Source organism: Cornus florida, unplaced genomic scaffold, assembly GCF_030987335.1.
Source record: "Cornus florida cultivar Cherokee Brave unplaced genomic scaffold, ASM3098733v1 CherokeeBrave_3.0.0_Hap2_Chr11, whole genome shotgun sequence".
Taxonomy (NCBI): Eukaryota; Viridiplantae; Streptophyta; class Magnoliopsida; order Cornales; family Cornaceae; genus Cornus; species Cornus florida.
The window spans coordinates 47,395,146-47,517,041 of record NW_026775581.1 but is presented as its reverse complement, the minus strand read 5'-3'; the positions used below and the strand labels follow the sequence as shown (position 1 = coordinate 47,517,041).

General features: G+C 35.0%; 2 protein-coding genes across 7 annotated transcripts; both read right to left on the bottom strand.

Annotated features, from left to right (window-relative positions):
• Positions 1-15,903: 15,903 nt before the first annotated feature.
• Positions 15,904-19,465, bottom strand: LOC132284773 (uncharacterized). Its single transcript, XM_059786902.1, has 3 exons — positions 19,118-19,465; positions 16,346-17,115; positions 15,904-16,261 (listed from the first exon to the last, which is right to left on the bottom strand). Exons 1-2 carry the CDS (start codon positions 19,250-19,252, stop codon positions 16,684-16,686), a joined length of 567 nt encoding a protein of 188 aa, XP_059642885.1. The 5' UTR covers positions 19,253-19,465; the 3' UTR covers positions 15,904-16,261; positions 16,346-16,683.
• Positions 19,466-27,580: 8,115 nt separating this feature from the next.
• On the bottom strand, positions 27,581-61,447 carry LOC132287204 (uncharacterized). 6 transcript variants are annotated; one of them, XR_009472945.1, is made up of 7 exons: positions 61,261-61,442; positions 59,711-60,015; positions 55,776-55,847; positions 54,848-54,915; positions 40,389-40,455; positions 28,430-28,504; positions 27,581-28,184 (listed from the first exon to the last, which is right to left on the bottom strand). XR_009472945.1 is itself a non-coding variant. In XM_059789738.1 (6 exons), exons 2-5 carry the CDS (start codon positions 59,984-59,986, stop codon positions 40,431-40,433), a joined length of 441 nt encoding a protein of 146 aa, XP_059645721.1. In that variant the 5' UTR covers positions 59,987-60,015; positions 61,261-61,442; the 3' UTR covers positions 27,584-28,184; positions 40,389-40,430. The 6 variants fall into 6 exon arrangements, 5 of the variants coding, with proteins under 5 accessions (XP_059645721.1, XP_059645722.1, XP_059645720.1 ...); XM_059789738.1 differs by lacking the exon at positions 28,430-28,504 and having other exon boundaries at positions 27,584-28,184; XM_059789739.1 differs by lacking the exon at positions 27,581-28,184 and having other exon boundaries at positions 28,211-28,504.
• Positions 61,448-121,896: the final 60,449 nt, after the last annotated feature.

The following is a 121,896-nucleotide window of genomic DNA, read 5'->3' as shown; positions in this document are numbered from 1 at the left end:
GCTTTATGTGTTTCTTTTTCGTCAAGTATCAGTTAATTACCGTTTTGGAGGAATAGCGTTAATTACGCTAGGATTGTAGGCATGTGATCATAGGATTTGGTTAGTATATCTAACTTTAGTCAATCAAATGAACCTAGACATGCGTGGTTGTAGTATGTGTTCAGGATGGGATAAGAAAAACCAGCAGTTTTGAGTTAAATGATATAGATTCATTGGATAAGCTGTAACGTCATGCTGGTTTATTGAAGGAACTGGCTTGGCTGAATTTCTTCTAGGAAAATTTTAAACAGGTGTTCCTAAGTCAGTAAGAGGATTTTGGTACTGGTTTAAGTACTTGTTGGAATGACACCGACTGAGGATAGTAGACAAATTTACTAGTCATCAGTCAATTCTTAATCAAGAATTTTATTCTCATCAGGGGGTGTCATTAGGAGGAGGTGCTGGCGATGCATATCAAGGAGGAGGCAGAGTCACTCATTTGCACAAATAATATGGAAATTTTTTAGGTTACCGTTCGCAACAAGTAGTTGTTGCACGAAATTTTTTTGACTATTTGGAGGATGAAAAGATTTCCATATGCGGTTGCAGTTAAACGGGATGTCTAATAGACACTTACTTATGTTAGAAAAGTAAGATGTCAAAGACTTGAAGATGAGACCGAACATCTAATATCCGTCTCAAAGTCTGATATTTGGTAAATACTCTAGATGGACCGTCAGAGATCATTAGATCCTTGCGGCCACTTCTCATGCTAGAGCGGGACTGACAGAGTAATTTCCACGGATTTAGATGAGAGATTACTGATTCTACGCAAGGGTCAGGATTCTAGTTGGGAGATCGTTGACTGATAAAATTAAATCAGTTTCATTTTGTCTATTTTGGGAACTAGTAAGATATCAGTTCCTACGAATAGCGCGGATCACGAGACGGCTTAGATGGATAGATGTGGTGATTCACACTTTGCGTTAAGCTTCATCTGGTGGAAGTAATAGGGAAGAGGATGATCTTATCAACCGGTATGGTAATTGAACCTTCGGTGGTTATTGCACAATCCGTTGTGGTTTAACATATGGAAATTATAACACCTGCTGTTACTAGGGAAATGGAAGCGGTTAACTTAGAATATTTGAGCTGACCCCACAGGAGGTAGTACCTTACTCAGATGAGTTTAAGGAACTGAAGGAAGATTAGTAGTTATCTTTCTGCTTCTAGGAAGGTCGGAGTGACTGAGCTGTAAAATTCATAAATTTTACGGTGCAGTCAACTGGTTATGGTTTGCATCCCGACATACAATGTTAGTTTTGGTGCGGTACGGATAGGGACATGTACATAACTGTCTCCAAGAGTATCATCTGTTAGTAAGGTGGAATATTGATACTTGGATATCACTGGAGGTTTTAGTCCTTTCTATATCAACAGGGAAGAAGGACTAATCAGGAGGTAGATGGTTGGTAGAAAGTACTGACATTGTTTGGAATTTTAATTCCATATGGATTAAGAGTTGTGGATAAGCAAGTTCGATGGTGGACATCATTGTGAGTGGTGTTGTTTTGGCGTGTTATGTCAGTTCTACATTGCGCTGATAATGGAGTTATAGCATGTGGTTATTCAATATGGAAGATAACCGGTGCTATGTCAAAGGAGCTTCCTGAAGGTGTTGGAGCAACAACTATGCTTCGCATCTCTAGACGGGAAATGGGATCGTGACATTCTATTTAATCATGGCATATATGCTTAGGATACATATCCTAGGTTAGCATGGGTAATTGAAAGTGTTACTTACCGTTTCAGATATTATCTGTGATATTGTCGGCACAAGAAGGTTAGTGCGACAATGTTTGGAATTTTAGATAGTATGTTGTACAGATCTCGCCCGGGTTGGTCTGGCATGGAAGCAAGGTTATATAATAATACCTTGTTTTTAGTAAGGGTACATTGGAGATAAATACTCTCTTTTGGTAATGATTGCGCACGGTTTGGAGGCGGCAGTCGGATTTTGTAGATAGTTGAACTCGTACATGAGCTTTTTCTATCAGGAAATGGTTGTTGGGAGGACTTTCGTATTGGAAACAATGTTTTTAGAGGAAGGTCAGTTTTATGTATTACACTGACTTTTCCAGGATGTTGTCACTCGAGTTAGGCTGTAGCCTATTGTTTAGCTTTACTAAATAACTAGCGCTGGATGCATGGGAATTTTATGCGTCTGTTCTATGGAACTTGGAGGAACAGGGATGGTTACCCTTCGTAAACTATTGGGTAAGATTGGATCGTTGATCGATACAACATAAGAGTTGTACATTTATGCTATTGCTTATACATAAACACTTAGTACATGGTTAGACATGTTGGAATTTGGTGGGGCTCATCTCAAGAGGCTGTGCCACATGAAAACGGGAATGAATTTTGCAAGAGCATTAGTTCAGAGTTTCGTGAATTCCGAGGACGGAATTCCTTTTGTTAGGGGGGAAGAATGTAATACCCCTAGTTTTTAAAAGGATACAATGGGAATTTAAATTTGATTTTATTGCATTTTTATTTCATTGTGTGATTTATGTGCTTATTTGCGTAATTGTTTAATTGTTTCTTTATTTTAAATTAATTGTGTATTTGTTCTTGATTCTAAATTACTTGTTTAATTGTTTTATTTTAAAGTAATTGTTTAATTTTAATAGTGTATTTGTTTTAAAGTAATTGTTTAATTTTAATTATTTAGTTGTTTAAATTAATTGTTTTATTTGGTCTTGTATATAATATAGGACTAGGGTTTTATTTTTTTATATAGTATGGACGCAGACTTATATTAAGTTTTAAATTAAACCCGGTAAATATAGAGTTACGTAGATTAGGGTTTAGGACGTCTATATATATTTTTCTTTTAAGTCTACTAGGGTTGGGAACAATCCTACTCACATAATATTTATGAGAAGGAAAACAGAGGCTCTAGACTGGTCTTGAGAGAAACATAGAGAGTCTCGGGTGATTTTCTGTGAGGCTAAAGGAGGAAGACTGGAGGAAGAACAGAGGGGTTGCTTCTGGATTGAACCAAGAAGCAATAGAGGAAGGGAACTGTGAGCAGAGCAGATGGGAAACAGACTTAGAGAATTTTGACACTTAGAGACGACGCTTAAGGTTTCAAACTAGAATCGTGAGGCAAGTTTCATTCTATCTTTCCTGTAAACTTGTGTTCTGTGCATTCTTTTTAGTCTCCAGGGACTAATTCAACTTTTAAAATTAATGGTTGACGCATAACGTATCAGAATCTGTTTATGGTTTAAAACACTGAAATTGGTTCTTGCATAAAACTATGTTGATTAGGGTTTTAAACTTCTATAAATTAATTCGTAAGGAATCCAAGGAGTTTCTAGGATGGTTTGGACTATAATTGAACACTGGAAACTTAAATGGAAGTTTGATACCAGATTATCAGACTGTAAATTTTGTTGTGTCTAAAAAAAACTGAAACCTGTTTCTTGCATAAACTATGTTGTGTTTGGTTTCGTTTTTTGTCAATTGGTTTACACTTGAATATAAGGGGTTCCTAGGGCTGTTTAGACTTTGATTGAACCATGAAACTTTAAAAAAATTCAGAACTACAGGTTAGAGTTCACCGGTAGCAGAGAGGAAGATCAGAGGAGGAGGGAGGAGGGAGGAGGCTCTCAGGGAGAGAGCCGGCTCCTTAATGAAGGGAGCCGGCTCCCATGGAGAGAGAGCCGGCTCTCCATGTAAGGGAGCCAGCTCTAGGTGCTTTAGAGACGGCTCCCATGATGGGGGAGCCGCCTCTCTTGAAGGAAAACACCTACGGGTGTTTTCGAGTGACTTTCTGACTTAAGGGGGCCAAAGGAAATTTTTGGAAAATGAAGGGGAGTTCTTAATAATTAGAATTAACCTATAAGCCTCTAAAAATAATTAATATATAATAGTGTAATAATCCTTGGAGGAGTCATGAAACATAAACTTTGTATTGGCATGCTGTGGAAGAGAGTTTAATTTACTAGTTTATGTTAGCGAACTTAAACGGACTGCTAAGGAATTATGTGTGGAATGGTGTATCAATTATACATATAACTTAATGAAGGTTGGAAAGGTTGGTCTAGGATCTGGTTATAGATAGCTTGAGCTTTAAATCCTAAGTCACATGCTGTTAGAAGATGAGGAGGTATTACGTGCCGGTTGTGCTTTACCATTTAAATTTGAGTAATATGAAACACCATTAGGGTTTTATTTACGGTGCGGATTGGACTTCTGCGTGTCATAAGATCATGCACAGGTTTAAAAATGGAGGATTAAATAGACGTCATATGATGTAGTTACTAATTTACACGCCGTCAAGGATTAAGGAGAAGTTAGTTACTAACCTTTGTTATAGTAATGAACTAGTGTGGAAAAGGATGGTTTGGGAATGCTAGCATAATGTGCTCAGGTTTTACTTCTGACAATCATTATACCGTGCTATGGATGTTAATTGATGAACTATTTCAATTGCTGTTTATCAACTGTATGGATGTGAATAATATAAATTGTTTATCAGTACTTTAACAGTTTATTTGGAGGATTTATGATTCTAATCATCTATTGGATGCATGATAAGATCGTAAAAAAATATCTGATTTCTATTATGCTGGTTTCTGGATATATTTGATGTTCTAATGAATGTGTATCGTTTGTGGATCATTTGCATTATATGTACCGGTATGGGACGGTGACATATCGGGGATGGATTTGATCAAAAAGCTAAGTCCTACCCCTTCATACATACGGAATGGATTAACTAAAATAGTTAAATCCTACATGGATGCATGTCCTGTCAACTAAAACAGTTGAACGACATAACGGATGTTTGTTTTATTTTTCTGCATTAGGAAAGAATTTATATATATATTTATGATACCGTGATACGAGCTTGAGTCTCCTGATCACGGTTAGGGTGCGTATATTGCAAAGGTTGAGTAGCTAGATATAGCTAATGTTCCCTGGTAGGTCTAGGTACTTGACCGCTGAAAAGCGTGTTTTATATGTCACCTTCTACCCAGGCTGAACTATGTTATAGGCTAGTGAGCATCCTATAGTGTGCGTATATATATATGGACTATGGTAGATATTACCGAGCTATCAAGGATGTATCTGCATATCGGGTTTATGTACGGATTGTAGTAGATTGGAACTTGCATGTGGGCCTGACCCACTTCTATTTTTCAAGTATTCGCCAGTACCAGACTTAGAGTTTGATCGTGTTGATGCAGATACAGACACTCACTCTTCCGGTTACATAAGATTTCCTTTCTATTTTGGTTTTGGATTTTAATTCTGTAAATTTATTTAAAGTTTTGGAATTAGGGGTCCACTAGGTGAATTCCCGAGTTGTACGGATTTGGAGGATTTAAATAATATTAATTTATTATTCAAAGTTTGGGCATTTTTATTTTAGTTTCTTTCAGTGCATTATTCTTTATTAGTAATTCAGTTTTTTTTTCTATTTTATTCCTGCTTGTTTACATATTAATTATCTGATATCCCTCGGATCTGTGCTCGGACTTGATCACCCGTGGCTCTAGAATCGAGGGGTATCACAACCCACATCATATTGGCTCTAGTTGAACACACATCACCCACTCATATTGGCTCTACACAAGCGTCTTGGTCACCCCATCCTCGTATTCTCCACCACCATATCAAGTTTCATAGTTTACCTGTTTCTAGTTTCTCTAATTTCGATCCTTATGTGCGTCATGTCAATGCAATAAAAGTCATAAAATACCTTTTGGTATTTCTTCTCTTAAGAGTCATGGACCTCTTGATTTAATATACACTGATGTTTGGGCTCCAACTCCTTGTCAATCCACTGATGGATTTAAAATTTATTTAATTTTGTTGACCATTTCACTTAATATATTTGGTTTTATCCCATGCATCATGGATCAGACGTGTTTACCTCATTCCTAAATTTAAATCTCTTGTTGAGAATTACTTCAAAACAAATATTGTCTCCATATATTCTAATGGTAGGGATGAATTTTCTAAATTATGGAATATCTTTGCCTCTTATGGGATCAACTACCTTACTACACCACCTCACACTCCTCAACAAAATGGTTCTGCTGAGCATTGTCATCACCATATGGTTGAGATCGTCTTCACCCTTCTTCATCACGCCTCTATACCTCTCACCTATGGGATTCATGCTTTCCAAACCACTGTTTACCTCATCAATCGTCTACATAGTCCTCTTTTTTACCACGTGTCACCCTATGAAGCTCTTATTAGTACCTTTCCCAACTATCTTAAACTTCGTACGTTTGCTTGTCTTTGTTACCCTTGGCTTCGCCTTTACAACAAACATAAACTTAAGCCTCGTTCTAAACCATATGTGTCTATCGGATACTCTCTCACTCAAAGTTCTTACAATTGCCTCGACCTTACATCACACGAGGGATTTCAATTGAAGTTAACCTTCAATACTGCGTGGGAACAATCCCACTGAGCTTTGCTTCAACATAATCAGGCTCTCACAAAAGCCAGAAACTCTAGTAAAGGTGGATGAAATCATCAATGAAATATAATATAAAATAGTTCATCAGTTACCGTCATAGACAATATTAAAAAGAAAACACATACACTTAACATTTCAACTAGCTCAAGGGTTTTAAGCAACAAATATAATTGAGTGTTCATCCACACTAAAGCACAAAAAGAACACGGTAGAAAGTAAATCCAATGTATTTAAACATTCACTACATAATGTATGTAAGTGAGAGGGAATAAAGATGCTTGGAATGGAAATGGACACTAAGAAATGTTGAAGAACCTTTTTTTTTTTTTTTTTTTTTTTTTTTTTTTCAGGGGGATAGTTAAAACACATACTAACTTGAATTACTTTGTTTATTTAGGCACACACTTATACCTTGGCACAATAGCAGTCAGTTGAACAATTTAGCTTTGCATGGCAACAATAAGAATTCTTCCATGACTCAAAGCACACTGTCGATGGAGCAAAGCATGACCAGACAAATCACCTGTGGCAAATAGGAAAAAAAAAAAAATGGAACATGTAGCCAATATCAACAAGATGGAAACTCATATGGCAAAAATAAATATAGTAATTCATCTATTTAGTTTCTTATCAAAATGACTTCTTAGAAGTAACAATATTAATGATCTATTTTGGGAGGAGGGGGGGGGGGGGGGGGGATTCGGATATGGCAAGGACATGACATTATACACATTATATTGATATAGATATGTATAGAAAAATGTATGCATCTAAGTGATAAATTTAAATCATTATTTTTTTTTATGTTATACATGATATTAATATATTCTTTTTAATTTTTTTATGACAAATAGAATAGTTAAATAACTCAGTATATACTTTTATGAAGAATCTAAATTTTTCTTAACAATTATACTAAAATATTATACTTGAAAAAGTTACATTTTACTGTTCAACACTTATTAAATGTGTCTTAAAATATCTAAGAAGTATCAAACATATGAATAAAGCATTTGAGGCATATCATGTACGTGCTAGAAATAAATAAATAAATAATATTTATTTTAAAATTATAAACAAGTTTATGAAGTAGTAGACTCACATCTATTAGTATTCGAGGAATGTTGCATCCAACATAGACACGATATACAAATGCATATGATCTATAAGTGTACCAGTTCTTCAAAGATTTTCAAAATGAATAGTATACCAATGCTTATTGTTAAATGCATTCTAGTAATTAACTGATAAACAGGTATACTTATGTTTGCAATTTAACTTGTAGTAAGGAAATAGATGTAGGCTCCATGCGAAAAAAAAAAAAAAAAGCCATCTTACAAATATTTAATTTATTTGGTGTTATATGTTGAATTTAATTTTGCAAATGTTTAGTATTCATAAATTCTCTAGAAATGTCTTTAGTAAAATTTAGAAGTAGATTGATGCATGTCTAGACTTCGTTTCCTTGAATTAATTTGGAGACAAATAATAGTTGTACTAGCAAAAAAAATAGTGTTTTTGTCTGCACCCAAATTGAATATTTGGACCACCTAGACGTGACTTTATGAAGAATGGGGTTCAGGATTGTTGAAAGGTGGAAAAAAAAAAAAAAAACAGGGTTAGATCTTACTCTAAGTCACATCAATAGCCTACACGAGCAATTAACAATTCTTACGAGCTTGGCTATCTTGGTCGGGCATACAATACACCAAATAGGAGAGTAAGGCAACTATTACTGTTCAATCAATATATTTAGTCTGGAGTGACAAGTCCAAAAAAGGGCTCTCGAGTACCTAACAGCTGGGTAAATGTCTTTTGTCTTTCACATCAAGCTTGGGTGAAGCCAACATGTCACATTCATGTCAGATAGAGGATGACACATCACGTGTAACGATAGTTTCTTCACATCAACTTCATCACGACCATACATGTGATGCCAATCCAATAGTGGACCTCATTTCTCCAACACTATAAATAAAATTCATTTATGATGAAGAGGAGGTCCTGCACCACCACAACATTTTTTCATACATCGTATCTTCGGCCCTAGGCCTACTATCGTTAGCTTTTATAGTTTTCATTTACATCAACTCCCTTCAGGTTTAACACAGTCCTTTCGTTAAGATTGAAGTGATACAAACCACTAAGAATTCATTCGTCAGTCATATGCACATACACTCACGACCACTTATGTCTGTCAAACGATGAATATTTGCTTGTTTCTCATTTTGATCTAACACACCCACGCATTGAGAAATTACAACCACACTCCTGAGGGCACACCAAAAGCCAAAACAGTTTCCCTCTCACGTGTGAGCAACCAAATTCCAAAAATGAAAAGCAAAAGCCTTAATAATGTACTACCTTTCCCCTTTATAACAATTCTACTTTATCTCAGTAAACCGGGTATCAAAGCAACACCATCAAAGTGGTAGCTGAGAAGAAAAAATGTTTACAACACATTAAAAGTTCATGATAAAATGCAACTTTATCCAGAAAGTGATACCCCATTTATCTCGGTCACATACACTCTCTCTCTTTATATATATATATATATATATATGAAAGTTTCACATAATCGATCTCTTTCATGTTCTTCACTTAAACTAACATTTCATCTCCAACACATCCATCAAGAGCATCACTACATTTGCATAACGATAAATGCCACAGTCAAATCAGAACTCGCTAAACTGAACTAGTATGTGAATTAAACCAACCATACACGGTTGATTAACATGTTGGCATGGAAGTGAACTAACTACACAATGATGTCCGAAGAATAAACAAAAATATATATGTGGTTCATTAAAAACGTAGGGTTATGTTCACAAAATGCAACAAACAAATTCCATTGTAAAAGTATGAAGGATTACAATGAAGATCTTCCTCTCAAACTCTCAACTTAATCTCCTTGTCTTGTGTAGACACAAAATCTCTCAACAATTAAGGCACTTACAATTCTTACACAATTGTCCCTTAATTGTCTCTCACAAATGTTTCACTCGCTTTTGCACACAAATCACTTTATGTCTCACCCCCTAAAGTCTAATTAAGGTTGGTATAAATAGTCCCATACAGAGGAGCACCAAACATGTTGGACCAGTCTATCTTAATGAAATTGCCATTTTGGACCGATCCATTTTGTCTATAAGCCAAAATTCTCCGCAACAAACTAATTTGGACCCGTCTATTTTGGTCAGTAACCAAAATCATCTAGAGCAGCAGCTGGACCCTGTCCGTAAATCATGAACTAGTCCAAGTCACCTAACTTATAATCCTTCCAAGTGAAAGTCTTCATAACCTCAACACTACATACTGCATTAGTCCTGACGAAATAAATTTATTGCATTATCCTACTCTAATATCAAACTAGATTTCTAATACTTTATATTTCTATCTGCATGTTTATTTATTGTTGGCTTGACCACTAAGCACATTAACGGAACCTACAAGAACATACAACTGCATGTTAATTTTTTTTTTTTTTTTTTCTCGTTTTTTCCCCTCGAATAACTACAAGTCCAGTTAGATATATTTGTAGGAAATCTAATTGTATGTAGTCAAAATTTGTGTATTGAATTGTAAATTTTTATTTTTTTTAAGGTCTCGATTTTAAAAGTTGATAATGGCTTGATCATCACAAATTTTAGGCTTTACAAACTTAGTTGAACAACACTTGCGTCAAGTAAATGAGTTTTGTGAGTACACCTTACACATTATTATAGTTGAAGTGATTTGTGAAAATTCTAATACTGTATTTTGGGCCATGGAATTGGAGGCTTAGATTCTGAATTAGTGAAAATTTAGTCTAAAAGATTTGGGATTGAAAGAAATTTAATTCAAAATCTCAAATTCAAAGCACCGCTCCCAAACACAACGAAAGTGTTTTAAAAATAGAATAGGATTCAACCAATTCTAATAATTTTTGTACCGATCAAACAAGCCACTTGGATTTATTGGTTTTAAAACAGAATGTTATTCTACCGGATGTAGAATAGGCAGAACCGGTAGAACTTGATTCAATTGTAGAATTGAGCAAAATGAACTTCAACTAGTTCAAGCTTCTCAACTCCTACTAGGAAACTGACTTTCAACTCTCTACTCCATTTTTTGAAAGGTTAAGCAAATCTTAACGTACCCATGTCTTCATAGACACTTGATGAGCACTGAAAAGTGCGTATTTAAACCCCTTAAGCTTAGGCATTCTAGTACCTTTATCTATCTTACTTTACCGTTTTAGATTGATTTCGTATTATTTCCATTTTCAGGCACTTATCCCGAAAATAAGCTAACTCAGCCAAATAAGAGCTTAATCGAAGCAATTCTGGGATTGAACAAAGAAAGGAGCAAAGTGGAGGAAGAAAGAAGCAAAATGAAGCAAAACAGCAAGTTCGATCGATCCAAGTCCAAGGTTCGATCGATCGAACATTGATCGATCTCAGCACTTCAAGATAGATCCAAGCCTTGACCCAAAGCACTTAAGTCCAAAAGTTCGATCGATCCAACATCATTCTTCGATCGATCGAACACCTTTGTCCTTATCCAAATGATTGATCCTATCCACGGCTGTACCACCCACCAACCACTTTTGTCCTTTTCCCATAAATATCTCTGATTTGTCTTTTTCTAAAAAGCTCAACCAGTTAGATCGATCCAGCCTAAGTTCGATCGATCTCACTTTCGATCGATCGAATTTCCTCTAGTGCGAAAAAGTTAAAATTCCATCCCATTGAAAGTTGTCCTTTATCCAACCATTGGAGAATATTGTGTGCACGACCCTAGCTCATTTTGGGTGTCATTTTGACCTACCTATATAAGGATAAGGATTGCTTTTTCAAAGGGATCCAACATTATTTTTGATATCATCTCTTGGAGAGGAAGTTTAGAGAAAGAGGAGGCTAGAGACACCATTGGAGATCTTCATCAACAAGGAGCAAACCTCTTCATGGAGTTAGCCCTTGAGGGTTGGAACATCCTCACCATGAGTGGCTAGACATCTTCTTGGGGCTAGAGTTAGCCCCAAGCATGCTTTCTATATCTTAATCTTGTGTATTATTAAGGGATTAGTGTTGTAATTAATGTTTTGACACTTTGATATTTATAGATCTTGTTTAATCAATGATTTGTGTGGTTTAATGCTTCCAATTGATCATTTCATTCTATGTAGATGTCTATGTATGCTAGAATTGATGTTCATGTTCTTGTCTCTAGATTTTGTGTTGTTGATGCATGTCTATGTGTATTGATGCCACGGATTTAGGGATTGTTAAAATATAGTGCTTAAATGAATGCTTTTGTGATTCTTTTGATGGTTCATGCTTATCTCTTAATGGATTGTACCTCTTCCCTAGTTTATTTTCATGCTAATAGCTTAGATGTAGTGTAGTATTAAATGGGAGGACAATCTATGCTTGTTGTTTGATGATCCAAGCTTTTGAATGCAATTAGCATATGTCTCTAATCTTGTGTTGTATTTGGATTGTGAGCCTAATGAAAGGATTAATGACTTGTTTTGATTCTTGTGCCTTTCACATGTTGTTTAGACAATATATGCTTCATTGCTTAGATATATTGTGCCTTTCACATGATGTTTAGACAATACATGCTTAACTAGTCATCCTTACTTGTTGAATCAACCAAATACACACACATACCAATATTGCAACACCCTAATTGCCTTCATTAATCACTTGTCAAATAATATAGAAATGCATTGCTTGGTGATGATCTCTAAACCCCAAGACTCTTCTCTCTCTTACTTACTCTTAATTACACTCTTTTCCTATTACTTAGTTTAATTTAGTTGCTCTTTAATCAACCAACCAACCAATTGTTTGATCACTCGACCTACTAGCCCTAATAGCGATTCCATAATCAACTCCGACATTGCTCAATCCCTATAATCCCTTGGGACGATCCCTACTCGCCCTTGTTATATTTATAGTGAAAGGTAGTAGTGGCTTCTATAAATGTAAAACTCTTAGCCCTCGCCTTAATGCACACTCTTAAGCCTATGGTAGGACGACGACCAACACTCGAACAACCGACCTCTCATTTGGGGAGGAGGACCTATACTGTGCTATTGCCCATTTGTTTTCTCTACTCTATTTTCACTTTACTTATTTTTTGTGTTGGTTCATTGTTTGTGTGCTGAATTCTCTAAAATACAAAAAGAATTTTAAAATCAATCAAAGGAGCAAAGTAGACCTCTTCATCCCCTTTAAATCTTCCTAATTAATTTTGACTTATGCACGTACTTCTGCATCAGTCAACTCACAAAATTAATAGTAATTAAAACATGATTGAAAAGAATGAAATACGTAGGACATAATTTAAATAAATTAATTTATAAGTTAAAGGGCAATAAGGTATTTTTCACTTTGATTTGGAGTGTCATTGTTCAATTTACCGAATTTGAGGGCATCAGCGTCCAAAAAGTACCTAAATTGTAACTATTTGTCTTTAAGCAAAACTTGAGGTGTGTGAGTGCAATTTACCCTACCTTAATATATAATATTAAAAATGTATATATTGAATTCAATAGAAGGAAAGCTAATTAGGGAAGAATATATATAATATTAAAAATTTATTTAATTCAATAAAAGGAAATATAATTAGAGAAGAAACAAATTAATATATGATAGATATAAAAAAGTTTATTTATTTAATTCAATTAAAGTAAATATAATTAAAGAAAAAAAAATATTTAAAAAATTATTCATTTAGTTAATAATAATAATATAGGTAGTAGGAAGTACTGAAATTCAATAAAAAAAGAAATCTAATTACAAAAGGAAATATATAATATTTAAAAATCTAATTAGAGGAGTAAACACATTATTGAATTTCAGTATTTTGGTACATTAATATATAATATTTAAAACTTATTTAATTCAATAAAAGGAAGTCTAATTAGATAAGGAAATATATAATATTAAAAAATTATATCATTCTCACACTAAGTATTAGAACTATTTTATACATTTAGTTGGAGTAATTTTTAAAAAATAGGAATTTTAACATTTATCTAAAATTATATCATAGCTAAGAATTATTTAAATGAGAAATTGTAACACCTTAAACTTTAATATTTACTCTTAAAATCTTATTTGTTACTAATGAATGTGCAAAAGACAAAATATTTGCCTTTAATATTTAAAATTTCAATCCGTCCAAAGAAGTTGCTAAATAATTACTGTATTTGTAAAAGGGAATTTATTTTGATATTTCAGTATAATTTTTTTAATTAAAATTAAAAAATAACTTTTAACCACATGCATCCCAGGTGTATTATATTACATCCTTTGTCCAGTGTCCATGTTCATGCTTTATGGCAAAAGGTACATAAACTTCATGTTTCTCTAAAATATTGTAACAAAGTTTATAGGGAAGTACAACATTTGTTTCTTTTGTGCCAATTATTAATTAAATAATAGAACATATTATATTTCTTTTGTGCCAATTAACTAAGTTCAACACATTCAATCAAATCAATCAGGTAAAGATTCACTAATAATTGAAATAAATTTTTAGACACAGACATGGGCGGTGTTGTGCTATTGCTATTTTTCAATTATGATTTTGTTTTTGTTTTAATTTTTTTATTTATTAAAAAGTCTATGCTAACTTTAGGATTTGTATAAACATAAAGCTTAATATATATTAGTAAAATAGAAACAAAATTAAATTTAAAATAAAATTATAAATTAACCGTTCAAAGGCTCAAAGCTAAACTGAACTAAAAATTCAAATAATAATAATAACATGATGAAAATGAAAATACAATAAGTACATAAGTGAATTTATTTTACCAAATTTTATTAATAATAATATTGATCCCTAATCATTCAGGCAATTTTAAAAAGTTAAACCAATATTGTTTCTACTTTTAAACAAAAATTGTCTCCAACTACATATAAAAATAAAAATGATTAGAACAAAATAGAAAAGGTAAAAAATACAAATGTAAAATCAAAAAGGGAAAAAATAGTGTCACGGACTAAATATAAAAAACAAAATTTATTAGAATAGAATAGAAAAGGTAAAAAATAAAAGGTAAATTACTAAAACTGGGCAAAAAAAAAAAAAAAAAAACTGTGTCTCAGACTACTCATAAAAATAGAAATTGTTAGAACAGAATAGAAAAGGTCAAAAATAAAAAGATAAAATGAAAAGGAAAAAAAAAAAGTGTCTTGGGCTACATATAAAAAGAGAAATTATTAGAATAAAATAGAAAAGGTAAAAAATAAAAAGATAAAATCAAAAAGAAAAAAGAAATAGTGTCTTAGACTACATTTCCAATAGAAAATATTAGAATAAAATAGAATGGTAAATTTATGTTAAAACATATAAATAAAAATTAATGTTTTGAAACACAATTATATGATGAAAGTCTTTGTATTTTAAATAATAATATAGTTATATATAAATAGTTGATCGCAATTGGACAAAACGGTCATTTTACATGACCTGCATTTTTACCTATTAATTTATTCTACTGACATGAGGGCATTAACGTAATTTTATTTTATTTTTCCTTGTTGAGGTTTTTCACGTAAAAAAATGTTGGTGTCAATCTCTTATTCTCTACTCTATTTTCACTTTACTTAATTCTATACTATAATTTATTTCTAATTTTTTCAATATTTTAGCCCCTCCAAATCAAAATATCTAACTGTTACAGATTATATGGTAAGTACTTTTTTCGGCAAGGAAACTTTGTATTAGAAAGGATTTAACAATTATGGAATATGTAGATCTATATTGGAAGCATCATACACAGATTTGAAATATAAATATTAAAAATTTGCATGTGTTTATAAAGTATTTGCAAGTATCTAATGCATATTGACATTTGATTTGTGTGGCAGTACACTTTTATATAAGTATCTGTCCATCATAGCTCTTTTTATTTGATCATCATGACAAAATGTTTCAGAAATTAAATTAGAAAAGAAATGTTATATTATATAATGTAAGTCTTTTAAAAAGGCGCCGGCGTAGTTATTTTAAAAAATATAGTTTATTTAAATAATAATTTTTAGAAGTTATATCTTATAATAGAATGCTAGTAATAATAAATTTATATATATATATATATATATATACCAGGCAACAAAAATTACTATTTTAAACTTATAAATGGAGGCAATTATATGTTTTGAATTTTATACATATCTGTATATATATATATATATATATTATCATATTTTTTTTTTTCAAGTTTTCATCGCCTGTATGTCTGTATTATTGTATCCGGGTGCAGTGTCATGGTTAGCAAAAGGGTGCATCAACTTCATGTTTCTGTAAAGTATTGTACAACATTTGTTTCTTTTGTTCCACTTACTAATTTCAAAGGTCAGGTTTAGTCAACTATATATGTTCAACAAAACATGTTTAATCATTCAATCCAAGACACAAACATGGGTGGTGTTTTTTCATTATGTTAATCTGCGACACATTTTGGGCTTGCATAGGTTCCACAATATTGTAAAACAGTTTTTATTTGAGGTATTCAGAGATTGACTTGAATTTTCTTTTTGTTTTCTTTCTCTATTTTTTCAAAATTATATGGATGTGTACTATAGGTATATTATACAATGTTTTACTAACTACAAATCCTATACTAGAGCCAAAGAATAAAAATTGGTGTAAGTTTAAAAAAAAAAAAAATTAGAGCCAAGTATCCCATGGTCTCCTCTTCTACTTCATCCTCATTAGTTTACTCATCTGAGATCTCTCCTTCAACTTCATCCTCATTTGTTTCGTCATCTAGCAATTCATATCAAAAATGGAAAGCATTAGAAATTGAAGGACAAATTTTTCTTATTATAATTTTATCAACTCCATATTTACCTCTAGGCCGTCGCCATTCCATTTTATCATTGTGCAAATAGTGATTAATTTGTTGATCTAAAAATGGAAGATGATGACCAAATAAACTTGTCGCTGGCTTTCTTGTGCCTCCAGATGTGGTCCAAATTTGGTCACACCTCCGAACACTGATGTGATTTAAGGATGGCAATTGAAAAGCAATATTATTTGGCCCACAAAAGCTTCTGAGGTTTGGTAGACGGTAGAGATTCAGATGCTCTAACCGAGGAAACACAACTAGTATTTTATCTCTACCATCATCTGGGCCTTCTTCTTCTTCTTCTTCATTTCTCACTATTTCTTCCATCAAAGGACAGTCCCTAATAAATAGCATCCCAAGTTGTTGCTATTGAGAGTGAGAATAAATATCTCAGGCTTTCGCAACAATAAATATCCAAAGTTGTTAGGTTGTTGAAAACCATAAATTCCTGTCTCACTATAGCATTAAGTTCTTCACGGTTGAAGCCTACTACAGCTTCTAATGACAAACAATATGACAGAGTGAGTTGTTCAACAGCCTCAAACCTCTGTAGCAGGTTAGGAGGAAAATTTACTAATTTGCTGCTCCGAGTTACCTCCAAGACTCTTTGTGTGCTGGAGAAGCTCCATGGAAAATCATATTCAGAGTCGTTTCCAGTTACCGTCAAGACTCTTAGTTTGCTAGAGGAGCTCGCTGGAATCTCGGCATTCCAAATATGTTCAAAGAGGTTTCCTTCATAGAGTGTCAGTTCCTCCAACATTGGAATTGCAACCTGCAAAAAAAATCAGTCAGTTCCGGTTTGGTTTGGGACTAATTGCTTGACTCTTCATTATTTTAAATAATTCCGATTTGGTTTAGGAGTAATTGCTTATCCCATGTAGCAATAATGCTATTTAATTTTCCAATGGACAATTCGTCCGAGGCAAGAAGAGTAACACGTGGTTTATTACATTAAATTTTGTTCATTACATATGCATATATTGTTTCCCTTCTAGGTCTTTTGAACCCACTTCACCATAATATTTTTGAACACATGATCAATTCCGAACATTCTCTAAGAACCGTTTTTTTTTTTTTTTTTTTACCAAAAAACAATAGGAATTGAGCCCTACATTTAAGGATATTATATACTTAAATGCATATATTTTGATTCTCAGTTCTGATAAGAGATGTCTAATTCACACACTACACAAAATATAAATAAATAAATCAATTACAACAATAGTTTTATTAAATATTTTTCTACTGTACTTCGTCTACCATAAAAACTAGGGAAAATTACATATAAATGGAGTCAAAGTTCCATATTTACTTAGAGGCTGAGTCAAAGTTCTATATTTCTCTAAAATGGATTGCTGAGGTGGCACATGGTTTTTTACTGTTTAGAAATTGTGGTGCCTAAAATACCCTTCCGCGAAGGTACTACTTTTTCTTCGAAGGTACTACTTTTTTGAACTGAAGGTACTACTTTTTGGCGTCCAGGTACCATGTTTTTTAAACACCCGTGAAGGTACTACTTTTTCTCCGAAGGTACTACTTTTTTGAACTGAAGGTACTACTTTTTTGTTAGGGAAGGGCATTTTAGACACCACAATTTTTAAAACAGTAAAAAACCATGTGCCACCTCAGCAATTCATTTTAGAGAAATATGGAACTTTGACTCAGTCTCTAAGTAAATATGGAACTTTGACTCCATTTATATGTAATTTTCCCTAAAAACTAATATTTTACAAAGCATGGGTTTCACAACATTTTGTCTGGATGGTTAATGGGCCTGTAATTCCAATAAACACATTTTATTTTGTTTTTGGGCTGCCTTTATTAGCTTGGGTGGATGGACTCTTTTTGCAAAGCCTGCTTCTTTGGCCAATACACACACACACACACACACACACACTAGTAAAAGACGTCAAAATTTACATTACAATCTTAATTAAAAAAATTATGCAAAATTAATTCTCTTTTATAAATAATTAATTAGCAACTTCTTTGAGTAAATGAAATTTGAAATATTTATGAACCCAAATATTTTTTCATATTATATATTTCCCTCACTAATTAGATTTCTTATTTTTTATTATTGAATTTCAATATTTCCTACTACCTATATATTATTATGAACTAAATAAATATTAATGTATTTTCCTCTCTAATTATATTTTTTAATATTATATATTTTATTCTCTAATTAGATTTTTCTTTATTTTTTTTGTTGAATTTCAGTATTTTCTACTACCTATATTATTATTGTTATTAACTAATTATATTTTTTAATATTATACATTTCCATCTATAATTAATTTTTTTTATTGAATTTCATTATTTCCACTACCTATATTATTATTATTAACTAAATATTATATAAGTTTGGTGGATGGAATTGCAGAGGACAAGGAAGATTTTTAAGTTTTTGCTTGTGTTTGGTGGCAACATCAAGGCCATTGATCATTGGTGAAATCAACTTGGGCTTGGTGGGGGAGTGGTAAGGACAAGCCTTGGGTTAGGCTTGCTCAAAATAGATCATGTCCGTTGGATTATCTATACATGACCAATCTCCACAGTCCACATTAAAACATCATTGGCTTTGTCGACTGATTCCAATTGTATTTCATTTGGCAGTAACACAATATTTTCTCATTTAGAAATTCAGAAGAAAAAAAAAAATTACATTTGATGATGATTATATTATTTTTTATTTATTTTTAATATATATGAAATCTCAAACATGAAATCTGGATACAAGTTAGTTTTTTTTTCATGAAATATATACGTACCTTGCGATTGAAGAGAGCTTGTATTTTGGGAATGCCTTTCTCCGATGTTTCTTCTTTTTCAGAACAATGACTTTTGCAAAAACTTTTCAAGCTTAGCAACTCTACAAGACTCAAAATCTTCAACTTGGTGAACATGACAATCTCAAGACTTGCGTCTGCTTCTCCTCCTTGTCCTATTCCGAATGCGACTATCTTTTCTATCTTCTCACATTCGAATACATGTAATTGTTGAAGATGCTTAAAGGAATTTTTTGCTTCTTGAATTGGGAGTAATTGTTTGTCCCATATAGCTGTAATGCTATTTAATTTTTCAATATACAATACCTCCAAGACAGGAAAAGTAACCTGTGGTTCATTAATTATATTAAATTTTGAAAACTAATAAACATGTATAAAATTTTAACTACCAAAAAACTAAAATGTATACACATTATATATTCTCCACTATGTATCATCAACAACCATAGCACAACTTGGAAATTGAGGATACAACAACTCCATATTTGTCTCTCTTAGTTACCATCTATGCTATATATATATATATTGGTTCTATGTTCACACAAAATATAAATAAATAATTCAATTACTTTCATTAAATATCTTCCAATCTACTTCGTCTGCCATCCAAACCCCAGTTAGATTCAGGCAGCAAGGGCTTTTATTTAACGAGAAAAAAATGAAAATTATAATAAATAAATAAAGCATTTCCCAAAACATTTAAATAGCAAAGCAAAATTTCATCTGGGCTTTTGATTATCTGATGGGCCTGTTACTGGGCTTTCTTACTTTTTGGTCTTAAGGCTCTCCCTTTTGTGTTTTGGGCTGTGTGTAAGGCCTCTTTTTGCAAAGCCTCCTCTTTTTGCCAGCATGTATTCTTGCTGTTCATATATTATATAGATATATATACATTTGGTTAACCTCTCAAAAAGAAAAAAAAAAAAAAAATGCAAATAGGGTTTTATGCCTGTATGACTCGGTATGACTACTATCTTGTCTAAAATCAAATTATTATAGCTATATTTATATTTTGTTGTTCATATTTATACATTTGTTAACCGTTTTAAAAATATAAATAAAATAACCAAATAAGGTTTTAAGTGAAAAATCAAATTGCTACAGGTAGTAAAAAAAATTGTTGGGGAAAGTAAGGTCCTAACCCATGTTAAATATTTTTCCACTATACTTCGTCTACCATAAAAACTAACGTTTTACAAAGCATGGGTTTCACAACATTTTATCTGATGGTTAATGGGCCTGTTATTGGGTTCTTCCAATAAACACATTTTATTGTGTTTTTGGGCTGCCTTTATTAGCTTGGGTGGATGGACTCTTTTTGCAAAGCCTGGTTCTTCGGCCATCCTATATTCCTGCTGTTCTTACACACACACACACACACACACTAGTAAAAGACGTCAAAATTTACTTTATAATCTTAATTAAAAAAATTATGCAAAATTAATTCTCTTTTATAAATAATTAATTAGCAACTTCTTTGAGTAAATGAAATTTGAAATATTTATGAACCCAAATATTTTTTCATATTATATATTTCCCTCACTAATTAGATTTCTTTTTTTTTATTATTGAATTTCAATATTTCCTACTACCTATATATTATTATGAACTAAATAAATATTAATGTATTTTCTCTCTAATTATATTTTTTAATATTATATATTTTATTCTCTAATTAGAATTTTTTTTTTGTCGAATTTCAGTATTTTCTACTACCTATATGATTATTATTATTATTATTATCATTAACTAATTATATTTTTTAATATTATATATTTCCATCTATAATTAATTTTTTTATTGAATTTCATTATTTTCTACTACCTATATTATTATTATTAACTAAATATATAAATATTATATAAGTTTGGTGGATGGAATTGCAGAGGACAAGGAAGATCTGTAAGTTTTTGTTTGTGTTTGGTGGCAACATCAAGGCCATTGATCATTGGTGAAATCAACTTGGGCTTGGTGGGAACATGAGTGGTAAGGACAAGCCTTGGGTTAGGCTTGATCAAAATAAATCATGTCCGTTGGATTATCTATACATGACCAATCTCCACAGTCCACATTAAAACATCATTGGCTTTGTCGACTGATTCCAATTGTATTTCATTTGGCAGTAACACAATATTCTCTCATTTATAAATTCAGAAAAAAATAAAAAAATAAAAATAAAAAAAATAAATAAATAAAAATTACATTTGATGATGATTATATTATTTTTATTTATTTATTTTTAATATATATGAAATCTCAAACATGAAATCTATATAGAAGTTAATTTTTTTTTTTTTTCATGAAATACATACATACCTTGTAATTGAAGAGAGCTTGTATTTCGGGAATACCTTCCCCAATGTTTCTTTTTTTTCAGAACCATGACTTTTGCAAAAACTTTTCAAGCTTGGCAACTCTTTAAGACTCAAAATCTTCAACTTAGTGAACATGGCAATCTCATGATTTCCGTCTGCTTCTTCTCCTTGTCTTATTCCGAATGCGACTATCTTTTCTATCTTCTCACATTTTATTACATGTAATTGTTGGAGATGCTTAAAGGAATTTTCTGCTTCTTGGATTGGGAGTAATTGTTTGTCCCATATAGCTGTAATGCTATGTAATTTTTCAATATACAATTTCTCCAGGACAGGAAAAGTAACATGTGGTTTATTAATTATATTAAATTCTAACTACCAAAAAACCAAAATGTATACACATTATATATACTCCACTATGTATCATCAACAACCATAGCACAACTTGGAAATTGAGGATTCAACGACTCCATATTTGTCTCTCTTAGTTACCGTGTATGCTATTAATACACACACACACACAACTCCATATTTGTCTCTCTTAGTTACCGTCTATGCTACTAATACACACACACACACACACATATATATATATATTTTGGTTCTATGTTCACACAAAATATAAATAAATAATTCAATTACTTTCATTAAATATCTTCCAATCGACTTCGTCTACCATCCAAACCCCAGTTAGATTCAGGCAGCGAGGGCTTTTTTTTAACGAGAAAAAAATGAAAAAAAATAATAAATAAATAAAGCATTTCCCAAAACATTTAAATAGCAAAGCAAAATTTCATCTGGGCTTTTGATTATCTGATGGGCCTGTTACTGGGCTTTCCTACTTTTTGGTCTTAAGGCTGTTTTGGGCTGTGTGTATGGCCTCTTTTTGCAAAGCCTCCTGTTTGCAAAGCCTCCTCTTTTTGCCAGCATGTAGTCTTGCTGTTCATATATTATATAGATATATATACATTTGCTTAACCTCTCAAAAAGAAAAAGAAAAAAAATGCAAATAAGGTTTTATGCCGGTATGACTCGCGGTATGACTACTATCTTGTCTAAAATCAAATTATTATAGCTATATTTATATTTTGTTGTTCGTATTTATACATTTGTTAAACGTTTTAAAAATATAAATAAATAAATAAAATAACCAAATAAGGTTTCAAGTGAAAAATCAAATTGCTACAGCTAGTAAAAAAAATTGTTGGGGAAAGTAAGGTCCTAACCCAAGTTTGGTAAATGGAATCGCAGAGGACAAGGAATATCTGTGAGTTGGGCTCTTTGCCTCAGTTTTTGCTTGTGTTTGGTGGCAACATGGAGGCCATTGATCATAGGTGAGATCAACATGGGCTTGGTGGGGACATGGAGTGGTAAGGGCAAGCCTTGGGTTAGGTTTGATCAAAATAGATCATGTCCGTTGGATTATCTAAACATGACCAATCTCCACAGTCCACATTAAAGCATCATCAGCTTTGTCCACTGATTCCAATTATTCCAATCTATTTGGTCTACCATCCAAACCCCAGTTAGATTTAGGCAGGGGCAGAGCCAGGATTTGAAAGTAAAGGGAGCTAAAGAAAAATTTCAAATAGAAAATTTACTGGGGAAAAAAAAAAAAAATTCAAGCAAAGAACGGTTTGGATTAGAAACATACAGAGCTACTTTTTCACTTTAAAATTGTGTTCAAAAGAGTAAAGTTTAAGTATCTATATTACTTGATACCAAGTTGAGCTTTGCCGTATAATTTGAGAAAACTTTAATTGTTTATAAGTTTGAAAATTCAAATTGTTCACGGAGTTTTGCAGATTGAGAAAAAAGAGAGTTCAACGTAACAATGTGTTTGGATTGGGCTGGGCTGAATGTGCTATTATGGATGGGCTGAATGACTGATAGGAAAAATGAAGAGATAGTAGTACTAAAATGTGTTTGGGTTTGCAACAATGTGTTTGGATTGGGCTGGACTGGATGTTTTATTATGGATGGGCTGAAGAGTAGTACATGGGTTTAGTAGTACCATTTTTTTTTTTTTTAATTGGACCTGAGCTATAGCTCAGGTTAGCCCATTCATAGCTCCGCCCCTGGATTCAGGTAGGGGTGTGCACGGTCCTGTTTGGACCGGATTAATAATAGGCTGAGCTCAAACGCTACTATGAGCGCGTCCACACCAAATTATATCACTGAGCTCACACAAATGCACCCACACCAGATTAGCTCACTTGAGCTCACATGTATGCACCCATACCAAATTATTTCATTTGAACTCACATGTATACACCCACATCAGATCAATCTTCTATTGACCAAGCCTAATCCGTGGTCCAGGTTCACATGCGCACCATACTTCAATGCGTCACGATGCATCGGATCAATCCACTTATATCAAACTTTTTCAATAGCCTAGATCAACGTGCGCACCATTATTCCATGGGCCATCCCACACTAGATTACAACCCAATTGTTTCGCAGACGCCTCTAGTGTGTATATATGTATAAATTATATATATATATATATATATATATATATATATAGTCCTGATCTCTTACTCCCCATAGAGTAAGAAAACTAATCCACACTTTTATATAAATCGTTAGAATAAATCTAACGGTCATTTTTCAAACCCACCTATGACCTTTTCTTTTAACACAAAACCACTGTCACCATATTTTTAGTTTCCTTATTTAATTTTACCGTTACCATCAACGGTAACAATAAAAGATAATTATCAAAATAAAAATAGAAACCTTTGAGTGTGAGGTTTATATCCAGTGGTCGGGATAAATTGATGGCTCGATTCAACTCTCTTTCCATTTCTTCATGCGTGGCTAAATTTGAATCCATGGACAAAAGTGTGGAGAGCTTCACCCATTTTTTAAGGTTACCTTGTTGTTTCTGAGGTGGATTCTATAGTCCCACCATAGTCAGTACATCATCATTATCCAATAATCAAACTCACAAATTCACAAATTCAATAATAAAGTTCACTAAATGCCCAACTTCAAATTGAAATAGAAAGAACTTTTGTTCAAACTTTAAATGAAATTTTCTTCAATTTCAATTCCAATAAATCAATTCGATATTCCAAAATGCAACAATACAGTATATTTGTTGGTAAATTTACTTATACTAGAGAAGTATATTAATTTACTTATACGGAGTACAACAAGATGTTTATTAGAAAAATGTTATAATATCATACTGTTGTTGCAAAATTGAAAAACACGAGTATTGTTTTTCTTTCAAAGAAACATCTAAATAAAAACAAATTTATTAGTAAAATATATAGGTATTATATTTTTTCAAAGGTTTCTATTTTTATTTTGATAATTACCTTTTATTGTTATATTAGGTGGTAATGGTAAAATTAAATATAGAAACTAAAAATAGGGTAAGAGTGGTTTTGTGTTTAAAAGAAAGGCTATAGGTGAGTTTGAAAAATGACCGTTAGATTTAATCTAACGGTCTATATAGAAAGTGTTGATTAATTTTCTTGCTCCATGGGGAGCAAGAGATCAGGACTATATATATATATTTCCAATAAATATATAAAAATAAATTCTAATAAATTTCCAAAAATATCAGAAAATTCCAGAAAATTTAAGAAAAATTCCAGAAATTCCGGAAACCAAAAATAACCGTCTTGAGTCATTAATCAACCTATAAATTGATTTAAAATATACACAAAACTTATATATTACAATTAAACCTTAAAACTCTAAAAATATTAAATAATAATAATTCATGCTATTAACTATTCCGATTAAATCCTGATTTAATCAAATAAAATTAACTTAATGTATTTAATTAATCCGTTCTAACTATGATTTAAATTAATAAATTTAATCTAAAGCATTGATACTCAAGGTGAAATACGTATGAAATCTAAGAAGAAAAATAGAGAAAACTTGCTTGAAGGTTTCGAAACGAAATCGATGCTTCAAACATTGATCGTCTCTTCCAAATCCGACGTCCTCTTTTTCAGATTCGACCCCCTCCTTGTCAGCCTTCTCTTCTTCTTCTCTCTTTACCTTTCTTATTTTTTAACGTGAAAAATTTTCAATAATAAAATCTTATGTGTATATTTATACACATTAATTACCCTAAACATATTCTTACTAGGATTACCCAATAAAAATAATAATTATTATTTTTAAATAATATATATATATATATATATATATATATATATATATAAACAATCATTTAAATAATCACATAACCATGAGCCTTTATTAATTAACCCAATAAGGCTTTATCCAAGCCCAAGACCATATCATTTGGTCTAACTTTTCCTAAGCCCAATCCAATTAATTTAAATAAATAAAATAATTAAATAAACACTTAAATTAAAATAACTAATTACATAAAGCACATATACAAACAAGAATTTACAACTAAGTCATACCATACTAATAAAATCAACATGCCAACAATTGAATCAATAATTAAACACGCACACAACAATCATCATATCAGTAATTCATGAAATATAAATTAAATAAAATAATTAATTTAAACACCCAATAAAACAAATCAATTAAAACTTAAAATAATCGTAATTAATTCAAATTAAATCAAATAAATCATTTAAAATAAAATAAAAATAATTAATCCCAATTTAATAAATCATTTAAAATATCAAGGTATTACATTCTTCCCTTCAAAGAAAAGAAATTTTGTCCTCGGTATTCACGAATCCATTAAATGAAAAACTTTAAGTATTTAATTTCAAATTTCCAAATTCCCTTTATCCGTGTCAAAATTAACCTATCCACACATACTCATAATTAGTAGGCACATCTCGTAATTTATTAAGAATATATTGAGCTAATCTACGCTTGTTGTATTTATTTACAACCTAACCTCGCCAACTTATATGCATCGGGAAAATATTCCATTGCTGTAATTTCTTGTAGTAAAACACATAAAAAACTCCTTTACACACATGGTGGAAAAAAAAACATATTTATATCCTTGCCAACAATAGGCTATTGCTTAATAAATAAAACATAAATCATGACATAGTGATGTGATAACTTCCTTTCTTTTCTAATCAACATTACTTCCCCTATGGGAGACAATTTGAGTAAAAAACCAATTGTCCATATTATTTAAGACTCATTTTTACTGCATATACTTGCTATAACGAATAAACCACCTTGTCATCTAACTAGTGATGACCCCAATGGAAATAAACTTCCCTCACAACATGGGTATTCCCATAATATTATTCGCAAAAATATCTCCCCTTAGCCATTTTAATATGGGAAGTGACTATACAATACTAATGATCTCTATTGATCACACCTAATAACGAACATACCAGATATTTTGCAAGTAATGATGGCTATTGTCACTATCATTCCTGTCTTCCATCTTAACATTTTATATTCTGATACGCCTTACCTTGTAGTCTACATACCTCAATATTTGTATATCTCTAATTAGCTAATTCTATATTTATATAATTGATAAATATAAGTACACACTAGAGATCTCACTGGACTAAGACAGTCTCAACCGGATAGTGGGTATCTCATGTAAAACGCACACAAAGGTGGTCACGAGTCCTCTTTCTACCAAGGCCCACACATCATTAAATCCAACTACTCATCTCAATCAATCGGCAATATACGTCTTCATCCTAACCATTGATTTTGAGACTCAAGCTCATATCGTGGCACATATCTATACATATTATAAAATCCATTCTATCCAAATATAAAAGTAAACTATCCAACCATATTATTTTAATGGCATGCCATCCAACTATTCCGTTGACTTGACACGAATAAGTATGACTTAACTCTATGGTTAATCCGTTCCCTTCTAAATATAAATAGGTAGGACTTAACTATTCCGTTAATCCGTCCCTAAAATACACAAATAGGTAGGACTTAACTTTTCCTTTAATCCGTCCCTAAAATACCCCCATATTATTTTAATGGTGCATAAATCTATAAAATCCATAATTGATGCAACATATATAATTATACATCAAATAATTTAGAAGTAAGCATAATAAAAATTCGATAAATATATGATTATATTATATGCTAATACATGATTGAAATCATATAAATATGCATTGAAATTGCTAGAATAATATTAAGCAACTAAATCATTCATTCACAACATGTAAGTTAATTAAAATTCCATATTGTTCAAGTCTTTACATATTAATGTATATTATGCATTTTGAGATGTTAACCAGTCTATTTCAACCATTTAAATCACCAAATATGATTTAAATAACCTTGGAACACCTCAATCCTCAAAACAGAACTTAAAAACAACTACATTCATCCTCCCTAAACAATACTGAGTGTAGAGGTAATAACTTTCCCCAATTCAGTTATCTATTCTATCTCACATCTATGCTTACTGTGTGAACGTAAACTATCGACCTTCGTAGTTTATGTCATTCAATCAGTTTTCACAATAAATATTATCTCCCTACGTACTAATTTAGCATACGATTCCAGCACCTATGCTCCTTCTTTCTCAAATACCTTCCAAATCAATGTCTTACCATTTTCTGATAAAACTCAACAATTTGTCATTATAATGCACTAACAGACCGAATATAAAATACAGTGAATCCTAAACTTAAGCTCTAAGTAAAAGAGTACACAATGCGAAAGTCACACAACGAAAGATACCCTAGGGACACTTGAATCTGGAGTGCTTTGATACCAACTGTGACACCCTTTAATTTCGAAACACGAGTCGATCAAGTCTGTGCACAAAATTAGAGGATATCAAAACAATTAAAATATTTCAAACAAGTACAGATTACAAAAAGAAATAAAAAGAATAAATACTCACTGAAAGAAATCTATTAAATAAAAAAAATTCCATTAACAATTCTCTAAAATTTACAACTCGGAAATCCTGTAACTCAAGAACTCGATAACCAAAATCCACTATCCAGAAATTCATTATTAAATACTAACATCAAATGGAATAATAATAATATCCTACTTTTAAATAAACCGAAAGAATGGATAAATCCTCCAGCTGCGGATCCTCAACCTTGAGACTTGAATTTCTAATAACCTAAAAAAACAAATCGCGGGTTAAACCCTACGAGCAAACTTTCTCTACCAAGCCTCTAAAAATCAATAAGCAGATTATCTCTGATCAAAACTAAATCTAATAAAGTTTTAAGTTTAATAAAAATATGCATATGTATAAATAATTATATACAATATAACATTCACATCCAATAAGAAGTTCATTAATTTTCAAAGCATTAAACCATAATTAAAACATAATCCTACCTAAACCAATCCACAATTTCCTTCTCTTTTAAAGAAAAACATTTTAACCTTAATTCCATTTTAAATAATTATTTAATCATTTAAATAATAAACCATAATCTAAGGAATAATTCATTTAATCCAAAACCCTATAATCACTAATGCATGATTTTATTTATTTAAATCAAAAAGTAAAGATTTATGCTTTGGCAATTTCTCCATGCCTTCTCCAATATTACTTTATTAATATATATAAAATAATATACTAACTTGTAAATACTCGACTATTCTAATTTAAGAATAATAAATCATAATCCAATCTATATATATAATAACCATAGATGAAATTTAATCATCTAACACATAACAATTTAATTACGCTGTGGCAAATCAACCATGCCATTATAAATATATTTATTTATATATTAACAACTCAACCGTGCCTCCTTAAGTATTTTTATTTATACATTGGCAATTTAATCATACTTCCACAAGTATATTTATTTATACATTGGCAAATCAATCATGCCTTCACAAGTATATTTATTTATACATTTAAATTAATCATTCATCCATATTTTCTATGTCTATATTTTATTCATACAAATAAGGCAATATTTTTTTAAGCCTTTGGCAACTCACCTATGCTTACAATTCATCCATGTATCAATTTTAAACTAAACGATAACTAATTCATACATAGACATCTCATGCAGATCATAAGTATATCATTAATTTAATAACCAGTTCATCCAGATATATCAAGTAAGAATAATAACACTAACAATCTTAATTAACATACATATATATATATACACATAAATTATATAATATATATGTGTATAATCCTTCCTTAATAATCCTTAATTATTTAAAATCACATATACATATATATCTACAATTATATATATATATATATATATACAAACACACATTTATCCATACAACTCATAAATTAAATAAACCATAATATATATACATATATATATATATCATCCTTCCATAATCATTTATTAATTTATTATCTTAGTAGCAAATTAAATACTATTAAATATGTCAGAAAGTTCATAAATACTCTATCTCGGTTTAAATAATTTTACGATACCGTCTTACTAAAACGTAAATATCTCCTACTATGATGGGAATCTGAGAATAAAATTGGTGCCATTAGAAAGAGGACGAAAAATCCTTAAATTTGAGCTCAAAAACGACCCAATTTCAATTTAAAATGATTGAGTTATGACCGTTTCAATTTTATGTCACAAACAGGCAAAATAATAGGCTGAGCTCAAAAGCTGCTGTGAGCGCGCCCACACCGAATTATATCATTGAGTTCACACAAATGCACCCATACCAGATTAGCTCACTTGAGCTCATATATATGCACCAACACTAAATTATTTCACCTGAGCTCACATGTATACACCCACACAAGATCAATCTTCTATTGACCAAGCCTAATCCATGGTCCAGATTCACATGCGCACCATACTTCAATACGCCGCGATGCACCAGATCAATCCACTTATATCAAACTTTTTCAATAGCCTAGATTAGCATGTGCACCATCATTTCATGCGCCATGCCACACTAGATTACAACCAATTGTTGCGCCCCTCCTACAGATGCCTCCAGTGTGTATATATGTATAAATAATATATATATATATATATATATTCCAAGAAATATATAAAAATAAATTCTAATAAATTCCCAAAAATACCAGAAAAATATCAAAAAATTCCAGAAAATTTAAGAAAAATTCCAGAAATTCCGGAAACCAAAAATATCCGTCTTGGGTCATAAATCAACCTATAAATTGATTTAAAATATACACAACACCTATATATTACAATCAAACCTTAAAACCACAAAAATATTTAATAATAATAATTCATGCTATTAACTATTCTGATTAAATTCTGATTTAATCAAATAAAATTAACTTAATGTATTTGATTAATCCATTCTAACTATGATTCAAATTAATAAATTTAATCTAAAGCCTTGATATTCAAGGTGAAATACTTATGAGTTTTAAGAGGAAAAATAGAGAAAACTCGCCTGAAGGTTTCGAATCAAAACCGACGCTTCAAGCATTGATCGTCTCTTCCAAATCCGATGTCCTCTTTTTCAGATTCGACCTCCTCCTTGTCAACCCTCTATTCTTTTTCTCTCTCTACCTTTCTTATTTTCTAACGTGAAAAATTTTCAATAATAAAACCTTATGTGTATATTTATACACATTAATTACCCTAATCCTATTCTTAATAAGATTAGCCAATAAAAATAATAATTATTATCTTTAAATAATATATATATATATATATATATATATATATATATATATAAACATATATTATATTATATATAAATATATACCTTCCATAATTAATCATTAGTTAGTTAAATCGTATATATATATATATATTTATAATTATCTAAAAACGATCATTTAAATAATCACACAATCATGAGCCTTTGTTAATTAACCCAACAAAACTTTATCTAAGCCCAAGACCATATCCTTTAGTCCAACTTTCCCTAAGCCCAATGCAATTAATTTAAATAAATAAAATAATTAAATAAACACTTAAATTAAAATAACTAATTACATAAAACACATATACAAATAAGAATTTACAACTAAGTCATACCATATCAATAAAATCAACATGCCAACAATTGAATCAATAATTAAGCACACACACACAACAATCATCATATCAATAATTCACGAAATATAAATAAAATAAAACAATTAATCTAAGCACCCAATAAAACAAATCAATTAAAACTTAAAATAAACGCAATTAATTCAAATTAAATCAAATAAATCATTTAAAAATAAAATAAAAGTAATTAATCCCAATTTAATAAATCATTTAAAATATCGGGATATTACAAAGCCTATGGTGGAATGTCATCCGCCACTTCCTTCCTGTGACTTGAAAATGATAACATAAGGGATGAGCACAACCGCTCAGTAGGAGGTGCCTAAGACACACCTCTTAATGACCCCGTGAATCTAAACAAAGTATAGAGTAAAGAAATACAGGATCATGCAATTTTAGAAGACAACATAACAATGACACAGGCCATCCGACCATATACACACAAAGTTATGGCAATGGAATGCAATGATATGCCAATGTCGCTCTCCATTTTCTAAAACTTCTCCCTTTTTTTTATTCCAAACCGTTAATGCAACCCGACCTATAGCAACTCTATAGCGCCACGAGAGAAGGATTAGCTAACATTCCTGACCATAAGGCAGCTCCAGGGTATCATTTAGGGCATAGTTAACTCAACCATGCTAGGTCCCTCTCTAGTTCCCTCTAAGTCACATTAACGCCACTAGGCAGCTTCTAGGCACTCGAGTTTTTGTAAACCATTTTCAAATCTCTTCTCCCAAAACAATTTTCATTTTTCTTTTTAAAACAATTTTTCCTATTTCTTTCCCAATGCTCATGCATGAATGATTCATGCTTTTCAATGCCATGCCAAACATAAAATTCTACACAATTTCACTATATCATGATTGCATGCTTTTAGGAAATTAAATCAATAAGTTCTCAAACAACAAATTCCTCAATAATAGCATTTGGTATACAAGCATTTATGTGCATATCTTCACAATAAATCATTTAAGCATGTCATTTAGCACATTCAACACGTAGGGCACCTCATCATGCTTATTATACATATAATTTCAAATAACCATAAACAAAACTTACAAATTAAACATGTTTTTGACAAAATTTAAAAGAAAATAATTCACCAAAATCAAAGAAATAGTGTATTAGAAACCCCAACCTTTTTTGAGTAATTAAAACCAAGAAAAACCCCCAATTTTTGAAATCACCAAAGTGCTCCAAATCAAGCTTTGCTCCAATCAAATCCAAGCTTTCGTCTTACTCGTTAACTTTGCTTTCAGTGGCAAAGTCAAAATCTCAAAGATGGAGCGCAGATCTAAGCTTAAATGGTGAAAGAAAAAGAAAAATACAGAAGGAAAGAAAGAAATGGCATGGAAGAAAGGAAGAAATGAAATGGTCAAATGACCATTTGGTCATTATAATGACCAAAATAATGGCGGGCCCCACTGAAATAAAACATCACTTTTATCTCTCTATCTCTGTCTGTGTGTGTGTGCGCGCGCACGCCACAACCACATGCCCAAACACATATTCACATAAACGTGTATCAAATAATAATGTACGAAATGCAACGGCCACGAAAAATAATCCCTGTGCATAACAAACCTGGTTGCGGGTCCCACCCTCAACTTCCCGGTTTGAAAAAATGAAAAATGACGAAATGGCCAACAATGCATTCCTAAGAGTCTTGGACTCTAAGAAATGCGCCAACCAACTCTCAGGACTCATCTGGCACACCCTACGGTATCCAGCACATAAAACGAGGCAAAAAAGAAATAATCCTGAAAAAAATTAAAAAATCCCCCAAAAAATGGAAAGTATGAAAAATGAGAAATATTACACTTGACTTCTGGCTCAACATGTCTTCTTCGACCTTGGCCAGTTTTAAGTACTCAGCAATTAGAACTCTTTCCAGATGCCTTAAGTTGATATCACTAGGTAAGTGATCAAGGTTAACTTGACAAACATCCAACTCTACTTTCACTGCTTGTAGTTTTGAGTCAACATATGAGAATTCTCTTTTGTAATTTGCTCTAAGAATTGACTTTAGCATTTTGAGTTTTTGTATAACTTGGAATATTATTGTGCCATTGATGAAATTGTTCCAAATCTTATGAACAGAGGGTAAAAATTGAGAAGGTGTAGTCCATGAATTGAAAAATCTGAAGGGAATGCATCTAATTGGGATATTAAAATCCATAGTCACTAGGATTGGACTACGATCAAAGACTCCTAGTGTGAGAATTTCACATTCTGAGAGTGGAAATTTGGAACTCCATTGATGGTTGACAAGAGCTCTATCAAATTTTCTGGTGATGTAAACATTTCCCAAACTTTTGTTACTCCAAGAATAGAGAATGTCACTGAACTTTAGGTCTTCTAGCTCTGCCTGTTGAAGGCAATCTTTGAAATCAATCATAGATGGACACCATTTCTGTGTACCTCTAAAGGTTTCCGTAGCAGTGCAAAAAACATTAAAATCACCCATGATAAGCTATGTTACATGAAGGTGCTTGAATGACTTATATTGTCATCCCACAGGTACTGTCTTCCATGTACAAGATTAGACACATGTATAAAAAAGGTGAAAAAAGATACATTGTGTCCTATGATAGATATAGAATAATGTATAGCCTATTTGCTAATCGATGATAGTAAGGTCAATAATCTTTGGGTTTTAGATAACCCAAACTCTACCAAGGTGTGAGTAGTTGTAATTGGGGATTAGTGACCAGTTTGGGGCCAAAAATCTATGAATTGACCCTATATTTGAAGAAGAGACCTTAGTCTCAACAATTGAGACTAAATCAAGCATTTTGTCAGAGATTAGTCACTTAATCTTTGCCTTCTTATAGGGTTGATTTAACCATCTAATATTCCATGTAACAAAAGAGATCATTTAAAGGTTGGAGTGAAAGAACCTCCAAGATGTCTTTAGCCATTGTTCTGAGACATCAAATCTATGCTTCTAACTTCTTAATTTATTCCTTGCAGCTTTCTTTAGGCTTCCAACTGTCATCATGTTACAAGTTGATGTTGGTGGGCTCTAAGTAGGAGGTTCACTCAATGATGAGAGGATCAAACCCTCCTGGTGACTCTAAGCATGTAGAGGATGTGAGGATGATGGAAGCTTGTCCTTTATGGCAGTTGAGGAAGAGTTCATCATTGAGGAAATATGGCAGGAGAATTAGCATTCCCAGGGACAAGTGGACTACGACATATGATAATTCGTGTTGAGGGACTATTGAATTGTGAGAAGTTCAATCTCCTACTGTGTGACAATGGTACAACAGTTGATGTGGATGGAGAATTTGCTTCTAAATGAAGCATTTTGGATTTGCCGATGGGGGAAGAGGGGGGAAGAAATGTTGCCTGGATCCAATTGTGCTAGGCTATCAAAATTTGTTAGTAGATGTTGATGGTGATGAACCTAGGAGCTTCAGATTTCCTGATTGGACTACTGGTAATTTCTTCTTCTTCTTTCTGGATGTAATCCACTCAGTTGTTTGTTGCACTAACATTGGACTGCCATTGTTCACTATAAGAGAAGAAAGGGTAGCATTTCCACAATCCTCAATAGATGGTGGATTAATGATGTTTAGAAGGCAGAATGTATCGGTATGGTTGAGCTGGTGGCATCTGTTGCAGAATTTTGGGACTCATTAATACTCCACTCTGATCTAAACAAAGTGGTTATCCTCATCCTTTAATTGTACCTCTGACTTTAGTGGTTTGGTAAGGTAATATTGATGCATAATCTTATAAATCTCAACTTTGTTATGCTTTCTGTGGCCTGATCGGCATAAAGGGGTTCACCAATTAAACTGATAATGTGGCTTAACCCTTTTGCAGTCCAAAATTTGAAAGGGATATTGTAGAGTTTAGCCCAAATTGGTAGGCATCCAATGTGAGGTGGTTTGGAGATGCTGTCTTAATTCCACTTCATAAGTGAAAATGGGTGACCTACAATGGACCAAGGTCCTTTAAAGAAAACATTGCCTGCCTCTTTGCTGGAGCTGAATCTGAATATGAATGAATTGTTCTTCCCAAGGATGGTATTGGTGAGTCCATAAGACATCCAAAGTTTAGATGCATCATTTTGAATTACCTTAAAAGGAATTCTTTTGTGAGTTAAGAGTCCAATCAAATGGGTAGAGACCCAAAAGTGGAGACATTCATCTACTACCTCCTTAGGTGGATCAATGAAGGAGAAATCTGGATTTGGGACAGAGTATTCGAATTTATGCTGTTGGAGTCCTGCTTTACTATCTCAGACCAAGAATTTAGCTGATGATTATTGACTGGTGGGGAAATAGGAGGTGAATTTGTGAGATTGTGGGCTATGGAGGGAGAGGTAGTTGCTTGCCAATTGTAATTAGAGTGTTAGGTTGGTAGCTAGTTGTGGGATACATGTAGTAGGTGCACTATTGTTACCTTTCTGGGGGAGCTGGTGACTAACATTAGAGTATCTCCAATGGGCTTTCCAAATTTGCCACATCAGCATTTTTCAATAGTCACGTCAGCGCTTTAGAATCTCTAAATTTTAACTATCGGATGTACTTCAATGGTGTATTTTCGTTCTCCAAAAATATTAATATTTTTTAAATTTTTAATAAATTTTATTTTTTAACTTTTTCCTAACGGCTATATTTTTAAAACGGCTATATTATAAAAAAAAATTTAAACAATACAATATTTATTATTAAAAACAATATGATACGATATAAATTTAAACAAAACAAATTTAAACAATATAATAAAAATAAAAATAAATACAATACGACATGAATTAAAAACATAACAACTAGGAAAAACAAAACAATCATATGGAATGTTTGAGATAATCTTATGGAAAGCTTGAATTACCACGTGCGCGTATAGATGCTAATATTTCATTTTGGCGTTCAAATTAGCCATGCTTTCCCAGCTTGTGTTGGCATCGATTCTGGATCTTTTTGCATGATTAACATCTCTTCAGCTCTTTTTTTTTTTTTTTAATCTCTCTTAGTTTGCTTTGAAGCTCGAGTTGTCTGGTTTTTTCTTTATCTACTTTGCGTGCCTCTCGTGCTATTTGAGCGGCCTCAAGAGTTTGAAATTGTCTTTGATAAAGGGCTGTTGTATGATCGAATTTGTTAATGAAATCATTTTGACTTTCAGATTGTTTTTTATTGTTATTTCGCCTTTGCTTTGCTATTTTTCGTCCTTCTGGTCGCTGACATTCTTCAATATTCGTCGGATCATTTTTGCCTATGTGCGCCGATCGTTCAACCAAACTTGGTGTCGTTGCTGCATTACTTGATGGAGTAGATGGGTTTGAGTGACCAATAGGCTCACTATCATCAATGTGGATTCCACTCTTCTTCTTCGGCTGTTTTTTTTTTTTTTTTTTTTTTTTTTTTTTTTTTTTTTTTTTTTTTAATGTCAATTCTTTTTGACAATGTAAATGCCACTTATTGTTATTCTTCAAAATGTTCCAACAACTGTCAAACTTCAATTTGGTATTATTTTGACGAGCAAACAACTGTTTGGCTGCTATCATCTAAAAAAATAAAAATCAATAATTATTAGAAGACAAATCTTTAAAATATCTACCAATTAAATTTAATATAATAAATAACTTACCTTATACTCATTGTTTTGCCCGGGTAATTCCTTTCGATCTAGGCCATGCATCTAGAAAATTTGATAATCATTTATTGCATGATGGACCAACGATTCAAGCAGGCGATATGATTTTTTTTAAGTGTATCGGCACCACTAACGTGTTGCTCAAAACTTTCTTGAATTCGGATCCATAACACTGTCTTTTGTTGGTCTAAACCGATGATCGCATCAGTGCTAATGGCCATCCACGCATAACATAAAGCCTCATCTTCAACCGTTGACCAATTAGGAGGCCGAATAGCCCTTTGCTTTCTGAGAGATTGGGAGTTACTAGATTGTGACACTTCAGTAGGAATGTTGGAAACTTAAGATGGTTGATGAGACAAAAATTGAGATTCATCTCCAACAAATTGAGATTTTTTTCTAACAAATAAGAAGGGATCAAAATTATCATTTGATTAATTGAATTGGGAGTAATAGTTGTAATATGGTGGTGAAGGATCCATGAAATTGAACTTGAGTAAAAAATATAACTAAAAGATTAAGAAAATGACTTAGTGGTTGCAGTTGCAGATTGAAAACTAAAGAAGATGGGTTGAATATGATGTGAATAATAATAGGGGTTGAATATGATGTGAATAATAATTAGGGTTGATATATTCATAGAGAAAAAATGAAAGTTTTTTTTTTAAAAATAAATAAATATATATAATGATTTTTTTCAAAAAAAATTCAAAAAATAAGTTTTTGTACCAATATAGCCGTTAAGGCACTGTTTGGGTCAGCTAAATAGTGCCTAAAACGGCTATATTTCAATAAGAATATTTTAAAAAGCAAATTTTTAAAAAAAAAAACACTTTTATCTATTTTTTTTTTAACTTTTCTTGCCCAAAAAAGCCCTTAAGGCATTGTTTGTGTCAGCCAAACAGTGTCTTAACGACTCTTTGGTTCAATTATTTTGAAGAGAAAAAAAAAAAGACCAAAATCAGCCAAAAAACTGATTTTTTCCTTCTTTTTTTTTTTTTTTTTTTTTTATCCAGGCAAACATGCCCTTAGGAACAGTTTTTTTGGGCTAAATGTCAGTTTTGGGCCAGAATAAAAAAATTAAATGAAAATGGATGCGGGCCCGCAGCTCGCCAACAGGGTCATAGAAATACCGCGATCCATTTGGTGGGGCCCAATATTTGGCGACCCTATTGGAGCAGTCCAATATCCAAACCTGGCCAAAAATCGCTAAATTTTTGTCCATTGGACCTGCTCTTAGGTGGTAGAAGCTGACTTGAGCTTACCTGATCAATGGATTTGAAATTCAAATTTGAAATTGAGTCTGGAACATGGCCGTCATTGGTGTGAGGGACAAGGATGTCATTTGGTGGTGGATGGTTGATGACAGTTGCCGGTGGTGGTAGTAGAGGAATGGAAACTTATAACTTGCTTTTTGCAAGCTAAACTCTTAATTCTGACATTGTCTTCTTCAGCTCCTTGTACCTTTCAAGTAATTTCCCAAGGTTCTTTTGTGCCCACTCGAGTTCCTCTGTCAATCTTTCAATTTGGTGGCCTGGGGATTTATACAACGCTGTATTGAAGTTATTGGATTCGTTGCCTTTTGAAGTAGATCCTGGGATGTGAGCTTTAGCATGTGGTAGTGGTGGTTTACTGTTCCTTGAGATGGCCGGAGCTTGGCTAGAAGATGGGAGGGAGATGCGAATTGGGTTATGTACTGGGGGAGGAAAGGAATCGTGTGATTGACCATTGTGTGGTGGAATGGGAGGATGGTAAACTTGCATGGAGTTAGAGGAAGACTGTTTAGGGAGAGATGAGTTATTTGGGGTTTTCCTGACTTGTGGAGTATGGGAAATTCTGATATTATGAGGGGAAGGATTTGTAGGTGGTTTGAGATGATTTGGTAAAGGGATTTTCCGGGAAGGTTGTTGCTTGGATTTTTTCTGGATGGGAGGATGGTGGTTCATGGTAAGGGCCATTAGTGTTTTCCACCATATGCTTCTTACTCGTCCATCTCACCACTTACGTGAAGATGGAAACACAACAAGACAAGGAGATCTTCGTTGAATTTCCTTTCATTGATTTCTTGACATTCAACTTTTTGAAGATTCCAAGCCTCCTCACAGTAAAAGACCAATAATGGAAAGTAAGATGGAGGGAGGAGAAAAATTAGCATAAAGTATGTTTTGATTGTAAAGCTCTCTAATTTATTAAGCATCCTCTGCAGTTCAAACCAAATTTCAATAAATTAATGCAAAGAATAGAGAATAAATTGGGACAGAAAATCAAATTAAAGAAAGAGAGACAATATTCACACACCACTTTTATACGATTGCACTCCAATATCAAAGGATATCAGACCTCTAACCCTAACTTTAAAGATATTTTTTTTTTTGTCTCCGTTTAGTATCTTGCGTTTAGTTTTTTGTTAACCCCTCTTTTTCTCTTGCTTCGTGCCTTTCTAAACTCTCTCTCTATTTCATATTAAGGTAAAAAAAAAAGACTTCTCTAAAACCTCTATTGCTTAGTTATCACATTAGTGCAATACTCTCTCAAGAAACTGGCAGCTAAGCTCCATTGGCGACTTGGGCTAGGATAGTTATTGGGAGATTGAATCTCTGATTTAGATTTTTAGAGAGAGAAATTAACAAACTTCCCTGGATCTGTTCCTGAATATGTTAGCGTCCTCTTCTCATGAATTAATGGTCAAATGCCAACATGTTTAGCCCTGCAGTTTAAATGAACAATATTTATATATATATATATATATATATATATATATATAATCAGAAAGCGTGAGAAGATGAACACTGATTGATGGCATAAGGGTGTGTTTGTGTGTAACAGTATGTGTATGGATGTAATGGTTACACTAAGGGGTATTAGAGTCTCTTCATGCTCATAAGGGCATTATGGTCGTTAAATTATATATTGTGTGACGGTAAATTCTGAATAGAAGCTTGTCCGAAGGGGTAAATCGCAAAAAAATAGAATAGTTAATGGATTTGTCGTTCGGGGGTTTTCTGCTGATTTGTCAATAGTAGGATTTTTTTTTTTCCCTTTACACTTTTTAAATTATTAACAAATGATTGGGAAAACGAATAAGAGGGAAATTAGAGATTTTTAATCACATAAAATGCATATAGAGTCGGGATTTAAGGGGATGGATAATGTAATTACAAAAAAGTAAAAATTAATTTTTTTGAAGTTGTTGAATAAAAATTAGGCTAAATTAAAACCCCCTAAAGTATCACTTTGTGGCAAAATACCCTCTGAACTACCAATTAAACTCAAAAACACCAATTTTAGTAGTTAATATATAATAAATGAACAAGACTAGTTAAAAAGAGCAAACTACACCCCCCAAAGTCTAGTTTATCCATAGTTCAAAAAAAAAAAAAACACTATAGTCCTCACCTCCAAGTCTTCAAAGCTGAGAGAAGCCCACTGAGAGAGATTTCAATTGTAGACTTTGAGATCTAATCTGTCACGAAAAAAGTGAAGTTTTGAGTTCACTAATTCTCATAATATTAATTAGTCAGTCAAACTGTCAAAGTTTTTGGGTGATTCTATGCATATGTGTCTCTAATTCCAGAACTAGAAAAGCGTTCCATAGAACTTAATTTCATTACAACTCCAATGCATAATTCATAAATTCATGTTGGTATGACTTTATTACGTTCTAATTAAAGTTCTTAAAATATATTTGTGTACCTCCTTGAGTTTAGTTGATTTTTCTCTTGATATTCAGTTAAAGTTCAAATGTCCAAAACTATCCTCATATACACTAGAATTACTAAAATAATCCAAGTAATTGCCAAAGCGGTCTCCTTGGGCCTCAGATTTTAGAGGGCCTCAAATTTTGAGGCCAATAGGGGACAGAAAAAAATTTAAAATATAAATAAGTTAGGGCAAGTTTCAGACGACAAAGGGGATGGGAAATAAATAAAATAAAATAAAAATAAGTTAGGGCAAGTTTCAGACGACACAATCTGCTCCAACACTCCGCAGGGTGCAGCCTCCGCTATCGCCTCAGGTGACAAAAGGTATGTTCATCCTCTCTCTCTCTTCTCTTCTCTCTCCCTTTGCATGAATCGATCCTTTATATATGTTTCTTTCCTTCGTTCATCTCATCATTTGATTTGTTCTAACTTTGGTTCGTTTGATTTGGGCCTTTACCTTTGTTCCAATAGTGAAAAGTAGCTAGGGTTTTGTGTCTGTGTGCCACTGTGTGTGTGTGATGGCTATCAAAAGCTGAATGAATATATTATGGTTCTTGATAGGGAAAAATAAACTAATCTTGACCTAACAATATAGGCAACCAAGTGTTGACCAGCCGCCAGATCTTTTCGGCGATCAACGATAATATTTTGTTATTAGGGGTAACGATTTCCATGAATAAGAATGATGACAAATCTTATGCAGGATAAGATTTCTATGGGGATGATGACAAATCTTATGCAGGATAAGATTTCCATGGGATAAGTTCCATGGAATAAGGATGATGAAATTCTCTTATCGAGAATAAGGGAAGCGATGATAAATAGAACGACGACTCGAGAATAAGGTACAACGAAAAAATGATTATTAAATCCCTACCTTCTTTTTAGATCTCCGGTGACTAACTTGATCGTCGGAGAGCTCTTGGCAGGCACCACACCGGTGCTGTCAAGGTTCATCGATCTTCTCCTCTTTCCCTTACAGGTAAACGGTGTCGTATCGGACCGTATGAATTTCACCCTCAACAGTTGGCGCCGTCTGTGGGAGCGACGATTCCCTTGAATCAATTAATTACTCGGTTGGGTTAGGTACACACGCTTGTGGTCCGGTATGGTTACCGAAGGAACACCGTCACAGAGATCTAGTCAAAGGGAAGAGTCGGGTGAAAACTTAGACGTCCCAAACGACCAGACACGGCTTGCAACGTTGGAACTGCAGGTCCAAACTCTGAGTCAGGATATAAACCAGTTGATCCAGCAAAATGCCGCGCTCCTGCAACATCTTGTTCAACCGGTTCAACAAAACTTGCCACAACAAGATCTCTCAAATACAAATGGAGGTAATGGGAATCTTGAAGAGCAGGATAATCATCCTCCCCAAAATGAGACCGAAGTGGAACAAAGCCAAGTGGGAAACCGACATAGAGAGGTGGTCCACCCATCTCTCCCACGGAGTTCCCGACCTCATGAAGGCACAGCCTTCTGTCTTAAGGAAAAGGCAAAGAAAGTTACCTATTTCGACTTGCAGATCGAGGATCTCAAAGGGAAAATGGAAGATGTAATGCAGGCTATGAAAGGGAAAGGTCCTGCAGCCATAGATGACCTGGTACAAAGGACCAACTTGCCGTTCAGCCCCGCCGTTATGAAATGCCCACTGCCTAGCAAGTTCAGGATGCTCTCGTTCGAAAGCTTCGATGGGACCAAAAATCCCCTCGATCACCTAGAAACCTTTCAAGCTTTTATGCATTTACACGCTGTGCCAGATGAAATCATGTGCCGAGCTTTTCCCACTACACTTAAGGGATTAGCAAGAGTTTGGTTCAACAAGCTGAAGCTAGGAACCATCAACACCTTCGAAGAGCTGAGTAAGCAGTTTGTGAGCTACTTCATTACAGGTCAGAGACATAGAAGGCCGGCTACCTACCTGTTTACCGTGGCGCAACAAAAGGAAAAGTCGATCCGGGAATACATCACTCGATTCAACGCAAAGATGTTACAGGTAGAAAAGGTGGATGACAAGGTAGCTTTGACCGCTTTCATTGGAGGACTCCAAACCTCCAGATTCTTGTTCTCCTTATCAAAAGAACCTCCTACCAGCATGGTAGAGTTGCTGATCAGAGCGCAAAAACACATCAACGCTGAAGACACCATGAGTGCACGGAAGGAAGGAGAGGACAAGAAGAGGCCAACCCCTCTCGCCAGGAATGAAAATGATACCAAATATAAGAAATCGTTCTTCATCCACAGCGATAGCACATATCATAAGAAGGACTCAGTTGAGTATACCGACTAAAAATTGTCTCACAGCTGGAATTAGCCTTATCAAGTCATTCACAATAAAGACTGGGGACATCTCAGTTAATCATTTTTGGAGGGTAGCTCCTTCACTTGCTATTTTGTTTTCAATAAGCCTTGAGGCAATGATGGTCTTTAATAAAATTACTTTCAGTTGCCTTGACTCTTGGTCAATTATCTTTATACGTACAATATCCCCGTATAACAGGATATAGTAAATAAGTGTCATGTATTATAAGGACCCGGGCTAAGTGAATCCCGTAATCCATATCCACGTAATATAAGGGATTATAAATAAGTGTCATGTATTATAAGGACCCGGGCTGAGTGAATCCCGTAATTTATATCTCCGTAATATAAGAGATAATAAATGAGTGTCCTATACTACAAGGACCCGGGCCCGAGCTGAATGAATTCCGTAATCCAAATCCCCGTAATATAAGGGATAATAAATGAGTGTCCTGTACTACAAGGACCCGGACTGAATGAATCCTGTAATTAATATCCCCTTACAATAAGGGATAGTAAATAAAAATCCCTTACTAAAGGGGTAAGCTGAGTAAAACTCGTAAAATTCAATTCCCTCATTAAAGAGTGACAACCTGAGTAAAGCTTGTACAATTTATTTCCTTACCAAGGGAAGATTACTCAAGGGTACCCAAACTAGTACCCAGGGGCAGGGTACCCAAGGGTACTAAAAATAGTACCCATGGGCAGAGCACCCAAGGGGAAAATTACTCGAGGGTACTAAGAATAGTAGCCAAGGGAAGATTACTCAAGGGTACTAAGAATAGTACCCAAGGGAAGATTACTCAAGGGTACTAAGAATAGTAGCCAAGGGAAGATTACTCAAGGGTACTAAGAATAGTACCCAAGGGAAGATTACTCAAGGGTACTAAGAATAGTACCCAGGGCAGAGTACTCAAGGGTACCAAAAATAGAACCCAAAGGAAGAGTAACCAAAAAAAAAAAAAAAAACTGCTACTGTTCATACGAACAGTACCCGCGGGTATTGTTCCCAGGGCAGGGAAAAAATAAAATAAAATAAAATTTCTACTGTTCAATGAACAATATCCGCGGGCAAAAAAAAAATACATCCCTACTATTAAATGAACAGTACCGGCGGGCGCTATTCCCGAGCCAGGGGCAAAAAAAAAAATAAAAAAATTAATAATAATAATCTGCTACTGTTCATATGAACAGTACCCGCGGGTACTGTTCCCAGGGCAGGGAAAAAATAAAAAATTTATTGTTCAATGAACAGTATCCGCGGGCAAAAAATATATATATATATATCCCTACTGTTCAATGAACAGTACCCGCGGGCACTGTTCCCGAGGGCCAAAAAAAAAAAAAAAAATCTTACATTCCCAAAGCTAGACGAGCAAGAAATGGGGGGCAACTGATAGGGAAAAATAAACCTATCTTGACCTAACAATATAGGCAATTAAGTGTTGACCAGCCGCCAGATCTTTTCGGTGATCAACGATAATATTTTGTTATTAGGGGTAACGATTTCCATGGATAAGAATGATGACAAATCTTATGCAAGATAAGATTTCCATGACGATGATGACAAATCTTATCAAGGATAAGATTTTCATGGGATAAGTTCCATGGAATAAGGATGATGAAATTCTCTTATCGAGAATAAGGGAAGCGACGATAAATATGACAACGACTCGGGAATAAGGTACGACGAAAAAACGATTATTAAATCCCTGCCTTCTTTTTAGACCTTCAGTGACTAACTTGATCGTCGGAGAGCTCTTGGCAGGCACCACACTCGTGCTGTCAAGGTTCATCGATCTTCTCCTCTTTCCCTTGCAGGTAAACGGTGTCGTATCCGACCGCGTGAATTTTACCCTCAACAGTTCTCTTAGTATTTTTATAAATGTGTGCCTTTCTACATGTATCTTTCATGGTGATCGAGTCCATAATCTATGGCAGGTACTCTTTTTTTTTTTCCTCTCCCTAAGTCCACCCCAATCTCACAACAGCAGCAACCATACCCCTTTTCCTCATAAATTTTTGCATTTTCACATTCAATCCCACGAAAATTAAGAATCCCTTCTAGTGTATTGAGGTAATAATTATTATTATTATTATTATTATATATATATATATATATATATATATATATATATTTTTTTTTTTATATGAGGATACATACCACCATTATTGATGTTATTTGAAATTGGCTCAGCTAGAATTTCAGTTAACAATACTGTCAAAGCACTTGCCATCAGAATGTACAAACACATGGAAATCAAGAGCAATGATTTTCTATTAAAACAAAAGTTAATGGTTTTTTCTATTAATTTGCACAGGTCTTCTATAGCAATGATCAATCAATCACTGCAGCTAATTGGCTCCCAAAAAAAACACACACAAAGTGTAGTGTAGTTATTATAAAGAGTGAAAGACAAAACTATATATGATAGTGGAGGCCACATATAACCTAAAAGTCCCACTACTTCTTCAGTACTACAAGTTCAGCCTCCTATATATATATATAGTCACTTCATCTCCACATATTTTTGTCATCGATAATCATCAAATTTTTTTAGCTATATAAACAATGAATGTAAAAGAAGCTGCAGCTTTCTGTTCTCTAGTAAACTGTTCTCTTCATTTTTTATTTTGTGCCTGTGAAAATTTCGCACCCTTTAATTGATAAATTTATTGTTATTAGTTAGTTGTCTTATGCACACTGCATATGCGCATAATTATCTATTGATGGTGATAAAAATTTATAGTTATTAGTTAGTTGTCTTAAGCACACTGCACATGCGCACAATTATTAATTGGTGGTGATAGATTTGAACTTATTAATTAGTTGTCTTAAGCACAATGCACATGCGCACAATTATTAATTGGTGGTGATAGATTTATACTTATTAATTAGTTGTCTTATGCACACTGTACAGGCGCACAATTATTTGTTGGTGGTGATAAATTTATAGTTATTAATTAGTTATCTTATGTACAATGCACAGGGACACAATTATATTAGCTATAGAATTTGAAAACATCGTGTTAAAATTTCGCATTCTTAGAATTCTTTTTTCCGCGTATGAAACTCAAGGGCCTCACATTTGAAGGTTCGCCTAGGGCCTCTCAAAATATTTGGAATCTCAGGGCCGGCCATGAGTAATTGACTAGAACCACTGATCAAACCATAATATAAATATTAAATAATTAATACTACGGAGCTGGTATTGGCGCTCCACTATTGTATTTAGCCGATCCACGCTTATATTTTTCTAAAATGAAATTACCAAAAAGTCTCAACTACTGTATCAACCTATATAGTTATTGATTGGGATTCAACAAATTAAAACACTAAAAAGAAATTCTTACATGACTTCTTCAGAGCCATAATTCATACATAACCATCTAAAATTAAAGCATCATATTAGGCTTGATGAAATGAAGTGGGAACTCGATCTAATGACCTTTATACGCTTAAAATTGAAAAAAAATAAAAATAAATTTAAAAAATAAAATAAAAAACTCCAAGTAGTTGCGTGTAAAGTTTATCCAATACAGCACGTAGAGTATGAATGTGGATTAAATGAGTGTTTAGATGAAATGGGCATTTTCTATCATTTGTTTTGAGCCGTTCTAGGGGGTATGCCCTCTGTTTCTATTGTATCATTATTTTTTCTTTTTAATGAAATTAACCATTCACGAAAAAAATAAATAAATAAGTGTCAATGAGAATCACCACAGCTGGAGCACTTATTTGGTTAATAATCAAATAACCACTATAAAATAATAGGTTCTTCTATAAATGTTATAAGTTACATGCCTTGTCATATCTCAGACTACATTTTTATTCTAAAGACTAATAATGCAATATAATTTTTAATAAAATTATTCATTATACTACAAAAATGCTAATTACTCACAAAAGAACCAAATTGGTTTTAAGAAATATTATTATAGCTATTTATTTTTTATAAGCTTAAATTGTTTAATAAATATTGGAGATAATTTATTGTTCTACTATTAGTTATATCAAATTATCAAGGGTAAATTACACTCATCAAAAAAAAAAAAAAAAAAAAATCAAGGGTAAATTACACTAACCTCATCTGAAGATAGGCTAAAATACAGTGAGCATCCCCTAGATTTTAAATATAAAACTGACCCGTCAGTTATGTCAGAGTAACATGGTTAATGAAACTTGTAAAATGAAAAAAATGTCGATGTACTTTTACGTATTTTTTAATCTAAAAAATCTTATCAAGAAAATATTCAACATTGCCCTCTTCACAAACTTCTCTCTCTCTACAACTTATTCTTCATCTATTTCAAACAGAAAACAACCCTTCTCCCCTTTCTCTTTCATCAATCCCCTGCATATAGAGAGATAATATATAGTGAAATTCCACCCTTAGCAGCAGTTTTCTCTCTCTGACACTTTAATGGAGTTGCACGGACATCCTTTACAACCACATCTGTCCCTGTAGAGTTCGAAAAATTGATCAGAAGTGGTGGGCTTGCTGTGAATTGAAGTAGCTGTTTGGTTTTTGCAAATCGGTACTCTTCTTTATTGCCAATTTCAGCTCTATTGCAAATGGGTACTATTCTGGAATACTTAAAGACACACTGTTGCCATTCATCTGGGTAGTAGTATTTTAATAGAAGAAAAATGAAATGAGGATAGCTTGAAAGATGGCTTAATTTTTCTATGTGAGCAAGTTATCAAAACATGGTGTGACATAGTTGCTGTGGAATGCTCTATGAAAGGAAAAGATTAGTCTGAAAACTCGGTATGCGTTCGTTCTTGGATGTTGCGCGGTTGCCTGGTTTGTTTCAGGGAGGAACTGCGAGATCTGCATTTACTTACAGAGGTTTTTCGATCTTTTTGGATGACGATTCGGTTGGAAGACGAAGGGAGGATCTTCGTTCGTGCTTGGTTGGGAAATTTGACAAAGAAGTGGGTGATAGGGCTCAGATCACGGCTTGGGCTTCTCGTGTTTGGAAAGTTTCCTCCGGAGTGGTTGTTTCACCTCTGCCGGATTCTCTGTTGCTCTTTTGTTTTCCCTCTCCGGCAGAGGCTTCTCGTGTGCTTAATGAGGGTCGCCGTGAATGGGGGACAGCAATTTTACAAATTGACAAGTGGAGTTTCAGAGTGGGGTGTTCTGGAGTGATGAAGGGTATGGGCTTGAAGGTGGTGACGTTGTATGGTCTCCCTCTTCACTTATGGAGTCATGTCGTGTTTGTTTCAATCGGTGATTTGTGCGGAGGGTTTATTTGGGTGGATGCGGATGAAGCTGTTGACGCTGAAAGGATCCATATCACAATGGCGGATGGAAAGGCTTGCCCTCCTTTTGTTTTCATTCACGATGATAGGCTCTGCTATAAAGTGGCGTTGTGGGAGGAAAAGCCTCCCGATCTTGTCCCGATGACGAATAGTTTGGAAGGAGGGGATGGTTCACACTTGCTTAAGGAATCTGATTGCTTGAGGTGGGTATCGATGGGGAGGAAGGGCCTGACTGAGTTTCAGAGATGGAAGGAATGGAGGGATGCGCTTTGCGCAATACGGAGTGCTTTCGTCAGATGTCTTCTCTGATTCGAAAGGATGGTTCGCCGGCTTAGGTTGACCGTCGCCATCATGCTGGTGGTCAGGGTTCTCAAAGAGGGGGAGTTTTCACCGGGCTTGGCCGTCAGCCGGTTATGCAGTGGTGGGATCGAGGACGCAATCGTGGTGTGTTTCACGCGAATTAAGCGCGTGGGTGGGGGAGAGCTACCAACCAGATACGTGGTTGGTGCTCAGGAGGTGACCGTTCCAAGTGTTTTACAACTGGAACCAACTCGGTCGCTCTTTTGACCCTGGCCCAATGCAAATGGGAGTGCACAGTTCTCTTCCATCTTCTGTTGGGCATGTTGAAGATGCGACGGTCCATCCGGATGCTGCTTATGTGTCTTTGGATATGGGTCGTGAGTTTCAAAATGGACCGGGTTCGACGGTTGTCCCTGCGGTGATCGACAAGGATCAGTCTGGTCCTTTGCCTACTTCTTGTGATGGTCGTCGTTCAAAGGGGCTGGGTCATGGGCATCGTTTGAAGAAAAAGATTACTCTTCCCCAGTTCTGTAGACGATGGTCAAGAAAAAAGAAACAAAAATGGGTGCCTCAACTGCAGAATGATTTTGATTCGAGTAAGTCCTTCTTTTCTCATGGAAAATCTGCTTTTCAACCTTCTTCTTCTTTTTCTTCTCACCCTTGTGAGGTGAATCAAGGGAGTGTGGGGGTTTTGAAGGGTATGGTGACCTTTACTTCTAATTTTCTGTCTCCGGCTCTTGGGGAGTGTCTTGCTCCTGCTTGTGTGGAGCGGCATGGTGGAGAGTGCTCTGATAAGCTGGGTTCCTTTAGACAGTGTGATAGTTGTTGCGAAGGTGTTTCTGTTTGTGTGGGGAAAGATGTGAGGATCAAGCTTGATGAGGTTACAGCTTCTGTTTTGTTGAAGGAGTTGCGGGACCATTTGGCTTCAAAGGGTTTGCAGTGTGATTCTAGATTTTCTGGGCCTGATGAGGAGGTTGTGACTCCATTGACTTGTGGTTCTCCTTCTTTCTCTGATGCTTGGGAGGGAGATGCAGTCTGTTCCTTTGTTGAGGAACTGGGGCTGGTTTAGTGGGAGGGGAATGAGGCTAAGGCTGATATGGTTGTTCCGTTGGCTGTTATTTGACCGGAAGGTGAGAGTGGGAGTTTTTCTGGTGCAGGTGAGGGTACGGATTGTATGGAGGAGGATTGGTTGAGAGAGAAGGGTGGGGAGGTGGGTTCTCTTTTGGGTATTTCGTTTGAAGGTAGTATGGATGAGGCGATGAGGTTGTTCCATAATGTTCTTGATTCTCAGCTTTTAGATAGGGCGGGAGGAAGGGTCGGTGCTCTGATTGGGAGAGAGGAGAGGGAGGTGCGGAGCCCCTCTGACTTTGTTATTTATGAGAGGAGGAATAAGGGGTCCAGGAAGAAGAAGAATGGAAGGAGTGCGTTTTCTTCTGAATCTGTTTCCCTATGAAGCTACGAATTCTTTCATGGAATGTCCAGGGTCTTAATGACTCGGCTAGGAGAAGAGTTGTGAAGTCGGTAATTCGTAAAAAGGGAGGTCATGTAGTTTGCCTTCAAGAAACCAAAATTGCTTCGATGACGGACTTGATGGTTCGTAGCTTGTGTGTGTGTGTGTGTGTGTGTGTGTGTGTGTTGGGGGGGGGGGGGGGGGGGGGTGAGATTTGTGGAGTGGCTTGCTTTGGATGCGGTTAGTTCTTCAGGTGGTATTCTGATTATGTGGGGACAATCGGTGGGTGTCTTTGGAGGACTCTCAAGTGGGGCTTTTTTCTACCTAATGCGTCCTAGCTTTGTTGGAAGATGGCTTTCGCTGGGTTTTCTCTAGGGCTTATGGACCTACAGAGGATGGTGTGCGCCATCTTTTATGGGAGGAGTTGGGTGATGTTCAAAGGAGATGGCCATTGCCTTGGTGTATTGGAGGGGACTTCAACGTTGTTCGCTCTCCTTTTGAGAGGTCTTTGGGGGGTAGATGGACAGCTGTCATGGAGTCTTTTTCGGAATTTATTGATGGATCAGGGTTATTTGATTTACCTTTAGTGGGTGGTCCATTTACTTGGTCTAGTGGGCGTTCTCCTCCTACCTTCTCTCATCTTGACAGGTTCCTTGTGTCAAGTGATTGGGAGGAGAAGTTTTCCGATGTTGTTCAGGCCACGTTGGCTCGTCCTATTTCTGATCATGTCCCTTTGGTTTTGAATTGTGGTGGTTTACGTAACAGAAGATCCCCTTTCAAATTTGAGAATATGTGGCTTCGGGCTGTAGGCTTTCTGGAGCATGTTCAATCTTGGTGGGTGGGGTATGGTGTGGTTGGCACCCCAAGTCATTCTCTTGCGTGTAAGTTTCGCCTTTTGAAGAATGATTTAAAAGTATGGAACAAAGAGGATTTCGGTAATTTGGTGTGGAGGAAAAATTGTGTTTTTTCTGAGATTGCTGAGATTAATCGGATGGAGGGACAGGGTAGTTTGGCGGAGTCCCTGAAACTTAGGAGGGTGGAGTGTCAGGCAGAGTTTGCTGAAATTGTTGTCATGGAGGAGATTTCGTGGAGGCAAAAGTCTCGAGCCTTGTGGCTTAAGGAGGGCGACAATAACACTAAGTTTTTTCATCGTCTTGCCAATGCTCATAAAAGGGGCAATCACATTGGGAGGATCCGGGTGGATGGGGTGACATTTTGTAAGGAGGAGGAGATTTGTAAGGGTATTGTTAATTTTTACTCGATGTTGTTTACAGATTCTGTTGGTTGGAGACCTTTGCTTACAGGACTTCATTTTGACTCTATTTCGAGCGAGGAGAGCTCTGTTCTGGAGGAGCCTTTTTCTGAAGAGGAAGTTTTGTCTGCGCTTAAGAGCTATAACGGGGACAAAGCCCCAGGTCCAGATGGTTTTTCCATGCGATTCCTTTTGGAGTGTTGGGAGGTGGTTCGTGAGGAGGTGATGGGTTCTTTTCATGCTTTCCATGCTCAGGGCTCTTTTGAGAAGAGCCTAAATGCAACTTTTATTGCCCTCATCCCGAAAAAGGGAGGGGCGCTAAATGTTAGGGATTTTCGACCTATCAGCTTGGTGGGGTGCTTTTATAAGTTGGGTGCTAAAGTCTTGGCTTCTAGATTAAGGAAAGTTCTGGATGGTATCATTTCTGACTCTCAAAATGCCTTTGTGGGGGGTCGTCAAATTTTGGATTCAGTTCTCATTGCTAGTGAATGTGTGGATTCCAGGTTGAGTTGTGGTGACCCGAGTGTTTTGTGCAAGCTGGACATTGAGAAGGCGTATGATCATGTGAGCTTCAGTTTCATTCTTTACTTGATGGAGAGGATAGGTTTCGGTGAGCGGTGGAGGAGATGGATCCTTTTCTGCATTTCTAGTGCTCGCTTCTCTGTCCTTGTAAATGGGGCTCCGACGGGTTTCTTCTCTAGTTAGAGGGGATTGAGACAAGGGGATCCTCTTTCTCCTTTCCTGTCCCTTTTTGTTATGGAGGCTCTTAGCAGATTGATTAAGAAGGCGGTCGAGTTGGGCTTTTTGAGAGGCTTTCGGGTGGGTAAGGATGCTGCTAGTCAGTTGGAGATCTCCCACTTGATGTTCGCTGATGATACTTTAGTGCTTTGTGATGCGAATGCGTCCCAGTTGAGATATCTGCGATGCGTTTTGATTTGGTTCCAAGTGGTTTCTTGGCTTAAGATTAATGTCGGAAAGAGCATTCTTGTGCCGGTTGGGGAGGTCCCTGATATCGAGACGTTTGCTCAGATTCTTGGATGTTGCACTGGCTCTTTTCCCATTTCTTACTTGGGGCTGCCTCTGGGAGTTCCTTCGAGATGTGTGGGAAGCTGGGATCCGGTTGTGGATAGATTTGAGAAGAGATTGGCAGGTTGGAAGAAGTAGTACCTCTCCAAGGGAGGCAGGGTCACTCTGATTAAGAGTACTCTTTCTTGCCTCCCCACGTATTTCATTTCTCTCTTTCAGATTCGCTCTTCTGTGGCTGAGAGAATTGAAAGATTGTAGCGCAATTTTCTTTGGGGGGGAGAGGCGAAGTATCATTTGGTTCGTTAGGATCAAGTTTGTTGTCCGATTCGGAGTGGAGGTTTGGGTATTAGGAGATTGCAACCTTTCAACAAGGCTCTCCTTGGGAAATGGCTTTGGAGATTTGGGGTTGAGAGGAGTTGGCTCTGGAGGAGGGTTGTTGCGCTCAAATTTGGAGAGAGTTTTGGAGGATGGTGTTCTCTTGAGGTGCGTGGTCCTAGAGGGGTGGGGGTGTGGTCTTTCATCCGGAAGGGGTGGGATGAGTTTAGCAAACATGTTCATTTTTGGATTCGAGATGGGAGGAGGATCAGACTTTGGGAGGATCTTTGGTGTGGAGAGCGTCCTCTTGCTCTTGCTTTCCCTCGGCTCTTCAGGATTGCTTCTCATAGACAGGCCATGGTTGTTGACTGTTATCATCTTGATAACGGGAGACTGACTTGGGATGTTCAGTTTATAAGGCATTTTCAGGATTGGGAGATTGAGGAGGTCACTCGTTTTTTGGATTTGTTGTACCGCCAGGTGATTACAGTTAGGGATTCGGATTGTTGGCTTTGGGATCCTAACTCTAAAGGCCGTTTTGAGGTTCGGTCCTTTTTCATGTGTCTTTCCTTTGGCTTTGGAGGCCCTTTCCCTTGGAAGTCTATTTGGAGGTCTAAGGCTCCTCTCAAGGTGGCTTTCTTTGCTTGGACCTCTGTCTTGGTAAGATTCTTACTCAAGATAATTTGAGGAGAAGGAATCAGGTGGTGGTTAATCGATGTTACTTGTGTCGGAGCGATGAGGAGACTGTGGATCATCTTCTGTTACATTGTAGCTTGGCTAGGGAGTGTTGGGATTTATTGCTTGGTTTGTTTGGGATCCCTTGGGTCATGCCTTGCTCCTCTAGGGGCTTGATTAAGGCTTGGAGAGGTTTCTCAGTGGGGGCTCTCATTCAGGATGCTTGGAGGGCTGCTCCTCTTTGTATTTAGTGGTGTATTTGGCTCGAGAGAAATCGGCGCTATTTCGATGGAAAGGAGAAGCCTTCTTCTATGCTCAAGTTTTCTATTCTTTCCACACTTTTTTGTTGGGTTTCCGGAAGAGATTATAGATCTATTGAGGAGATTGTTGTTTTTTTGGTCTCTTTGAAGGCTTGAGTCGCTTTTTGGCCTTTCGTTTGTATTTGGGTTTCGTTCCCCTTCTGAGTGCTTTCTTTATAAAATTTTTACTTATCGAAAAAAAAAAAAATCTGGGTAGTAGTTATAGTAGTTTTATAGGCTTTTTTTAGATCATATACCATATTTCAATCTTTACCTCAAAGGCAAAATGCAACTTTTTTCTATTAAAACAATAAATAAAAAACAAATCTATTAATCTTTCAAGTTAGTAATTGGATTGGGTACTCTGAAGTAGCCCATCCCCACTCACAGATCCAGGATCTTCCAAGGACTCCCTCACTCTCTATCATGTATCTCTAGTGTCAAGACCCATCAAACACACATCCACTAACAACTCCAAAATCTAAACAAATGCCAATTCAAATACCCATCCCACTCTATTGTATAATACCTTCTTCTTAATTTTAGCCAATGTGGCCTGTAACGCTCTACTGGGTTACACTCTACACCGACCTTAAAGTCTCCGAAGTTGCAACCCTCTTCCAAATCCAGCTCATCACTCTCCTCGCTGCCGACACCATCAACCCCAATCCCATCGTCAAAAGAACTCTGGCGTCGATCATTTTTTTTTCCCCAAAAGGTTCACCGGTTATTATTATATGCTATACATATCTAAAGAATTCCACGTCAAATATAATTCAGAGTTGCAGAAAGAACTAAAAAGTAAAAGCCTGTGTGTGTGGGTATGCCTTGTGTGCATATATATGAATAAATATATCTATTGAGATAAGGACACTTTCGTTCAGCTAGAATGTTCAAATGGGAGTATTCAAGTCATTTCATGCAAGTACATGCATAAGGATATTAACGTATTTTTAAACAATTCAAGGGTAAAATTGGATTTTCAAATTTTAAATACCATGAAATCATCATATTCCATCCATCACCACTGACAGCCGTTATAACAAGGGAGGACAGTGTTACTCTGACAACACTGTCAAGGGCGGTCAGTGCGATATTTAAAAATTAAGGGGTGGTGCTCACTGTATTTTAGCCCATCTTCAGGGGAGGTCAGTGTAATTTACCCAATTATCAATCAAACACTTGATAGAAAGAAGCCTAGAACATGAGTTACCCAATTATCAATCAAAAACATGATAGAAAGAATCCTAGAACATGAGTTCAAACTTGCCTGATATCAATTGTAGTATCTTCAGAGTGAGGGGCAGGTGGTGGGGCAGTATAACCACGTTGATAAGGCTGTACATCAGGGAAATTTTAAGGAAGAAGTTAATAAAACTATTTTGATAATTTCAATTATGATAATCAATAAAAGTTCAGGCACAAGCAAATGCACTAAAACTTCCTCATTTAATATGTTACATAGACCGAGAAACATGTATTACAAATTTTGGAATTGAGAAACTCATATGTGTACATAGACAACTGATCCACTAAAAGAAACAAACCGTCTTTACATTATATGTAACAAGTAAATTGAACTACAACTCAGAAATAGTTTGTGTGTGTGTGTGTGTGTGTATAAATAAATAAATATATATATATAGATATATATATATATATAATCTAGCTGTGGACTATCTTACAATTGTTAATGCAACAGCAACCTAAATCCTAATCAACTTAAATGACCTTATGTGGCCAAGAGAAAAAATAAAATAAGGTATTCAAATCATATGGTTTCTACAATTGTATGACCAAAACCGTCCAAGCATGGTGGTAAAATCATTCATAGGGATGAGCTGGTTTTGGGTCCAATCCTTACTGCTCCTCCCACTCAAAGCCAGAAAAAAGAAAAAGACAAAAGAAGAGAGAGAAAGAGAGAAACAACAATTCGATATTTATTATTTTACACAGTAAAAGACATCATCCAACTCTACTGTATATGTGTAACACCTATAGCGATTGTCCATCATACCACAATTTAGCTTTAGAGTCATCAAGAGAAATATATTATTATGTCTATGTCTTGAAGCAAAACAAGCTGAATAGTTTCATCTGAGAATACCCATCAAAATATAAGTATAGAAATCATATATTCAGTTTGACTAGACAAAAGAGATAGAAAACAAAGGCCACGAACAAAGAAGCAGACATACCTGGTGACAGATCTCACAAGTTATATCTCCTTTCTCATTGCACCAGCGCTGAACACATTTCCTATGAGCAGACTGGATAAAATAAAGTGTCAGCTGTTCATTCAACAAATGGCGGATAATTTCAAAATGACATAAAAGTAAAAGACACAGCGCATAATCTCCCAAAAATGAGTTTGGAAAGGCGAGAGTTGATTGAGAAAAAATCCCCAAAAATACATGTCTCCAGAAATAGAATACTTTGAATTGACCCACGCCTTAAGACTAGGCAAGTGATAAGTTAATTAATCATAGGAACAAAAGAGATACACAATGGCATTTGGTAGGACAGCATACAAACATAAAGTAGTCAGTATAGAGAAATAAAATACAGGGCAATTCTTTTGAAATTCATAATGTCCGATACCTGTCAAAACTACCCCGTTTGCTTATTGATTTGGATACTTACAGAAAAAGTAATTAGTTATTTAAATATAAATGGACAGAAGTACAGTGGTATTCTCTATTCTCGTCATGGACATGGAAGTTAATATCTAATCATCATTGCCATTGTCATTCTATTCCCTGTGGTTCTTCATAATGTATATACACAACTGAGCATACATAAGTGCACATGATTAATACATACACCAACACAATCATGTTTAAACTTATCAGCAAGTCCGAATCAAATGAGCTGTCGTATCCTGCATCCTGGATAACAAATTTCTATGTCCGTAAGTCAAAAGTATATGACCTAAACCACTTCCAAAAAGAATAATGATCTAGTCCAGACCAATAATTAAACTAATGGAAATTAAAACCACAACTAAATCAGAAGCAGCAATGTAGTAGGGTAAATCAAGATTAAAGGCACTGCTAAGTCATGAGATAATTCAACAGCAAAACAATATATATATATATATATATATATATATATATATATATATTGTTATATATATATATATATATATATATATATATATTTAATTCTATGATATTTACAAAATCAACTTTTTAGGCATATTATCATTGCATCCATCTTCTATAAAATAGAGACACAATCACTTTCTTTCAAACTGTAAGTAGATAAAAACCAAATAATAATAATTATAATAATAATATAATTTGCTTGGTTGGAGAAGTGTGAAAGGAAATAAAGACGGTGAAGGAAGATGGATGGAATTGATAACCTTCTCATTGTTTGGTATAACAGAAAAGGGAAGGGAGGAGAAGAGTAGGACTGCAAATAAACTGATCTGCTGATGAACAATCCAGGCTAGCCTCATTAAAAAGGTACATATCATGCCCATTCATCGAGTAAATGAACCAAGCTTGAACAGCCTTTATGAGTTGTTTATTAAATGAACTAAGCTTGAATAACGGTAGACTCAGCTCAGTGGACTCATGAAGGCATGCCTAATAGGTTTTTGTAATTCTAAAAAGTTTCATATCCATTTATTGATAAACAAAGTATTAAAATATAATTAAAATATATTAAAATAATATGTTCCGTGGGTATAGGGCCAAGCCCAATTAGCTTGCCACCAAAGGCAAGTTGAACCAAGCTCAAGCTCAGGTTTTTAAGCTCGTCAAAAGCCTGACCTGGTACAACAAAATGAACGAGCAAGACTGAGCAGTTTCTAGCTTGGCTAGGCTCCAGTTGATGTATTCACAGCCACCACATTCATGTGAGGAGAAAAAGAGTTCCTCACTAATTGTCTACACTTTCACCCTTCAAGCAAAACTATTTATTAAGATTACAATAACAAACTCGTGAAATACCATTTTTCTTCCTTCGTCTATTCACTCTGCTCAATAACCAAAAGATGCAAATATCCCTTCCTTTTCCCAGAGAAAACATCTAATTCCTTCCAGCTACCCTTTCAACCAAAATTATATTATCCAAAGTAGTGCATAATCTATCTACAATAGAGGGAAGGGGGGGGGGGGGGGGGGGGTGTTATCAATCACTCACAACATGGCACAACGTGGTTTTTGGATGGGGATGTTATAACCTCTAACCATGCCCAAAATAAATAAATAAAGAAAACAAGAAGAAAAAAACTACTTTATTATCTCTATGACATCTGCCCATTGCATTCAATATTACAAATTGACCCATCCTTATTTTCCTAAAAAGGTTCCAGAGCAGTCAAATATATATATATATATATCCACAGTTTCTTGTTATGTTGATTTGACCCCTATTTTATTTTATCAAATTTTAGTTGAATCAGTTGACCCCACTAGAAGCCACAAGGCTCCGTCCCCGTGACCTCAAAGCAGGGCATAAAATGGTTATGGTATAACTTTAACCTGAGATCCAAACCGGTCCAAAATCCATTTATCAGACTTGTACTATAAGTTTGAATTCGAAGACAAAATGGGTTGGATATAGATGTTCTTTGTAAGATCCGTCTTGGACCCAAGTCTGATTCGAGTATATATGTATGAAATGGAGTGGTTTTAACCCTAGATCTAATCCGAGTCCTATTTTTAAAGGATTTATTTAGATTATCAGTGGAATTTATGGGTTGGATATGGATTATGTCCATAAGATCCGAGACAGATTCAGATACAAACCCAGAAATAAAGACATGGACCTTAACTCAGATTTACATGGACTCGCTCCATTTCATGAGGTACTTGAAAGAAGCTTTTTATAACTAATAGACATCCATAAACATAATTCAGAGAATCAGAATATACATGCAAATGTGCTTGTATCCAGAAAAAAGTGCAAGGACGTGGACAGTGCAATGTTTGAAGAAACCTAACAGCTTACAGCATAGTGCAAATAACATATGTTATAAGGTCAAATATAACTATTTACAAGTCGTGCATCAAGAATAAGCTTCCATTACAAAATTTCAATCTGTGTATGTTCTGCTACAGACATTTAGGGTCCGTTTATTTAGATGGAAATTAATAATGGAAAGTGAAAGTGAAAGTGAAGTGAAAGGAAAATCAATTTTCTAACATGAAGTTGGTTAGCATTAAAATATTTCAAGCGAGTTGTGAAAATTTACCATGTCATGCTTTGGATAGCATGAAAGTTACAACAAAATATAACAGTATATCTAAATTGTCTTTATTTTTATTAAATATGATATAAGGCCTAAATAACTTTGTATTGGATAAATATTTCTGGTATTTTTATAAATAAAAAAATTTAAGCAATATAAGAATCTAAATAAATAATTCATAGAAATGAACCATTTTCTCTTCCTCCCCGATACCTATACATCAGTAACCTGATTTTGTTCCTCCTTAGGTTGGAGTTCATTGATCAACTTAAGTTAAATGTTCCCACAGTTCATCCAGGTACTATGATTAACTGGAATACTGATACAATACAACGAAGAAGCTATATTACACTACATAAATAAATTATCAAATCTTTGAAGTGCAAAGAATATGAAATTGGCTTTTGGTGAACCTTAGGTGCAACCATTGGTGTTTGCCTCTTTGGTGCACCTTAGGTGCCACTTGCCCTGATCATCTAGACTCCCCTAGGAACCAAAGAAAGATTCCTCACCACATGATTCTTTAGCTGACGTGTGCTTGAGATCACTGAGACTGAGGCCAATAAACCAAAAATACCAAACAGAAACGTAAAATTATACAAGCATTTGAATATGCATTCAAACCCCTTATGACTCAAAGAGAAGGACCTATCATCATTTTCTCAAACAAATGAGTTAACAGTCACTCATGCCCAAAGAAAAAGTTCACAAAAAGTACAACTGTGAAAGTTAAGAAATACAAAATCAGATGGAAGCAAAATTTATATAAGTTAAGAACATAAAAAGAGTCATATACATACACATACATACAGTCCATATATATATATATAAATACATGAAGTGATATACTATCAAAAAAAGAAATTTTTTTCATGAAAAGAAGTGACTGAACCCACAAAATTGACATCAAAAAACTTGTTGAGAAGATACCTTCAAGCTGCCACTACAAGCACAAGGGATCTCCATGTTTCTCATGCTGTCCTCATCCTGGCAAATGCGGCATTCCACTGACTCAATTAGTGGTTCCTCTTCGTCAGCTACATCATGTTCCCTCACCTCCTTAATGGCATTGCCAGAAGTGGACGGATCAGCCATGTGAGTGCAAGAACCCATTCCAGACGATCCAGTGACCTCAGCCCCTTGCAGTGATTGCAATGATTCAGGTGTGATAAGACGATCGACACACAAAACAAGGTGGTCCGCCATTATTATCCTTGGAAAATGTTCCTGATTCACTGCAAATATCATTCATTACCCAGTTAAAAACCAAAAGATTCGACTATTCATGAGCATTTTAAGATAACATACAAGATGGACAATTTTACTTTAATCACATTCAAAAAGAAAGGGATAAAAAAAATAAGTAGACTCGTTTGTTTTCTTAAGAAACTGACAATCAAAAGAAAGAATGTAAACTTTAAATCTCATGGACATGAACAACATTTTAAGATAACATACAAGATGGACAATTTTACTTTAAGCACATTCAAAAAGAAAGGGATTCAAAAATAAGTAGAGTCATTTATTTTCTGAAGAAACTGACAATCAAAAGAAATATGTAAACTTTAAATCTTTTGTGTTCTATTATTTTGGTCCTTCTGGTTTAAGGAAGATGACATACAGTTGCTTACAATATGCGGAATAATCATAGACTCAGACTGATAATTACGGGCCTGTTTGGTTCAATAATCTAAAAACAGTTCTCAATAATTCAGAAAACATAAACTGTTTTCAGATAACTGTAAAAGATAAAAGATAGTTCTTTGGGTTTTCATAAACTAATCAAACATATTTTTATACAGTTTTCTTATTTTGAATTCTAGAAAACTGAACCAAAAGGATTTTGTTAACCATTAATTTCAACCAAACAAATTTTTGTACAGTTCTCTGATTTTGAATTCTCATAAAACAGAAAACTGAACACTAGTCAAAAAAAAAAAACTGAAAACTGAACAAAAAGGATTTTGGTACCCATTAATTTCTTCTTTTCACTCATCTTCTCTTAGCAGCTAAACTGCACTCAATGTACCACTGATTTGCAGATTGAAGAATCGGGATCTTATCAAGGGTGATGTTAAATATCCTATTATAATTTCTCTATTTCCGTTTACTTTCTTTAATTGCTAAGAAAATTGGGGGAATTACAGTTACGAACAAAACAACAAAAAATACAGGTCAAATTTTTTTTTTTTCTCCTCTGTTTTCCTCTGCTTTTTTCTGAGCAACCAAACAGACGCGAAACATAGGAATCAGAAATTTTCAGGGAAAAAGCCACCAAAATCTATTCCAGAGCTTGAAAAGTATCCCTTTTCTGGTGGAGATGAGAAAAACAGTTCAGACCAAAATGTTGACCATTAGATTTTCAATGAACGATATCGAAACCTTCGAAATCCACGAGCAGACCGAGATTTCAAGCCAAAATCTAGTACTACAAGAACAGATTCAAAGTATAACATGTATGAAAATCAAATTGAAAGAACCTGAAAATGCAGTCTCTAATCGCGCTTTTGAATGAGTCTTCAGAAAAGTCGTGAAGTCTTCTTTGGAATTGATGACAAAATTGAGGTTTGTGTATATATTTATTGATAGACAGTTCGATATCTAGTACATATTGTAGATATAGATATAGAGACATGGAGATAAGGTATGTCTGATTTTGAGGTTCGGTGTAGTCAAACCTGTTTTAGGCTCGGTAACGTCCGTTTACATTAACTTCTCCGTTGTTCGGAAGTCAATACGAGTCACGTGCTCCTTTACTTTTATTTATTTATTTATTATCATTAAATTTTTTTTTTTTCTTCATTATTAGGTATTAAATTAGTGGACTGGGTTATCCAGACAGTGTAGTTTTGTTAAAAATATAAAAAAAAAACAAAAAAAAAATTTTTGAAAAGTGAGCAAAAAAAATTGAAAATAAAATGTTTGAATAGTATGATAAGAATTAAAAAAAAAAAAAAAACAAAAGAATAGTTTTTCATAACCACTTAGCTATGATAAAAATTGTATTTGCAAAAAGCATAAGAAAATTTTATACTTTTGAAAAAATTATATTTCATCATTGAATTTACAACCGTCCCTCTTATGTCTATCTCTCTTATATAAATTGGATTTTTTTTTTCTTAATTTGTATTCACACACACATGCCTCCACTGAGGCTCGAACCCTTGACCTTCGTTCGAAAAATTTGGGCGTGATACTGTTATCTCTCCTATATAAATTGGATTTAGGCATTTTTTAAAAATATATATATATATATTTAAATATAATAAATTTATATTGGAGAATGTCCTAAAAAGTTATTTACTTTTTTTTCTTTTACATTTCTTTTATTTTAAAAAAGAAAAATAAAAAAATATTGATACAAAACAAATTGATAAATAAGGGCAATTTAGGTGATAGTGATTTTTTATATATATTTTCTTACCTTTCAAACTATCCAAATAATTAAATGCAAATTCACTACAACTTAATAATTTTTAATTCTAATCAAATACATCAAATAAAGAAATAAATAATTTATTTTTCTTTCTTTTATTCCACTTTTTATTACTTTCACTCTCTAATTATACTTTTCCTTCTAAATAGAACTGATGATGCAAAGTTCCATAGCGACCCGAAACGACGTTGTACCTAAAAGGGAAGAGAAATGTGATCGAGGGGTACCGGTGTGGTATCGACTTAGGAGCCTCCGACGATCAAGTTAGTGCTAGATCAGGAGGGTGGAAAGAAGGTGAAAGGACTTTCTTAGGGATTTGTGTCGTACCTTTTCTGTTAACCCGAACGCCCTCTTTATAAGGGTGTTAAGTTGCATCAAAACAGGATTGTTATACCTCTTATTTCTCCAACACGGAAGGGAACTTATTCTTATCTTTATTTGAGATACTGGAGTTTATCCTGAATTATAAACTTGTGTGACGGTCAAACTTCCTGGGTGAAGACTCCTTGTCAGTTACCCCAATTCTCTTGTTTGCATATCGAACGTAGAGAATATAAATATTTATATCTTGAGTTATTCTTCATCTTGACATATTTATTTACTGGGTCAATCAGTAGAAACAATATATATTTATATATATATTATTTGCTAAATGAATACACAAGGACTCATCTAGCCCACATGGTTAGAGCCTTTCACTATGATACCAGACGTCTTAGCTTCAAACCCTCCCAGCAGAAAGAGGCTGCTGTGATACCCCTCAGATTCGAGACACGGGTTGATCAAGCCCAGGCCCAAACCCAAGGGATATTAGACAATTAATATTTTCAACGAACACGGAATACAAAGTGAAATAAGAAATAAATAAATAATAGCTGGAAGAAACTAAAATAAATCCTTTAACAATAAATACTTAAATCCCCATAATCCAAAACCTCCAATAGATTAAACAACTCGGGAATCCATCTCTAGTTAACCCCTAAAAAATCCAAACTAAAATAAAACAACTGATAGAACATCCTGATATAAGCTATGGAGAAAAGTCCTACGTCGTCGGTAGAGTGAATAGAAACCTCTGCTCAGCACGAATACGTCTAAGTCTGGAACTGTCGTGTACCTGAAAATAGAAATGGGTCAGGCCCATGCGCAAGTTCTATACTTCTACAATCCAAACAGATGCCCGATACGCGTGTACATCCTAAACAATTCAACAAATAGTCCGTAAATATATATATAGTCACACAAAAGGACTCTCACTGGACTATAGGCCGATCTCAACCTGAATAGAGGCAACATGCTAAAACGCACATAAAGTGGGCATGTATACCTAATCCTAAACAGGGTACACCTCCAACCATCGTATCCAGCTATGCATCCCAATGCATATACGCTCCCTAACCGTTGATCTTGAGACTCAAGCTCATATCGAGGTACCATAACAATATATTTAAAATCCATCATGTATCCTAGTAGTGTCGCTCAACTGGTCGTTGCCATGACACTACAATCAATAGGACTTAACTTTTAGTTAATCCAATTCTTAATCCCGAGTAAGTAGGTTTTGGTATTTTGAAACCAAACCGTCCCTAGTATACCACCGTCCCATACCGGTGTATACTATCCAACCATCCAGCAGTTGATAACACTGACACTTAAGGTAAATATCAACTAAATCCATATATCCGTCACTGATACTAACAGTCATCAGGTAAGCATCAATAAGCATAGTTAAATTATATACGTAAACATGGTCAGTTTAGGTTGTTCCATAAGATCTAATATAATGATAAGACTAATTCAGAATATCATTTACATCCAACAGTTGATATCATAGGCATTTAGAATAAATATCAACAAAGTCCATACCTCCAACAATTGATACTAACAGTAATAGTGCAAGCATCAAAATAGAATCACAGTATGTATATAGACATGCTTAGTTTAAGTTGTTTCACAAAATCTAGTTAATGATAAGTTTAAAACTTAATATCATTCAACACTAACACATCCTACACATGTATAATTCAGATACATACTCATGGTATATGGTGAACCACGTTTCAATTAAATTACTCGTCTCAGAAAAATTGCTAACATAACAGATTTAGCAATTTACATCTTCTAGCTCTAAGCCGTGTATTAATTTGTTTAAACCACTTACTGTCCAAGCTACCTAGGTAATTAGTTTATTAACACACCTCCTGGAACCTTAATACAGACATGAGCCTCGTTTAAACCTTCCACATTCAGTCCTAAACTCATCCGAAAATTCCAGAAATCAATCCGCTGCATGAAAAACTGACTGGAAAACGAAATAAAAAGAAAAATGGAGCAAGAGCCAGCTCCAACAAGTGTGGAACACGCTCCTTTGCCCTTGGAGCCGGCTCCCACACCTTGGGAGTTGCCTCCCATCACAAGGGAGCCGGCTCTCTCCAAGGGAGAGCCGACTCTCTCCCTCTCTGCCTCGTCTTTTCTTCTTCCCTCTTCTTCCGACGTCTTCTGCAACTTCTCTACCCTATGCTATGGTTCCCAGAAGTTGTAACCCAACCCCAGTAGGTTCCCGTTCCATGTTTAAGTCTTTAATGCATTCCATACATAGGTTTAAACAGAGAATTAAGCAAGCAAATATCATCGTTCTAACAGTTTGCAGACATTCAAATATACCGATATAAAATTCAATATTTAACAGGAACAAATAATCTTTTTATCATTCCATTAATCCTAGAACTGTTAAGAATGCAAAGAACACAAAACCTAAGGGAGAGAGTAAGGATGGAACTTGCCTTACACCGACGTCCGTCTAAATTCCCCGGCGAATCCTTTGTTTGTTCTCTATTTCCTTCCCAGCTGTCTCCAAAACTTCTCTCAGCCTTACTATGTCGTAGTATTGCTCTAAAACCCTAGGCAGACATCTTAGGTGAATATTTATATGCCACACTAATCCTAGGCTCAACTAAACCCTAATCTGATTTACTCGGCCCATAGAACAACCTAGGTTATATTTAATGTCGGCTGTGAACTATAAACCTAATGTAGAACTATCTGTGTGCAACCTACCATAAAGTCACGTTAAAATAGAAACTAATTAAATTTAATTAACTAAATTCAATTAAACAAGTTTATTAATACAATTCACATGAAAACAATAAGTTTGTAATTAATACAATTAAACCAATAATTAAAACAACTAATAAAACAATTAATCAAATAATCAATTAAAACAAAACAAAAGTCAATTAACATAACAATTAAATCAATCAAATTAACACATATAATACCCCTAATTTTAAAAAGGATATTCCTGGTATTTAATGGTATTTAATTTATTATTTAAGTGCATTTTATTTGATTATGTGTCATTATTATTTTTATTTATTAGGTGCTTAATTGTTTTCTTTTGTGGTGATTTAATTTATTTAAATGATATTTATTTTTAGTATTTGATTGGAATTACTTGTTAGTGTTTTAATTATTTAATTGGCATTAATGGTTTAAGTGTAATTGGTTTAGTTATTTGATTGGAATTACTTGTTAGTATTTTAATTATTTAATTGGCATTAATGGTTTAAGTGTAATTGGTTTAATTATTCTATGTGTGTCTTATTTTATGTGTGTCTTATTTGGTTTAATTGGGTTTACTAATTATTATTTTGTTCAATTAGATTATTTGTTAAGTATTTAATGGTAAATAGGGTAAATAGGTAAATACATCTAACTAGGGTTTTAATTACAGTATAAATTAGGGTTTTATATTATAGCCGTCGTAGGTTTCTACGTTAATTGGATGGGCCGGTTAGGATTGTGAGTTGGACTTAAATGAACCTAGGGTTTAGGAAAACTCTATAAGTATAAGGTAGATCTGTGTAGGGTTTTTTTTAAACAAAGCACACGTTTTGTGGAAGTGGAGAAGGAAAAACGCAGTTTTTCACATTCTGCCAAGGTTTGATCAAAGCTCCGATCCTGCTTCGTCCGTGGTCCGATCGAGCTGAATTTTGGAGGAGAGGTTCACGACTCAGTGACGCACAATCTGAACAGTGCAGATCAGAGTTTGACCTCGGGAACAGTGATTCGTACTCGTGAACAATAACCGGGTCGCACATGTTTTTTCCATTCTGCCCAGATTTCATCAAACATCCGATCCTGCTTCTTCCGTAGTCCGATCGAGCTGAAATTTGGAGGAGAGGTTCACGACTCAGTGACGCACAATCTGAACGGTGGAGATTAGAGTTTGACCTCGGGAACAGTGATTCGTACTCGTGAACAGTAACCGGGTCGCACAGGTTTTTTTTCTATTCTGCCCAGATTTCATTAAACATCCGATCCCGCTTCGTCCGTGGTCCGATCGAGCTGAAATTTGGAAAATAGGTTCATGACTCAGTGTTGCACAATCTGAACGGTGGAGATCAGATTTTGAGTTCGGGAATAGTATTTCGTACCCATGAACATTAACCAGGTTTTGGAACTCGCCGGGATTTTTTAAGAAGACGACGTTGAAACTTTGAACAAAAGTTTCTGAGGCAAGATTCTATCCTTACTCTTTCCCTTAGGCTTCATACTCTTTGCACTCTTAAATGATTCCAGGATTAATGAAGATTAAACCAAACTAAAATGATATCTATTTTGTTATGAAACTGGTAGTTACAGTAGTGTTGTATGCTTGTTCAACCTAGACTAAGCATGTTTGTAGAGGCATTGTGGTTCTGTGGTTCACGTTTTTCCTTACCACTGCTAGTATAAATTATTGGAAGGATGGGTCTAGATGATAGCTATCTTAACTTCTGTAATAGCAACTGTTGGAACTTAAATACTAGGAGGATTTGAGTTTAACACTAGATCAGTTTTGTGGAACACTATAATTTGAGCATGTCTACATACATACTGTGAATATTGTTTTGATACTTACATTATCATAGTTAGTATCAACTGTGGAGGTTAGGATTTTGTGATACATACCCTACATATTTGTATGTCATTTGTAAGGTGTTAAATGGAAGTTTTAATTAATTCTGTCTTTATATCAGACTAAAGGGAACAACTTAAATTGGGCATGTATATGTTGTTGTTGTGACCCTGTTTATCAATGCTTATTTTATCACTGCTAATATTGAATGTTGGATGTTGGAATTTAGTTGATATATACTTGATTTATTGGTATTATTGACTACTGGAGGATTGGAAAGTAGGCACCGGTATGGGACGGTGGCATACTAAGGATGGGTTTGGTTTTTAAAACAATACCATTACCCACCTACTTGGAATAAGGATGGGATTAACTAAAAGTTAAGTCTCGTGGATTTGTATTGTCATGGCAACTACTTGTTGAGCGGCAATACTAGGGATTTTGGATGGATTTTATATATGTACTGTTATGGTGCCTCGGTATGAGCTTGAGCCTCAGGACCGATGGTTAGGGAGCGTATATGCATCGGGATGTGTAGCTGGCTACGATGGTTGGAGGTGTACCCTGTTTAGGTATAGGTACATATGCCCACTTCGTGTGCGTTTTAGCATGTTACCTCTATTCAGGTTGAGACCGGCCTGTAGTCCAGTGAGAGTCTTTTAGTGTGACTATATATATATTTACGGACTATTAGCTATTGTTGAATTGTTTAGGATGTACATGCGTATCGGGCCTCTGTTTGGATTGTAGTAGTATAGAACTTGCGCGTGGGCCTGACCCACTTCTATTTTTCAGGTACACGACAGTTCCAGGCTTAGATATATTCGTGCTGAGCAGAGGTCTCTATTCACTCTTCCGACGATGTAGGGCTCTCTCTATAGTTTTATTTCTGGACGTTTATTACATTTGTTCTATCTTCCGTTTGGATGTTTAATAGGGGTCCACTAGAGATGGATTCCCAAGTTGTAAACTGATGGAGTTTTAGAGTTTGGGTTTGATGGATTTTAATAATTATAATATTTTGCGGAATCTATTTGTATTCCTTCCAGCTTTAATTTCATTTCTTAATTTATTTTGTATTCCGTGTTCATTATAAAATATTAATTATTTGATATTCCCTCGGGTTTGGGCCTGGGTCTGACCAACCCGTGTCTCGGATCCGAGGGGTATCACAACACATAAGCACTTCAGCAATTAAAAATGCAATGTAAACAATAAAGTAAATATCAGGACTATTCTTTTGAAATTAGGGGTATTACATTCTTCCCCTAACAAAAGGAATTCCGTCCTTGGAATTTGCTCTTAGCTTCTTCCAAAATTTTCGGAAATTGCGAGCGAATTGCGTCCTCCCGTTCCCAAGTTGACTCAGCCTCATTGTGATGACTCCACTGGACACGAACTAAAGGGATAACTTTATTACGAAGAATCTGATCCCGTCGGTTGACAATACGACACGGTGGCTCTAAATAAGTTGCATCCAGTTGCAACTCAATCTCCCCAACATCGATATGCTGATACCGATCCTTATCTTGCAGAAATTTCTGCAACATGGAAACATGAAATACTTTGTGTACGTGATCCAAATTATCCGAAAGTGCCAACTGATAAGCAACAGCTCCAACTCGATCCGTAATCATAAATGGACCGATAAATCGCGGTGATAACTTCCCTTTCTTCCCAAAGCACATGACTCCTTTCATAGGAGACACTTTGAGTAGAACCTGATCCCCAACCTGAAAGTCTAAAGCACGAGTGTGACGATCAACATAGCTCTTCTACCTACTTTGGGCAGTACGCATACGATCCCGAATAAGAGTGATCTTCTCAAAAGTATCCTTGATGAACTCAGGACCCAAGAATCGGCTTTTGCCAACCTCCATTCAATAAACAGGCGATCGACATGGTCGGCCATATAACGCCTCAAATGGTGCCATTCCAATAGTCTGCTGAAAACTATTGTTATAAGCAAACTCCACAAGCGGTAAGTAATCTTCCCAGTGGCCCTTGAAATCAAGAACACACGACCAAAGCATATCCTCCATGATCTGATTCACCCTCTTAGTCTGTCCATCAGTCTGAGGATGATAAGCAATACTAATGTGTAATTCTGTACCCAAAGCCTGCTGAAAACTCTTCAAAAATCCTGATACAAAGCTCAAATCCCTGTCCGATATAATAGACAATAAAATGCCATGCAACTTTACAATCTCTAAAATGTAAGTCTCGCCAATTGCTCCGAAGTGAAGTCAGTGTGAATAGGCAAGAAATGAGCTGATTTTGTCAATCTGTCCACGATAACCCAAATAGAGTTGTGATCCTTGAAAGAGTTTGGCATTCCCTCCACAAAATCTATAGACATGCTTTCCCATTTCCACTCCGGTATCAGCAGTGGCTGTAGAGCTCCTGGCGGCCTCTGATGATCAATTTTGACCATCTGACAAGTACTACACCGAGAAACAAAAAGAGCAATGTCCTTCTTCATACCGGCCCACCAAAACTGCTGCTTCATATCCTGATACATCTTGTCGCCTCCTGGATGAACAGAACACTCAAAGTGGTGAGTCTCAGTCATCACATCCTTCCTCAAATCATCAGCAGATGGTACCACTAATCGTCCCTTGTACCTCAAATCTCCATCAGCCCCAACGTAATAAAATGGAACCTCCCCGGAAGCTATCTCTACCACTTTATCAATGCACTGCTGATTCGTGAGTTGTGCCTTTAATACCTTATGAATGATAGAAGGTGTAACTACCATACAAGCCATGAAAGCATCTAACAACTCATATACTGTCTTTAAAACATTCCACTCAGAAGTGAATAGAGCAGAAAGACTACCGACAGGTCGGCGATTGAGTGCATCCGCCACCATATTCGCTTTCTTTGGATGATACTGTATAGAAAAGTGATAGTCTTTTACAAACTCCAACCATTTGCGTTGTCTCATATTCAGCTCCCGCTGAGTGAACAAGTACTGCAGACTCTTGTGATCGCTAAACAACCTGAAGGATTCACCCAACAGATAATGCCTCCAAATACGTAAGGTAAAGACCACAGCTGTCAACTCCAAATCATGTGTTGGATAATTAAGCTTATGAGGCTTAAGCTTCCGATATCCATACGAAATCGGTCGCTCCTCCTGCATCAGAACACACCCAAGACCCTGCAATGAAGCATCCGTGTAGACCAGATACTCTATCCCACTCTGTGGGGTAGACAAAACCGGTGCAGAAGTTAACTTAGTCTTCAGCTCATCAAAAGCTCTCTGACAATGTTCATCCCATACGAACTGTACACCCTCCTTAGTCAGATGAGCGAGTGGTCCTACTATCTTTAAGAATCCCTGGATGAATCTCCTGTAATACCCTGCCAAACCTAGAAACTTCGAATCTAAGTAAGTGAAGTAGGCTATCCCCACTCAACCACCGCTGAAACCTTAGTCAGATCCACCGCTATTCCCCTTTCTGACACCACGTGACACAGAAATTTCACCTCCCGCTGCCAAAATTCACATTTCTCGAACTTGGCATACAACTGGTGCTCACGAAGCGTCTGCAAGACTATCCGAAGATGTCTAACATGATCGTCCTCTGACCTCGAGTAAATCAAAATGTCATTTATGAAGACAATGACAAATTGATCCAAGTAAGCCCTAAAGACTCTGTTCATTAAATCCATGAAAATCGCTGTTGCATTAATCAACCCAAACGGCATCACCCGAAACTCATAAGACCCATATCTAGTGAGAAACACTGTTCTCGGAACATCCTACTCCCGAACCCGAAGTTGATGATATCCAGACTGTAGATCAATCTTAGAGAAGTACGTAGCTTCCTTCAACTGATCAAAAAGATCATCAATCCTGGGTAACGGATACTTGTTACGAATAGTAACCTTGTTTAACTCACTGTAATCTATACACAGGCGGAACAAACCATCATTCTTCTTCACAAAAAAAATCGGTGCTCCCCAGGGTGAAGTACTCTTGCGAATGAAACCCTGGCTGAGTAATTGTTGAATCTGATCCCTCAGCTCGCGCATCTCCATCGGTGCCATCTTATACGGTGCCCTAGCAATAGGCGTAGTGCCTGGAGCTAAGTTAATCACAAAATCGATCTCGCGACTAGGCGGCAACCCTAGAATCTCCTGAAATACATCCGGGAAATCCTGTACAATCTGTATGTTATCCAATGACACAGTAATCCCCTCATCTGTTTCCTTCTTCACACGGAACAAATAGGTGCTAATGACCCTACTAGAACGTGGCATAGCGACGACATACATGTCCTGACCAGGTATGGTAAACACAATAGACCTATCAAAACAATTAACTTGGGCATGGTAGTGAGATAACCAATCCATCCCAAGTATCACATCATAAGTGTGCATGTTCAGGACCAATAGATTGGCTAGAAATCTGAGTCTGCCAATATTTAGTGTCACAGGCCCATCACTTTCATGAAAAATGGTTTTATCGCCTAACAGTGTAGAAATACCCTGTGGTCTACTGCATACCCGAGTCGTCATCCCAGACAAAGCAACAAAAGTCCTAACTACAAATGAGTGTGTAGCACCCGTATCAAACAAAACACGTCCAAGTAAACCATAAATAGGAAACTTACCCTTAACAGCCTAAGGTGCCTGCATATCCTGTGGCATGGGATTGTACACCCTGCCATAATGTAACTGCTGCGGTGCCTATCCTTGAGGCTACGGCGGTGCCGGTAAAGTTGGATATGTCTGTCCCTGAATCCGTGGAACCTGTGGAGCTGGTAAAGGCACTGGCGCCCTCTGCCCCTGTTGCACATGCTGACCCTGTTCCTGTCTTGCTCTAGGACACTGCCTGGAAGTATAACCATACTCTCCACAAGTGTAGCAACTACCCTGGAAAGTATCAAACGGCCTCCTCTGTTGGTTAGCTTGTGGTTGACCCTGTCCTGCCTGTGGTCCCCCATTCTGCTGTCGCTGAATAGGTGCCACCTCTCTGGGAGCATCTGAACCACCCTCGTGCTTCTTCCAAAGCTGTTATCCCTGGAACTTACCCTTGTCATTCGGTCGGTGTCCATTCCCATTCCCTTCCTCAGCTGACTGGTTAACAGAATCTCTGTCACCCCGCTTCTCACCTTTGACCTGTTTGAAGTCCAACTAATATTATTGTAGAGTAGCGTCTACCACCTGAGCATATGTAGTATAGGCTGGACTACCTGTTATAGCTCTCTTGATAGACCACATTAGTCATTTGACGAAACTGTAGCGTTTCTTCTCTTCTGTATCCACCTCCTCCGATGCAAAGAGAGACAAGCGTGTGAACTGTTGCTCATACTTTGCTACTGTCATGTTCCCCTACTGCAGATTAAGAAACTCAGTCTTCATGGCTGCCCTGATTGCATAAGGGAAGTACTTTTCTTCAAAGCGTGCACTAAACTCATCATATGTCAATGCCATCCTCTCCTCTGTGGTAGTAACTAACTCCCACCACTGTATGGCATCCCCAACTAGTTTGAAGGTAACAAGCATCTGCTTCTGAACCTCCGTGCACTGAACCAAGCGAAGATGTCGCTCAATGTCCTGTTTCCACTGGTAAGCTGCTCTCGCATCAGTGGAACCTATGAACTTAGGTGGGCTCCCCTTTGTGAAAGAACTCCTGGCCTTCTCCCAAGTATCAGTCTGAACAACCGATGCCGATAGCGGTGCCGGTTGTACCTGAGGCCGATTCCGAAGTGCAGCTGTTACCCTAGATTCTATAGCCCGAGCAATGAGGTCGTTGATATGAGGAGGATACTCTAGATCTCCTCCCTGATCCCGAGTCTGTTGAACTGTCTCCTGAAACTGACCATCATCATCCTAAAACCTAAGTCTTTGCTGCTCTTCCTCCATTTGCTGACGCCGTAGGAGATATTGTTGCCTATGAGCCGCTCTCCTTTCCTTCCTGGTTCCTTGCATGCTCTGTCCATTTCTAGCGTTAACCATCTGTTAACACGGAAAGACAGACATCAGTACCATTTCTAAACGAACCGTAAGGAATACAATAAATCCTAAACTTAAGCTCTAATCAAAAGAAAACGGTACGCGAAAGTCTTATTACGAAACATCCTAGAGACACTTGAACCTGGAGTGCTCTGATACCAACTGTGATACCCCTCGGATCCGAGACACGGGTTGATCAGGCCTAGGCCCAAACCCGAGGGATATCAGACAATTAATATTTTAAACGAATACGGAATACAAAGTGAAATAAGAAATAAATAAATAATAGCTGGAAGAAACTAAAATAAATCCTTTAACAATAAATACTTAAATCCCCATAATCCGAAACCTCCAATAGATTAAACAACTCGGGAATCCATCTCTAGTGGACCCCTAAAAAATCCAAACTGAAATAAAACAACTGAAAGAACATCCTGATATAAGCTATGGAGATAAGTCCTACGTTGTCGGTAGAGTGAGTAGAAATCTCTGCTCAGCACGAATACGTTTAAGTCTGGAACTGTCGTGTACCTGAAAATAGAAGTGGGTCAGGCCCACGCGCAAGTTTTATACTTTTACAATCCAAACAGAGGCCAGATACGCATGTACATCCTAAACAATTCAACAATAGCTAATAGTCCGTAAATATATATATAGTCACACTAAAGGACTCTCACTGGACTACAGGCCGATCTCAACCTGAATAAAGGTAACATGCTAAAACGCACACAAAGTGGGCATGTGTACCTAAGCCTAAACAGGGTACACCTCCAACCATCGTATCCAGCTATGCATCCCAATGCATATACGCTCCCTAACCGTCGATCTTGAGACTCAAGCTCATATCGAGGTACCATAACAATATATTTAAAATCCATCATGTATCCTAATAGTGCTGCTCAACTGGTCATTGCCATGACACTACAATCAATAGGACTTAACTTTTAGTTAATCCAATTCTTAATCCCAAGTAGGTAGGTTTTGGTATTTTGAAACCAAATCGTCCCTAGTATACCACCGTCCCATACCGGTGTATACTATCCAACCATCCAGCAGTTGATAACACAGACACTTAAGGTAAATATCAACTAAATCCATATATCCGTCACTGATACTAACAGTCATCAGGTAAGCATCAATAAGCATAGTTAAACTATATACGTAAACATGCTCAGTTTAGGTTGTTCCATAAGATCTGATATAATGATAAGATTAATTCAGAATATCATTTACATCCAACAGTTGATATCACAGGCATTTAGAATAAATATCAACAAAGTCTATACCTCCAACAATTGATACTAACAGTAATAGTGCAAGCATCAAAACAGAATCACAGTATGTATATAGACATGCTTAGTTTAGGTTGTTTCACAAAATCCAGTTAATGATAAGTTTAAAACTTAATATCATTCAACACTAACACGTCCTACACATGTATAATACAGATACATACTTATGGTATATGGTGAACCACGTTTCAATTAAATTACTCGTCTTAGAAAAATTGCTAACATAACAGATTTAGCAATTTACATCTTCTAGCTCTAAACCGTGTATTAATTTGTTTAAACCACTTACTGTCCAAGCTACCTAGGTAATTAGTTTATTAACACACCTCCTGGAACCTTAATACAGACATGAGCCTCGTTTAAACCTTCCACATTTAGTCCTAAACTCATCCGAAAATTCCAGAAATCAATCCACTGCATGAAAAACTAACTGGAAAACGAAATAAAAAGAAAAATGGAGCAAAAGCCAGCTCCAACAAGTATGGAGCCGGCTCCTTTGCCCTTGGAGCCGGCTCCCACACCTTGGGAGCCGCCTCTCATCACAAGGGAGCCGGCTCTCTCCCGCTCTGCCTCGTCTCTTCTTCTTCCCTCTTCTTCCGACGTCTTCTACAACTTCTCTACCCTATGCTATGGTTCCCAGAAGTTGTAACCCAACCCCAGTAGGTTCTCAGTCCATGTTTAAGTCTTTAATACATTCCATACATAGGTTTCAACAGAGAATTAAGCAAACAAATATCATCATTCTAAGAGTTTGCAGACATACAAACATACCGATATAAAATTCAATATTTAACACGAACAAATAATCTTTTTATCGTTCCATTAATCCTAGAACTAATAAGAATGCAAAGAACACGAAGCCTAAGGGAGAGAGTAAGCATAGAACTTGCCTTACACCGACGTCCGTCTAAATTCCCCGGCGAATCCTTTGTTTGTTCTCTGTTTCCTTCCCAGCTGTCTCCAAAACTTCTCTCAGCCTTACTATGTCGTAGTATTGCTCTAAAACCCTAGGCAGACATCTTAGGTGAATATTTATAGGCCACACTAATCCTAGGCTCAACTAAACCCTAATCTGATTTACTCGGCCCATAGAACAACCTAGGTTATATTCAATGTCGGCTGTGAACTATAACCCTAATGTATAACTATCTGTGTGCAACCTACCATATAGTCACGTTAAGATAGAAACTAATTAAATTTAATTAACTAAATTCAATTAAACAAGTTTATTAATACAATTCACATGAAAACAATAAGTTTGTAATTAATACAATTAAACCAATAATTAAAACAACTAATAAAACAATTAATCAAATAATCAATTAAAACAAAACAAAAGTCAATTAACATAATAATTAAATCAATCAAATTAACACACAAGCACTTCAGCAATTAAAAATGCAATTTAAACAATAAAGTAAATACCAGGACTATCCTTTTCAAATTAGGGGTATTACAGCTGTCATGCGGCAAAGTGCGGCAGCAACATAGCATTGCATGTTCTCACATTCAGGCATCAACTAAAGTAGTATGTGGAAAGCTAGCTTAGTAGCAAGCGGGTGCCGACCCACTTCAATAGGTGGGCAAGATGTTCTCTTAGTACAGTAAGTCCCTTATAATATAGGGATGAGGATTACGGGATTCATTCAGCCCAAACCCTTATAATACCGGGCACTTTAAGAGATTGAGGGAGAGAAACTCTGAAATTCGTATAGAAACAGAGTGAGGCGCTAATCTTCGATTTTACATATAGTGAAAACTTTCGTCGGATCCCGACCGTGGACGTAGGCTGTTGCCAAACTACGTACAAATCTTTGTGTGGTGTGTTTACTTTTCTGTCATGATTCTTGATTCAATTTGGGTTCGTTGTGTTTATCATAACAAATTAGGCACTTTAAAGTCAATCCCTTATAATACGGGACACTTTAAAGTCATACGGGGATGAGATTTACGGGATTAATTCAGCCCAATCCCTTAAAATACATGGCACTTTAAAGTCAATTCCTTATAATACGGGGATAAGGTTTACAGGATTCATTCAGTCCGGGCCTTTATAATACGAGGCACTTTTGATATCAACAAAATAAAAACAAATTACAATTAAAGGAAAAACACCATATCAAAAGTTGGTGCAACTAAAATGTACTTGATTAAGAATCAAACTATCATCTAGCTGTAAAGCCAATTAAATATGAAAAATAGAGCTTAAAATCGATACGAAACTAGCACTATGTGACACAAAACTAAAGCTAATCTTAATATTGAATTATAACTTTACTAGTAGTATTTTCTAAGGTGTTCGACGTTTCAAGGCTGATCCAGCGGAGTTTCTAACCAATAGGTTCCCATTTAGGAAAAAGCTCCCCTCGTTGGGTTTTCCAAAAATCACTCTTATTTCACCCAACGATCGACCACTAGGGTGATTATCTATGTTACCCTAGGCAGGTTAAGTTACGCTCTTCTCATAATCAATCATGTATCTACGCAACTGTCCTTTGCGAATTAGGCTTTCTACCTAGTTCCTCAAATCGAAACACTCGTTTGTAGTGTGCCCATGGTCTCGTTGAAACCTGTAGTACTTATCCCTCACCCTTATTGCTGGATCCGATTTTAACTTAGAGGGCCACCTTAAGGTGGGATCATCTTGGATCTGTAGGAAAATTTGATTGATTGGAGTGTTTAAGGGAGTAAAATTGGTGTTGCTATCCTGCCCCCTGGGCTGTCGCTGGCAGGCTTCTTGAACTTGGCATCTCTCTCATCTTTGTTCTTCCAGAAATTCATGGCATCTTCAGCACTCATATGTTTCTAGGTCTTAATAAATAATTCTGCCATACTGCTTGGTGGATCCTTGGATAAAGAGAAAAGGAATCTGGAGGATTGTAGTCCTCCCATGAAGGTTGGATGGGCAGCTTTATCATCCACCTTGTCGACTTGTAATATCTCCGTATTAAATTGGCTAATATAATCACACAACGCTTCCCCCTTGTCATGTTTAACATTTAGCAAATAGGTAGCTGGTTTTTGGTGTCGCCTCCTTGTAATAAAATGCCCTATGAACTGTTTTCCAAGTTCATTAAAGTTGCTAATAGTCCCTGACATTAATTTATTAAACCAAACATGGGCCGATCCATTGAGGGTGGTAAGGAATGCCCTGTACATAATCTCATCTAGGACAACTTGTAAGTTCATCAATGATTTGAATGTTTTCAAGTGGTCAAGGTGGTCGTGAGTTCTGTTGAAACTCTCAAAATGGGGCATCTTGAACTTCCTTGGCAATGGGAGAGCCATAACTCGAGGATTAAAAGGTAGTACCATTTTTTGAACAAGGTCATCAACTGTGGCAGGACCTTTTTCCTTTTAGGACTTTGGCCATACCTTCCACTTTCAATTTGAGATCCTGGATCTGCTGATCAATGTGGGTAGCTTTGGTGCATTCTCCAGCATTAGATACATCTCGTTGCCGAGAATGAGGCGTACGTTCTCCTACATCGGACATATCTTATTGTCGAGAATGAGGCATGGAAGTACGTAGGTTTCTTCATTGACTCCCCACTTGGCTGTGCTCTACTTTGTCATTATCATCGTTACCTTTCATGGGTGCTACAGGGATAGCTAAGTGCCACATGATTACTGCATTTTGCTAGACCAACTAGTTCATACCTTGACTAAGGTTCTGAACATGTTATTCCATCGCTGCGACACGCTCCCCCTCTTTTGGAGCACACATTGGGGCACTCTCATGGTGGGATGCGTGCTCGTACTGCGCTCTCCTTATGTGAAACTGAGTTGCGCGAGGTTGGTCATCCCCGAGACGGGGTTGGTTGTTGTCATGGTGTAATTGATGATCACTGTCATGACGCGATTGGTTCCCACCATCATGCTGATGATGGTTGTTGTCATTACCATGCTGCGACTGATTTTTGCCTTCAGGTTGATGGTGGCTACCATCATCATATTGTGATTGATTTACGCCTTTAGGCTGATAGTGGCCTCCACCATCAAGATGCCAGAGGTGTTGGCTTTCTTCTCCAAAATGGACTCCAGATCGCAACTGCATCATTATTCTTCTAGAAAACTAATATCATTTCCCATAGATTACACCAATTGATGATGCAAAGTTCCGCGGCGACCCGAAGTGACATTGTACCTAAAAAAAGAAAAGAAAGGTGATCGAGGGGTACCGGTGTGATACCAGCCTTTGAGCCTCCAACGATCAAGTCAATGCTAGATCAGGAAGGTGGGAAGAAGGTGAAAGAACTTTCTTAGGGATTTGTGTCGTACTGTTTCTGTTCACCCGAATGCCTTCTTTATAGGGGTGTCAAGTTTCATTAAAACAGGAGTGTTATACCTCTTACTTCTCCAACACGGAAGGGGATCCTATTCTTATCTTCATCCGAGATACTGGAGTTTATAAACTTGTGTGACAATCAAACTTCCTGGGTGAAAACTCTTTATCAAGAACCAAGGTTATTTAGACATATGTCACAACATTGGTAATGTTAAACCTACTAAACTCAATAATTTTATTTATTTATTTATTTTTTAAAAGCAATTAACTTTTGTAATGCATTTGGGAGACTTGAACCTTTTATTTTAATTAGTGTAAATACAGTGTGAATATTGTTATCTCTTTACTGTTTTCAACAAAATATATAAATAATCCCGAGACTCGTGGTATAGTGATATTTTTTTCTCATTTTTATGTGAAAGATAGTAGTTTCAAATCACCCGGAATGAAATAACTTGACATATAACATCTAAAATAGAATGCGATTAAGAATTATTGACTAACATAAATAAAGAAAAAAAATTCAAAGAATTGAACAATGAAATTAGAATCATCTTGTATAAATTATATATATATATATATATATATATATATATATATATGTATATATATATATAAATTAGTGTGATATAATATGTTTCCTCTAACTTCTTCTACTGGTTGAACAAAAGGAATTGTTTTATTAGTTTGAATAGGATTATATATATATATATGATTGTGCTAGTTTTGAAGAAAATATATACTTTAAATTTTGATAAATTATTATTATATTGTTTCGAATAATAAATTTTATAGTAAAAATATGTTTATATGAACTTTTTTCTTGTTTAGTAGGATTTGGTTATTGGCAATACTTAAATTGATTTTAACACAAATTATCAAATGCTTTAACTTAGTAATTCCTTGCACTGTAAAATATGTAAAAAGTTAAAGTGTCTGAGAAAATAAAAAAATAAATAAAATCATAATTCCTTGAGTAGTATAAAACAACTGGATATATTAATTTAGAATTACACCAGAGTATTGAAATCAAAAAAAATTTAACTCATTTTGAAGAGAACAATTTCAAAGTTATTTGATAAGAGATTCTCATTTCTTTTTATTTTTTTATTTTTTATTTCAAAGTAAGAAGTATTATATGTTAAATTAATAGATGCAGAGAGTCAAAGTCTGACACTCCGAGATTTACGGAAAACACTAATCCACTGAACTATCAATACAACTGCTCAAATTTTCATTTCTTTATTAGTTAAAAATAAAAAATAAAAAAAATATCAACAACAACAACAAAACAAAACAAAAACAAAAATAAAAACTTAGTTGCCCATTTGATCTTTCTTGAGCAATGCCAATCGCAAAAACCACCCAAATCTATCATTAGATGTCCTACACCTCAAATGAAATAACTTTAAGATTGTAATTCTCAATTCCAAAATATTTGAAGAAATTTATGTCTGAAAATATAATTAAAAAAATAATAATTTACTTTTGTACTATGTTTTTTTTTTTTTTTTAAATAAAAATAAAAAAAAAAGAGAGAAAAGAAGAGAAAAAAGAACAACCACACTCCACAATTGTCCTAAAAAGTACTTCTACAATTAAAAATATCAATTCAAAGTATAAAAATGAATTACTAAGAATGGAATGGGAATGAGAATGGAATGGAAATGACCATTCTATTCTAATGTTTGGTTGCAAATATGGAATGCTGTAAATATGAAATGATGATTTTCATTCATGTGTTTGATTGAACCAATTTAAAAGTTGAAATGGAATTAATTTACGTTGATATCTCCAAATTACCCTATATCATGAATAAAGAAATTTAACTTAAAAATAAATAAATAAATTTAACAAAAAAACTTAACGTCAGAAATGAATTTGGGGCAAGCAAGGTGTTAAGATTAGGGCCAAGAGGTGTCTCTAGCGGCGGTGGTGAGATAAGAGGTAGTGAGAGAGGAAGACAGAGGAAGACGAATCTATCTCCGGCGGCGGAGGAAGACAACGGAGGGAGATGACGAAGGTGAAACCTGCGCTTGGGGACAAGAGAGGCGACTGGGTTAGGTAGGGTTGTGTTGTGGTCTCTGGCAACGGTGGTGAGATAAGGGGTAATGAGAGAGGAAAATGGAGGAAGACGAATCTGTCTCCGGCAGCGGAGGAAGATGATGGAGGGAGACGACAAAGGTGAAACCAGTGCTTGGAGACGAGAGAGGCGGCTGGGTTGGGTTGTGGTCTTCGACGGTGGTGGTGAGATAAAGAGGAAAACGAATCTGTCTCCAGCAATGGAGGAAGACAGTGGAGGGAGACGACGAATAGGTCAAAAGATGTCGATAGGTTTGGTTTAGAAAAAGGGATGATGAATAGGTTTTTTGTTATAATTTTTTTTAATCATATTCCATGTGGGAATGGAATGCCCATTCCATTAGTAAAGAGAATGAATGATTTTGATGGAATAACCATTCTCCGAGAATGGTGGAGAATGATGATTCCACCTTTAATAGCCCATACCAAACACAAGAATGAAAAGAAAATCATTCCATTCCCTTCGATTTGATTCCATTCACCCACAGCAAATATGGCCTAAAAGTACTAAAAATATTTGTTAATAGAGGCGAAGATGAAGAACATTATACTCACTGTAACGTCAGACGGAAGATTACATATACTCAATTATAGATTAAGGGGGCTTTTGTGGCCTCCATAATAATAATAATAATAATAATAATAATAATATTATTATTATTATTATTATTATTATTATTATTATTATTATCATCATCATCATCATCATCGTGACAAATTAGAAGGAAAAAAAAAAAAAACACTTAAACATGAACACACTCATTTGAAAAGCTGAACGTTTTACTAATTAAGAGTCTGATGTGAGTGATGCCGTCGCTACACCACAAGCTTAGAGAGTGTGCATTAAGGCGAGGGCTAAGTTTTACATTTATAAAAGCCACTATTACTTTCACTAAAAATATAATTAGGGTGAGTAGGGATTGTCCCAAGGGATTGGAGTCGAATTTGGTTGTGGAATCGCTATTAGGGTTAGTAGGTTGAGTGATCAAACAAATAGTTGGTTAGTTGATTAAACTAGAGAGCAAATTAATCTAAATAATTGCATGCAATAAAGAGTAAGAGTAAAAGAGAGAGATCTTGGGGTTTAGAGGTTACCACCAAATAATACTTTTCTACACCCTTAACAAGTGACTAATGAGGGAAATAAGTGTTGTAATATTGATGTGTATGTGTGTTTGGTTGATTCAATTAGCAAGGGTGACCATTTAAGTATATATTGTCTAAGCAACATGTGAAAAGCACAATATATCTAACAATTAAGTATATATTGTCTAAATAGCATGTGAAAAACACAATATATCTAGCAAGTCATTAAGCATTTCATTAAGCTCACAAGCCAAATACACCACAAGGTTAGAGACATATGCTACTTGCATTCAAAAGTATAGAACATCAAACAACAAATATAGATTGTCCTCCCATCTAACAACTATGCTACCATTACACTATCATTAAGCTAATGACATAAAATTAAACTAATTAAGTTAAGGGAGAGGCACAATCCATCAAGAAATGAGCATGAACCATCACGAAAGTTACAAGAGCATTCCATTAGGCACAATGTTTTGACAATCTCTAGATCTATGGCATTAATACACATAGACATGCATCAATAAGATAAGAAATAGAGACAAACACATGAACATTTATTCTAGCATACATAGACATATAGATAGAATGAAATGATCAATTGGAAGCATTAAACCATATAAATCATTGAATAAATAAGATCTATATATATAAAAGTGCCAAAACATGTATTACAACACTAATCCCTCAATAATACACGAAATCAAGATGTAGAAAGCATGCTTGGAGCTAACTTTAGCCCTAAGAGGATGTCTAACCACTCATGGTAGTGCTTCTCCAACCCTCAAGGGCTAACTCCATGGTAGAGATTTGCTCCTTGGTTGATGAAGAGTCTCCAATGGTGTTTCTAGCCTCCTCCTCCTCTAAGCTTCTTCTCCAAGAGTTCTTACAAGGTATGATATGATATGATATGATATGATGTGTTCTTATGCAAAAAGTAATCATTATCCTTATATAAGTAAGTCAAATGACACCCAAAATAAGCTGGGGTTGTACAAAAAATATTCCCCAATGATTGGATAAAGGACAACTTTTTGTGAGCTGGAAATTTAACTTTTTTGCACTGGAGGAAGTTCGATCGATCGAACCTTGGACTTGGATTGATCGAACATGGCTGAGATCTATCGAACTGAAGTTAAATCGATCCTCAATGGCGGCGCTTTTTGGATAAAAACAAATCTGAGATATTTTGAAGATATTTTTGGAAAAAGGACAAAAGTGGTTGGTAGGGTGGTACAATTAGATAAGATCAATAATTTGAATAAGGACAAGGTAGTTCGATCGATCGAAGAATGATGTTGGATCGATCGAACTTTTGAGATCTCTGAAAATGTCATCATGGCTTTGATCCATCTTGAAGTGCTGAGATCGATCATGTTAGATCGATCGAAGATGTTGATTTCCACCTTTTTCTTCCTTTTGCTTCCACTTGGCTCCTTTCTTTGATTCATCCCAGAATTGCTTCATTTCTGCTCTTATTTGGCTGAGTTAGCTTATTTTTGGGATAAGTGCCTAAAAATGGAAATAATACGAAATCAATCTAAAACGGTAAAGTAAGATAAATAAAGGTACTAGAATGCCTAAGTTTAAGGGGTTTAAATATGCACTTTTCAACGTTCATCAGAGTCTGTTTGATTTCCTACCTCAGTGCTGAATGTAGAAGACGGTAATACTTTATTCGATATGAAAGAAAAGAATTAGATGGAAGGGAGAGAAAAAGGGATGGATGAGACATCCCTAGAAAATAGATTGTATATTTCCTTTTTCTTTATTCGGTTAAATAGAAAAGAAGAGAATAAACTCATAATTTACTATGTTCGTTAAGAGAGACGAAAAGAGAGTTTTAATTGTTTTTACTATATCCAATAATATTTACTATATTGTAATTTATAGTACTAGAATTTAAAACTTATAATTTATGATAATATTTAATTTAAAACTTCTTGAGGTTAAGTTTCAAGAAGAGTGGCAGGGATCTCAGAAAGGAGAAACTTGAGCTAGTTCACACAGATGTATGGGTCAGCCACTGTCTCATCCATTGGCGAAAAATCCTACTTCGTAACTTTCATTGATAATCATACGAGAAAGGTATGGGTTTATTTTTTGAAGCATAAATATGAGGTATTTGATGTGTTCAAGAAGTGGAAGGCTATGGTGGAGAATGAGACAGGTTTGAAGATCGAGAGGTTGAGGTCAGACAATGGTGGTGAGTATGAAGATACTGGGTTCAAGAAATTCTGTTTTGATAATGGGATCAGACTAGAAAGGACTGTGCAAGGAACCTTACGGCAGAATAGGGTGGTAGAATGGATGAACAGAACATTGACAGAAAGAGCCAGAAGCATGCGCATACATTCGGGTCTACCCAAATAGTTTTGGGCAGAAGCAGTCAATACAGCAGCCTACCTAATTAATCGTGGACCATCGGTGCCTTTGGAGCATCGAATACCAGAAGAGGTATAAAGTGGTAAAGAGGTAAATCTTTCATGGTTGAAAGTTTTTTGTTGTATTGCATATGCGCATATTAGTGACCATGCTAGAGGAAAGCTCGACCCCAAGTCACTAAAATGCATCTTCATTAGGTATGGCGGAAATGAGTTTGGTTATCGACTCTGGGATAATTAGAACAAGAAAATCATCAGAAATAGAGATGTGATTTTCAACGAGAAGGTGATGTACAAGAATAGAGATGCAGCACAATTAACTAGTCCTGTATAGAGTAAGCTTGAGTTTGTTGAGTTGGATGATGATCTAGAGAGCATTGACGCGGAGCAGACAGATGGGGGTTCTTGGCCAGAACTTACAGAGCATAGTTCACCGCAGATTCCAACTCCAATGCCTGCACCCAAAAGGTCTACGCGACCTCATGTACCAAATACGAAATATTTAGATTATATATTGCTCACAGATGATGGTGAGCCTAAATGCTATGATGAAGTATGTCAGGTTAAAGATGCTAGTAAGTGGGAGCTTGCAATGAAAGATAAGATGAAGTCCCTTATCTCTAACAAAACATGGGAACTAGCTAAGTTGCCCATGGTGAAGAAAGTTTTCACAACAAATGGGTGAACAGGGTGAAAGAGGAACATGATAGTTCTAAGAGATACAAGGTGAGAATGGTGGTCAAAGGCTTTCAACAAAAGCAAAGCATTGACTACACAGATATTTTTTCCCCGGTTGTGAAATTGAGTACCATTCGTTCAGTTCTTAGCATTATTGCAGTAAAAGGGTTGCACCTTGAACAGTTATATGTCAAAATTGCTTTCCTCCATGGTGACCTTGAGAAAGAGATTTACATAAAACAACTAAAGGGTTTCTCAGTCAAAGGGAAGGAGAAAATAGTATGCAAGTTGAAGAAAAACTTATATGGTTTGAAGCAAGCCTCGAGGCAGTGGTATAAGAAGTTTGATAGTTTTATGAAGCGACATGGCTATAACAAGTGCAATGCTGACCATTGCTGCTACTTCAAGAGGTTCAAGTCAAGTTTCATTATCCTTCTACTTTATATTGATGACATGTTATAGCAGGTTCTGATTTTGAAGAAATCAGCAAATTAAAGAAGCAGTTGTCTAGTGAATTCGAGATGAAGGATTTTGGTGTAACGAAGCAGATTCTTGGGATGAGGATTAACAGAGATAATCAGAAAGGTACTTTACAGTTGTCTCAGGTTGAGTACGTTGAACGGGTTCTAAAGAGGTTCAACATGAATAATACTAAGGCGGTGAGTACTCCCTTAGCTAATCACTTCCGATTATCTCAAGATCAGTGTTCGAAGACAGAGGATGAGAAAAACTTCATAGCTAAAATTTTATATGCCTCAGCCATTGGAAGTTTGATATATGCCATGGTGTGCACAAGACCAGACATTGCATATGCAGTGGGAGCAGTAAGCAGTTTCATAAAGAATCCGAACAAGCTACACTAGGAGGCAGTGAAATGGAAATTGAGATATCTGCAAGGTACCACAGACAGATGTCTATGTTTTAGAAGGGGTGAGGTGAAGCTACATGGTTATGTAGATTCAGACTTTACTGGTGATGTGGATCACAGAAGAAGTACTACCGAGTATATGTTCATAATGGGTACAACTGCAGTTAGTTGGGTTTCGCAAATACAGAGGATTGTAGCGTTATCTACTACAGAAGCAGAGTATGTGGTGATGACAGGGGCAGCAAGGAGATGATTTGGTTACAATGTTTGTTGATAGAGTAAGGATTCGAACAGGTGAAGAATGTTTTGCACAGTGATTGTCAGAATGTAATACATCTGGCAAAGAATTCAGCATTTCATTTAAGGACCAAACATATAGGACTTTGGTATCACTTCATCAGATCTTTGTTAGAAGATAGGGTGTTGACACTTGAGAAAATACTTGCCACCAAGAATCCGGCTGATATGTTAACCAAGACAGTGACTATGAAGAAACTAAAGTTGTGCACAACTTCAGTCGGTCTTCCATCTTGAAGACAGAGAGAAGCACACTGACATGCATGGGACATGCATGAGAAGAAGATGGAATGGGTTTACAAGTGCTCCAGCCTCCAAGTGAGAGATTGTTATGTTTTTTGGTGGAGTCTGATCACGTGTTAATAATGGGAAGTTTTTTTGGGAAATTAATGATTTTAATATTTTGGCTATTGGAACATTTGAACCGGTTCAAAAGTTTTGGAACCAGTTTCACTGAGTGATAGCCAAATCAATGAAACCTTGAAATCAGTCACTGTCAGTGGGAATCAGTAGGCAATTCTTTGTACCGGTTCAAGAGTGCCAGAACGTTGTAGAAGTTTTTGGGTAACAAGTTGAACCAGTTCCAAAAAGGAACTGGTTCAACACTTCTGGGAAGCTACGTGATTTACTTTCCTTGTTGGAATTGAACTTTACAAAAAACAATTCTTGTGGGACAAGTTAGGTTCCATTGTATGGGGCTATAAATATCAACGGGCTATAAATATCAATCCTAATTAGTTTTTAGGGTGTGGTGAAATTAGAAAGAAATCATACGTGTTGTATGATTAATTTGTACCAACACAAGAGAGAGCAATTGAGAGAGAATTCTTTTTATAATTATTCATCTTTTTCATAGTGAATTTGTTCGGTGTGTTCCATGGACGTAGCCCTAAGATTTGGGTGAACCATGTATATCTTGTGTTCTTGTGTGCGATTTTTTCTTTGTGATTTTTCTTTATGATTGCTTGATTATTTCTCGAACAGTGCGCGTTGTTATTTTACGTTTCTGTCATAACAACTGGTATCAAAACCGATTCATTGTGCAGAACAACTCCAACACTCTTTACCAATAGGGTTGGATAAGTTTAGCATGCCACGAGCCCCACTTAATTGAGTAGTCGGTAGGTAAGTTGAATAGAAAATGGTGGACATGAACACCCGACGACCGTTGTTCTGGACCCATTCCAAAAAGCTTCATTATCACGACCTTTTGAATTACCTTATTTTGGTCATTTATTTTCTGGGTTAGATTGAAATAAAAATATGATTTTGGAAGAAAAACTTCAACTAGAGCAATTAAATGTGATATATGATACTTAACAATAATTTTTTTTATTGAAAAATAAATTAAAAAAATCAACCCAAACAATTTCAAAAAGGACTTGCATATTTAAAGGTAGGACCGAAAATCCAAATACAGTTTTGAATTCCATATATATTTTTTGAATGATCCCTTATAAATCTTGTGAATGCGTTGATTCTTTTGTTTTTATTTCATTACTTTTTGGTGAAAAAAAAAATTTTCAAACCTAAACTCTCGTTTTTTATAATATATATATATATATATATATATACACACACACATATACTATACTATTATTAAAAGTACAAAGGGTGTCAAATTTGGTAACTTATGATTATAGTGCATAACGGTGCTTGTGTGGTATAAAACCTCCTGTATTATTAATTCGGTACAAATAACCCCTAGAGACTTAAAATGACGATAATACACTCAGTTAATAAAATAAAATAAAAAATATTACAGCCATGAAAAATATTACCTATTTTACAGCCATGAAAAATAAAATAAAAAAATATTTTCTTTCTTGTTTTTGTAGCCAAACAAGGATTACTGTTATTTAGTAACAAACCCAAAACGTCAGTGAAGAGCATCGAGGTCACAGAACGGGACGACCAAGTGGCAAGCAAACAGCAGCTCTAATAGTCGTGATTCCGGCGACGACAGTAACAAATAGAGAGCAAGGATCCGGCGGCGATGCAAGCACTGAATTTAGCGAGGATGGGCCGGAAAGCAATGTTGAATCGCGGTAAATGAGTTAACCGGCGAAGACAAATCCGGCAAGGACAAATCGCGGCTATGCAACAATGGCTGTAAAGAGGAGGGAACTGTGCCTATGAGCAACAGTGACTGCACCGGTAATGCAAGGAGCTCCAAAACTGGACGGCTACACTTGCGGGTCCGTGGAGCTGGTTGTGTTCACTTGAAATGTTGCTAAGGGAGAGAGACTCCCCTTCCTTGATTCAGACTCGCAGCTAGGAAACAAATAACAAGGGGCACAGCGAAATTTTAATAGCATGGTGAAAACAAATAAATAAAAAAAAATTGCATATGGAAGTAAATAGAGGAGAGAGAGGGTAAGTCACCGGATTGGTACTAGTTTAGGGAGTAAAATTATGATCGTCGTCGGAGGTCGAAAGAGAATCCAGTTCGCCGGACCCACGAGCAACACCAAAACCTCCCACCGGAACTAGGACTTCCCCTTACTCGAGTAACATTAGAGAATGACATCTCGACTTGGGGAGGGAGACAATAAAATACAATAATGAGGGCAAATAAGTAATTTCGGGCATATATTAAGAGAACAAAAAGGTGAAATTGAATTTTCATATTTAATTTTTGTGAAAAAGTGTTCAGATAAGCTTATTTAAACTTTTTTTTGAATTTTATAAATTAAAATATACATTTTTAAAAAGTATAGACGATTTCGAGAGGGTTTTTACGCTTAACCCAAAATACAATTATCGGAGAAACCTCTCTGCTCAGTATAAGTATGACTGAGAAAGTTGAATGTCTCACTGAAGTTGGACAAGCAAATCGACAAAGGAGAAGGGGAAAAATGATTGGGTTCCCCACTTCCCACAAAAAATCACAAACATGTTTCTGGTGATGATTGCGGTTTATCTGGCGTGAGATAACAGAAGGCAGTAGAATAGGATTCGGTGAAATTGCACTAAACTTCTTATGCTATCAAAAAGTTGTAAAATATTCTTTTTATTATTTTTGTGGCAAAAAAACACTTTTTATTTACCAAAAATTACAAATTATCTCTCCAGATATTGAAAAATTGTAAAATATTCTTTTTATTATTTTTGTAGCAAAAAAACACTTTTTATTTACCAAAAATTACAAATTATATCTCCAGACATTGGAAAATTAAAATTTTCTTGTCATATTAAAGTGATTCATTTCAACACGCACGACAATTTTACCTTTTACAATTGATATTACAAATGAGAATTTGATTGTCTTTGTTACATGTGTATGCGTATTTATGTTCAGCTCATGTATCATATGCATTGCATCTTACCATTTTAACATTTTTTTTTTAATTAATTTTAACCCGGCCACTTTAACATTGAAATTTTTAATTTTTGTATACCAGAGTGGGTAATTTGCAATTTTTGGTTAATTGATGGTGTTTATTGACACAAAAATAGTAGAGGGGTATTTTGCAACTTTGTACAAGTACATAGGGCATTGAGTACAATTTAGCCTCGAATTGGCTCAGGAGCATTTAACGCCCATATAGTACGCATATACCTCATATATCTTTATAGGTTCTGAAAACCCCTTAACGTTTATTGTAGGGACAAATAAGGACCTCTTGTCAATTGTCTATTAATGGGGTGATAAAAATATTAAAATGCCCTTCCTACAATTAAAATAAAATAAAAATAAAAATTTAGTTAATGCAAAATTACTATTATATCCTTTATTTTTGAGATTTATATACAAAAGAGAAGGGCATTTTGGGAATCAAAAAGGGTAATTTTGGAAAGTTTTTAAATTTAATCAGTCAGGTGCCAAACACATGTTTTTTTTAACGGTAATAAAAATCCTTCTCCACAACATTTTTAAATTTTTGAAGGAGTTATATACCCAAAGTAAAAGAGATGGATATTATTCTTGAGTGCTGTAGAAATACATACTTATGAAAATTCCTTGATAGTCTTATTTTTGGAGGTGAAAGATAATCAAGTCCTAATTTTTTTTTTTTTAAGACAAGTCCTACTTTTACTATTTATTTCCAAATCAATTTAATTTAATTTTTATTTCCAACATTGCCTTTTATCAATTATGCTTTACTCTCAACCTCTCTCTTTCTCCAGTCCCATCTCTCCTGTGTGTCTCATTCTCACAGGCAGATTTTTTTTTTTTTTTTTTTGGGGGGGAGGGGGGGGCTTGACCCCCAAAAAAAAAAAAAAAACTAATAATTTAACCTAATATAAAAAAAAAATAAATAAAATTTAGTATAGAAAAATTTAATCCAATATCAAAACAAAACAAATTTTAGTAGGAGCATTAGCCCCTCCAAATATTAGCCCAATAAAAACCCAAGCAAACATGCCTAAGCCAAATAAGCCCTAAAGCCCGGCTATAGAGCGCGAGCTCAAATTAGAGAATTGCAGGCTGATTCAAGAAAACAAAGCAAGGCCGAGTGTTCCAAAGACCGGCGAAGATCTGAGCGAGGCACCAAAGCTTTCCCAAGCAAGGCCAAGTGTTCCAAAGGCCGGACAGACGAGGCACCAGAGTTTTTTTAATTGGACTATGAATTCTCTGAAGAAATCTTAAATTCTTGAAATTGGTGGTATGTCGGTGAGGTTTTTAGGACTTAGATTGTCTTTCACCTCCAAAAGTAAGACTACCCAAGAATTTTTTAAATCCTCCCATTTCCTTTCCAAATAAGGGTGAGTAAAATGCTTGACAAATAGTAGCATCATGGAGTCTGGAGTCATGGGTGATTGGGTTGGTTGGTTGGGTCACTTTATTGTTAATTATATGTCAAAATGAAAACATAAATTAGGTTGTTAATTATATGTCAAAATGAAAGCATTAATTAGGTAGTATGGCGTAAGAGTATTATCTCAAATGGAATTATTTTTACATTCTCTTACAGTCTTGGAGTCCTTCTTTGGAGTCTTCGGTTATTTTTTGGGTTCATCTTTCTAAGTTATTAGGGGTCTTTTATTATTTTTTAATTTTAGCCAAGTCTTTATTTAAGAATGTAAAATAATAAAGAAAGGTAGTTGATTCATGATATTTATACTAATGCTTAAAAATTAGAGGTCTTTGGGTTCCCTCAAAGTAACCCAAGTTGTGTTTTAGGTAGTTTAACAAAATTTTTTTTTCTTAAATTGAATATAGGCAAGAGCAAGAGAGGCATGTCAGTATCAAAGTGGTACCGAAGCTCAAGTATAGATCAACGAGTAGAGCAAGTTATGGCATTGCTCATAACCGACTAACAAGCCCTCATGAATCAGATGGCTGAATTATTGATAAAGTCACTGCTCGAGTTGATCAACTCCAAATCAATCTACTTGAGTGGTAAAACTTCACAAGCTCCAAATCGAAAATTTTGAGTGTAGAATAGTAACAATGGCGGGTTACAACATGCTGGCTCTACTAGTTTATACACGACTAATTCTGTTAAGAGTAATATTATTTGAATGGATTTCTCAAGCCTATTTATCTATCCAATGGGTTTTTTTTTTTTTTTTTGTATCCATCTCATGTAGTGGATAAGCTCAAGTATGGATCCAATCCACTACATTAAAGGAATATGTTAGAAAAATATGCTTAAGAAATCAGTTTAAGAATTATTTTCTTTTTGTTAAATTGAATTTTTCCATGTTTTGACGATAAGATCCAACCAGTTGGTTATGTAGGACCCAATAATTCCTTCTATTTCATGAGATGTTGGAAGTCGAACACATATAAGTAGTTCCTTCAATTTCATGAGACGTCAGAAGTCGAGTGTGTATCAATAACATCTTTTTACGTTGAGGGTGATGCTAAATTATGTTACTAATTATTGAAACAAGAGATGGATGTCATTAATTAGAAAGTTATTTTCTCGCTATGGTCCAAATCAGTTGTACGATTTTTCAAACAATTCCCCCAATTACAACATAAATAGATCTTTAAAGGACTATCAAACTAAGTCTAAAAAAAATAGATCTTTAAAGGACTATCAAACTAAGTCTAAAAAATTGCTCGCAAAGGTTGGGTGTCTTCCATGAGTTAGACAAGTAAGTTGTTTTGTTAGTATTGAAGCTACTCCATCTGCTGCACCAGTTATGTCATCTGTCAAGCCACCTGCATCTCTTCTTTCCTAAATTACTTCTGATCAAAATTCAAGACAGACCGGATCCAATAATCATTCTCCTCAATTGTCGTAGATTGATTCTAATCCTGGAATTCCTTAATTCCATAGATTGTTTAATTGTTATTTCCATACAAAGCCTTACAAGGCTGATTGTAACGTGTATATATTAAGCGATTCATCTAATGAATAAAACTGAGTCAATTATTCATATCATTGAACTATTTTGTTGACTCTTTTATAGTATTAGAGACTTAAAGCTCTAATGAGAAAAATCAATATTCTTTTTCTTTCGTAACTCACATGTTTACTGAAAGCCTTTCCCCATCTTCCATCATATCAACTCCAACCACCACCAGTTCTACCACAAGTCTTATTACCATCAACGATGCAGCCCACCTCCTTCTCAAACTCATACCCCAAAATTATCATTCATATTGTGGTCAGTTCAGTTCCTTGCTCATTGGTTATGACCTTATGAGTTGTATTGATGGCACTTTTACTTGCCCTTCCTCCCTTGTTGCCAATGCTCTTAGTCCTGCCTATGCCTCATGGGTGCGACGGGACCAACTCCTCTTGCACGCTATCCTTACATCTGTCTCTGAACAAGTTATTCATTTCATTGCCTCTATTAAGACATCTCATGAAGCTTGGAACAAGCTTACGAATCTTTATGCCAGTTGAGCCCGTTCTCGAGTTATGAGTCTCAAGGAACGTCTCACCATCACTCGTTGTGAATCCAAACAAGTCTCTGACTACTTGCAAACTGTCAAAGCTATCTCTGATGAGTTGGCTCTTATTAATACACCCGTCAATGATGATGATCTTGTGATCTACATTTTAAATGGCGTAAATCCTGACTTCAAATAAATTATTGTTGTTCTTCGTGCCAGGGAGACTTCAATCCCATTTGAAGAACTTCATGACAAGCTTATTGAGTACGAGCAAAGCTTCAAGCATGCAGAAAACCATTTGATTATGTGATATTCACGACTAATCCTGCCCATCATTCCTCTCATGCACGCCAATCAAACCGTGGTCATTCTTCTTCATGCCAACCCTTCTCTCCCTAATTCGACCATACTAATCATGGGCAGATCTTCAATCTTTCTCGCCAACAAGGATAATACTCTCCACATGGTTTTCCTTTTATAGGCATAACTTCAATTCTCCTCGTCACATCGGACAACCGTTGTGGCTATCGGGGTTTTTGCCAATTTTGTGACCAACAAAGTCATTCTACCAAACGCTGTTATCTTGCACTCCAAACCAGTGCACCAACCCCTCATCAAACCACCTGTAGAGACCTGTTCCTTTTTCCCATTTTATGGATTTTCTTTTTTCGTTATTTTTCTGAGTTCGAGTTTTGACGGATCGGGTTGAGTCGAGTGCTCGGGAATAGTTCCCGACACTTCTTTTATTTGTATTGCCCTTGTTTCTATTTCATCTTATTTTATTTGGGGTTATTTATGTGATTATGTTTGAGGACATTTTCATTTGTTGGGGGCTTTTTGTGAAAATATCTTTTAAGGATATTTTATTTCAGGGGTTTTTGAGATAGTATCTTTTGGAAGATATTTTTATTTTGGGTCATTAGTGCGATTATCTTTTGAGATATTTAGTGAGGGATCTTGTGCAATTAATGAATGTTAATGCAAAGTGTCTTATTTTGGGTCAGGATTCTCGTACGGGATTCATTTTAGCATTTTGTCGAGCCGCGTATTCTTAGAAATGCATTCCGGACATTTTTCCCCGTTTTAAGGTTTTTGACCCCGTGAGTTGCTGTTTTTACTCGGGGTATATCTTTCCGCTCGGGACTCATTTTTCGACGCCGTTTCTTTCGTTATTCATTATTTTTCATATCGGTGCTTTTGCATTTATGGTTTTATTCCGTTTGAGTACATTTCGACGATTTTCACTTTTTGTGGCCGCGATGGGTCCGTTCAGGAGATATTTTTGAAAATCTATAAAGAGGGTGAGGAGAGAGAAAATATCATGCTGCTATAACCCTTTTTCTTTTCTTTTCTCTTCTTCCTTCTCTCCTCCATTTGGCCTTCTTCCCATTTGATTCATCCCTTGCCGTAGAAGGCATTATTATTGGTCTCAGTAAGGCCTTGAATTCCATCTGATTGGAATTCCATTTTGTCCATTTTTGAGTTTCGGGTTTGAGCTCAAGTTTGGATTTGGGTGTTGCAGCAAGAGGGCTTATTGTTCTCCTCATTGTCCCCGTTATAACCCCGAAGTTTCGTCACATTCGGAAAGGTTTCGTTTTGGTGTCATTTGAGGTTTTCATCTCAACTGAGGTAGAGGGTGTCGTATGTTTATAACCTTAGATTTTCCTTGTGTTTTGGAGTTTATCATATATTGTATGCATGTTGTGTGAGTTGTACGTATAGATATGTATGAGATTATATTCTTGACTTAGGCTTACACATTGTTTAAATCATGTATATAGTTATTATCTTGTAAAGTTTGTTATTTGATTGGTGGAGGATGATATTACTATTGATTTCATTGAGATATAATTGTTGTAGCCTTACATTATTCTTGTCATTTAAATTACTATAAGCTTATGTAGTATTATGTGGTTGTGTAGTTAAATGTTTAAGGCTTACATTAATGGTATGACTTAAATCTTTCATGTTGATATCAGAATGCTAGTGTGAGTGTATATACATTGAGGACTTGTTGATATCATGCCATATTTAGTCTTGAGGACTTAGGACATGGAATGTGTGATCTTTCAATCTTATGTGTGCATGGAAGATGAACTATGTGCATTGTATGTGATGAACGCTGAAAAGTACACTTTTAAACCCCTTAAGCTTAGGGATTCTAGTACCTTTATCTATCTTACTTTACCGTTTTAGATTGATTTTGTATTATTTTCATTTTTAGGCATTTATCTCGAAAATAAGCTAACTCAGCCAAATAAGAGCAGAAATGAAGCAATTCTGGAATGAATCAAAGAAAGGAGCAAAGTGGAAGCAAAAGGAAGCAAAGGTGGAATTTCAGCATCTTCGATCGATTCAACATCAGTATTCGATCAATCGAACTCCCATTGATCTCAGCACTTCAAGATAGATCCAAGCTATGATGCAGTTTTCAGATATCTCAAAAGTTCGATTGATCCAACATTATTCTTCGATCAATCGAACCTTCTTGTCCTTATCCCAATGTCAGATCTTATCGAGCTGTACCACCCTACCAACCACTTTTGTCCTTTTCCCAAAAATATCTCTAAAATATCTCAGATTTGTCCTTATCCAAAAAGTGCCACCATTAAGGATCGATCCAGCCTAAGTTCGATGAATCTCAGCTATGTTTGATCGATTCAAGTCCAAGATTCGATCGATCGAACTTCCTCCAGTGCGAAAAAGTTAAATTTCCAGCTCACAAAAGTTGTCCTTTATCCATTCATTTGGGAATATTTTGTGCACGACCTTAGCTCATTTTGGGTGTTATTTGACCTACCTATATAAGGATAATGATTACTTTTTACAAAGGAAGCCTCATATCATATCTCATACTTTTTAGAGAACTCTTGGAGAGGAAGCTTAGAGGAGGAGGCTAGAGACACCATTGGAGACTCTTTATCAACTAAGGAACAAATCTCTACCATGGAGTTAGCCCTTGAGGGTTGGTGAAGCACTACCATGAGTGGCTAGACATTCTCTTGGGGCTAGAGTTAGCCCCAAACATGTTTTCTACATCTTGATTTTGTGTATTATTGAGGGATTAGTGTTGTAATACATGTTTTGGCACTTATATATATATAGATTTTGTTTATTCAATGATTTATGTGGTTTAATACTTTCAATTGATCATTTCATTCTATCCATATGTCTATGTATGCTAGAATAGATGTTTATGTGTTTGCCTCTATTTCTTGTGTTATTGATGCATGTCTATGTGTATTAATGCCATAGATCTAGAGATTGTCAAAACATAGTGCTTAAATGAATGCTCTTGTGATTCTCTAGATGGTTCATGCTCATTTCTTGATGGATTGTGCCTCTCCCTTAGCCTTAATTAGTTTAATTTCATGTCATTAGCTTAATTGTAGTTTAGTGGTAGCATAGTTGTTAGATAGGATGACAATCCATACTTGTTATTTGATGTTCCATACTTTTGAATGCAACTAATATATGACTCTAATTTTGTGTTGTGTGTGGTTGTGAGCTTAATGAAATGATTACTGATTTGCTAGATATGTTGTGCTTTTCACATGCTATTTAGACAATATATACTTAATTGCTACATATATTGTGCTTTTTACATGTTGATTAGACAATGTATGCTTAATTGGTCACCCTTACTATTTGAATTAACCAAACACACACACACACATCAATATTGCAACACACATTTCCCTCATTAGTCACTAGTTAAGGGTGTAAAAAAACATTGTTTGGTGGTGACCTCTAAACCCTAAGATCTCTCTCTCTCTCTCTTACTTACTCTTTATTGCATTCAATTATTTAGTTTAATTTGCTCTCTAGTTTAATCAACCAACCAACCATTTATTTGATTACTCGACCTACTAACCCTAATAGCGATTCTATAACCAAATTCGACTCCAATCCCTTGGGACGATCCCTACTCACCCTAACTATATTTTTAGTGAAGGTAGTAGTGGTTTCTATAAATGTAAAACTTGGTCCTCGCCTTAATGCACACTCTTAAGCTTGTGGTGCGGCAACACAACCACCAGTATATATATGTATATGTTATTGACACTATCGTTAATTTTGGAAAATACATGGGGCATTGTTACTTTGATGGCTAGAGTTAGGCTCTAGTGAGGGAGGTATGAGTTCTCCCCAATATAGTGGCCACTTAGGTTGTTCCCAACGGGTTAGTAGCCGAAAAATAGCTTATTTGTCCTGGTTGTGATGTTCTTAACCGGATATTCGCGTCAAAGATATTCCTATTATGTGATTTCGTATTTCATTTCTAAGTTAACAATCTTATGTAATTTTAGCTTGTGGTTTTGGTATTGGATGTTCCAATTTGGTTAAACATACTCTTATGTTATGGATTTCATTTAAAATGCTTCAGTGTTAGTTCTAGGATGATTCCTTAGCTTCACCTTTGAACTAGACGTTAGGAGGCATGTTCCACATATTATGATTTATGTTATGCTTGCAAAGCCATTGAAACCTTAGGTTATCCACATAATGCATTTTCCTACAGAGTAATTCAATTTACTCACACCCGTTGATTATACATTTTTTAGGTAAAAAAGTTCTCTTTATGGATGGCCACTTTCCTTAGCTTGTTGTGGATTTGGTGTCATGGACACACTTATTTTGTTTACATTCAAAGTGTTTAGCATGCCCTTTTGGATTACTTTTGGAGCCATGGATGTATAATGTATAATTTAGATCATGATATGTATTTGAGGCCAGTGAGCCAATTTAATGTCTAATGTATACTTTACGTGTTAGATAATTAGTTTTGCATGTTGTGATTATGTATCAATGTCGTTTTTACCTTCCATGCCACATTTCAACTTAAATGACACTTAAAGTTTCAGTTTTCAGGCCTTGGGTTGGTCATTGCATTTCTAGTTTTGCAGCAGAGTTTTCTGTATTCTTCGAGCCATTTCGGTCAATCGAAGCTCCATTTCGAACGACCGATTTCTATTGCATTTTAATTGCAACATTAGGCAATAGCCATTTTGCTGCTGGGACCACAACCGGCAGACAAGTTTCTCCATCTCGGCCGACCGATTTCCTAAGCTTTATTTCGGACGACTGAAATGCCTGCTGGTTAATCAGCCTTGTTTTGGTCATTTGCATTATATGTAGGGCTTCCATAGAGTCCCCATTGTATGTGTTCGACCTCATATGAGTTGATTCAGGTTTAAATAGACTTAGTTTGTTGTAGCATGTGCCAGTCGGTGCTAGGAGGTACTATATGACCTCTTGTCTTTTCGTTTTCGCATTTGTACTCATATTGAGCATTGTTACCTCGTGAGAGGATCTTCCTTCATCTTAGAGGTGGCATTTGTCTCTAGTGACCTCTTTTGTTATTTTTGCTTTTGTATTTCGGACTCGTTATCAGGTTAGGGTTTCGAGTTACTCACTAACGTTCTGGGTTCTGGAAATTCAGGCCGTTACACCACCATGGTCGGTTCCTCCTTTACAAATTGGTTAGTGGATTATTCCGATGCTTCACATCATGTCATCTTTTATTTCAATAACTTTTCCCTCCAATCTGATTATATTGGACCCGATGAAATTGTTACCATGATGATACAGGTTTGGGTATCATTCATATTGGCTTTACACATCTTTTTTTTTCTTTTCTAATAACTTTGCTTTGTCTAATGTTCTTTGTGTTCCATGAAAAAAAAATCTTGTCTTTGTTTTTAAGTTTTGTAAAACTAATGCAACCATTATTGAATTTTACCCCTCTCATTTTTCTGTGAAGGATCTGTGCACGAGGTTATTCTTGCACAAGGCTTAGATAAGGATGATGTCTATGAGTGGCCTCACTCGGTGCATATTGTTCTCTCTAAACCATTAGCTATAGTTGAACATATATCACACACGCATGATTGGCACAAGCGTCTTGGTCACCCTATCCTTATATTCTCCACCATAATATCAAGTTTCATAGTTTACCTGTTTCTAGTTCCTCTAATTCCGATCCTTATGTACGTCATGTCAATGCAATAAAAGTCATAAAATACATTTTGGTATTTCCTCTCTTAAGAGTCATAAACCTCTTGATTTAATATACACTGATGTTTGGGGTCGAACTCCTTGTCAATCCATTGATGGATTTAAATTTTATTTAATTTTTGTTGACCATTTCACTAAATATATTTGGTTTTATCCCATGCATCATGAATCAGATGTGTCTACCTTATTTCCTAAATTAAAATCTCTTATTGAGAATTACTTCAAAAAAAATATTGTTTCCATATATTCTGATGGTGGGGATGAATTTTCTAAATTACGGGATATCTTTGCCTCTTATGGGATCAGCCACCTTACTATACCACCTCACACTCCTCAACAAAATGGTTCTGCTGATCATCGTCATCATCATGTGGTCACCCTTCTTCATCACGCCTCTATGCCTCTCACTTATTGCACTCATGTTTTTCAAACCATTGTTTACCTCATCAGTCGTCTACATACTCCTCTTCTCCGCCACGTGTCACCCTATGAAGCTCTTATGAGTACCTTTCCCAACTATCTTAAACTTTATACCTTTGGTTGTCTTTGTTACCCGTGGTTTCGCCCTTATAATATACATAAACTTGAGTCTCGTTCTAGACCATATGTGTTTCTCGGATACTTTCTCACTCAAAGTGCTTACAATTGCCTCGACCTCGCCACTAACCATCTTTTCCTCTCCCGCTATGTTGATTCGATGAGTCCATTTTCTCTTTATGTTTCATGAGTCTTCTTCCTCTAGGGTTTTGCTATCTTGTCGAGCTACCTAGTCTCCTCATCAACTTCATCTTGCCGTTGATACGCCAACCATTCTTCGTGTTCTGCTCATACATGGTCCTACTATTGTTCCTTTTAAGCCTTCTCCACAACCACGATCTACTGCTCAAGACTCTCTAACTCATTCCTTGTCTGAGGCATCACCAACTGTGTCACCGTCGTCCTCTTACCTTTTTCCCCCTCCCATACCACCTCCCATGCCCATTAAAATAGTTACTCATTCTCAAAATAATATCTTTAAATCGAATTTTTTTTTTTTTTTGCTGCCATTACCACCAAACACCCCATTCTTGAAACACTTCCCACATGTGTCTCTCAAGCCCTTCGTTACTCCCATTGGCGGCACGTTATGTCTAATGAGTTCAATGCATTGGTCTGTAATGGCACTTAGGAACTTGTTTCATCTCACATTCACCAAAACCTTGTTGGCTGTAAATGGGTTTTACATGTCAAGTGCAAACCTAATTATAGTATTGATCACCATAAGGCTCGATAAGTTGCCAAAAGCACCCTGGTCTTGACTATACTGACACATTCAGCCTGATGGTTAAACCAACCACTATTTGAGTGGTACTTACCTTAGCTCTTGCTCATGGTTGGCCCATTCGCCAACTCGTTGTCAACAAGGCCTTTCTTCATGACACTCTCTATGAAGAGGTATATATGTTACAGCTGCTCGGTTTCGTTGATTCCTCACAACCATCTCATCTATGTAGGCTTCGTAAGGTAATTTATGGTCTTAAACAGGCTCTACGTGCCTGGTATAAGGAGCTACGCTCATTTTTTCTCTCCCATGGCTTCCTCAACTCACACTCGAATGCCTCTCTTTTTATCTATCACTATGATTATCATATTATCCATTTTCTTATATATGGTGATGATCTTATTGTTAGAGGGAATGATAGCTCTCTCATCTCAAAGTTCATTAGTGCTCTTTACAACATGTTCTCTATCAAGAACTAGGGCCTATTACATTACTTGATGTGGAGGTTATTTCCAAAACCACTGGCATTTTCCTCTCTCAACATAAGTACATCCGGGATATTTACTTGCACCAACATGCTTGGCATTAAAGAAATTTCTACTCCCATGTCTTCGGCTAAATCGCTTTACTTTTATGATTACTCTCTATCGACTAATGCCATTTCTTACAACAGCACCATTAAGGCTTTATAGTACTTATCTCTCACACGCCTAGACATTGCTTTCGCTGTTAACAAACTATCTCAATTCATGCACCAGCCATCCTAAACTCATTGGACAACTGCTAAACGTCTTCTCTGATATCTTAAAGGCCCCATTTCCATAGTTTTTTTGTCAAATGGTGTGCCCTACTAACTCTTCGTGCCTTTTTCAACATATCTTCCTTTTGCGAGGGTGTATTGAAGCTACTCCATTTGCTACACCAGTCATGGCATCTGTCAAGCCACTTACATATCTTTCTTCCCAAATTACTTCTCATCAAAAGTCAAGACCGACCCAATCCAATAATCATTCTCCTTAATTGTCATAGATTGATTCCAATCCTGAAATTCCTTAATTACTGCTTTTATGTACAACCATAGATTGATTGATTGTTCTTTCCATACAAAGCTGACTGTAATTAGATTGATTGATTGTTCCTTCCTTCTAAGGCTGATTGTAACGCGTATATATTAAGCCCTTCTTCTAATGAATAAAATGAGTAAATTGTTCGTATCATTAAATTATTTCGTTAACCTTTTTAGTTAGTAGGTTGTGAAAGTTGATTCAAACTAATGTCCAGACCACTAGATTGACTGTATTGCATAATCATTTGCAATTAGGTTGGCCCGCTTTTTTGAAGCCAAAAATGTTATCTCAACTTCAGGCAAATCCACGAACTCTAAAGCTTGATTTTTAACTTAACAAGGAAAAAACTACCAACTAATAAAAAATTCTATAGAGAAAAATGTCCCCATGGAACTATAAGAACAAAAAAAAAAAGGGGGGGCTTTTATAATTGTAATGGAAACAATCTTGAGCATCATTGTACAAAATTGTTTGTCACTGAAATATAGTTGGAGGAGGGTGATGCCGATATGGAAGAAGATCAAGACCTGAATGGCTAAATAACAATTGACAAATGGCTGAAAAGATTATTACTTTCATATATCTCAAGGGTATTTATACAGAATACACAGACCTATTTAAAGTAAGTCAACTATATAATTAAATTGACAGCTAATACATTAAATTCTAGATAAATAAGGAAAAAACTAGATATGTAGATCTTTATACAGTTGTACATGCTAACTCTCCCTCTCAAGTTGGTGCATAGATATCACACATGCCCAACTTGGATAGTAATATATGAAACGGACCACTAGTAACACCATGAGTCATCATATCAGCAAGCTAGTCCGCACTCTTAATGTAAGGAACCTCTATCACACCTAAATCCAGATTATCTTTGATGTAGTTTTGGTCAAGTTTAATATGCTTAGTTCGATCGTGTTGTACTAGATTATTAGCAATATCAATAGCTGCCGTATTATCACAAAAAATTAACATAGGTTTCTTTGGACCAAACCCAAGCTCACTTAAGAGAATATTTAACCAAGTAAGCTCCGTAATTGCATGATGAAGAGCATGGTATTTAGCTTATGCACTAGACAACGATACCACATTATGTTTCTTACTCCTCAATGTCACCAAATTGCTTCCAACGAATGACACATACCTTGAAATAGACTTCCTATCCAATTTAGCTCCCGCAAAATCAGAATTTGTATAACTTACAATGTCTAGGTATCCATGCCTGAAGAATATAATACCTTTACCTCGAGAAGACTTTAGATGAGCTAAGATATGATTCACTACATTCATGTGTCGGTTACTCAAATTGTGCATGAATTGACTCACAACACTAACTGCATACGACAAGTCAGGCCTGATGTGAGTCAGATAGATCAACTTCCCCACTAGTCTCTGATATCTCTCCTTGTCAGAATCTTATCTGGATAGACAACTAAGCCATGAATAGGAGTGTCTGTACTAGTTTCAACCAAGTGATCTAATGAATACTTTTGTTGAGAGACAAAAAGTCCCTGCTTGAACCAAGACACTTTAATACCTAGAAAGTATTTCAGAACCTCCAAGTCCTTCATTTCAAATTCCTTGGCTAAATAGCTCTGAAGTTTCTCTATCTTATTGGTGTTGCTATCTATAACAATCATGTCATCCGTATAAACGATAAGCAAAGTAATATCATCACCATCCGTCTCATAGAATAGAGTGTGATACACCAAAGCTTACTTAAAACCATATTTCTTCATTAAGTAGCTCAACTTGCCAAACTATGCTCTTGGTGACTATTTCAACCCGTATAAAACCTTCTTTTGCTTGCATACCTTACCTCCTTCAGGTAAACCCTGGGGGAGGATCCATATACACCTCCTCTGTAATACCCCTAATTTTAAAAGGATATTCTCGGTATTTATTTAATTATTTTAATTACATTTTTATTTGATTAATTGATTATTTGGCTATTTGTTATATGTTTAATTGACTTATTTATTTACTTTATATTATGTGTGCTTAAATGATTTATTTGAATTGAGTTGTGTGTATTTATGTGATTTAAATATGCTTAAATGAAGTGTAACTAATTTTGTAATTTACGTGCTTGATTTGATGATGTGTATTTGTTTATATTTTTATTTGTTAGGACTAAATGAATTAGTTGTTTTTATTTTATTTTTAATATTTAAAAAAGGACAGATATGGATAGTAGTAATGGACCACCCCAATGGGCCGTATAAACTACTTGGATAGGAGATGTAATGGGTACGGATAACTACCCATGGATGCTTGTACATATATATATGGGTATATATGTATATAAGAATAGTTGATTATCATTATTATTAATGGTATATTTGAATTATAATAGTAAGAGAATTAGTATGGGATGGTCAATATATATATATATATAGTTGTATATTATATACTAGGTATATATTATATCATGTTAGTCAGACTTTGTAAATATATATATACAATATTTATATTTTCCTTCTCTTTTTCTTAGTTTCTAAGTTACGGATGATGGAGAGGGATTGGAACTAGGGTTAGGAATCACACACACACACACACACACACACACATATATATATATATCTATATATATGTATCATGGTCAGTTTAAAGGGTTACAAACCCTTATAATAGAGAGAGAAGAAGCGAGATACAGAGAGAGGAAGAAAGAACGTGTAATATCTCGATATTTTAAAGGATTTATTAATTAGAATTAATTTATTTTATTTTATTTTTAAATAATTTATTTGATTTAATTTGAATTAATTGCGTTTATTTTAATTTTTAATTGATTTGCTTTATTGAGTGCTTAGTTTAATTGTTTTATTTTATTTATATTTCAAGAATTATTGCTATGATGATTGTTGTGTGTGTGTTTAATTATTGATTGAATTGTTGGCGTATTGATTTTATTGGTATGGTGTGACTTGGTTGTAATTTATTGTTTTGTTTATGTGCTTAATGTAATTAGTTTTTTTAATTTAAGAGTTTATTTAATTATTTGGTTTATTTAAATTAATTAGATTTGAGTTTAAGGGTAGTTGGACCAAAAGATGTGGTCTTGGGCTTGTATGAAACCTTATTGGGTTAATTAATAAAGATCCATGGTTATTTAATTATTTAAATAATCATTTTTGTATTAATTATAAATATATATATAATTAAATATAAATATAATTAATTAATAATTGTTATTGAAAGATATATAGATATATATTTATTGATATATATAGGTATATAGGATTTAATTAACCAATGGGTTGATTATGGAAGGTATATATATATATATATGTAATATAATATATGTTTATAGATATATATTATTTAAATTTATTATTTCATTTGAGAGTCCTAGTTGGAATAAGATTTGGATTTTTAATGTGTATAATATACACATAAGGCTTTAGGATTAAACGTTGACACGTTATAAAAATTAAGAGAGAGAGAGAAAAAAAAAGGAGAAGGCTGACAAAGAGGAGGCCGAATCTGAGAAGGAGGATGTTGGGATTGGAAGAGACAATCAAAGCTTGAAATGTCGGTTTCATTTTGAAACCTTCAGGCGAGTTCTTCTTAACTTTCCTCTTATAACTCATAAGGATTTCACCTTGAGTATCAATGTTTAGATTAATTTAATAATTAAATGATGGTTAGAACGAAATATTTAAAATATAAATTATTATATTTTATTTTTGGAATTTTAAATTATTATTATTGAATCTATGTGTTATATATTTTGTTTACCTTAACTTATAGGTTGAATCTGGACCCAACAAGTTTAATAAGAGTTTCTAGAATTTATGGGACTTTTCTAGATTTTTCTGGAAATTTTCTGAATTTTTTTTGGAATTGTTTTATATTTTTCTGATGGTATTTTAGAGCTTGTTTTATATATTTCTATTATATATATGTATACTGCTTTATATATATTCAATGGGGGTACTGTGTATCGGCGCATTAAACAGACGTGGGTAATCCAGTGTGGGGGAGAGCATAATATATAGGTATGCATGCAGATCTGGGCCACAAAATTAGTTAAAAGTAACAGGATCTATCCAGTGTGGTATGGCGCATGGAGCTTCAGTACTCCACTGATCATAGACCGTTAGACGGGGTTTAATTAATAAAAGCAATCCAGTGTAGTGCGGATTACAGAGGGATGGTGCACATAAGATTTGGAGGGCTAAGATGCGCTGATGGGGAGCGACTAATCTGGTGCGGTGCAGCTCAACGGAACTTGGAGCTCCAGCCATCCAGAATCAGCCAAGTCATCCAGAAAGAGGGATAAACGTGTGGTAGCGCGGGTAATGCTTGGGGGCGCGTGGGGGAACCTGCCAGCTAGGGGTAGCGCATGAAAGTGCATGAGAGGTGTTTAGGTGCATTTAGTGGCGCGTGGGGGCGCGTGAGGCACTATTTGGGGTTCCGTTAAGCTCCTGTGGGGTCCAGTGAATTCCCAGAGTTGATATTTAAGCCGTTAGGGTTGGAAGCAACCATTAGAGGAGGTGTTCTTGGTGTTTTGAGAGCCATATAGTACAAATCCGGTATCTAGTAGCATTTAATTAGCGTATACATAATTAATTAGTACCTTTTGTGATGGAAGGAGGTAGGGATTTTTATGTGTGTGTGTGTGTGTGTCTATATATATATATATATATATATATATATATATATATAAACAATAATTTATATGTATATATGTATATATGGTTTAATTAATGTATGTTTCGTATGGAATAAAATGTGTGTATATATATATATATATTATATGGAAGGTATTATACATATATATTGTATAATATATTGGTATATGTATATATCATTTAAGGTAATTAAATTATTATTCTTACTTGATATAAATGGATAGGCTGGTTATTAAATTAATTATATATCCATGGAATGCCTACGTATGGGTTGTTTTGTTTGTAAGTTAATTTTCCTATGTAGAAATTGTTTGGTTGATAAATTAACTTTTAAGGTTTAGTACATGGTTGAATTATAAGCATGGATGAGTTGACAAAGACTTAAATATATTGTCTCATTTGTATGAATAAAATACATACGTGGGAAGTATGGATGAGTTGCTGATTAAAAGTATAAATAAATATATACTTAAGGAGACATGATTGATTTGCCAATGTATAAATTAATATATTTAAGGAGGCATGGTTTAGTTGCCAATATATATAAATGAAAATATTTATAATGGCATAGTTGATTTGCCAAAGCGTAATTAAATTGCTATTGGTTAGATGATTAAAATATCATCTATGCTTATTGTATATATATGTTGGATTATGATTAGATATTCTTAAATTAGAATAATCTAGTAATTACTGGTTAGTGTATTATTTTATATTAATAAAATAATATTAGTGGGGACATGGATGATTTATTAAAGCTTAGATTTTGGATTTGTGATTTAAATAATTAAAATCATTATCGGGTTTTGGGGATTAAATATAATGTTCCTTTTATTATAATTTATTTTTTTTAAATGATTAAACAACTGACTAGAATGGGATTAAGGTTAAAGGAGTTTTTTTTTAAAAGAAATGGTGAATTGGTCTAGGTATGATTCTTATTTTAATCATTGTTTAATAGGTTTGGAAGTTTAATAATTCTATAAATGGATGTGATTAGTGTAGTATATATAATTATTTATATATCGTGCTATATTAAAGTTAAATTCTTTATTAGGTTTGGTTTTGATCAGAGATAATCTGCTTATTGGTTTTCAGAGGCCTGGTAGAGAGAACTTGCTCGTAGGGTTTAACCCGCGATTTGTTTTTCAAGTTATTAGAAGTTCAAGTCTTATAGTTGAAGATCTGCAGCTGGAGGACGTATCCATTCTTTCAGTTTATTTAAAAGTAGGATATTATTAATTCATTTGATGTTAGTATTTAATAATGAATTTCTGTATAGTGGATTTTGGTTAAGGGGTCTATGATACCCCTCGGATCTGAGACACGGGTTGATCAAGCCCAGGCCCAAACCCGAGGGAAATATCAAACAATTAATATTTAATTGAACACATACAAATTGAAATGATAAGAAATAAATAATAAATGGCTGGAAAGAACTCTAATTGAAAATCCTCAAAGTATAATTATTAAAATCCAAACTCCAAACCTCCAATTATTTAACAACTTGGGAATCCATCTAGTGGACCCCTAATAACAATCCCAATTGTAAAATAAAATGACTGTAATCAAAATCCAAAGCTAATAAGGAAGCAATCCTACGTAGTCGGTGGAATGGAAGTCTGTTTCTGCTCTGCACGATCAAGCTCTAACCTTGGAACTAAAGAGCACCTGAAAAATAAGAGAGTGGGTCAGGCCCACATGCAAGTCCTATTTTACTACGATCCAAACAGGAATCCGATACGCAGATACATCCTAGATAGACTTAACAATATCTAGAGTAGTCCATATATGTATAAGTACACACTATAGGACGCTCACTAGTCCAATAGGTCTGTCTCAGCCTGAGTAGAGATACCATGCAAATCGCACATAATGTGGTCATGTGTACCTAGACCTACCAGGGAACAACACCTCTGTCCAGTTATCCATCCCAGGTGATATACGCACCCTAACCATAGTCCTGAGACTCAAGCTCATACCATGGCACCACAACATAGATATATAAAGTCCATGTACTCCTAATACAAAATATCAACCATCTGGTATAGTGGTTTGATATATATATATAACAATCCATCCAAAAGCAACAACAGGTCATTCAATTATTTTATTGATATGACACAAGTATGAGATGGTCTTAACCTCTATAGTTAATCCATACCTCATTCCAGATTAGGTAGGACTTAGTATTTGAACTAATCCCTCCCTAGTATGCCACCGTCCCATACCGGTGCATACACATCCTCCAACAACATAGTTGATAAAAATAACAGTAAATAATTCATCAACAGTTCTCTGAAATATACATCAGTATAATTTAATACATATGTAATGACATTAGGCATTCACTACAGAACCTAAAGAATGCTTTAACAATTTAAACTGCTAAAACAAATCATAGCATTTAAATCCTCCAAAGTAACCTATTCATTGATACAATTACAACAATTTAAGTATCAATTAAATCTAAACAAAGTATAGTTAATTATAGTTAATTCACCATACTTATAACACTGTAAAAATATGATTATATATAATTAGATCATATATAAAAACCCTTGCCAAGTTCCAGTAAATAAAACTAACGAAACAGTGTGCAATTTACCAGTTTTTCCCTTAAGTTTTCCTTGCTCTATTCTTCAGTCCAATTATGAATTTATGTCTCCTTATAATTTTACAAGTTTACAATAGTCCCATATAACATTTAATACAGTTTAAACAGAGGAAAAAACACTGAAACAATCAAAACGCAGCCTAAAACCATTAAAATGCAACTTTGGAGCAAGAGCAGGCTCTCACAAATTGAGAGCCTGCTCCTACACACTGGGAGTCAGCTCCCTAACATTGGGAGCCTGCTCTCATGAGCTAGGAGCCGGCTCCCTCCATGTGGGAGCCGGCCCTTGCCTTGAGGGAGTTGACTCCCTCTTTTCCTGGAGCCTGCTCTCTCTCTAGAAGAGCCGTCTGTCTGTTTCGCTTCATCTTCCTCGTCTCCGGTGATTCCTAAGACCTCTGTACTGTTTTTACTACTTGTTCTAGGGTCCAATCTTAGTCCCAGTTTAATCCTAAACCATTGGTGTTCAACTAAGACATGAATTGAACATAACGTTTGAAAACAATGACAGCAGGTTTCAGTTAGAAATTCTTAAACAACACAACACAGATAATTCAATGAAATTAAATACGGTTTAAGCATGCATAATTGACGTGTTATAACATTCATTTAATCTGTTTTACCATTTATTTAATCCCTGGAGTTCACCTAAACATGCACAGAACACAGACTCATGGGAAAGAATAGAACATAAATTTGCCTTGAGTTTCAGTCTTGAAACTCTAATCCACCGTCTCTGAATTTTCCGTCAACGTCCTAGACTATAGTTCTACACCTCCGGTGCTTTGGTTCAACCCAGAAGCAACCCCGTTCCTTCCTCCTTGAACTGCTTTGTTAATTACCCAAGTTCACTCTATGTTTCTCTCAAATCATTCTCTCTGTTTCTCTCTGCCTCTCACTCTGGGAATAGGGTTTGTTTTAATCATATACAGACGTATATTATTGTATTTATAGGCTTCCCTAAAAAAAACCTAATTCAAATTCTAAACCAACTATAAGTTGGCTACGTTGACTCCTAAAACCCTAAGTTACGATAAATAAAATAAATAAAAAGTGAATCAATTGTACACTTAAAACTATTATAAAACTAATTAAATCAATTACACCCATAAAAGAAAAATAAGACTAATACAATTACTGTAATAAAATACAATTAAACACTTAAACAAATAATTCCAATTAAATAAGTAAAAATAAAATAAATCAATTAACTCAATAAAATCACCACAATATATAAAACAATTAAGCAAATAATCAAATAAAATGACACATAATCAAATAAAATGTAATTAAATAATAAATTAAATTTCAGGAATATCCTTTTAAAATTAGGGGTATTACAGGGTCCTTGAGTTACAAGATTCCCGAGTTGTAAATTTTGGAGAATTATTAAAGGAATTTTTATTTGATAGATTTTCCTTTAGCGAGTTATTTATTTATTATTATTCTTTTTTTTATACTCTGTGCTTGTTTAAAATACTTTAATTGTTTTGATATCCCCTTATTTTGTGCGCGGACTTGATTAATTCGTGTTCCGAAATTGGGTGGTATCACAGTTGGTATCAGAGCACTCCAGGTTTAAGTGTCCCTAAGATGTCTTTCGTTGTATGACTTCTGCGTTGTGTACTCTTTTACTTAGAGCTTAAGGTTAGGATTCATTGTATTCTATATTTGGTCTGTTAGCGCGTCCTAATGGTAAATCATTGAGTGTTATCAGAAAATGGTAAGACATCGATTTGGAAGGTATTTGAGGAGGAAGAAGCATAGGTGCCAGAATTGTATGCTAAATCTGTACGTAGGGAGACAATATTTATTGTGGAAGCTGATTGAATGACATAGACTACGAAGATCGATAGTTTACGTTCACACAGTAAACACGGATGCGAGATAGAGTAAATAACTGAATTGTGGAAAGCTATTACTTCTACACTCAGTATTGTTCAGGGAGGATGAATGTAGTTGCAAAATTAGGTTTTAAGTTCTATTTTGAGGATTGGGGTGTTCCAAGTTTATTTAGATCAAATTAGGTGATTTAAATGGTTGAAATCGATTGGTTAAAATCTCAGAATGCATTATTATGTTAAGGACTCGAACAATATGGAATTTTAATTAACTTACATATTGTGAATGAAGGATTTAGTTGCTTAATATTACTCTTGCAATTTCAATGTATATTTATGTGATTTTAATCATGTATTTATCGGATTTTTATTATGCTTACTTATGGATTATTTGATGTATAATTATATATGTTGCATCAATTATGGGTTTTATAGATTTATGCACCATTAAAATAATATGGAGGAATATTAGGGACGGATTAACGGAAAAGTTAAGTCCTATCTATTTATTTATGGATTGTATGGTTTAATGCACTGGTATGGGACGGTGGCATTCCAGGGACGGATTAACCAAAGAAGTTAAGTCATACCTATATATTTATAAAGGAACGGATTAACCATAGAGTTAAGTCCTACTTATTCGTGTCAGGTCAACGGAATAATTGGATGGCATGCCATTGAAATAATATGGTTGGATAGTTTCCTTTTATGTTTGGGTAGAATGGATTGTATATATGTATAGATATGTGCCATGATATGAGTTGAGATAGGTAGCTGGATTTAAGGATGTGTGGGCCCTAGTAGAAGGAGGACTCGTGACCACCTTTGTGTGTGTTTTACATGAGATACCCATTATCCGGTTGAGACTGCTTTAGCCCAGTGAGAGTCTCTAGTGTGTATTTATATTTATCAATTATATAAATATGGAATTAGCTAATTACTAGATGTGTCAGATAATTATGAATATGTGTGGATGAGTTAATTTCCATACGGATAAAAGGAATAATGAAATTTGAAATTAAATAATCAAAGTTTTCATTTCATGGATTCGTGAATTCCGAGGACGGAATTCCTTTTTGTCAGGGGGGAAGAATGTAATACTTCGATATTTTAAAGAATTTATTAATTGGAATTAATTATTTTTATTTTATTTTTAAATAATTTATTTGATTTAATTTAAATTAATTGCGTTTATTTTAATTTTTAATTGATTTGTTTTATTGAGTGCTTAGATTAATTTTTATTTATATTTCGTGAATTATTACTATGATTATTGTTGTGTGTGTGCTTAATTATTGATTGAATTGCTGGCGTGTTGATTTTATTGGTATAGTGTGACTTGGTTGTAATTTATTGTTTTGTTTATTTGCTTAGTGTAATTAGTTTTTTTAATTTAAGAGTTTATTTAATTATTTGGTTTATTTAAATTAATTGGATTTGGACTTAAGGGAAAGTTGGACCAAAAGATGTGGTTTTGGGCTTGTATAAAGCCTTATTGGGTTAATTAATAAAGGCCTATGGTTATTTAATTATTTAAATGATCATTTTTGTATTAATTATAAATATATATATAATTAATTAATAATTGTTATGGAAAGATATATATATATATATGTAATATAATATATGTTTATAGATATATATTATTTATAGATTATTATTTTATTTGAGAGTCCTAGTTGGAATAGGATTTGGATTTTTAATATGTATAAATATACACATAAGGCTTTAGGATTAAAGGTTGACACGTTATAAAAAATAAGAGAGAGATAGAGAATAAAAAAGGAGAAGGCCGACAAAGAGGAGAAGGCCTATAAAGAGGAGGCCGAATCTAAGAAGGAGGATGTTGGGATTGGAAGAGACAATCAAAGCTTGAAATGTCGGTTTCGTTTTGAAACCTTCAGGCGAGTTCTTTTCTAACTTTCTTCTTATAACTCACAAGTTCACCTTGAGTATCAATGTTTAGATTAATTTAATAATTAAATGATGGTTAGAATGAAATATTTAAAATATAAATTTTTATATTTTATTTTTGGAATTTTTGATTTTTAATGTTGAATCTATGTGTTATATATTTTGTTTACCTTAACTTATAGGCTGAATCTATATATTTTAGAGCTTGTTTTATATATTTTTATTATATATATATACGGCTTTATATATATTTAATGGGGGTACTTTGTATTGACGCATTAAACAGACATGGGTAATCCAGTGTGGGGGAGAGCATAGTATATAGGTATGCATGCAGATCTGGGCCACAAAATTAGTTAAAAGTAAGATGATCTATCTAGTGTGGTATGGCGCATGGAGCTTCAGTACTCCACTGATCATAGACCGTTAGATGGGGTTTAATTAATAAAAGCAGTCCAGTGTAGTGCGGATTACAGAGGGATGGTGCGCACAAGATTTGGAGGGCTGAAATGCGCTGATGGGGAGCGGCTAATCTGGTGCGGTGCAGCTCAATGGAACTTGAAGCTCCAGCTATCCAGAATCAGCCACGTCATCTAGAAACAGGGATAGACGCGTGGTAGTGTGGGTAACGCTTGTGGGGGCGCGTGGGGGAACCTGCCAACTAAGGGTGGCACGTGGAAGCGTGTGAGAGGTGTTTAGGGGCTTGTGGTGGCGCGTGGGGGCACGTGAGGCATTGTTTGGGGTTCCGTTAAGCTCTTGTGGGGTCCAGTGAATTCCCAGAGTTGATATTTAAGCCGTTAAGGTTGGAAGCAACCATTAGAGGAGGTGTTCTTGGTGTTATGAAAGCCATAGAGTACTACTCCGGTATCTAGTAACATTTAATTGGCGTATACATAATTAATTAGTACCTTTTGTGATGGAATGAGGTAGGGATATATATATATATATATATATATATATATATATATATATATATATAATAATTATATTATATGGAAGGTATTATACATATATATTGTATAATATATTGGTATATGTATATATCATTTAAGATAATTAAATTATTATTCTTACTTGATATATAGGGATAGGCTTGTTATTAAATTAATTATATGCATAAGTTATGCATGGAATGCCTATGTATGAGTTATTTTGTTTGTAAGTTAATTTTCCTATGTAGGAATTGTTTGGTTGATAAATTAATTTTTAAGGTTTAGTAAATGGTTGAATTATAAGCATGGATGAGTTGCCAAAGACTTAAATATATTGCCTTATTTGTATGAATAAAATACATACGTGGGAAGTGTGGATGAGTTGCTAATTAAAAGTATAAATAAATATATACTTAAGGAGGCATGGTTGATTTGCCAATGTATAAATTAATATATTTAAGGAGGCATGGTTGAGTTGCCAATATATATAAATGAAAATATTTATAATGGCATGGTTGATTTGTCAAAGCGTAATTAAATTGCTATGGGTTAGATGATTAAAATATCATCTATGGTTATTGTATATATATATTGGATTAGGATTAGCCTCGCCAAGGCGAACATTAAATACTAAGGCACTACGACTCTTTACTAAAGGGAAGTGATCGGAAAAGAAGAGAGAAGGGTGGCAGCCCCTTGGGTACCATGGCTGCTGGCCAAGTGAGGGGAAAGAGATGAAAATATCTGATTTTTCATCTTTAGTCACCATATTTATAGAAAAATGCTAAAAGTGCCCCAAATGAGTCCCGCTGGGTCCGAAAATGTGGAATTTGAGCAGATGCGCACAATCAGAAAAACATCATGAACAAAAAAGAACCGGAATGAAATAAAATGAACAATGGAAGAAACGACATCGAAAACTGAGTCCCGAGCAGAAATATATGCCCTGAACAAGTTCGGCTGCAATTAGGGTTACAAACCCTAAAACTGGAGAAAACAACCCGAAGACAATTCTAAGAGTCCGCGACTTGACAAAAAGTGAAAATGAATCCCGTACGAGAATTCAGGCTCAAAACAAAGTATTTTGTAATAATTTTCATTAATTGCACAATGGCCCCTACGAAAAGTGATAATTGCGAAACTGACCCAGAAAAAATATTTTCTTAAAAACCCCTGAAATAAATATTTTCGAAAGATATTTATGAAAAATACCCTAAGAAATAAGAATGTTTTTGAAGAAACTATGCATCCATGCCTCTATAGACACGGGGAGCAACCAGAGTATTTTTCTACAAAAGTAAAGAGACGTATTTCGTGGAAACCACTTAGAATGAAGATACGTGAAGTCAAAAACCAACTCCGAATACAAAAAGTGAGGTTGTGCCAAAAAGTGACAAACAGGAAAAAAGACGAAATGTGAATAGTGTCGAAAAAAATAAAAATGTGAAAATGACGCGGTCCTTTAAGGAAGTTGTCAATCCAGAGGAAAGAGTCTCATAAACTATTTCCGATCACTCAAGACAACACTAAGTGATGAGAAACCGGACTCAGAAAAGAAAAGACAACGAAAAAAAAATATCCGTAAAAATCTAAGAAAAAAGAAAGGAAAGAAAATGACCGGGTCATTACATTATTAATAGTAATTATGTATAGTTTGAAGAATGTGTTAATACGTAGGTCTACCACAGAGATGATGCAAGGAACATGTTCAACATGCCAATTAGGACAAATGATACCAAGTGTGACTTAGCTAAAAAAAAAGTTGGATGGAAATTATTATTATTATTATTATCACAAAAACATCACAGCAATACTCCAAGTCATATTATGACAGACTAAAGAAGAAGAAAAATTCAAATTGAATAGCAAAGAAGGTTTCATACTTCTAAGAAAAATGAGAACTCCACCTCTCCCTACCATATTTCATGAATTCAAAATTTTAGTATAGCATCATACATTACACAATTATATCTTGTTTTAAATTTTTTTATAAAATACACTACTCATCACAAAAGAAATTGAATTTTCAAAAGTTTTTTTCTCTATCTACGTAGTCCATTCAGTGTTTGACTATTTTATCAATGTTTTAATTATAATTTCAGTTATTTTACATGTGTTCTTTGTTATTTGGTAAGTCATTTATAAAATTTATCAATTATGAACACTCAAATGAGTTAGTGACCTTTTTTAATTGAAACACTTATTTTAATCGTGTTTTTATGACATGTGTCACTCTGAAAATAATGTAAATTGAAGAGTTACATTTTAAATTAAAACACTTCTTCTACGATACTTCAAAATAAAAAATTACCATAATCATAAATTGTTATCTATAAATAAAAAATTATAACATTGACTCTATCTACTATTGGCAGTGTTGTCAACTTATCACGAAGTAACGAAACAATGTCTTAGACGAAATTGTACATACATAGAAAGATAGAGATAGTTTTATAAAGAAATTTTTTCATGTAATAATTACAGTATATTGAATAAAAGTTATATGTAAAAGGAACTTTAAAATATTTCAATAATAATGTGATATAGAATTAAATATAAATAAATATAAAAAATGCAGAGAGATAGAAAAAGTTTTTAGAAGAGAGAATAATTATAAGCTAAATATATAATTTATTTAAGAAGTGTAGTGCACTTACAATGTTGGCCTGAAAATGAAAAAAGTTTTTGCATAGAAGAACATAACATGAAAGAGTTTATTTTTCTTGAGATCATATTACTCGTAGGTATATATAAGCGACAGACAACCCTTCATAATAGGCGTCTCTTGTAAATATAAAATTAGAAAGGTATCTTAACTGTTGATGCCTTTTAGAAACCACGTTGTAGAAAGTTAAAATTTTTATCACAAGGTATATAATTAAAGTTGTTTTTCTTAATAAAGAAATCCAGAATTTAGAGTGTAAGATTGATTTAAATTAAAATTTAAAAATTATTTAAAACAAGAACTTTTTGGGAAAAAAGAAGAAAGAAAGAAAACAAAAAAAATGTGTAAAAAGGAAACGTCGACTCTTTGGGAAAAAAGAAGAAAGAAAGAAAATAAAAACAATGTATAAAAAGGAAACACTAAAATAGCAAAATTACAGATGACTAGAAACACTAAAATTGTATCATAATCATAAATTGTTATCTATAAATAAAAAATTGCAACATTGACTCTATCTACTATTGGCAGTGTTGTCAAGTTATCACGAAGCAACAAAACAATGACTTGGACGAAAATGTATACATATAGAAAGATAGAGATAGTTTTATAAAGAAACTCTTTCATGTAATAATTATAGTATGTTGAATAAAAGTTATATATAAAAGGTGTTGACTTTTTCTCTGATACCACTTTGTTGGAAATAGTGGATAGGCTAGAGACACACACAACACAATAATATGGAAGAGAAATTGAGGAAATGAACACTTAGAAATATATCATATTCTACTAATATTATTTGATCTTATTCTTTAACTTCTTATTCTTCTACTCACATATAAAATAGGTCATTTACAGGAGTTTATGTAGGATTAGACATATATATGTAATCAATTACATTTAAATGTCCATAACTCCCATTGCTCCCACTAATATAACCATAAGTAACATAACTCCCACTAACATAGTATTTAGGAGACTTAAATTCCCATACCTCTTAGTCTTACATAACCTTCTCCATCAAGACCATTTACTACCCCACTAACATGAAATGCACACATGTATCATGTGTACCAAATACTTGAAAATACTAATTAAATACTAAAATTCTAAAATCAATTTTATTTTCAATACCCCCCTTTAAATTTGATTTTTGTAACTTGAAAGTAATATTATCGATCTTGGGGACTTAATCAAAATTTTGTTAGTTGGTCTTGAGTTCCACTTCCTTCAACTGCAACAATCTTCTTTGTAACGACCCTGGATTTTTCAACCCAGTGCTTTCTGTGATGAACCGAAAGAATGACCCGATAACGGATCCGAAATACGAAAGCGAAATAAGCTAAATGGCCACTAGAAATGTACGTCATCCCTGAGGCACCAAAATGACTCCCCATGAAGCCATGGAACTCAAATGAGCCAAGAAATAAAGTAAGAATGCCAAATCTAAAAAGAAATGAACCAAGGGAAAAATGGTCATTTCACACTGAAATGGGTGCCACTGTGCACACCATTGGAAGGGAAACAAAAAATGTACGAAGTTAGACTCAAGAATCGCCTGATTCTAAGTCCAAACGGAAAAGATATGAGATCAAAACAAAATGGCCTTCTCTGTTAAGAGTTACCATGAACCTATCTCACTAAAACAAGAATAACTCACATTATAGATGGAATTTTGATGAATGGTTGGTACCATTAGAAATATAACTTGAAGCTCTTGAACTTAGACTCAAGAATTACTCAATTTAGGTTTAAAACGAATGAGATATGATCTCCCAAAGTTGGTGTAACAAGGCTGTCCAAGGAAAAAATGAAGAACAGGGTTCCAGGGAGGATCGGTCGACCGAAACCCAATCATCGGTTGGCCAAAACGACCATAAAGGCTACTAGAATTGGGTCTCGAGGCTTGTCGGTCGACTGATGGTGCTTTATCAGCCGACTAACACATTTACTGCAGCTGTGAAAAGCTACTGCAGTTGTGAAAAGCTATTACAATGTGTGAAAATGGTGTCCGGTCCATCTCTATGGTTCCACATGCTTTCAACGTGATTCGAACAAGTTTGAAAACATCCCTTAGCATCATTGAAGCATTCAAATCATGCCAAAACAAAGAGGAACTCAAAATGACACCCCATGGATGAATTTTTCATAAAAATTCATAAAATCGCCCAAAAATAGTTCCAAGGTTGAAACTTAAGACTTTTGTGAAATGTGGACATGCACGCAAATGTAAAAAGATATTTAAGATGCGTCCCACTGGTCCGTGGTCTCAAAATATCCTCAATGCAAAATATGACCTCTTAACGGCCAAAAATGCCTAAAAACGCAATAAATGGGACTAAAATGCAAAACCTAGAATGAAATGGTGTTTTGCCCTTGGCCATACCTCAAACATGATCATGGAAACCCTATTAAAGAAAAAGAATGGAATTCCCACACACCGGTGCAAAAATTATGAAGCAATGACTTAGCATTTTACAATATTTTCATAAATAACCTTAAAAATGAAAGTGTATAGAATACAAAATACATATCATTGGCCTCCGGCCTCAACTCATACATGCTAAATATATTGAAAATAGTGTACTTATGTACACTTTACATATATGAAATCAAAAATACAAGTTTGATACACAAGTCTACAAAAATGACCTTTCATGCCAACATTTTCATGAAAATAGTACTTCAAGTCTACAAAACTTTTATGGCTTAGTGTGCATCCCAAATCAAGGTCCCTGTACCTGAAAAATGTCCCCACTACGTGGGTGAGTAACATAAAGCTACTCGTAGGAGATGAGTATGCATCGACCAAGCATTTTACAAAATTATCACCTTAAGGTGAAACATGTTAAAGGGCTCATGGCACCTAACGACTATGTCAAGATGAGACTCAGGGAGTATCCTAAGCTACCTTAGATCATTTCTAGCATAAATCACATTATCCATGCAATTTAAATAATATAGAAAGCATGTTATACAAGGTAACATGATTTAGGATTTCAAAGTCTTCAACTTGAAATCTAAAACACGAAAGCAACTAAAGTGGGTCATGCCACCTAACGTCTTTGTTCCAAGTGAATCTATAGGATTATTCCTAAGCTACATTTGAACATTAAAACACAAATCACAATATAGATGCCATTAACCAACATTGGAACTTCCAATACAACGCGTACAGCATGGCTTCTCAAAGTAAACATCTTGAAACTTAAAACAAGAAAACAAATAAGAAACAACAAGTTATAACATCATCTAGTTATCAACTTGAAATGAAAAGCGAAATCAAACAAAGTGGATACTCAGACGTCACGCTGGGTCAGACTGACAACATAGTTACTTTAGGGTTACTAGCCCATGGGTAACCTCCCTATGTGTGCACTAGACTGTAGAGGGACAATCCCTCGTACTAGAACCATGTCCTAGCCATAGTCAAACAACGACATCCCCAAGTTTCCAAAATCAACAAGTTGTGCAACAACGTATATATCAGCATGTATATACAAGATAATTAATTATCTACCATGCACAACCAAATTGGAAACACATACAATACATGCACTAAGTCCACAACTACTATGGCATGACAAATGTCGAATCTTCAGTGTGTAATTCGTTACACGCTATGGCAATATATTCCAATATTAAAAACAGATACTCATGAATTTAATACAAGTCCAAAATCATGATTTAAACATATAACCAAGGTCAAATACATGATTACATCATTAATACAACAGAAATGGAAATTAATTAAATAAACTAATCAATTTCCCTGGGTTTCATATCTCAACCAAATAGTTCCAAATCGATACATGTTAATCAACATAGCATGGACATTACAAAAATCAATCTAACAACTTAATTGAACCAATGGGACCATTAAATGGATTTTAATTAATTCTTTTAATTAAAATCTCTAAATTTTCATACTTAACCAAATGCTCCTGAATTAAAGAATGTTAAAGAGAATGCCAAGACTTAATTTAATAGCCTATCATAAGTCAATTTCATGCAAGGTACGGCATGATAATTAATCTTTCACTAAAGAAAAATATTAAATAAATGTTGCAATTCTTTTCCAAATGGACCAAATTTAATATATGTAAACAACCATAGCAAAGCTTAATTTTCTAGCATGCCACAATTTAATTCTAAGTTATACACATCCTTGAGAATTAAATCCTATACAAAGAAATTAATTAAATTAAATTCTAAGATTTATACAAAACATGCATACAAGTTGTATAAGCTCATAAAATCATCAATACAACTTTAATATAAACCTAAAACACCCTTACCTCGATTTGAGATGATAATCTCAAAAGCCACCAAAGTGAAACGGCTCCGAATCCGACAATAGTTCGGGGTTTTGTCGGGGACAACGCTATGAACATTAAACTCCAAAGAGGACCTACCAAATTCCCAACTTGACCTCAAACCTGAACTCAAAATTTGGCCAGAAACGGGTTCTAATAAGGGTGAAAGATGCGCATCGTCAAGACAAACACAAAACGCGAAGGCACTATGACTTTATAACAAAGAGAAGGAGGTTTAGTTGAGAGAAGAAGGGTGGCAGCCCCCCTTGGGCAGCCATGGGAGATGTTGGTCGTGCTTGAAGAGAGGAGAAGATAGGTTTTTAATTTTATAACCTCCTATTTATAGAAAATCTCAAAAAGTGCCCTAAACAGGCCACGCCAGGTCCGGAAAAGTGAAATTTAAGCAAACGCGCTCAAATGGCAAAACTCCATGAATAAAAAAGATTTAAAGTGAGAAAATATGAATAACGGAAGAAACGACGTCAAAAACTGAGTCTCGAGCAAAGAGTTATGCCCCAAACAAGTTCGGCGGCAATAGGGGCCAGAAACTCTAAAACTGGAGAAAACTGACCAGAAGGAAATTCTAAGGGTACACGACTCGACGAAATGTGAAAATGAATCCTGTACGAAAATCCAGGCTCCGGACGAGGTATTTTGAAATAAATTTCGTTAATTGCACAATGGCCCCTACAAAAAGGGTTAACTACGAAACTGCACCAGAATGAAAATATCTTCCAAAAGATACTTTCTTAGATACCCCTAAAATAAAATATCTTCAAAGATATTTATGAAAAATGCCCCAAGAAAAGAAAAAGATTCTGAAAAACTATGCATCCATGCCCTTGTGGACACTGGGAGCAACCAGAGAGCTTTTCTGCAAAAGCAAAGATACGTATTTCGAGAAAACCATTTAAGGTGAAGGTACGCGAAGTTGGAAATCAACTCCGAGCCCAAAAAGTGAGGTTGTGCCAACAAAGTGACAAACGGGAAAAAGACAAAATAGGGAAAAAGACAAAAGTGAATAGTGTTGAAAAACGAAAAATGAGGAAATGATTCGGTCCTCAAAGGAAATTGTCAATTCGAACAAAAGAGTCTCAGAAACCATTTTCGAGCACTCGAGACGACACTATAAGATGGGAAATCGAACTCAGAAAGGAAAAGACAACGAAAAAAATTTATCTATAAAATTTGAAGAAAGGGAAAGGAATGAAAATAACCGGGTCATAATAACCTTCCCACCTTAAAGGGATTTCGTCCCCGAAATCCAGCCCCAAGAAACAAAAGGCGAAACCAGGATAACTACGGAGTACATCTTCGAGTACCACACACAACATGCTACAAAAGGAATCCCAAAACTGAAAGACAACACACAAACCAATGTCATTCGTACCCACGTGCTTACAACAGGACAACCTCTAAAAAGGAAAGTGACCACACGGCCACACGATAAGTCAAAAGTCACACATACAGAACCCAAGGTCAGACAAAGGAACGGAAGACAACAACCATAAGTATTCCTCCTGATGAACCATCATACTGATCCAAAAACAACCACAAAAAGAACTCCATGATAACCATGTATCAAATCAGGGTACAAAACAAAGACAATGTGGCAGTATGAATAGCGACCATAAGCCACCCACACTTACTCCTCAGTAAGGTAGCATGACGGTACTAGGTACTAATTCATAACCTGCCCCCCACTAGGTCTACCTATTAAACCTCTCGATACAAATGACATCAATGTCGGAAAAAGATCATTACCAAA

What these genes read in the sequence shown, in the direction of transcription:
- LOC132284773 (XM_059786902.1), bottom strand. Translation starts at nt 19,252, where the DNA reads ATGTTCACCAAGTTGAAGATTTTGAGTCTTGTAGAGTTGCTAAGCTTG. An exon ending in AAGCTCTCTTCAATCGCAAG is followed by an intron (nt 17,116 to 19,117) that starts GTACGTATATAT and finishes TTTTTTTTGCAG; the next exon opens with GTTGCAATTCCAATGTTGGA.
- LOC132287204 (XM_059789738.1), bottom strand. Translation starts at nt 59,986, where the DNA reads ATGGCGGACCACCTTGTTTTGTGTGTCGATCGTCTTATCACACCTGAA. An exon ending in CTTGTAGTGGCAGCTTGAAG is followed by an intron (nt 55,848 to 59,710) that starts GTATCTTCTCAA and finishes TATTTTATCCAG; the next exon opens with TCTGCTCATAGGAAATGTGT. An exon ending in CTTGTGAGATCTGTCACCAG is followed by an intron (nt 54,916 to 55,775) that starts GTATGTCTGCTT and finishes CCTGATGTACAG; the next exon opens with CCTTATCAACGTGGTTATAC.